The sequence below is a fragment of the Chlamydotis macqueenii genome, chromosome 2 (genome assembly GCF_036417535.1).
Source record: "Chlamydotis macqueenii isolate bChlMac1 chromosome 2, bChlMac1.mat, whole genome shotgun sequence".
NCBI classification, from domain to species: Eukaryota; Metazoa; Chordata; class Aves; order Otidiformes; family Otididae; genus Chlamydotis; species Chlamydotis macqueenii.
This window is the reverse complement of record NC_141557.1, coordinates 4549675-4679691: the sequence shown is the minus strand read 5'-3', so window position 1 is coordinate 4679691 and position 130017 is coordinate 4549675. Positions and strand designations below refer to the sequence as shown.

General features: G+C 46.5%; 2 protein-coding genes across 3 annotated transcripts; one reads left to right on the top strand and one right to left on the bottom strand.

Annotated features, from left to right (window-relative positions):
- The first annotated feature begins 17927 nt into the window (after positions 1–17927).
- Positions 17928–72408, top strand: PLCD1 (phospholipase C delta 1). Of its 2 annotated transcripts, none has more exons than XM_086741841.1 (15): positions 17928–18234; positions 32016–32180; positions 41854–42082; positions 46874–47003; positions 51235–51463; positions 52426–52627; positions 54393–54537; positions 55599–55748; positions 62885–63052; positions 64480–64636; positions 64924–65040; positions 66849–67027; positions 67557–67689; positions 70337–70486; positions 70862–72408. In XM_086741841.1, the coding sequence occupies exons 1-15, from the start codon at positions 18201–18203 to the stop codon at positions 70951–70953; spliced, it is 2280 nt and encodes a 759-aa protein (XP_086597967.1). In that variant the 5' UTR covers positions 17928–18200; the 3' UTR covers positions 70954–72408. The 2 variants fall into 2 exon arrangements, with proteins under 2 accessions (XP_086597967.1, XP_086597966.1); XM_086741840.1 differs by lacking the exon at positions 17928–18234 and adding an exon at positions 26414–26723.
- Positions 72409–74059: 1651 nt separating this feature from the next.
- VILL (villin like) lies at positions 74060–110146 on the bottom strand. The gene is made up of 20 exons (XM_010130816.2): positions 109975–110146; positions 97534–97615; positions 95638–95712; positions 93241–93437; positions 91606–91714; positions 91167–91277; positions 89609–89808; positions 89448–89526; positions 88648–88746; positions 86347–86500; positions 85231–85331; positions 84512–84649; positions 83797–83955; positions 82760–82939; positions 81866–82011; positions 81011–81155; positions 80162–80350; positions 77836–77904; positions 76409–76666; positions 74060–75323 (listed from the first exon to the last, which is right to left on the bottom strand). The coding sequence occupies exons 2-20, from the start codon at positions 97600–97602 to the stop codon at positions 75210–75212; spliced, it is 2592 nt and encodes an 863-aa protein (XP_010129118.2). The 5' UTR covers positions 97603–97615; positions 109975–110146; the 3' UTR covers positions 74060–75209.
- Between the last annotated feature and the right edge of the window lie 19871 nt (positions 110147–130017).

Sequence of the window (130017 nt, the reverse complement as noted above, 5' to 3'; positions counted from 1 at the left end):
CGGGCCGTGAGTTTGGCAGCTGAGGGAAGGAGACAAATCCTCTCCTTCTTCCCCAGCTGCCACACACTGCACGTAGAGGCAAGGTTGCTGCAGCCGGCCAGTGAGGGCTGGAAGATGGGGTAATTCATCATCAGCCTGAGAAACCATCCATCTTCCTCCCCTCTGCCTGGGCGCCCCGGCTGTGTATGCCGGTTGCTAACAACAGCCTTCTGCTCCTGCTGAAGCGGGTGATATTTTCCTTAGAAACCGACCTGGTGTATCATTTTCTGCTTATCCTGCCTCCGGTTTTTTTTTTTTCTATTTTTTTTTTCTCCCCCTTGCATCATGCTCAGAGTGAAGGAAGCAAACTGTGGGCCCCAGGGCTTCTCCATCTTTATTAGGGTCATTAGGCTCCATTAGGGTTCCTGTAAAGGGGGTTTGCAGGCATTGGAAGTGGAGACAAGCAATGTTACTGCCCTCTTATGGTACTTCATGGAAAAGAACAATTGCAGAAACAATTACAATTCACCTACCCGAGTTGTTCCACGAGTAGATAAGCAAGCCCCATGGCAGCCGTGGGGGTGATTGAAAAGTTTGTAGGCATATGGCACATGGGCTGTGACTACACAGTGTCACAAGCTTTAGTTCATCAGCTCACCAAAATCTGCAGTTGGAGTAAGACACCGAATTAGACTCGGAGGCACTGCCATGTTTTTAGTTTCCCTGTGAAAATGGGAAACTTGCCCAAGGGAAATCTCAGCAAATCTGCAATATCCTGTTCCAAAGGTTAGGGCAAGTCAGAGAAATCACTGACATCTGACAAGGGCAGGACCAGATACCAGGGTTTTCCCAGGTTTTTCTTTTCTGGTGACCAGAAAAGAGTCACAGCTTTGTTTCTGTGCGGCATGCAGGTGGATCCTTGCCTTTAAAACTAGGTTTGAGTATCCACATTTTGACATATTTCCATATCAGAATTCCAACTTTTCTCATAATGTTCTATTACAATTGATTACAACACATGTTTGCTAGCTGGAACGTTAATAAAATCCAGCATTTTTTAAAGAATTCTTTCCCAGCCTTTAAGAAAGCCTTCGCATAGTGGCTGTAAAGCAGCTATTTTTGTTTAAAATAGTATATAGATATACATAAAAACTGACTGTGGAAAAAACTTTCCATGCTTTCATCTTTACTGCCTTTCAGTAACTTGCCAAGCAGATCATCTCACTTCAGAAGCTGGATTTTTTTTTTTTCCCAAGTGCAGTCCAGAAACCCACTGTGACATCTGGAAGTGAAGGTGAGATCCATCTGCCTAGTAGTCAAACGCTAGGTCAGAAGGGAGTGCTTAAACACTGGTCCAGAGCTATAGACAATTGTTTCGCATATGACACTGGTATATTTTTCATTAGATCTCCATTTTTATGCCATCATCATTTACTCATATAAACTTAAAAAATAAATGCCACTCTTCCCATTGTAAGGCTGTTTAATTCACTTATGTAGTCATATTTCCACATAAATAAAAATTAAGAACAATTTGCATATATATATATCATCCTCTTTATTGCCATTCTAAGATACTTAACTTCCAAAGGCTGACGAGAGGCTCACGCATGTAGGAAATTGTTAAAAAAAAACAAACAGAAACTTTAGCCTATATTTCTAGGTATGACTTGTCCAAATTTAGACACTTTCTCTAATTGCCATGTACGACTTCTACTAGACATTTTACCTTCTGTTTCCCCTCTGTATCATGTAAGGTTGGATTTTATGGTGACGTTTTGATTCGGATTGGATGTGTGGACCTGAAGAGACTCCTGATGGCCCCACGTGGTATGATTGTGTGTGTGGTATGGAGCACCATGGCATTTCTGCTGAAGGAAATGAATCTGAAACTAAGCTCTCCAGGAGCTCACCTCATGTGCTCCGTCAGCTAATGGGCTCTCAACTTGCAGGACCAGGCAAAAGCTAGTCTGAAATAAAACATCAGAGTGGACGTGGTCTCCAGATCACTGACTTTTTTGCACTGCAGTTCTGCTCTTAGTACACCAAGTCCTAAGGTAGGAGTAGCCTAATCACAGACCTCAGAGGAATCGCAAGTTCTGCTAAAGTCGGGATTATTCCACTCTTAGAAGCAATCTCTGTGTCTTGTCAGGATCGCATTGCTTTTCTATGTTTATTTTGTTCACACTCCCCAGGTGGTTCCCACACGTCCCTTGTTATCCCATGAGGATTCTTAAAAGATCAACTGTCGAAAACCGTGCTTTCTTCTGGTAGTATTGTGTTCGGAAAAGGTCCTTCCTGTTTTAACCTAACAAAATCACCTTAAAGTCATGCATGTGGTTTGTTCAGGCATCCAGGTATCAAATGACACTATGTATGAGGCAAGCCCAGCTCCTTCTTTCTTCTTGTTAACTTTCTAAGACCGAGAGGAACAGAACATATTTGTATATAAAATGGCCAGATGTGATTTGAATGCAATCAGGGAACTCAAGCACTGAGTAAGAGGCGATGTGTACATAGCTGTGTTGTAGAGTGGAACTGTATCTTGTGCTTTTTGCAAGAACAGCAAACTCTATAGCATTTTTATTTATCTTGCTCATATTTTATCAAAAATGTAGACGGATGTTATGATCTGGATCTGTAAGTCAGCCAGTATATTTCTTTATATATTTTAAAGCAATGAACGGCTATGTTTGACTAACTAGAATTTTAAATTATTGTCAACATGTATCCCTTAAGTGTGTAAATATTAAAATAATAATAGCATCCTTTCACTAAATCAAAACAGCTTGCAGAAAAATTTATACATTTATCTTCATGGCAACCCCGAAATCTTCACTAATGTTGGTAGACTTCCTTATAGAGGGAGGACTCACTGAACTGATTCCTGTCACTTGATATTTGAAAGGTTTCTTTGAAATTATGAAATTTAAGACACTCTTAAAAATCAAAGGTAAAAATACTGCTGAAAATGCAGCCCCTATTATATTAATGCAGCAATATGGATTCATTTGGAAATACGTATCTAAACATATATTAAATGTAAATATAATTCAAATTATATATATGTATATATATAAAAAAACCAAAATAATCTTGGGTGATATATTGATTTAAAAATAGCCACAAATTCATAGAGTTCAGAATGCATCACGACTCCAAATATTTTTTGTAAATGTTTTTAGCACTTTTTGAAAACAGGACAAGTTACGCAGAATTCAGGAGGCATTTTTTAGATGCAGGAAAGTAAGGGGAATGATACTGCAGTATTATCTTTTGGGCCAGAAGAGTTGCACGGGTTTGCAACTCTATTTGCATCTGAGTAGCAGAAAATTATTTCTAATTATTTCCATTTCTTTGCTAAGGTCTTCTTCTGGGGTTTGGGTTTTCATGAAACAGTTCCCAAAACGCCACTGATGAAGGATTCACTTTGACGTTGCTGCCCTCCAGTGGTCTTATTAAGGTTTCTGTGTATTCAGGAAGGTCTTTAAAAACAAACATTGTATTAAATCATTGTTCTGATCAGGCAACTGAGCAGGTAAAAATACTTCCATGTCAATCTAACATATTCTCTCGCCAGTGTATTTGGTAAAGTGTGTTTATTCACGACACTGGCAAAACCATATATTATCCAGTAATTATTGCAGAGGCAGCCAAACAGGCATCACTGGAATGTGGGTCTCCTTTGCATGTTACCGTGTGTGTCTTGAACCAAAAGCAGCATCCATAGTCTTACTTTAAAACCCAAGTAAAATTTGCAGACGTGGAACATGGAGAAATAACCCTTCAGCTTCTGGTGAAAAACGCCAAACAGCTCAGTTTCTGAAAGCTGGCTTCTCACATTGCACTGCTTCCTTGTCCTGCCAAAGCTGGTTTTTTTCCTCGAATGTCCTAGTTAGTTTAAATAATATCCATTTCTTACAGATCCTGCCCTGCTGGCAGTACTTAGATCATCTCTAGTTCTTTTGGAGACAGTTAAATTACCTGCGACGGGCACTTCCACTTGTATCTTCTTCATTATTTTTCTCTTAATATCTCATGTGGTTATTTTGTGGCTGCCTCCTGAGGTGAGTCAACCCTTTCACTTGCTTCCAGTTTACACTTCCTGACTTGAAGCTTTTCTTTGTTTCGCACACCTCTCTCCTCTGCCTACAAGTCTGTCCCTCACTAAAACATGTCAGTGGCTATTGCCGTACTTCTGCTGAAATACTTACGCTGTAATTTCACCCAGGCCGCATGGGATCTTACAAACCAGACACACCCAGCATGTAGGAGAAGCATGTGGAAAATGCATACACAAAGGAGCCAGTCATTCCTTTCTGACAGTATCCGGGCACATACATCACTCTTTAATTAAGCTGGAAATGGGCTACGCCTCCACGCAGAGATCGAGCTGGAGGGTGCCGTGCTGGTGTGACACTGGGACTCTCAAGCAGAGCAGAACAAGGGGCTCATACTCCACATTCACCATCATGTTCACAGCTCCCTGGGTCAGGGGGATATTGGACTAGAGAGTCTGACCTCTTTTTGTCAAAAGCTATCACATTTAGCCCAAAACAGTTTGCCCAGTAATGTGTTCTATTAAAATTAGTAGTTTTCATTCTGTGCTCCATGACTAGCTGGGGATCCACTCATTATTGTAAGGAGTCTATGAAAGCTAAGAAGGAAAGCAGCCTCTGGTCAGATTCACAGCCCAATATTTGGCTTCTGCTTACAGATACGCCTTTGTTCCCCAAATTAAAGAATAAGGCATTTTCACCCTCCAGATTTTTTTTTGCCCTGTGGTCATAGAGGCTCTTCTCAGTGCTATTTTGGTAAAAGAAACGGTTTCTTGGTGCAGCATCTACGTAGTGGTGGACCACAGCCTTCATCTCTCCAGATCTTAAAGACTTTGCAGTAACAAAAAGATTTAACTGATGCTTAATGATGTTCTTCTACCCTTCAGGGACATCACTGGGGAGATGTCTGTACCTCATACCTACAGTGCAGATTCCAGGTTTGCACAGAGATATATACATGGACTAGTTTTGTGTGAGCCTCTTCTGTCCTGGAAGCAATCTAGCATGGCATGGCAGAACTCCACAATGGCTAATTTACCCTGCTGGGAATAATCTACTAATGACTCTTTTGGGGAGGATATACGGTTCTCTCTTCCCTTGATTCCCTTCTGTTTCAGTTTCTTTTGGATGTTCTTCTCCTTACACAGCAGCCAAGATTTCTATAAATGCAAAGAAACCTTGGAAAAGGGGAAAGTTTGTGTCTGTTCCTTCTACTTTTCTCCCTGCCCTTGGGAGCTCCTGTCTTAGATCACTCTACTACTTACTTTACCCCCTTGTGACTTACCTGGCTGGGCTCATTCAGCCAAACCATGGCTGTCAGCCTGTTCTCTGCTGTCCCAGTGCCTCAGTACTTTACCAGGCTTTCCATCCTTGTCTTGAAATCTTTTGCACGAGAAATTAAATACCGTTTTTTTTTCTTACCTTTATCTGGTAAGTTTTTTCTCAGCCTCCTGTCAGTGAGCTTTCAGACAAAGTGTTTGCAGATATTCCCCTTCTCTCCTGGTTTGTGCATTGAGTGAATTAGTTAAAGGGAAAACTGCAAATCATTCTTCCATGCCTGTCTGTGCTCTAGATGTCTGTAATGTGAAGATGTGCTGAGAAAGGCTCTGTTCTGCTAGAGGATGGGGTGGAGTCTGAGTCATTGGAGTAGGAGATGATAGAAAAGATACACCATGCACCTCCTGTATGGCGCAGTGCAATGAGGAACTGCCACCTAATTCAGAAGGAAAAGGAACCCAAACACCTCTCCCACTTAGGATTTTTCATCTGGATTTGCCAGATGAAAACCCAGCTCTTGGTTCTTCTTTAATAAGAGCATGAGCAGAAATGTGTTTGAAGCAGACCTGACAGGCCCAGGTTTGGACAGCTTACATTTGGTGTGAACCGTTGAATCCAGTGTTCCCTCTCGGTCAGCACACTGGGGGCTAGAAGCAGCCATTTGAGAACAATGGAGATGAAGCTTATAGGAAGCTTATAGGCCAGATGAGAAGGAAGTTTCTAAGATGAATCTCAAGAGAAATGCTTTTTAAATTTTACCTTAGCACCAAGTTATTTTCACCTTCCTGAAAACTGCTAATTTAAGCCAAGCTCCAAACAGTATATTTTCGGCTATGGTATTTCACGGTATTTTATTTTAACCCTTTATCCTCAGGAACCACAGACAAATGACCCAGAAGGCCAGCTGAGTTAGGGCTGCATAGCTGAACAAGAACATCTTGCTTTAATCCCAAAAGATCATCTCAAAGAGACTGTTCACTTTGGGACAACTTGAATATGGAGTGCTAGAGCTACCTCCAAAGCCCTTGCAAGGGTAGGATGGGACATAAATAAATTGATCACAGGCAACACAGTATCTTGTGTTGCAAAGAGTTGAAGTGTTAGGAGAGGACATAGGCTGTGCTGTTGGAGAGAGGTCTGTGACTGCCATCTTCCAGAGAAACAGAGGATTCATGGCTGCTACAAGCTGGCAGTGTCGGCAGAAATGCAAAGGAAGTGGCTTGGATTTCCTAAGGACAGCCTGGCCTCATTTTCTGTTCTTGCTGCCCGAGTTAGCTCCAAACTGTGCCCTAGCTCCTGCAGACTGGGAGGCATCTCACTGGAAATAGTGTCTGTAGGAGTACGGTCAGGGGAACTTGCTATGAAAGGAAGAAAATCTGTCCCACTGGGATGGGAGAGTGTGAGAGCTGCTGGTGTCCTGAGGGCATGCGGAGTCTGTAATAAGAGAAATGTACGGTTCTGTTATCACTTCACTTTCCCAGCGTATTATTTCATTTCTGCTGGTAGGGAAAGATAAGGCCAGCCCAGCCAAACCAGCAGGCTTGCATATGCTTTTCCATGGGAGCTCTGCAGTGGATCAAAGAAAGTGAGGAGGCAGCTTGGTCACCGCCCGGATAAACTGGTACCTGCCTACAAAAGCAACATCTTCATTTCCACCCAGGCTAGCATCACATCTCTAGGCAGGCTATTCTAGGGACTAGTTACATGATCTTTTCACTTTTCAGGGCTTATTTCTGACATAGGAGCTTCCTTAGGATTTTGAGCAAGGAAAGGTCTCCCAAGGGAAGGTTTTCCTCTGAGGACAGCTTTGCCTCCCGTTGCCAAGATTTAAGTGCCTGTCATGTAAGATGCCAAAGGACAACCAATGCATTTGCCGGGGACTGGCAGGCATTGATGTGCAGGATCTATTGGGGATTGACAGCCTTCTGGAGCAGAAGCAGAAGGCCAGCTGGAACATTCCGCAGTGCTCGAAATGACGCTAAGACTTTGGTGTTTAGGCAGCCGAGTACTGTTTTTAAAGTCCTTAAGTTCAAGGAGCAGCACTTTTGCTGCACAAGAGCACCCAGAGACTATCAGTGAGAGATTAACAACCAAAGTATGGCCTGACCCTCCGTGCTACAGTTTAGGATGGAATCCATTACGGTGCTAATTTTGACCTGAAAACAACCAGTTTCCTAATGCAAGAAGAAACGCTTGCATGCTGGGGACTTCACCATATTTTTAATATTCAGCAGAAAGGGTGAATTCTTTTTTTCATTGCACTTGACTTTAAAAATATACACCCTTGCATCTCCAAAGTGCAGCCCAGAATTGACCTTGATGCATTAGAAAATGAGCAAATCCCTTAAAAGCTCCTTTTAACGTGCGCTGCAGCTGGCATCTTGGAATTAAAAGCATCAGGTCTGCATCCTTATTGGAGTTGAAGAATATAAGGCATAAAACAGTGAGAACATGTCCCATCATGTCCAGCTGGTGTGTTCTTGTGCTGAGACACCACACGGTTGCAACACTTTTAAGTGAAACTGCCAAAGCTGTTTGTTGGGTTGTCTTCTGTTTTGGCAGTGCAGCCCTTTTTACCTTCCATCTAAAGGAGATCCACCACTGGTATGAGCAGGAGCGTGTCACCTACCAATGCAACTTCTGTAGAAAAATAAACATCGGTGGGGATTCTCACCTTCTGCTCCAGTAAGCAAGTGGCCAGAGAGAGTGGGGAGGCTGAAGTTTTCAGGATTCAAGAATCACATGGTGGGCACAAAGGTGGCTGATGGCATAATTTGGACTAGGTGGATGAGGGAAGCCCTGGGGACCTTAGGGAGGTGCCTGAGGTGCCGCAAAGGCCCAGACCACAGCTTCAGAGTTTTGTTCTCTGGTTCTTGTGTGGCCCACAGGCTCGTAGCTGGGATCCCATTAGTACCTATTAATAGCAATCAGATAGCTGTGTGTTCCAGTTTCCAGGTATTGTTCCCACAGGCAAGTCTGCAGGCAGTTGCACAAACCAGATCTCCTACAATAGGAGGGGGTGCACGTCTGTGTCAAGGTTTTGCTGGTGTAGGTGCCCTGCAGCAGGAGCAGGAAGGAAATGAGTCATTTAACCTTTTTGCTTTGGCTGCACTAGGCTTGCAGAACAGATGAGGAGGCACCAAAAAAATAATAAAATGCTTCCTCAATGGGCAGTGCTTATGGTTCTTTCTGCACCCTGATATCCTCTTGATGTTTTCTTTTCAAGAATCCAAATAACATCACCGGCCAGAGGAATGTGGCTGCGTTTGATTCTATCCGGAGTATAAATGCATAGTTTGGGAAGTGGCAGTTGCACCTTTATATATAAACTTGAGTTCTACTTTGCACTTAAAGCAAAGGGTCATTGTTCCCTTCGTAATAAGGATATAGTGTGGGATCTCAGACTAACACCACCATCTCTCTGAAGAGTATTTACTCTCTCTATTTTGAGATACTTCAGCATCTTAATTGGGCCCTCTTGATTCTTTTCAAAGGCTCCCCTCTCTTCAGTGACAGTTTATTGAACTGTGGCAACTTTCATCTCATTAAATGAAACTAGATACAAAAAGAAGCTAAATTATAGGTTATGAATACTGGTTTTTAATACATTCAATGAGATTTTACAAGTTCATCCTTTTATTCATTTAGGAAATATGTTAATCTAAAAATTAATCTAGTAATAAATTGTCACCTTGTCTGATCTTTTTTTTTGGTCCTAAATTAGATTTCAGTATGTGTCTTTCTTTTCATCTCATGTCTGGCTTTTCAAAGAGCATGGCTGATTATAAATTAACTCCAAAAATGCTGGCCATTTATTAGGACTCTGCGAGACACAGGAATTCCTTGCATACTTTCTGCATAAACATCTGCTCTGGAGATGTTAACAATTCAAGAACAATTTAGTCCTCTGTATGAATTGTTCAGATGAGGGTGGAGGGAAGTGTGATGTCACTGAGCTCGTGTGAATTTGTAATTTTAACTCTTTAGGGTCAGAAATAAAAATGCCTTACTGTAACACCACTGATTACCTGGGCTGCACACTCTGGAATCACAAGATCGTCATGTGATCCTCACTTTAAACTTGTGGGGCAATCTTATACATGATAGGATTTTCTAAAATGTAGATGTAATTCAGACTTTCCAGATTTTCTGCCCTTTTAAAATTCATATGAATTGGCTACACTGAAAAAAGCTGCGATGATATGAACAATTGCATCTAATTATTGTGATTATCCCAGTTACAGAGAATTTAGCTGACAGATGAAGTATATTAAAAGGAACCATTATGACATTAATCATCAACCCTCCTCCGTACTTAACTTGTACACCCCAGTGCTATTGGCTGTAAAGAGGCAACGGTGCAAGAAAGAAGAGACATGTCAAGCATTCCTGACAGCAGATGACTCGGCCTAATGACTGTGGTCTTTTCTGGTTAGAAACGTGCTTGCTAACCTGGATATCAGTGGTTGTGAAGCTTGGTGTTTCAGCTCCACTGTAATCTGGGATATATCAGAAGGAGCCATTAATGGATAAAAGTGGGAGACTGGTCCCAATCTCGCACTGTTCTTCTTTCCTAACAGTGATAATCATTCCAAGTAATGTTTTCATACCAGTAAGTCTAGCGTGTTACTAGGTTCCGCAGTTAGGTTATTGTTTCTCATTCGCGCAACGTTAACTTCATATCAATGGTCATATTGACTAAATCATTCGCACAGTTATAAATCATACATAGTTGGCTAGTACGGTGTGGCTGATCTGTGCTGTTTACTCATGCACTGAACCAAGAAGTTGATGCAATGTATGCGTGACATTTTCCTGAGCTCTCTTCCTGAGCTTCTCATTCATTGTTAATAGATGAGCTTTTCATAGCTTTAAAAGAAGTCTCTGGGGTCCCATCCCACCTAAAAATCTTGCTAATAAGTGTTTAAGACTAAATGTACTTTTCTGTACAGCTGTCTGGTAAAGATATTTTCATTGTCCCAGAATCAAGATATGTAAAATCAGGGAATTCAACATTAAAGGGCTCACTTAAACCTAAATTTGTTAAAGCCTAGAAATCATAGAATGGTTAGGGTTGGAAGGGACCTTTAAAGGTCATCCAGTCCAACCCCCCTGCAAGGAGAAGGGACATCTCCAACCAGATCAGGTTGCTCAGAGCCCTGTCCAACCTGGCCTGGAATGTTTCCAGGGATGGGACATCCACCACTTCTCTGGGCAACCTGGGCCAGTGTTCTACAACCCTCATTGTAAAAAACTTTTTCCTAATATCTAATCTAAATCTATCTCCCTCTATTTTGAGACCATTACCCCTCATCCTGTCGCAACAGGCCCTGCTGAAGAGTCTTTCCCCGTCTTTCCTGTAGGCCCCCTTTAGGCACTGGAAGGCCACTATCAGGTCTCCTCAGAGCCTTCTCTTGTCCAGGCTGAACAGCCCCAGCTCTCTCAGCCTGTCCTCATAGGAGAGGTGCTCCAGCCCTCACAAAAATTACTCTCAGACACTCATCAATCTATCCTGTAGTGACAGAAACTAGGTAAACAAATATGAAAGAAATCTTTCAACACAAATTAAAGTTAGTCTGAAGACAAAATTAGTGAGATGTCTAAATCATACCTAGTACTGTTGGACAGAGGTCAAATTATTTAAGTGTCTCTTTTATACTGAAAGTCCTAGGCTATAATGAGTTTTTTGGAATAACTAGAGAAACCCATGTCTTTTATCCCCAAATCTTATGCATAATCTTGCTTCTTCCTCTATTTTCACATAATTTTTCAGTCTGAAATCAATGTGAGACTTGCTGAGCTGGTAACTCTTTAAGTCTTTAATTGTGACCAAACAGTAATAGATTACTCTTTTGATTGTTTTATTGCTTTATTTTTGGTGGTTAGAGCTGCTCTTGATTGCTTACACTAAGTAGAGGGAAAATCGCTCCAAATATTTAGTACATACAGTCAGGTAGGCATATTTCTGGCTTAGTAAGTTAAATTTATCTTCTGCTCAAGCAGAAATACCTCGTTAATTTTAATGGGACTTGTATGGGATTATGCCAGCAGCAGGTTTAGCTTTACACAACCCAGCATCTGTCGCTTCTTTTTCCTGTGGCCATGCACTGCTCTCCTGAATGGAGTAAATGTGGCCGTAAATGGTTTAAATGCAGATGTATATACATCAACTTCATTCAGTCTGAAGATTTTTTGGCACAGCTGTCGGTGGTGATAAACGAGGCATCTGGCTGCCCTATCCATTGTTTGAACTTTATGATACTGTGTTGTGTTAATTCCATTCCAGCCTAGTTTATAAGCTGCAGTGAATTACTTTGTCCAGTGAGCTGTCCACAAACCCAATAATCTCACTGTTCTTGCAGAGCTGTAAATTCCATTCTTGAGCTTTTTCCAATTTATCTCCTACGGGAACCTGATTTCCAAAGGTGCTGAGCTCTGCCAGCTCCTGCTGAGCCATGAGGCTTCTCTTCCCCACACTGCCATGTATTTCTTACAAGTGGAGGACCAGCAGCTGCCAGAAACCTGGCAGTGTTGGGAAAATTCCCTGATAGGTAAATGTTGGGTGGAGCAGACTCAGTGGCAGGATCAGTGCCTTGAATCCCAGATCTTGCATAGGCAGGGAATGCAACCTGCTATCAACAAGAACTATGTCCACCTAATGAAAGCCAGTACTGATAAGAGAGGAGCAATGATACCTTTACAAAAGGTGAGTCATCAGGATGACTGGAGCTGGCCTTCCAAACTGATATATAAGAGCAGTTCCCAAAATGTAAAAGGCATTTGCATTTTGCTGTCCACCTATTATTGACTTATTTAAATGACAGTTCAATGTAGAGAGATCGGATGATCTGAGGATGGTAAGACACCTCATCTAAAACAGTAAACACACTGGGAAAAGACATGAAAAACCAGTTCAATGAACAGCCAGACCATAACAGAAGTATCTGAAAAATTCCAGTCCTGCTTCTGCATTGACATGAACTCTATTTAATATGACATTTTCTTTTGTGTTGGTTTCAGTAAGTCTCCTGCTGCCAAAAAAAATAACATGTGGCTACCAAAGCTTCATGCTGGCTGTATAACCCCCAAATGCTTCTCACGCTCCTGCTGTGTCACAGGGGAGGAAATCCTGAGTCCTTTTCGCAAAGCAAACAAAGCACCTTGCTCTTATCTCTGGGAGAGGCAGCTGGGAACATTGCTGTGTGATGAGGAGGGTGTGTGTGAGAGTCTGAAAGGCAGAGGGAGCCAGGAGGCATCTTCTCGTAGGAAATACTCGGTGATCAGGCGGTGTAGCATTCCTCTGAGATGAAAAGCTACTCCTTCCACTGTGTACAATTAAACTAACACTTGAGTCATGATTTCGGAGCGTGGACAGGTAAACTGCTTTGCTTTGGGTTTGCCGTGATTTATGGTTCGCCTTCCAACTGAACTCTGCAAACATTTTTGGCTTTGAATTCTACAAGTGCTCTTTGCTGCCTGGGCTGGGCTGTGTGTGCGCAAACAAAGGAGGAGAACGCAAAGGGGTGTAGGTGTGCAAGAAAAGGGAAAAAGGGAGCTCTCCTTGACTTTCTACAACTCCAGTCCAGCTGATGATTTTGGGAAGCTGTGTAGACACGTGTTGGAGGGTAGGTTACAAGGGGAGGCAGGCTTCTCTCTCCATCTGGCTGACATTTAACTCCTTTCAAGCTCACTTACATGGCTACAGAGCAAGTTGGTAGTCAAGGGGTGTCCTGGCTTTAGGACTTGTAAATTGTAAAATACCATGGCACTGACCTTGCAGTCTTTAGAGAAGTGGTAGCTTTCCTTTGAGCAGACCATGCCAATCCTACAGCGTATCTCCAGGCCTAGAAATGCCCTGACTCTTCTTGATGAGCTCAGAAAATGATGCTACGGACAAGAAAAAAGCCACATGCTCAAAGCAGGTTTGGGGATTTTTTTATTCATCTGAAACGTAATTGCCTTTGTCTGATGGTGTGCGCTTTGGTGATGGAGTCCCTTTAGCTGGAAGGTGAATTGGTGCAGTGAAAAGACCTGGCTTAAACAGCCTCAGCAGAGCTGAGTGTCACTCAGCTCTTGCTGTCTTTGCAGAGAGGTTTTTGAGACTGAGTCAGGGCTGTGGCTGAGCCAAATTAAAGAGGCCGTGGAATAAAATGGGTTTTGTGAGGCCTTTGTGCCTCCTTTCATCAGGATCTGGGAGTACCAGAGTTGTCACTGGCATAAGCCTGAAGCTCAGGGCTGAGAAAAGGCCTCTTGTGCTAGTCCAGGAGGATGATGCATGTATTGCGATATGTCCTCTCCTCCCCTCTCCGCCTCCCAGGAGCCTCATCTCCTCACCCTGAGAGAAACTTGGGAGCAGCAGCTCCTGAGCTCTGGCTGCCACAGGAATGTTTGTGGAGCAAATCCATCTGCACACAGGCCAGAGAGAAGCCCCAAGGAGGATCTCACAGCACCTTGGCCTCTTCGTGTTCAGAAGTTCCTACTCAAGGAACACATCCTCCCTGCACCCCTCTCTGGTGTGACTGAGAAATGGGAGCTCTGGTCCCTCCTCCAGCCCTGAAAGCCCTCTCCTGCAGCTGAGGGGAGGGCTGGGAGCAGGGTGAAGGAGCTGTGCTTTCCTTCCCTCCTGGGTGCCAGAGTCTCAAGGGGAAATTTCCCTCGGAGGGGAAAAACTGAGGAGAAAGGAACAAAAAATACCAGGTTGCTTACTTCTTGAGTCATTGCCATGTCTAGGTTTCTTTCCACACCTGAGGAACGTAGGTAGAAGGTAGTCTACAAACATGCAATGTAGACTTCGGGTCCTTTCCCATCCTCTCCTTCCTGCACTGGCATTTCTAAATATTCCCTTTAATGCATTATTCTGCATATGGGTCCCATCCTATAGCTCCTGCCCATGCAAACAAGGAATACAAACGCTGCGCATTGAGGCCAAGAAGCCCTACAACAACTGCCTGTTCCTCTCCTTAATCTACATGCCCTTATCCTATAATTTTAATTTTTATTGGTATTCTACTTTTTCACCCCAACCTTGCCTTCCTTTTGGGAAGGTAGTGAGGAGAAACTTAGGTCCAGGTCCAGCTGTGGGCAGCCAGGATCCTGACTCCAAGGAACACTAGAAAAGTGGAGAGACAAGTGGCTGAGACACCACGGGGAATTCCTCACATTCCTCTTCAGGCCGACAGGATGATTTGGGGATTAAAATCCATGACAACAAAGGCAGGGAAAAAATTCAGCTTCCTAAGTCTCGAGAAGCCATTAAATGTAAGAACCTGCAGTGTGTGGAAAGCTGGGAGACACCAAGCTGGGCTCAGCAGTGAAGTCATTGCTTGTGGGTGTCGCCCACAGGAGTCCAGAGGGAATAAACCCAGCCCTCCTTGTAATCTATAACGTGTTTGTGAAATCCAGGAAAGCAGCTTTTTCTGTTAGGTTTTGTCTTTATTGCTAAAAAGGTGTGTTCTTCCTGCGAAACAATCAGTGCATGTTAACTCGCCCGCTGTAAAATCACGGAGGAGGCAATTTTATCAAGGAATAAATAGAGGTATGTAACCGTCCCGCTCAGTTACCTTGCAATAAACGAAAAGATTTTACTGTCTTGTTGTTATCTCACTGTAAAAGTTAGTTCTTAAAGCAGAGAAGACAAGCCTGCAGTCCCTAAACAAGGTATCGAAGTGCCACTTTACGGATGCCGGGACTGATCTGCTCAGAATAAATTTTATGTGTTTAACTTTGACCCCTAGCAATGGTATTGCTGCTGTGAGTAGAGACAACGTGCACAAAGGAGTGCTGTTTAATTTTAATCATACTGAACTCTCCCCTTCCAACCCTGGTTTGATCTCAAAGATCAAGGGCCACAAAACTGGTTTTGAACAAGTTGGTGGATAGAGATTAGGAGCTGTATTCAGAAGAGGGAAGAAGTAGTCAGAAATTCAGACAGCTTTTCAAAAATAAGCAAAGATACCGCAATAATTGGCTGCAGCCTATCTTAACTACACATTTTGTTATAAAAGGAATTGCTGTTGTAGGGCTTCCAGGTGAACGCTGACTTTTTGAAGTTCTGTCACCAGTTTTAAACTTGCCACTCAGCTGTGATGCTGGTTTAACTAGGCAGAGGGCAATCCCCCTTCACATCTTGCACCTTCTGGACCTGCCAAAATCCAAACCAAGAAGGAATACAATAAGTGCAGTGATCCAAAATTGGGAGCTGAGGCTTTTTTCATGTGAGATTCTTAAACTGCTATATTATTCTTAGAACATTGTTTGGAGCTCACAGGAGCCTAGCAGCCCCTCATGTCACTTTGGTTTAATTGTTTTTTTGGACATATATTGGTTTCAGCAATGCAGAGAAAAGGCAATTCAAGTGCATGCGGTGTGCATGCAGAAATGTATCTAAAAGGACTGTTGCCTTCTGAAACAAGGCTCTGGGGAGACCTGCGCTGTGTGATCTCAGCTTCTGTGTGTTTGCTGCAGGATATCAGCGGCTCCGATGGCGACTGCTGTACTTTCTGATGAATGCAAGGAATGCAAGGCTATCTGCGAGTGCCAGGCTTCCTCTGAGCACATACACAACAACATCAAGCCCATCAGGGATTTAGCTTAGGGTGCCAGAGAGGTGCCAAAGCACTCAATGCGGCTGAAATGGTGATGCTTCTGAAGAAGGAAGCAGGAAGAGTACGTGTGATGAGTAAAAGTGAAAAGCTGGGCGAAGTTTTGTGAATCCTCCTGACAGACACCATTTCTGCTACCACTTGCTGTCGTTGCGGAGAATGCAGCACGGCAAGAAGGAAGCACGAGATACAGTGGGCAGTCATGACGGGGTAAATGCAGGGGATCATCTTCAAATCTCAAGGGATGATGGCAGAGAAACTCAGTTTTGTTCGCTCAGGGGGGCTCTGCCCAGCAGGCAGTGCAATCACGGTGGTGTTCACAGCGGTTCGGGGGAGTGATGGTCATGTCTTGGTGCCATTGTACCCTGTGTTGCTGTGAAGGGGTTCTACCCAGAATATGGTCCTCATTTCTGGGACTAATGTCACTCTCTTACATCTGCTTATTTTGCCACAGAGGGCAGAGGGATATGGCTGGTACGTCTCTAAGTAAGAGGCTCACGTTAGGCAGCGTGAGGATGCAGAGGGGTGTGATATAGAGAAGAGTGAAGGAGTTACTATAATGCTGTTTCCCATCACTTTCAAACTGCCCTTCTCTACTTTTCCTACCTTGTGAAAACCATAATGTTCTCATCACCTCAGCTTTACTGGAGTTTCCGGTCTCGCTGACTCATCCACCACCCTCTTGTACACTCCCTCCAGTACTCTTCAACCATCAGCTGAAAGGGTGACAGGTTTTGATGGTGTCCTCTGGATATCCCCTTGCCTTGAGGCTTTTAAGGCTGTAGGAGGAATCTCCTGGGTGCCTCCAGCTGCTGTCCTGCCTGCCAACAGCTGACCAGTTTGTCCCTGTCCAAGTCAATGTCTCCTTGTCTGTGGATTTGCAAAAGGGATGCTCCTTCTTGGGTCCTTCAGAAAGTGCCCAGTGGGAGATGAGCCCCCCATGCCATGCTGCTGGCTGTGAGGTAGAAGAGTGGGCTTTTGATGAGTGGTGGGATGAAATCTCAGCCCTTTATTTTCTCAACTTGTTTGGTTTTGCTAGTTTTGTACTAGCGCAGAGGAGTTTTGCTGTATTAGAGCAATTTTCCTTGCTGGTGGCAGCAGCCCTCTATTTGTGGACTGTGAAAGTATCTGAGAGCAATGTTTGTACTCTCCAAGGAGCAGCCCAGTTCCTGGCAGGGAGAGACAAACAGTCCTAGTCCAAAAGTATTTTTCACTGTTTGCATCCCAGATCTGTCACCATCAGAGAGGGACTTTTCCCTTCTGCTGGTGGAACTGCTGGGTTTACAGCTGCTGAGGAGCAAGGGGTTGGAATCTGCCGAGAACTCCATCAGTTGTTTGCATCAAGATAACCTAAATAACCAGAAATGGAAATAAACAACAGCAAAACAATAACTGAAAGCCTCCTCCAAACATTCAAGTGGAGGGAGACTATTTTCCCACACTGGATTCCCTTTTCCCCCCCTCCCCATTTGCCAGCATCATCCTTCTACCCTTAAAAAATACCTAATTCAGAAGTAGGGGACAGAGTGGAAGAAATCAGTCCCACTCAGTAAAAGCCTCAGGACAGGGCAGTTTTTTTTTTTTTCTGCTTTCTGCCTCACTGTCTCAAATGCAAAGCTTGTAACTCTTCTGCTTTAAGCTCATGCCTCTGTAAGTGTTTGTGGTTACAGCTTCTATTTCTACATTGGCAATTTCTGACCTGTTTTTTTTTTTTTTTCCCCTCCTTGTGACAAGAAATATGCCCCTACCAGTGTCTAAAAGCCCTTTAGACCTCGACTCCTGTCACTGACATCTGTTTAAGGCCCTTTCCGTGATTTGGGGACCACAGAGGACAGATTTCCAGCACTCGGTGTCTACTGGAAGCTTTGCCAGAAAGAAGCGGAGAGCGAAAATGTGCCAGCAACAGGAAAAGAGGCATCGTTGTCAAGTTTGCAGCGGTAGCAAAAGCAGGAGGCTGGGCCAGCGGTGAAGACGCCAGATTTCAGCGGGGAGGAGCCAGGGCCAGCGAGGCACTGGAGCTCGGGCGGTTGGCCTCAGTCGATGCGCTGGGCAGGCAGCGGCGTGCCAATGCGGGAGAGAAATAAATGAGGAGTCATAGTGAAGCCGCATTTCCAGCCAAAGGGAAGGAGCAGGCCTCTCCGAAGGGAGCTGACGTTGGGGATTTCTGGGGAAGAGAGGGGGGAGCTTCGTGAGTCTGGCTTCCACCCCCGGCCAGCACTAACATCTGGGCACAGCTGTTTCCCGGAGCCCTTTCTGCTGCTGCACATCAGCTTGTTTTGCAGCAATGGAGTCGAATGGCACTTTCCTCGCTTGCAACAGTAAGTCTGTGGAAATGTCCTTGCATTTCAGCTCTCTTATCTTGTCCAACAGCTTTGTTTTTCCTCCTCTCTTCTCCCCCCTCCTTTGCCTCCCTGTTCTCTCGTTTGGAAGTAATGCAGTGTTTAATTGGTGTTACAGAGACAGATGACAGATTTTTCTCTGTTCATAGGGTTAGCTGTGCTGGTAGAAAGGATATCTTGTCTGGGTAAGTGTCTGCAAGTCCAGAAAAGTTGATCCAAATCTCCACCCCTTTATGGTGAAACAGAGTGGGACAGATGCTCAACTGAATAAACTCTCTGGGCTCTGGTGAAGACAGCAGAGTCAGGATAAATCACCTCAGCTCAGGGTCTGCCCCTAAGACTCTATAAATGCTAAATACAAAATAAGTAATGTTTCTAAAAAAGAAGAAATTCTCTTTGCCCTTCCAGCAAGTAAGATTTAAGAAGATTCAACTGGTACTGAGAGTGGGAGGCTTGTTTGACAGACAGGGTAATGAAATATCCCTTATTCCCTGGTCTGACTTTAAGATATTAATTTGTTACCTCTTCATTGTATTGTACTTACTCTGATGAGCAGAAACAACTCAGGACCGTGATAGCTACAGATTGAAATGGGATTTTGTGATCCCACAGAAATGGGAAAAGTCTACAGTGCTTGTTTTATTTTGTGAGAGGTGCTTTCTTACCATAGGTGAGCTATAAACAACAACAAAAAAAACCCTAATACAGCAATAAGTGATTGACCATAAACACAATCAGTTTAGCAATAGCAGGAGAAATGTGAAAAGATTCCCCCAGGCTCAAGAAATCTTCCCTCTGATTTTCCCAGATGCTAGAAATCTGACAGGAAGGTGAAACAGAGGTTAATGTTCTACTTCTTGTAGGTATCTCATTCACTATACAACCACTGGGGAAAGCAAGCTAAGAAATACATCTGGAACTATTAAAGTGTTTCCTATTCTGGTCTCTGGGTTATTTTTCAGTGAATATTATTTAGTCTTCTGGGGTTAGGAACCAAGAAGAGTTCAGTGGCTGTGAATCTGTTTTCTTGTGTGAGGCAGAAAAGTACACAAGTCTTGAAAAAAGTATTTACTGAAATTCCTTAACGCATAACACACATAAATGCCAAAGTCATTCTGAATGCCAGACTACTTAGACAAGAAAAGTTGCTCCCGTGTTGGTTTGGTAGCAGGATCAGACTTGTGCTATGTAGTTTGTCAGAAATTTCTCAGATACTGTGGTTTATAGATACATTTTGGCTATGGCTGTATGTTGAAACTCAATTTCTTTCTTTCAGTTTCTTTTTTTTTTTTTTTTTTTCTCAACATAAAACCAACAGCTGTATTTACTATGTTAGAATTAACCACAGGCACATTTCAGTAAAATATCTGACAGTCAGCAGGAGACAGCTGAGATACCTTCCGCTGGCAGAAGCAGGTATTACTGTAGATGAGAGTTTCTGAAAACTTTGTAGAGCTTTGTTTACCCTGCATTTGGATGGAGATCAGTCCGGGAAGAAAACTGGGCATGCTCCCACATCTGCAGAGCCAGAGTAGATGCTGCGATTTCGGCCACCCGTAGAAGGCACAGACCACTAGACGAGCTTCTTGTCACTTATTTTATAAAAAGTAATCTACATTTAATACACAATGAATCTGCTGGACTCTGTAGGCTATTAATAATCTTTCTCTTGCCTCCTTAAGTTGGTTTGTTTCTGAACTGGGAGCCCTTGTGCTCGCAGAGATTATAGAATAGCTAATTTGTACTATGCCTTCTTATACACTGACTTTTTCATCCAAGACACTGTGTACATTGTGCAGGGAATGCCCTCTGCCGCAGCCCAGGGTGAGAATCAGCAAGGAAAGGTTAGTAAAACCCTACAAAACAAGCTATTTCCTTGTTTCTACTGTCAACAAACCGTGAGAATTAACTTCTCCTAAATTTAAATTTCCAAATGAATCATCTCCACCTGCCCTCCTTAGCTGTGAGCACTGAGGAGGCTCCTTCTGGGCCCCAACCTCCGTGGGTGGAGATAATGCTACTCGGGATCAGCTGGGATCTGCTCTGGGGCAGCCGGTGGTGACTTTCATCTCCTGTCCTACAAACAAAATGCTCTGAGCTCACTCCATGTGTTACAGGTTGTGCCTGATGCATTACGTGGGAGTTTTTTGAGCCATAGCATTTCTAGTAGTGCAGGAGAATTGCAATAGCGGCACTTGTCAGTGCACTAAATATGCAACTTGTCCCCTCTTCAGACAGGACAAGTAAAATTAATTTTGAGTCTTTTTTTTTTTTTTTTTATTTTGACACAAAAGCTGCTACATTTCCACTCTGAACAATGTCTGTAATAAAACTAAAGTCTGCAGTTGGTTTTAAGATTGTTGCTGATGTGCAAAGCCTCAACATCAGGCCCAAAAGCAGATGGGCCAGGACAAGGAGACGCTTGGGGAAAAGTAGATTTTAATGAGGAACTGAAAGAGGAGGAAGAAGGAAATGTAGTCACTGCTGCAGGTAGCAGAGATGAAAAGATTCAGCCAAGTACGGAGAAAAGCAAGAGGGAGAGGTGTGTGGGGAAGAGATGGTTTGTGCAAGATCCAGAAACTCTGCTGATTGCATAGGCAGCTCTGGGAGCCAAAGGTGTCGATGATTTGGGAGCAAAGGGGAGTTCCCCATACAAGGAAATAAAAATATACAAACAGGTATTTATGAAGGAAAGCTGCAGACAAGTTTTTGGTGATTTGATCATGCAGTGTGGGATTCAGCTGGCTAAATGTAGATATCTGCAAGAAATTCTAGGCTTATAGGGATCTAGACAGGTGAATTGTGCTCTGTCTTCTTCTGGCCGCTTGTTCAGTGCAGTGTAGATACCTAAATACTGCGAAACTAACCCCCAGCCCTTGCGTCTCCTAGGTCCTTACCGTGGGTGGAAGGTCTCAGTCCTTACTCAGTCAAGCCCACTGAGAAGGAAGGCTGCAGACTGGTCAAACACGGAGGTTTCTCTTTTTCTTTATGCAGGTAGAGAAGATTTTGCCGCAGTTTCTTTTAAACTGAGATACTTCCACGCCTTAAATGTGTGTGGGGAAATTCTCACACCTTGGGCTGCTCCTCACATGGGTACCTTTTAAAGCCCTGTATTGAGAAACCACACAAATCTTGTTGGCTGTTTTTGGTTCAAGTTAGAGAGTGCTGAAATTCCAGATAAATCACTTGGGGGGAAAAAAAGGATTTTTCCCTAGTTTTGCGTAATTCAATTGTGCAATTTAATTATTGCACAAATTTTGCCCCGCTACAGAATGGTGAGAAATATCTGCATGTTGTCTTTGGAAGAAAATGCAGCTCCTGAAGAAAAGGTTGGGAAAAGCTGTTAAGTGGCCTTAAAATAATGAAGCTGGGATCCACCTACAATTGACTTTGGTTTTATGAAGAGAACATCTTCACCAGCGTGTGCCCAGAAACATGAGGCACTCAGGCAACTGAGCTGCATGAGTGCTCCTGGCTGCTGGTGCTGGTCCTATCCATCAAGTTGATATCCTTCTTTTCAATTACTTTCTTCCCTCTTTTCACACCAGCTACTGGAAAACCTGTAATTTACTGCAAGCCAGTGTTTGTTTTAGTGCCTCTCACTCTGCAGCCAAATCTCTGTGTGGACCGTGATGGAGGGACCAGTGGAAGGACTGAACCAAACCTTCAGTCTGGTTTTGTGTTCCAGAGTGCAACGGACGTTAGTGAGCTATTTTACCTGGATTTCATCAAGAGTGCAGGGCAGTAGCTTTTGATGGCTCACAGCCACTGCTGTGCATGGATCCAAGCTCCCTTCGAGTGACCCAGACTGGCAGAAAGATTTATGATGATTTTCACAAATAAAGGCCACAATTTGAACTGTCTGTGAAATGTCTGAGGAGGCAGCCTGGCCTTGTCTGTACAACCCAGGGCCAGGGCTTAGCACCGTTTGACTGCCAGCACGTTCCCCGGCGTGGTTTTAGTCCCTAGCAAGCTAGCACATAGCATGATCTGGGTGATGGCATGGGCCTGCAATCCTTCCCAGGAGACAGTCTGGATGTAGCTGGCCTGTTCTGGGGAAAGATGGCTGGGCTGTGTGGACTGGAGAAGAGACCATTCTCTTCCTGGAGACCTTGCAGACAAGGCGAGACAGCCAAAGGATACAGAGAGAAAGTGAGGCTGAGAAATATTGGGCAGGGTGACAGCACTGCTCTCAGGGCACCAGAAACCTGCCCATCATACTGCTTCTTGCCAGCATGCCAGCAGAGGAAGGTTTTAGGCAGTGATTTGAAGGACAGCCACCACACGATACTTGGGGAGATCTCCTATATGAAACTTTAAGGTCACCCTCAGCAAGACCTCTCAAGCACCCTGGAATGGAAGTAGAGCGGGCAGGAAAAGCCAGTGTAAGGAAGAGAAGGAGATTTGCTGATGCTACCTCGGGTTTTGTGGACAAGCCCATTCCCAGTGTCACCACAAGGTGGAACTTGGTACATACCACATGCACTGGAGATGCACCCACTGTCAACAACAAGCAGCAGCATCTTTGGCCAGAGATGCACAGATGCTCATGGACTCAGCACCCACTCCCTGGTCCCCAGTCCCCCAGCGGGAGCAAGAAGAGGAGCGCTGGTGTACAGCAGCCATTGATGTTTTTTGTTGGTGGTGAGAAACTGGTTGTTCTCAAGCTCTGTTGTGGCAACAGCAAGGCCTGGTCCTCGAAGGATATGAGGTGTGACTGGGGAGAATAAAGCTGAGAGAAACAAGAGGTGTCCTGGAGATAGCAAGGAAGGAGGAAATAGTGAGGTTTCTACAAGTGGGATGTGAGAGGGCATGAATGAAGTGAAGAATAGACTCCAGAGGGAAAGGCAGGGCAGGTGGAACCCTGCAGACATGGAAGGAACCTTGCTGTCTTGTCCTTCCGGCAGGTTCTTATCTGGAAGACAACTTGCCATTGCTGGACCACACTGATCCCAGGCGTAGGGCTGCTAAAGAGCTGCTATAAAAGCCAGGTTAGATATAACCAAGGGGTGCTAGCAGATGACAAAAAGGGGTCTCTGCAGCAGCAGTTCACAGGTAACATCAGTGATTTGCAAAAGCACTGGAGAAACCAACTAAGTCCTCCTCACTTGAGAGGCTTTCTGCTTTTACGAACAGCAGCCGCTGCCTGATGCTGCAGCTGATTGTGCTTATTTCCAAGCAGCCGACAGTGCTCCTCATACCAGCTGCGCAAAAGTAATCCCCAAACTTTATTTACCATGAGGAACTTCAGTCTCTGTGTGCTCCATCACCCTGACAAGTGACGGAAGGTTTTCATGTTACTGCAGACCAGCTAAACTACAGCTTTTTCAAACTCTCATTGATTCTGGATTCACCTGGATGGCATGGTCTCACGCTTGCTGAGGACTATGAATATGTAGGGGCAGACATTGCAGTTCATTAACGAGCAGTGATGCTCTGATTGTGCTATTGTTCTTGCTAAGATAATTCTATTGAATTTCACTGTGAGGGAGCCTGGCAGGGAAAACAAAATTATAGTATTTCTTCAAGAATGGCATAATGTAAGAGAGACCTCATTTTTTCTTCTTGGTAACAAAAACAGAGCAAGGCACAACCTTTGGCCTCTTCAGTGGGAAAATCTCCCCTTAACATGACATTAGTTTTTTGTTTTGTCACTGCCATAGGCATTATTAGTCATAATAAAGTAATTTACATCATGTGCGTGATGCAATGGGGAAGTGGTGAGGTCATCACCAGCACCGGTATTTTCATTCCAGTCCTAAACTACCACAAGTCTGGGCAAATCAGCAGCTGACTTCTCTTGTGTCGTTTGTGTCAGCGTGGTGTAAAGAGACTATGATCAGTAGGAGGGTTGCACCACTTTTGGTGTTGTCCAAATGTGAGAGCGATGGGAGAACAGGTTCAGTCCCAAAGAGCTCAAAACGAACCTGCTTCTTCCTCTGTGACGTAGTAATAGTGCTTCCTTAGCTGCTCTGGATAAGGATGTGATGGAGATTAATGGATTTTGAAAAACTGTCTGAAGAGCAGCCTGTGCATTAATAATTTTTTTCACATAGGCCATTTCCTACCAGACTCTACATCTTTTCTATCTCAAGTGCCTGTTTCCTGGATATTGAAGCACTTTGCTGACTTTGGGACTACGTTCTGACATCCTCATTCACATCGATTTCCATTTGCTCCATGAATAATCCAGCTGGAATCGATAGGATGATTAGCACAGCCCCGATCCTGGACACGGGGACTTCAATAACTTCACTCATGTGACTTGTGCAATTTATTTCAGTGGGATTGGTCACATGGGTAAAATTCCACACTTGAGTGTTTGCAGGCTTCGGACCCAGTCAGGTGTTACCTGCAGTGAATAAATGTTGGAGAATTTGTCCCTAAGCCATTTGCAGGGATCACTTCCTCCAGCACGGGCGCGTGACGCAGCATCAGGTAACGTCAATGAGCAGTGCTGTGTAACTCATAGTGTCACACTTACCCATCAGGCTTCATCTGTGAGATGTGACATTGTCTTTAAATGATCTCAAGACCACAATACACCCAGACCTGTTGTTTCCCAAAGCAGGACATTTCTGGCCCAATAAGCTCATCTCTTCATTTTAAAAAGAAACAGATTTTAACTGCCTTACATCTCTGAAGCCCTCACAACAGCTAAACTCTGTTCTGAAGAAATATCTGAACTTGGTGAATGCCGTTCCTGTGCTTTGTGTGTGTGCAAACTTCAGGGATAAGTACAGTTAAATGTTCTCTGAGGGCCTGGAAGGCTTTGAGCAGTGCTGTCACTGGCACTGCTTCTTAGGAATTAATGAAAAAACGAAGCAGAGGGGCTCTGTGTGCTCCCAGATTGATCCCTATGGGACTCTGGCTGCAGCTGGACTGGAGAGCTTGTCACAGAAACAAATTATTTTGCCAAGGCAAGTACAGGAGATCACTCTCTTCCCCTTTCCTTTAATTAGATCAGTCCTTTCCAGTACGATGTGAAATATGGGAAGGGCTCAGAGACTGCCAGCTGATAAATAACATCTAGCCATTACATCATGGTGTCCACTTCCTAGCCAGGGAAAAAGCAAAACTCCCAGAAAAATGCCTTTATTCTCCCTCGCGGTCTGTGATTTGTAGTTGCTATGTGTAAATAAGGTGTTTTAAGCTGTACTGCTGTTCAAGGCCACGTGATGCCTCTGCCTTGTCCCCAGAGAGTTTCTTACATGCGTATGGCAGCTATTGATGACTCTGATCTTGTCCTTGTGCTGGTCAAATAACCCGGTCCTCTGTGCTCGTCTGTGAGTGTTGGTAGGGCTTCCTTCGAAATGTGGAGAAAGAAAGGGAAAATGGCTGGCTTGCCAGACACCAGCAATAGAGAAAACGTTTCCAAAACCTGTGTGAATATGGTGGGGGGCTGGTGATGAAGGGCCTTCGATTAGGTTTCCTGCAGAAACAGTGACATGTGGTTCTCTGTCAAGTTTCTCAGGCATATGCTGGTTCTGCAGTAAGGGACCTTCACCCCAACTTGACTCCATCTCCCTGCGATATCTTCACCCTTGGCTTGCCTGGCGGGGCAGCAGCTAGCAAAGGCAAGAACAAAAAACTCTAAGCTCACCTAGGATGGAAGAGCTTCATAAGTATAGCTGCTGTGTTTCACCACAGAAGGGCTCATGGCTAGCGAGGAGGTGGAAGAATAAACCCAGAGCTATGCAGATATGCAGGGTAAATGACTCGCCCAAGTCATACAGGACATCAGTGGCAGAGAAGACACTCTCCAGAGTCTTAGGAAACTGCTCTTCTCTAGACGGAAAAAGAAGAACATTAAAACAATTACCGAGCAGCTTTTGGGCTACGTCTGCCCTGGCTAAAAGGTGTTTTTAGCTTCCTCTTCGCTGCACGTCAGTGGGAACAGCACGGAGCAGCTCTGCGCAGAAGAGAAAGGGTGGAGCCGAGCTCTCTGCGATGCAGGCGTTTGTGGGCAGGCTAAGCTGACAAGCCTTAGGCACTGATTGGGAGCCACAAACAATATTTGGGACTCCTCCAGCCCCTGGAAATGATGCATAAAAACCCGCTGGCGTATGACTGTAGGAAAACTTGTTCCTTCTACCTAGGCAGCTGCCGGAGTAATTTTGCATCCAGTGTGTGAAGCTGGTGAGCAAAGCAGTAGGAGAGACTTCCCACAGTCCCACCCCCAGCTGGACTCTGCCCTCCCCTGCCTTCCTTTGCCTGCGCTCTCCCGCTGCCTCCCCGCAATCCTTGGAGCCTCGTTTGACACCACGTCCGTCGGAGGCTCCTGGATGAGCTGGGATCCTCGCAGGGGTGGCGTGGCCCCCCGTCCATCCCAACGCCCGACACCTCTCTCTCAGCTCCACGCTGGATCATGCAGTGCATCCGAAGGCAACCCAAGCGCACCGTGTCCCAGGAAAACATCCTACGGGAGCAGAGCCGTAGAGTGGCCGCGTTGAATGGCATCAGGCTGGGTAAGGGACAAGTTGGCCAGACCCTCGGTGCTTCCACACGCTGGCAGCCACGACATTTCTGCCGCTTTTCCCCACGCAGTGGCAGTGCTCCACCCTAAAGGCAACTCCAAGGTTATTTTTAAACTCCCGAGGTTTCTTCCCCTTTCCTTTGCCTGTAACCACTCGCCAGATGTGTAAACCGCTTCATTCACGGCATCGAAGAAAGTGGGACCTCTTTGGCAAAGGGTCTGTTTCCAAATCTCTCGCTGGGCTTTCTGAACTGTTGCTGGTTGAGGGTGTTTGGGGAAGGCAGCGCCCTTTTCCTGCCTGATTTTAGGACTTCTCAGTGGTGCACTGCCAGTTGCTGTTAGAGCCCGAGGAACCACTCAGAGGTCTGCATTCACCAGATGAAAAGAAACAGGAAACCTAGGGAGTTTCATAACTTCTGTGCCTGGCTATTGCTGGTTCCTGCTCCGCGGAGAGACAGCCCAAGTGGATGCGAGTGCCTTGATTTCCCTGGCTGCAGAGGGCAGGTGGAAATGGGAAATCACCATTTACTCACCGGGGTTCTTTGGATTTTATTAGAAAGTTTTTCTACCCCTTAAACCGGTGCTCTTGAGTTATGTCTGGTTTTAAACCAGGTGGGAGAAGGAGAAGAGGCAGGAGGAGGCTTGTTTTATAGCAGTTGTAATTAACGTGTTTGTATCGGATCAGCAGATTTGCAAGTCAGCAAGGCAGAAATATGGATTATCGCTGTCTTCTGTAGATATCATCCTAGCTATCTCCTCAGTGAACTCAGAGCCTGGCTTTTACAGTGAGAGCTCTTGTTTTATGATCTTTCCTGCTTGCTGTAAACCTGAGATGGATAACACAAAGGTTCGCATTTTGGTGCCTTAGTGTCCAAAGCTTCATCGCGCAATATATTAACGTCACGGTTATTGCCATGCTGTGCGTGTTTGAGGTGCTCCTGCCTTCGCCAAACATGATTTTCGCTCTGAGCTTTATTGCACACTGAATATATTGTGTTTAGAAAGTGCGTGATTGGTATTTTGCGAGGTGGCGGGGGGGTGCATGACCCCTGAAACGCACTCCGTGATTTTGCACGCTGAGTATGTGTTTGGTATTTGGCAGAGGATGCTGAGCAAGACACAGTCCTGCCACATGTGTCAGGCAGGATTTGGACATCAATTTCAGTGTGGTGATTGTACTTCTCATGCCCAGTGTTGTTATATAATTGGGAACCAGTATCCTTGTCCTGCTGCAGAGTGGTTTTGAATTTTTAAACGATGTATGTGTATGATGACTCTGGTTCTTGCATACAAAAGTTTCCCCTGCTGTGACATGGAGCTCTGGACAGAAAACCTCAACTCCGTGGGGCTGTTAGGCAGAAATCCTGAGAGGCTGGTTCAGGCATAAAACCTGAAATGAGGTTTCTGCTGGGAAAGAGTGGTTGTTTTTTTTTTTTTGTTTGTTTGTTTTTCTTTTTTTTTTTTTTCTGAAAAGCAGTTCAAATGACCAGCTGAGCGTAATGTCCCACTGGCACATCAGGGGTGTATTTGTGATTCCTGTATCAGCAGATCAGATCTGCTCCACCTCTGGCCTAACAAAATGCTGCTGCTTTCCAGATGGGAATAGAGAGGCTAAGTGACTCACCCAAGGTCATTTAAAGAGTCTGTGGCAGTGCTTGGACCGGGCATGGGGGACGTCCTGAAACACTGGCCCTCCTTCCTGGTCGGTTTAGCTGCCTCAGCTTGAACTGCTACTAGACAGGCACAGAGCAGGCCTGAAAGAGGCTGTGCCCGCTCGGTTAAGGGGATGTCCCTCCTTCCTGCGGGCCCGCCGTTGGGTGATTCAGTCAGTATTTGGGGTCATCACTGGCAGAGGTCAGCTCTGGGTGCTGAAACACTTCCCATCTCAAAGGAATGATGGAGCTGGTAGACACCCATGATTAGCCCTCTCACCCTTTCCTGGCCAAACTCGCCATCTCCTAGAGTCGAGCTTGTCTCCATGCCCTCCCTGGCCTCTCTCACTGCCCTCTGACATGCTCCCTGCCATCTTTCATCTTTGCCATGCTTTCACCGTGCACCATCCCTCTTCATCTTTCCCTCCTGCTCTCATGAAGTGAAGTGGCCTTTACTGCAGAGTCATTTAACCTGGGCTGATCCTCAGGCACAGTGGCCAAGGCTGGGTGGGAGGGCTGCTCCCAACCCATAGCGAGATCCTCTGAAGACGAAGGGGTGTTCTGACCCACACTAATGCTCACTGTGCCACTGAGCAGGATGAAGGGCGCTGAGTGCCAGCTTGTGTCTGATGTGTGGATCCAGCCTGGAGGAGAGGAATCCGCCCTTCACCACTGCCTGTGTCCATCTGGATTTGCCTGTTTCACATTGATGCAGCTCCTTGGGTTGCCCAGGTGCAGGGCGGTTGGACTAGAGGACCTTTAAAGGTCCCTTCCAACCCAAACTGTTCTATGATTCTATGACACTTCACCTATGCTGCATGTGATGTCTGTGTAACAAAGCATGCCACAGTTGACAGGGATTTCTCGTGACATACTTATGCACATAAACATCCAAAGGCACTGATGGTTTTCCTACTTTCCTCCTCATGTCACCCTAGGATGGCATATCCTCCTCCTAGTCCCATAATGACACCTCACATGGTTGGGATCTGAAGAAAGAGGGAACGAGACTGGGAGCCAGAACAGAAATGTTTTGGGTGAAGGGAGAGAACAAAGAAGTTTGTTCTCTCTCCAGGAACCTTGAGGGGTACCACAGCAATGTTAGGGAGACCTAAGTCTGTGACATCTCCTCTGTGCTTGGAAGTCCTTTGCCTCAGAGAGGAAGCCTCAGCATAGCAACTCGGGAGACCAAGAACCTGCGAAGCTGTTGTGGTGTCTGTCCTTCCTCTGGATGGTCTGGCCCATTGTCAACCCCTGGGTACGCTTGAACCTCAGCAAACTCAGAAGAGGGTCCCAGAGCCCGTAGCTGGGCTCAATCTTTCACCCTTCCGTGCTTTGCAGGAGGTGGATTTTTAATTCTCTCCATTAGTTTCTTTCTGTGATTTCCAGAGGAGGAAGCATTTAAATTCTCCTCTTGGGAACCTCCAGACCAGACGTGAGCTGAGAGGCCCAGGGGATGCTGTAGCATGGGAAGACATTTAATTAATGACATAACTAATTGAATGTAGAGAAGAGAGAGAAGGGCCACAGCCACCTTTTCAGGATCTCCAGCTCCCACAGTACCTCTTTCAACTCAGCCAGGCTCAGCTCCAGGCATGCTCCTTGGCATCTGCAAACCAGTAAAGTGGTTTGAGCAGCTCACTGAGTGGACGCTAGACACCCCTAATATTTGTCTCTGATGGATGTCTCAGGCCTTCTTTGGAAACCTAAAATGCCCTCTTTAGACTAACATATCCCAGTTACAACCTCATGGTGCTGCTTTTTGCTGCTGCCACCGTGATGCTTCTTGGTGCTCCTGGCACTTCAGTTTCCTGTAGGAATTGTCAGGAGTCTGATTTTGGCCACTTGGACCTCACAATGCATTTTGTTTTTCAAGCAGGCCTGAGGTGATGCCCATTGCCCTGTTTATTGCGTTGCCCTGTTCAAAAAGTGACAATTTAAGGCAGCTATGTCTTCCAGAGAAGAATAAACTTGGTGTCACAGGGGAATGCCACACTGCAATATAAATGTTATTGTGTAAATCAGTTGACTTGGATTTTTGCTTTGTGAGAACTTGCATTATGTTTACACAGCACTGGGAAATTTCCAGAGCACCTCTCCAATGAGGACAGGCAGAGAAAGCTGTGGCTCTTCATCCTGGAGAAGAGGAGGCTTTGGGGAGACCTTGTAGTGGTCTTCCAGTTCCTCAAGGGGGCCTACAGGAAAGATGGGGAGAGACTGTTCAGTAGGGCCTGTTGCGACAGGACTATGGCTAATGGTTTCAAAATAGAGGGTGATAGATTCTGATTAGGTATTAGGAAAAAAAATTTTTGCACTGAGGGTGGTAGAGCACTGGCACAGGTTGCCCAAAGAGGTGGTGGATGCCCCATCCCTGGAAACATTCAAGGCCAGGTTGGACGGGGCTCTGGGCAACTTGATCTGGTTGGAGATGTCCCTGCTCCTTGCTGGGGAATTGGACTGGATGGGCTTTGAAGGTCCCTTCCAACCCAAACCATTCCATGATTCTGTGATTCTATGATGTGAGTGTCAGGTGGCTGCAAGTGGCCAAGTGGTTATCTGTGTCATCAGGAGAAGGATAGCAAAAATCCTCTTGAGCTGGGATGTGCTTGGTCTGTCCTACAGAGTTAAGTGCCGTTTCACCGACTTTGAACCAGCCTTTCCTGCAATGTCAGAGAGACGCAAGGTGCCTATTAGAGATAGCCCAGGATGTGTTTCTCATGTTTCATGCTCTCACCCTCCCCAGCCCACACGCTCCAGATCTGTAATTAATGGTTTGAAGGACAGACTCTCCAAGGTATTTAGGTACGTGGAAGTCATACTGCTGAGACACTCAAACCCATGAAGAATGCCAAATCTGTGTTCGCAAAGTCTCAGTAGATGCCTGTTGCCTCTCTAAATGTCTAAATACCTTCCAGAATCTAGCCTAAGATGTGAAATCTGAAGTTCCTGGAACCAGAAGGTCTGGTTGTTATTACTTGGCATTGTGGTGGCCTAGTAGGGTAAGAAAGGTAAAGGTCCTCTCGGATACTAGCTGGGCAATGAGGAGACCGTGGTTACTACCTTATTGCTACCTTATTGTTGTGATGCTGCTTGTCACCAAATTTATCTGGGTATGTCCTTGGCTTCATGACACTGATCTCCAAATTTCCCATGTGGATAGGAGGGGACTGCTTGCCAGAGAAGGAAGAGATGTCTTTGTGTATTTCTGTTTCCACAAAGGAAATAGGAATAGATTTGAAATTACTTGAAAGTTCCTGGCAGTACTCCAACTGCAAGTTGTACGACTTTCTTCCCCTCTGCTTTTACTGTTATGTTGTTGATTTTGTTATTTTGCATCCTAACATATCCTAGACTATACCTACTGGGAACAAGATATTTTATATTTTTAAATCACCTGAGAATTACAGTACAAAGGTTCTTGGACTCAATCTAAGAAATCTACAAGGCTCCAGCCTCTTCTGTGAGCATAAAATATGACAATGGCAGATTTCTGAGTCTCTCTCCTCCCTAGACCTGGCTGCACTGCAGTGGTCTGTCTACATCTGTGATTAGTGTCCTGTGGAAGGGAAGACCCTGTGTGCATCTTTTCTTGACTTGACTCTTCCAACATTACCACTCCTTTTTCTCCGCAGGCCTGAAAGATGACAAGGATCTGAAGTTCCTCCTGAAAGGCAGCCAGCTGCTAAAAGTGAAGTCAAGCTCTTGGAGAAAAGAGCGGTTTTATAAGCTCCAGGAGGATTGCAAAACCATATGGCAGGAGTCGAAGAAGATGCTGAGGTCTCCGGAGTCACAGATCTGTAAGTAAATCTGTTTGCTTCGTCACAGGTGTGGGACACTGTGGGTGGAGGTGCTTGGGATGAACCAGAACCATTATGCTTGTGGTGTGGAGATAAAGCTTGGACCAATGAGACCATATCCTTCACACCTGCCGTAACACACAAACTGAGTGATGCTCTCAGCTCTGGAGACAGCTGGGAGGAATCTGCTGAGTCAGGAATGGCCGCATTTCCCAAGCTCATGAGTTACCACTTAAAATTGTTGTGGGGTGGGCTGTGCTGGGCTCAGCGGCCCTGCCTGGCTCATTTCCTTCCCAAAGCAAGAGTTCAGGTTACTCAGGTGCCCGAACCCTAATGCTTGGTGTGAGACACGGCTTGAGCATCTGCGGTGTGGTGCGCTTGGGCTCTTGGTCTGAGCTCTACCAGGACAGCTCTTTTCTGCCTGCAGCCCCAGGGACAGCTGGCATTTCAGCCTCACAAGGGAACCGCAGAGATGAGGCAATCCAAAAGCTCACTGGAGATCTGTCTGGGAAGGAAAGCCTGTTCTCATCCTTATCTTGGAAACTCAGAACCTACCCCATTGTAAAAAGTCCAGATATGACATTCATGATTTTATGAACACAGAGAAACCATTCTGTGCCAGCATTACCCAGCTTTGGGCCGTAACCGGGACCAGGAGCCCAAACGTGCAGTCAAAGTGGGATCAGGCAGAGTGTGTATCTGTTTTTATCTGATTTTATCTGTTTTTTTTTCTTCTCATTTGCTATTTTTTTGCATAATTCTCTCTTACTAATCAGCACAGTCTTGTAAAGCCAGGAAGTAAATGAATAACATGTAAAATATTTTATGGCATGTTGAAATGTAGAACATGCTGCCTGTGTTATTTGCACAATTTTTTTTGGTAGCAATCACGATTAACTAAAGGAAGGGTGAGTCTTCCAAATTACCCCCCTCTCACAACCGGTGATAAGATCTTCAGGAGGAGGAGGAAGGTAGCAAGGCAAATAGGTTTGGTTTATAACCCTGATGGCCACACTCTTGTCACATCAGCTTGGGCACCTTATTTAATCTCTTTGTGCATGATGCCCATGTAAAAGCAAAGTCCCAGGTAGTCTTGCTATCAAACAAACAAGGGCACGAGTTGAGAGGACTGATTTTCAGAGCTTGCTTTCCCGTATTCTGAGCCAGCAGCTTCCAAATTATGGGGGCTGAGACCAAGTCCAGTAACAGTTCTGACCGCACCTGGTCACCTGAAGTAAATGGGAGGAGGTCCTTGTGCTGTGGCTCCAGGGACCTTGAGGTCTGCTTGGAGAAGCACCAGTTGAGCCCATTGCCTCCATTGCTGGGGCAGTGGCATAGAGAACTGGTACAACTGGAGCTTTTTAATATACTGAGCTGCAAAAACAGCCATGCAGTGAGATCAGATGCTTTGAGCTGGGTGTTGGGCACAGGCTGGGAGTGTGTCTGCGTGGGTGTGGATTTACAGCACTCAAGACGCACTTTGCTAACTGGGCACGTCCAAAATTGCCACACTACTGGAGGTAGAGGCAGTGCCGCTGCAGGAAGGAGAACTTGCTGTGCCCTGGGAGTGTCCTCTGTTCAAGGTGAAGATGGAGTAATACTGCCTACCGACTCACACCCGCACGTACGCCCAGTAACGCCTCCATGCATGCACACCTTTCCCCAGAGAAAGATTCCCTTTTTTGTCATTGGGACAGTAGGAAGGGAAACAAAGCAGTCCAGGCAGAGCTTGTCCTTGCTGCTCTGAAAAAGCAAGCTCTGGTAGGGCTCTGGCCAGCCTGGCTTTGCACCCGTACACCCAGCTGGCTGTGGGAGCATGCCTGGTGCCAGGTTGACCTGCCAAGTGTGCTGGGGCAGGCTGTGTCCCACATCCTCCTGGGAGGATGTGAAGCTGTGCCTGTGGTTGTGGCGCAAGCTTTTGGGAGGGTTGGAGGACCACCTTGGGGCTGCTTTCAACAGGTGCTCTGGATGCATCTGAACTTGGAAGTCCTCAAGAGAGCTGAGTACTGGAGTGATGCCTGCCCAGTCCCAAGCCGTAACCCCAAGGACATCCATTTTCCCATGCATTTCTCCTCTGTTGGTCCTCTGAGACCTTCCATTCCCAAGTTTTCAAAGGGATTGTTGGGTTTGAGTTTCTTTCTTGAGCTTTTGACTTCACCAGGCTGCTTCGGGTTTAGGTATAGAGAGGATTACTCCTGGTTAGTGTTGTTTTCTCTGGCAGACTTTATCATTATGGATGCCTTCTCATTTGGTCTGGTGTGTGTAGGCGGTCAAAAGGCAGAGGAAGAGTGCAGGGTCATGATTTGATACTCAAAATCAGGGATTTCAAGGCAAGTATCTCCAGAGGGTCACTCTTCCTTGTTAACAGACAGTAACCTTGCCCTCCAGTACAAAAAAACTGCAGATAAGCTGCCTTTTTTAGGAAGGAAAAGGAATGAGCAGAATGGAAACTGGGAGGTTTCAGCAGCAGGTCTAATCTTATCTGCAGCACTGCTGAGAGCAAGCAGATGGAGGCACCTCAGAGGAGCAAAGTCTGGGTAGGGTAAAGGTTATGTTTTTGTTTGGACAGTTTCCTGTTATTCCTCTTACTGTTCTTATAATTATGCAGAAATGCTATTTGTAAACCGTTGTGTGATGGTGTCTAGTAGATAAAACCGGGCACTGCCAAGGTTAAACAGAAGAATCTCAGATGCTTGAAGTGAAAAAAAACCCCAACATTTCAGGGTTGTCACAGGCACAGACGTTGCCTGGCTTGGATACATGGGGTACAACCAGTACCTTCCTCTGTTTTCTTTATTTTAAACAACTGGAAATTTAGATTGAATGCTATCTTGATAGCTGTATTACCCACAGGGCTTTTTAGGGCATAGGCTGCCATTCCAATATGGTTTCTATGTAGGTAGAACATAATCCATCTTTTCCTTATTATCTGTGATCCATTTTTTTTTTTTTTGGTAGGTTCCATTTAAGCCCAAGGGAACAATTTTTTTTTTTTCCAAACGCCCTTGAAGCATCTTAAGTGGTCAGTTTTCCAACAAACATATTCTGCCCTGCGCTTGCTCTCTGGTTGGCTCCCGCAGAGACACAGGAGTGCTGGGCATGAAGGGCTGCACAAAAGCACCTTTAAAAATCCATTTTTCACCACAGCCTGCTACATTCCATGTTTGAGCTGCATACTGGGCCCATAAACACATTGCTGCTCTGTTATCTTAAATGTTGTGCAGAGCCATGGTCAAGGTGGATGCTTCTTTGGCCCATGAGACATTTACGCATGGGACAGCTTTCTCACTGGGGCCAAAACAACAGGGCTCAAGTGTCAGAATTAACAGTTTTGAGGCAAAGAAAAGGCTTGTGCAAGGGAGCTGGTAAACAACCAGTTCAGTCAGAGCCAGTTCACGCCTGAGCATCACTATGGTGGGAGGGAGGGGAGGCAAAGAAGGCAGAGGGGCTTGTATTCAAAGAGCAGCAGCCTGTCAGTAACGGTCTCTTGTTTAGTTGTGGTTAAATATCAGGTATCATCTATGCCAAAAAAAAAAAAAAAGAGCAAAAAGGCATGTGCTCGTTCCAGTGAAATCGATTTTTGAAAGTCTTTTCTTAAACCAGCTGAAATCCCTAGCGTGAGCTCACTTAAGCCAGGCTCAGTCCCTTTAAAAACTGTCAGAACTTGCAGATTAGTAGGGATGGTTGAAAACTTTCCAGTGAAACACCCTTTTGAGCGCTTGGTGGAGAAACAGAATATTCAAAACCAGAAGTAAAAGACTGAATGAGTCATTTAGATCCGGGAGTGCTGCAGTGGAGCCCGGGAGAAGCTGGTCCTTTGCTGCCTCCTGCACCCTTTCTCTACTGGAGGCTCTGGGAGATGACGTTTCCCGTGCAGCTGTGAGTAAGCTTTGCACACTGGTGACTCACTGGAGGTGCGTCATTGAGTCACAAACTGTGGAGTCGAGAAAGTTTAGAAGTTTTGGCAGAAATAATTCCATTTCTGGCCAAGAGCTTTATTTTAAAATATTATTGTTGGGTTTTTTTTTTCTGCATTTTAGTTAAAATAATCAGTTTTGGGAGCAATTTAAAGAGGTGAGCTAAATTCAGTTGCACAACAGAATGTTGCAAGTAATGATTGCATTATTATTTAAAGTAATTAAATTGGTATTATGATTTAATGGTTAACTATCCTTACTATTAAAAATGTATAGAATTTCTTCCAGCTCCTCTGACTTCCAGCCCAATTACAGGGTATTTTTGCATGGTTTAAACATAGTACAAAAGCTTTATGTTTATAGCCTACTAGCAGTGTTCAGCAGAAAACTTCTCCCTTCATTTTTGAGTTTCTGTGAAATTTAGGAAGGCCCTTAAAATGCCATGCCATGAACATGCCATACCATTTCTGTGAAAGAATGAACAATTGTCTCATAGCATCATAGAATGGTTTGGGTTGGAAGGGACCTTCAAAGCCCATCCAGCCCAACCCCCCTGCAAGAAGCAGGGACATCTCCAACCAGATCAGGTTGCTCAGGGCCCCGTCCAACCTGGCCTTGAGTGTTTCCAGGGATGGGGCATCCACCACCTCTTTGGGCAACCTGGGACAGTGTTCTACCACCCTCAGTGTAAAAATGATCTCACATTTTTCAGTGCTGCAATGGCTTGTCAACAACACCTGAACAGATGACTTCTGCTGGAGCACTGCGTGTTCTCACCATTGAATTAATGCCCTGAATTTGCTTGCAGAAGAACAGAAAGGACGTGCCCTGTGCTTGCTCGAGTCAAGAAGTGAAAGCTTTAAATTGCTCCTGAAAAGTGCCTAAAGTCAACAGAAACTCTCAGCAACCTGCACACACATGGCAGGCAGCTGGCTGCACTGACATCTCTCTTTTGGAGGTGGTTAGGCAGTTTCTTTAGGAATTATAGCTTCCCGGTCAGCCATGTATTCGTCCCTGGAAAAATATTTGCTGATGTGAATGTGTTATGCAAGGCAGGCGTCAGCTGTGAAAACAAAACCGGCTGTCTGTGGGTCTCGTTAGTTTTTATCAAAATCGCTCAGCCCATAAACCAAGTCATTTCAAATGCAGAGCTGCCTGGTTTTTCGATTTAATTTTGAATCAGGCCACCACATGCGTTGCTGGGATAGTTTTCATCACAGGCAGTGTGCTGACAAATATTGACCTTATTCTCCACAGCATATGTTAAATGCAAAGAGAGAAGTGTTGAGAGCCTTAGATCCAAATTTAGCAGCACTGTAAGGGCAGGAGAAGTAGGAACTAGTTGCAGAAATAATTTGCAGGGCTCTGGTTGTGATGTGTGGAAGGAATGTAAATAGAGATCACCTTATTTTCATCAATGCTCCAAGCTGTGATGGGTAGACAGAAAGATTGGATAAAGATCTCACATTAAAAGGTATTTCCAAACAACCTGTAACATTCCATGTGCGTTATAGCACTGGTTGTGAGCTGGTGACACACACCAGCCATGAGGGCACACTGCTGTGCAGCAGAACTCAAGTGAAAACAAAGTGCTGAGCGAGTCAGTGGAAAGGGAGAGGAGAAGAGAATGGATGAGGGATCAGCAGCTGGGACCTGCAGTAATTCACGCACCGGGAGGTGAGAGAGCAATGCGGTCAGAGTTAAGAAGGCACAGCACCACGGGGCTCGTGCTAAAGCCACCCTTGAATCATTATGTGAAAGCATCCCTCAGCGAGGAGGGTGATGCATGGCCTTCGTGTTCCCGGTCCAGGGAGCTGACAGCGCTCCAGCTCCTGCTGATTACAAAGGTCCTGATCCCAACTGCGTTTGGCCATTAGCATCAGCCACCTATAGTGAAACTGAAATCATCTAAACTGCATTTTCTGGGGTGAAACCAAAGAGAGAAGCAGCACACAGTGCCAGTTTGCCCTGGGTGCTCCATGTGTTGCGAAATCCATGGAGTCTCGCTGCGGCCATCCTGGCTGGCAGGGCTGTCCTGGGGTCAGGCAGCAGCTTGCATCTGTTCTTGACAAGATGCTGAGCCAACCTGGCTCAGGTGCAGCTGGTGAAGGTCTGATCTCTGCAGACATGAAATATTGTGTGCAAATACGGTGCAAGCTATTAACAGCTGAGTACATGTCTCATCTGCGTTTCCTGACAGTAAACAGAAGTGACTTACTGAGGCAATTAGAGTGGCACGGAGTAATTCAACGTGACTGAATGCCACATTGCAAAGACCACTCGTTAATGACAGGGAAGTAGGAAAAGGAAAGGGAAGGATCTGAGGGATATTTCCCCCAGAGTGCAAAAACTGACCCCCTCCCCTCAGGAGTAACGCAAGGCCAGCTGTTTTGGCAGTGCCTCCAAGTGTCCATACATTGACCCTCCTGTCCCTCTTTATTGGGAGAGGCACAAGGAAGGAGAAGCACCTTGTGGTCCTTGTCCTTTACCTGCTCAATGGCTTGCGGGAGATGCAGTTTCAGTTCCTTGTTCTCTCTTTTCTGTAAGACAAAATATCTCCTCTCAAAGGACTGCCTGCCAAACAGGAGGAAGGCAAAGGGAGATTGCTTTCTGCCTCCATTCCCCTTTTCCCTGTATTCTGTAGGATTACCAAAGTGTTTTACTGTCCTTGCTCCCTGCACAGTCTGGACATTTCAGCCAGGAAGGCTGACTGGGATGTAACCTGTTTGACTCGATGTCTGGGGGCCAGGAAGGACACAAGCTTCCTTGTGTTGTGCTTCATGTTTTGGGCTTTAAACAAACCACCTCTTCAGCAGATGTAAACACTCAGGAGAAGTAGATGCAAACTTTCCAGATTCCCTTCAGCTCGTGGTTCCCTCCCTGCTGTGGTGTGACGGGGAGGGAACAGGGAGGTCGCAGGGATACGTGATTGATGGGTGTTTGCTGTAAGTATTCCTCTGCTTTGAAAGGTGTCTGTCCCCCAGTTACTTCTGATTTCTCCTTGCAGATAGCTCAGCTGAGCACACAGTTCATTTGGGACTGCTAATACGGTACGCTCACTGTCCGGGAGCAGCTGATAATGTACTCATGCTGGGTTAAGATTTTCCAGAAAAGAGATAACATTTGCAGGTGGCTTGGGCTGACTCCTTTGGCTTAAGCTTTTGTATAGATAGAGTACACACAACCAAGCTGCGGAAAGCTTTAAAAAGTGTCCTCCCTTACCCTGCTTTTTCAACAGTTCCTGCATCGATAGTTTCTCTCCTTGTCTCTTGTGTGACAACAGTAGGCACCGATCCTGTTCTTCAGCCTTCCTTGTGCCTTTTCTGCGTGGCGGAGCTCTGTGCCCTCTGTCATCCTCCTCTCAGCATACCCCACAGAGATCAAGGCAGCCCTTCCAGACACAGATTTTCAATCTTTTTTCCCTCCCACACAGCTCTCTTTTCCAGTGGATTCACTTTGCCAGATAATTGTTTCCAAATAATCCGTTCTAAATTTCCGATATTTAACATCAGGTTTTCTAGTCTTGGAAACGCCAGGTCATTGCCAACCCAAAGTTTAGGGATTGATTGCACAAGCAGACTAGCTAGCCGTTCTGAAGGGACAATAACTCTTACGAGCCAAGCAGTGGTGAGCAGCTGGCAGGTGATGAGGAACAACAGGATGATCCTTCCACTTACGCTGCCATAACCAGAAGAGACCGGGAGTGGAAGAGAATCACCTACTAATGGACCATCTGCATGGCATATGGTCTGAGATGATATGGTCTGATTTGCTTCTGAGATGCTCAACCTGGTCCACTATAGCCATGGATTAAGGGTGGGATTTATCATACTCTAAAGTTTTTGTCTAAATAGGACAGAACATTTGTGTTCCAAAAAGCTTCTTTTTTTTTTTTTTTTTTTTCCCCACTGGCTATAAAAGGAGCCTAACTAAACTTTAGACTTTTTGACTGAACTGAATCTGTCCAAACACGGCAGCATCCTTTACACCAAGGATGTAGTTCTACCTAACGCACAATCACTATCATTTGCCCGATGTTCAAGTTAACAGGCAAAATCAGCAGCAAGACTCTCTTTTAGCAGCCCAGCTGCAAGGGAATTGCACCTCTTCTCTTTTAAGGGTGGTTTTAGTACTCAAAACCTTGAACTTTCACTCTACGGTAAATTGGCCGGATAACCTAATTCCACAGCAGCCGATCCCAACCCAACCTTCTCCTCCCCTTCCCTCCCCTCTGACTGCTTGACTGTTGGCCTTTACGAAATGATAGGAAAAGACCACACAAAGGTAATTGCTCGTAATTGTCAGGGAGGAGCTTCGCCAGCTCCAGGAAGGTCCTCACAGTCTGTTCTTGTATAGGAACCAAACCAGCAAAGCACTGTGGAAGATGTTTGATCACCTCAACATGTGGTGGGAATTTAAAGCAAATGTCAAGTGTTAGTTTTGGAAAGTCATTGATTTTTGAAGACTGAAGTTTTGGTTTTGGTTTTTGTTTTATTCTTTTCCAGCAGCTAGGCATCATCATGACTACCCTGGGGAAAAAAAAAGGAATGTTCTCAAACTCTCATGAGCATCTGATGAATTTTGGATGATCCCAGGGCAGCCATGCTAAAAACATGCAGGGTGGATGCCGAGTTGTGTTTTTCTGCAGTGTTGACTTTGAATGACCTGGGCACTTTAGTGGTGAAATTGCACCAATTTAAATGAAAGAGCGGATAAAATGGATATTTAAAGGCTAAGCAGTGGGGATATTTTACACTCACATATTGCTTGTCCACAAAGCTCCTTCAAGATAAGCGCAGATAAAATCAATCTCACACATTTGTGACACAGGAAATAATTACTATTTGAGGTAATTACAATTTTTTTTTTCAAATTCCTGTGATTATGTCTAATTTTTGTCATACTTCTTATAGAAAATGGCTGAATATCTCTCAGGTGTGTTGCCTTTTCTGTTTGTGCCCTGAGATGGTACTGGTACATGCTTGCAAAATGTTAATTAGTCTGTCGCCCCGCAAGAAAATGCAATGAGATTTTCTGGATTATGGACTCCGACACTGATTACGAACATTTTTGCCATTTATTGAGTGTAGGTGCCATCCCTATTTTTATGTTAAGAAGCAGCAGTCAAATATGGTTAAGCAGTTTCTGCCCTTTCCTCTCAGTCCTTTGTAGATGTATTAAGTGGCCCATGAATAGACAAAAAGTGGTTGTGGGTGCTGCTGGGAGCTCGCCTGATTTCCGCGCAGTTTGAGGGCACTTGCATGCTTTCAGGGGCAGTGTGGGGATGTCTCAGTTACTTACATTTGTTTAATAACGTAGTCTCTTGAATGCACCACTCCTTCTGAATTACCCTGTGTGTACATTTTGCAAACTTGGCAGGAGTTCAGGGCTCATTTCCACTAGCGGAGGGGCAGAGATGGAAATTGGGAAGGATGGTCTTGAGAACAGTGTTTTGCTTTCTTACAGCAAAGAGAATCAAGTCTACCCTTGACAGGGGTGAAGATGGAGTATGGGTGACACCAAACTGCTCTCAAGCTCTGGTCTTTGCCTCCTTAATTTTTATTTTTAATTTCTTGCTCTTTCTGCTCCTTTTGATTTGAACTTTCTTTAGTACCAAAGTTTGGGGAAAGGGAAGGGAATCCTCCAGAGGCTGCAGGAAAAAAAGAAAGAGAAAGTAACTTCTTAATATCCCTCACCAAGTAGAGATAAGGCTGACCGAACCCCTGCTGACAGCAGGCTCTGCTTTCTTTCCACAGTCTCCATTGAAGATATTCGGGATGTGAGGTCAGGCCATAAAACAGAAGGTATGGAAAAATACGCCAAGGATGTCCCAGAGTATCGCTGCTTTTCCATCATTTTCAAAGACCAACGGAAAAACCTGGACCTCATTGCAAGTTCAGAGGACGATGCCAACCACTGGATCTCCGGCCTTGGGAAGATCATAGCCCACAGCAACTCCATGAACCAGAAACAGAAACTCCAACAGTATCCTTTGCCTTATAAAGTGATTAATCACACACAAAGATGCACTTGTCTTTCTCTATGGGTGGAGATAGTAGCCTGACTCCCTTTTTTCCTAGTGGCCCTGGGCACTGAGTTTTCTCTCGTACTGATCTTGCACCCTGGCAAACTCCCTGGTTTCCAGTACTTTTTTCCCCCGCCATTTTACAGCAGCAATACAAGTGAGAGTGGACTCAGGCTTCACATAGCTCCTTAAGCAACGAATTGCCTCTTTCAGGCAGCTCCAGATAAAACAATCATTATTTTTTGTATTCTTCAAGGGCCTGTTTCACTTGCATTGCAGTAAACTCCAGGACAGGCACTTCTTGGCAAGGCATGAAAAGCCCGTGCTGTTTATCATGTTTCCCAGTAATACAAGGCGAGGGAACTGGTTCTCCTCTTCTGGCTGCCAAATTTACTCTGGGGTAGCTCCACTGACATTAGTGAAATTACTCCTTATTTGCCTCAGCATGGGAGGAAGTTTTGCCTCGAAAGAATTTGCAATTGCTCTAGTGATAATTCAGACATCGGAAAGGAAAAGTAGTAGAGCAGGAAAGGAGACTGAACTGGTTGTGAAGCGGAGAGTGAGTTCATTATTGGGTGAAACCCTGGCTCTGCTGAATTCACAGGGAATTTTCCGCAGGGCTGCGTTTCACTCAATAAGTTGCTTTGCAGTCACAGGTCTCACATCCGTATAAAAAGAGTCAATATTTGTGGATGCAATTTTTGATGGATTTTCTGCAGTCCCTGTGTGTCTGAGGCCCTGGCTGTGACATATGAACCTCTTGGCCGGTTTCACCCTGATTTGGCAGAGCCTCAGCAGCCATGAAATATTAAGTTCCTTTAAGCTTCATGAAGATAGACATCCAGCTATCAGAGAGGAGATCGGATCGTGTACTCCTTGAGAGAAGGCTGCATGAGCTTCATGCCTTGTTCAATATCAAAGCGTCTGTGGAGAAGAGGGGAGATGTGAAATTCTCAACTAGGGAACATCACAAAGCTGGAGTCTGCGCAGGCACCATGGAGTTTTACCCTCAGTAAGGGCTTTACTCCATGTGGGTTCCCTGCTGGGTAATAATGTACTGATGATGCAGGAGATGGCACATAAATGCTGAGCTTTCATCAGACTTTACTCTTCTGTGCATTCTCTGAAGTCTAATAAGTACTTGCACAACCATAGTGCTGTTCATTTAGAGGAATCCAACTCCATCAGTTCTGATGTGCTATGTTTATCTCCTGCACTACGAGTGTCTTTCTGGATGATTTTTCAATCTCTAGGCTGTAAGATCATTCCTCAGCAGTGTTACCAGTTGTGTGTCCCTCGTGGTAGGGAGCAGTCTCTAGGCAAATTGAAATCTTGAAGCTTTGGTGCTATTGGAAATGTTGCACCCTGGCAGTTTTCCTTTTCAATGTGAAGGCTTCCCCCACCCCACGGTGTGTGGGAAAAATCTGGGCTACAGAAAGTTCTCCCTGGAGGAGGTCAAATTGACTAGATTGCTGAAAAACTTCCCCGTAAGAAGAGAAGAGATTGCTAAGGAGGGAAAAATAACAATAACATTTGCAAGGGAAGAAGGCTGTAAATTTCCAGCGTGGAAAAGTGCCTCTCTGTCTTTGGAAAGCAGAATCGAAGCTAAATAGGGTGGGTAGGCAAGCCGTATTTCTGGAAGAGTAATTACCGTGCGGTGCTGACTTCCAATCTGGGATTGTCTCAGGCCGTTTAACCTAACCTGGAATTACAGAACAGCATGATTTCTCATTTGAAATTTGATGATGTTTAATTAAAGCCTGGGGTTTTAAATTTAGTCTTTCTTCACTGGGTTTGCTTGGCAGCGTGGGCTTTCTCAGATCTTCCTTAAACCTCAGAAGTGTTCTCTGCGTCTGTGAGAAGAGAAGGGGAAGAGTCGGTAGACGAGGAGCAGTGTTGGGTCCCCTGCCTGCCCCCCATGATGGAGAATTGCCTTGCAGTGTCTCTCTTCCAGCCTCCAAAACCTTGCAAAGCAAGTAAGGAATGAGTGAGATTTTGAAAACAAGTATTGAAAGCAAAAATGTGTCAGGTGGGGTTTGTTCAGTTTATAAGATGATGGAGTTGCTTGTGGTAGCAAGGGACTCGATTTAGTGTTTAGTGTGTCCTTTCCAGTCCTGTATTCCCACAAAGATAAAACTGCCACATGCTTGATGAGTACTTCTGATGTTCTTATACATACAGTACTGTTTTATTAAGCCTCAGATTCAACCCTGCAACAAGCTGGCACAAGTTATTTAGTAAATATTGCAGGTAGGTGTGCAGGGAATAATTTAGACCAGAAAATACAGGGAACTTTTCATTTGAGTAGTGTGGCACCATCTGTGTCGATTCTGGGATTTATGCATGAGCTTTTCTTCTGGGTGGAAATCACTTACCAGAAGTTTTGCAGCATTTCTGTTCTGAGCACATTCATGGGATATCTGCCAGACAGTTTCAGCCAATGCTCTCTGGTTTCTAACAGAGAGCTGGTAGCCCTGAAGCTGGCAGTTCCTTTAAAAACAATAGCTGGGAAGCAGACTCTCTCCGGATGTATAGAGGAATGGGAACAGCTTTTTCCCAGTCCACCCAGGCCCAAACAGGCATGTAAGGTGAAAGCAAGACCCACAGCCAGGGCTACAAAATGGTGTTTGTATCAGATGAGAAGAATTTAAGTTGAAGTGCTTAGTTCATCCTGCTCCTCTAAGCTCTCTCAAGCCTGAGGATGTCCAGATGCATGTGGAGTTTGGGTGCTTTGGGGATTGAACGTTGCTGTTTGCTGAAAGGACAGATGGAGGCCCCCTTTTCTCTCTTCACTCCTTTCCTTGCAGCAAAAGGACCCACTGTGGACCTGTGCTCTTCGTGGGCTCTCTTGTTTCCCTCTTCCATTGCCTGGCCTCTCTGGGAGGGGTATAACAGGAAAGCATGACCTCTGGGTGCTCATGATCAGTGGAAATGACTGCAGGTTTTTTTAAAAAGATGTTTATTTGCTGTGATTAGAGCAAAAAAGATATGCAGTTAGTGTTATCCAACCCTGCTTGCTCACCTCTGGCCATGACAGACTGGTTTTCCTCGTGGCTCACTAGAATTGGACATTACTCCTGCCTGTTGCTTTTAGGGAAGGCTGTGAAGGGGAGCTGAGGCACGGGGGTCAGGTAGGAATGGGTGGCACCGCTGTTGGCACCATGATGACATGCTGAGCAGATGCTCTTTGCAGCACAGTTGGTGGAGGAGGTGTTCTCCACCCTGGCGTGGATGGTGGTGTCCTCCCAGCAGAGCATCCGCTGTGCGTAGGAGCTTCATGGCTTGAACTTGGTTTTCTGGGAAGGATCAGTCCAAGCCAGGCCCTGGTTGAGGGCTCTGGAGTGTCCCTGGGAGCTGGGGAAATCCAGCCCCTCTTTATTTTGGTTTCTGTGCCTAAAGAAGGGGAATATTAATATTACCAGGCTAAGATGGATGCGGTGTGAGGTCATCGCTTAGCACCTGCCAAGATTTTCAAAGGCAGGAAGTTCAACTTTCCATGAGACAAACAATACTTACAAACAGTTTATACATATCTCTGTAGTTTGGAAATATTTGAATGCAGTGGTAGCTGTGGTGAATATTCTGCTTCAGGCTTATGTCTACAGCTCCTAAGGCTGTCAGTTAATCACCTTTTCGGGGTTATTTTGAACGGCCCAGTTAAAATGTTATGGTACTACATGCCTCAGCTGGTGTTTGCTAATCCTGAGGTTTATTCTACTTAACATTCAGATTAGACATTTAAAAATATTTTTTTATAATGGCTTTGAAGCAATGTTTCTTGTGCAAGACATGGAAGGTTACATTCATGGAGATCAAATTGTTACTGTGATCATTTTCCTGTTGAAAAATAGAAGATATTTCTGGATGACCTTTCTTATTTGACAGTAAAGCAAATTAGTAAAGTCCATGATGCAAAAACCATGTTTCTTTTTGGTTTAGAACTGCATGGTATCTTAGCTGTCTCACATTATTTTCCCAAGAGACTGAATGGGAGACCCGGTTCAAATTAATTGCCATCACATTAAGAAGCTAATTTTTTATAGTAGTTAATCCAGATCCGTAGATATACTAAAGTTATTACAAACCAAGCTCTTATGAACTATTATCACAGTACGATACAGTAATAGATCCTGTGCATTTCACAAGGGGAAGCCAAGACCCATAAAGTTTGGTTTGATTCTGCTCACAACAAAATTCTGATGATGTCTAGGTAGAAATCCCTAAATAAATACAGAGGCTGAAGGTGAGTAAAAAAAAATAAAGTTGATCTTTCTTTTGGAGAATCTCTGTTCAGTGTTCACTTTGATATACTGAATATTGACCAAATCTGTAACAATGAGTTTACCAAGCTCCACTTGGGAGCTCTTTTCATCCTTGCTTTATCCTCTTTAATAGTCTGGAGCAGAATGCACTTTCTGTCATAAAAGAGAAATCAGACTGTTTTGTCATGTGGCTGTGGCCAGAAACTCCCACAGAGTACGGAAAGATGATCCAGCTAGATGGTGAAAAGCTTCTCCTGGGTCACGATCAGTTCTATTACAGTGCGTTTTGTTTCTACCAAAGCACCATTTTGCTCTTTCAGAGCAGAAGGTGAGATGATGTAAGCTGTTCAGTGGTGGCATGCTGATTTACAGCAGCTGGAGAGATGGTTCAGTCTTTAGAAGAGATTTCCCCCCTGCACCATGGGCAGCAGAAGGTTAGTATTTAGGCTAGGCACTGACTTGGAAAGATTTCCTTACATCATCCTGCAGCTGGATTCATACCTGCCTGCGGAAAGCTGATAAAAACAAAGACAACAAGATGAGCTTGAAAGAGCTCAAGGACTTCCTGAAAGAAGTGAACATTGAAGTCGATGACTATCATGCCAAGAAGATTTTCCAGGTAATGAGAGCAAGTAGATAAAGTATTTGCTATGGACTGAGGTCAGGGTCTCCCACAGCTTTCAGCTTTGGTTGGAGATCTAAGCTAAAGTGAACTCCTAGCATCTTTTCTTGTACCAAGGAAGGACTCTTGGTTTTTGATGCTCAGCAGATTCCCAGTAATAATTAAGTTAGGCACACACAATGCTTTTGATGAAGGTATGTCAAGGTCTTTCCTTACCACTGATGCCCAATTTTGCCAAGGTTCAGAGAAGACGAGGTGCAAACGTTGATAATGTGAGAAAGAGGGAAAAGCAAAGTTCAAGTGAACTTTGAGTCCCAGGTGTTTCAGGAGTTCTGCGTGCCACAACCAGATGTTAATGCCTAAGTCTGGCTGAAATTGGTTTCATTACAATTATGAACCTAGATCCTCACCTTCTCAGAGGAGGAGGGTGCCAAGTGACAGGGTAAACAAAACTAAGTGCAAATTAGGAACCACCCTCCAAGATTCATGATAGGTACATAACATTGCACCCAAGTCTGGACCAGTCTGGTTGATTTAATAGTCCAAGGCATATTTAATCTGGTCAGGGACATACACTTCTGAATTCTCAAGATTCACCTTGATGGCTGAGCCTATCAGAAGATAAGAAAGGGATGAAAATTTCTCAGTTGTTAAGCTTTTGGTTTTTCTCTAAAGAAGCCTTCCTGCTGAGATGAGATAAAACTCAAACTTCCATCCTGTCTGAAGCAAGATGTTGAATTCATGGGTGGGCAGTTTCAGAAATGCTTTTTCTGATCAACAGTAAAGATGTGGGTGGTTTTGGGCACCAGGCAGTAGTTCTCCTGCTCCTTCTTATAAGCAGATAGCAGGGAAGGTTGGCAAGATCTCACTACGACCTTCTGCTAAAGAAGGTACAAGTTTCCTAATCCTTGCTTTATGGAGGACTCTCTATGGTAACTCTGCAAGAATTGAGGGAAGGTCATCAGCAGATCTTAAAGAATTTCAGCTTGCAGAATCTTCTGGATGTACTGCCTGCTTTGGCTGGCATATCCCATGCTTTATTCCCTGCTGAGGAAGACCTTGGAAAAATAGCAATAAGGCTGGGATTCCTCTGACTGAATTAGTTTTTTCCAGTGCAGACATCTGCATTGGACATAGTTACCAACACTTAGACTTCCTTTGCAGTCTGCATAGCTCAAGCCAATAATGGAGACCAGGATGTGATCCACCTCATCCTAGAGGATACATCTCAAGTATGTGAGGTGAATCACTCCCTATATCTTCAAACATCAAATGTCTGAAAAGATACTCATTTTTTTAGAGGTGCAGACTCCTCTTCATTCACTGAACCTCTTTTGCTGTTGCGATAGTTACAAGGAAGCTCTAGGAGGAAACTTGGTGAAGTTCAACTCTCTTTTTGCTTAGGAACTCCAAGTAATTACTAAACCTTGATTCAGCCCATCTAAATGCAGGCAGCTAGTTAAAGTACCCTCATTAGGCATCTAATTGTTATAAGTTTCCTGTATAGCCACAGGAAAGAGAAGCTCTTCAGAGGTTAATTCAGATCTGTTTTGGGGTGAGTTGCCTCCAGGAGGAGTCTGTCTTGCTCCTAAAGCAATTACATTTTCAGTTTACATACTGCCTAAACTTGGACCGAGAGACATTACAGCATATTAGAAGGGTGATCTTTTCTGTCTTAGTGAGTTTTTCTTCATTTAGTCACAGGAAGGAAGGGTGATCAGGGGTTCAAGAGAGAGCTACAGGGCATGCTCTCACATTATTGTTGCTTTTCATCACATAACTCTGTGTCTACAACTAGGTTTTAGACACACCTGAGTAAGACATATGCAATGCAACCAGAAACTGTCCAAAGCTCCTCTAATGGCTCACTTCATTTCAATCTGAATATTCATTCTGGTGCATCAGAAAGGTTCCGACTTTTTCTGGCAGATCAAGATTCATTCAGGACTCATGGTTCATGATCCATACAAGTGAAATAAACCACAGTATTTTGGGCTGAGATTCTCTTTCTAATTCGGAGCTCTTGTAGCCTGAGCAGAAGGAGCTCACTTTTATACCGTTCTGATCGATGCTGGAATATGACTACGATGTCAGTGCTATTGTCCTATTTCCATCACAACCCTTAATGGCCACTAATAAACAAACTTCTCAAGGCACATAACTTATAATGCCAATTTTCTAGAAGTAATGTCATGTCATTTTCCCTGTTGTGTCTTGAAGAAAAGAATGTCTGTCATTCATGGCATCCCTGCAATCTCCACCAGTTAGTTCCCCTCTTTATATTCCTTTTTCGATTGCTAAGCATCATGCTTAGCTTGTGAGATCTGCCAAAGCCACAGCACAGTACAGACATGGAAGGCAGCAAGGAAAAGACAGTTCCTGGACTGCTCAAACCTAATTTGAGGTTGTCTGTAGTACTGAGTTGTCCCAGCCCTAACATGAGCCCATAGCTTTTACCCAGCAGATTCCTGAAGTTGAACTTTTTGGTGCCAGTTCAGTTTGTGAAATTCTGTGCATCGTGACCATTTTGTTTGGTTTTATATGTGCACCATGAGCTGCTCATGAAGGACTTCAGTGGAGGATCTGCAGGGGATGAAAGTCCCTTGTTACCATCTTGCTTATGGCACTGCCAAAGCCACCATGGCCATCACTGAGATCATTAACAGAGTTAGACTGAGATTAGTATGATGACTAGTTGAACTGAGACATGCATTTTGGTCATAAAACCCAGGACAATAGCTCTATCTGTCATCAGATAGCAAAGATGGAAAGCAATTAAATTCCTCTGGTTTGACAAGTTGCCACCTGCCAGCTAAGTCATAGTAACTTGTCCATCGCGAGGGTGAGATGAAATGCACCACAACCTCCCCTGAGTGTCCTAGAGCACATTTTCTGTTCCAAGTTCAGGACTGAAGAAAAGTTTTTAGGCCAAAGGCTAAGCAAGGAAAGCCATGGGGCTTTTGGAGTCCATGCCAGAAATGATTTTTTACAGACTTACCTGAAATTTAAGATAGGAGTGGGCTGTATGAGATGAGGACACCACTGTTAAGGATCTGTTAGCTTGACTGAGAAAGAGGGAATCACCATAATAACAGGCCCTTAACTAGAAGTTGTTTGATGGCTGAAATTTCCAGGGAAAAATATTTGGAAGTGGTATAATATTCCCTGCCATATGTAATTCCTCTGAGATAGGCTTTTGCTTTCCATTGCAGCTTGTTTTGCTCAGCCTGTATTTAATGCAAAGGTTTACATTGCAGAGGTTTACATCCCAGAGATTACTGAAAAATAATTGAAGAATTCTGCTAGGAAAAAACAACAAAATTCATTTTGAGATTTGCCACAGAAAAATTGTGATTTCTGATGAAAAATTTAACCCAGGACTATTTTAAATAAACTGGAAACATTTGTTGTTGGAGAAGCTGTTGTCCTTCATGGAGACACTAACTTGCGTGTCTTAAATTTCTAATCTTTCATGGTCAGTCAAGTCCTTGACTGTGTTGCTCTATCAGAACTGTTATGTAGTGGAGAAAATCAAACCACAGAGGATCATGGAGGCTTCACGAATTTGAATTACAGCTCCTTGAGAAGCTGATATCTGATTTGAAATTTTGTGGAGATTTTGTTACTTGGTGGTTTTTGAATGAGAATGGAAAAGTTCCATCTAAAGAGGGATTTTTTCATACCTAAACATGCCCATGTTTAGCAGGATTTTTTTTTAAGTCGATTTTGATGCCATCTTTCAACCAACCCTACTACCAGCCTTGACCATCTCTTGAGGCCTGAGCTCAAACCTACTCAGATCAAGGGGAAGGCCCTTTTCACTTTACTTACTAGATTTTAGACTATGTTCTCTAGCAATAGTATAAGAGTTGTGTTAATTGTTTCCCTATGTTCCTCCATCTCTTGAGATCAAGAGGTACAATTCTTTTAGTCTTGATTTGTCAGGAGCTGTCCTTTTAACAGAGCACAGTACGGTGGAGCTCGAGGCCATATCTGGTGCTTTTCAGCACACTAATAATATGAGGACATAATAGTAATTGTAACTGTTGTATGACTGTTGGCCTTGTCAATGAGAAGCATTGTCATTGACCAAGTGTTTCTCATTCACTGGCCAGTAACTGTTTTCAATTATTTTGTGTTCTGCATTGTGTAGCCCTGGTGCAGATTACGGCTGGCGTATGCCAGAAGGAAAGAAGGTTTTCACTCCTTCTCCCCTCTACGTTTACAGCACTGTGACAAGTCCAAAACAGAGGCTCTGGAGGATGATGAGATAGAGGAATTTTACAAGATTCTGACAGAAAGGAAGGAAATAGACAAGATCTTCCAAAAGTACTCAGATGCAGAAGGGTTCATGTCCTGCCAGAACTTGGTGAGGTTCCTCTATGAGACGCAGCAAGAAGAAGATGCTGTTGTTGCTGCCCCTGCCTTAATTCAAAGATATGAGCCCAATGAAAGAGGTAGGTCGGAAACTGTGACTGGTTTTCTTCGAAATCTTGCTTTCTTGATGAACTGCAAATTGCTTTGCTGCTGCTTTGTTCTGCAGCCACGTGTGTCATTTTCTCCTCGCAGCTGCTTCTAAACCACCAGTCTTCTAGGGGAATGTTAGCAGCTCTAGGAGAGGAGGGCACAGGAAAGTCTGGGAAATATTTCTCTTCAATTTTGGCTTGAGTACACCAAGCAGCTGAAGAGGGGTTGATATACAGAGGGTGATGAAATTCCTGAGGGAAAGGCTCTGATGGGTTATTCCTATGTCCCGACCTCACGTGGCTTTGCAAAGTTAAGAATGTAGCAATATTTCTGTTCTCCAGAAGGAGGAATAGAGGCAAATCTTTTTTAACGTGGGCACTTGAAAAGCCATCACTATCCTGCTATACCTTCAGGAGAGAGACAATGCTTTGCAGATTTCAGACTTGGGGTTTAGATTGAGATCTAGCTCAGTTCCTCAGGATGGGGAGATCTCAATTTCTCCCCAAATTTGGGTAATTTTGCATTTACTCTTTGCAAATCATGTATTCATTGGATAATCTAGACAGGATTTATCTGGCTATGTTTAGACATCTGACAATTTCTCTGTGTTAGCCTGAAGGAACCTTGAAGTGCTCAAATAGAGATTTTTGTACTGTAGATCTCCAGAGAGAGATGAGGTAAGTACTGTCTTTGGTACTTTTTAGGTCTTATCAAGGACAGGAACTCTCATGAAAAGCTGTGCTTGTGAAGGGGTTTTAAAAGCATTTTCAGGCACATGAAGCTGTCATCATCATATGAACAGCACCAATGTCTTTACTATTAGCTGAATGCCTAGGCAGCATGTTTTGCCTTTGAGATCCTCTGGAGATCAACAGGTGTCATGGTGAAGGTGATGGCACAACCTGGTGGTGTCAGATTTTCAGTATGGGGTTTCTGTCTATTTATCTCACAGCCAAGAGGGGTAACGCCATGACCAAAGATGGTTTCCTGATGTACCTGCTATCTGATGATGGGAATATATTCAACTCCTGCCACCGTAAAGTTTACCAGGACATGACTCAACCTCTCAGTCACTACTTGGTGTCATCCTCACACAATACCTACCTTATGGAAGATCAACTCACAGGTCCAAGCAGCACAGAAGCCTATATCAGGTAATGTGTATGTGTGTGTATTTCTGTGTGTGTGTGTTTATGTGTGTGTGAGAAGTTGACCTCTTTCTTACAGAAGACATAAGGTGCATCTATACTGCTAGGTGCAAGAGGATCAAGAAGCAATCTCCCACCCTGAGACCAGGTAACGTGGACTGGCCCATGGTCACATCAGGGTGAGCTGTTTCTAAACCAGGTTGTCCATGACTCCCTTTTCACACCACTTTGACCTGGGTCTCTGCTGGACCCCATGTGGTGTCTGCCTGACTGTAAGATGTATAATTACTAAATTTAGGAGTAGTTTAAAATATCTGCAATCATGTGGAGGCTGGATTGCAGCCCTCTAGCATCATGTTTTCAAAACACAGTGCTGAAGGGTTATGTTGCATTCCCCAGAATATGGCATAAGATCATGTGTGCAAGGAGCTCAGAGGGTGCAAAGATTTCTGGGATAGAGCTGCAGGACTGTGTGGGGACTGAAAGGAGCAAAAATGATGCATATTGTCATGATATTTATGATCTATACTGCCTTTTGAGAGTACTCCCTGGCATGGACTATTCCTAGAACCTTGCTGGGGTTTATTTTGAAGAGACCTAGTTGGAGTGCTCCAAAAAAAGAGGTAGGCTATGAGCTAATGAAGCAGTGTGGGTGATCAGGAAACTTATGCCTGGTCTCTCTTTAGCAGCTCTGATGCTCACATAGTGTCCCTGGACAGAACATTAGGTGTTACCTACTTCTGCCTTTAACAACGACTGCTGTCTGGTGTCTCATGGCCAGATGTTTGCAGTTGCCTTTAACAACTTGCACAACCACCTTACATGATTTCATCTGTCACCTGTACTTTTACCAAGTGAGACCGCGTTTCCTTATAAACAAGCCAATGACTGCAGTTCTGTCTTTGTTTAATAGTAATTTGATTCTCAGGGAACATTGAAGAGTCACAAGCTCAAAAGAGTAGAGTGAAATCTGGCAGAAGTTGCTTTTCAGTAGCTGTTTGAATTCCTCTTACAGAATTGTGTTTTGATTGTTAAAAAAAAAAATCCTATGATTCTTACTGCAGTGAGTTACGTGAATTGTGTTATCTGAAACATACAGGGAGATACTGTAAAAAAGAGAAGATCACCTCCTAGACAGATAAGTCTGTACAGAGGGAACCTACATTTGAAAGTAAATTAAAATGAAGCTGTGGCTATGTAGAGGTGGGAGTTTCAAATGGAAATTCAGTCTGTAGACTCAGTTTGGGAAACTGGCCCTCAGCAGTCTCCTCAGCTATAGTGCAGTTCTCACAGCTCCCTCCCTGACAGCTCTGAGGATTCATCTCTCACATCTTACCAGATTTTGATGAAGTCACATAATCCAGGTTTAGTGACCTGGCTTCTAAGACAAACTATCTTACTGTCTTTCTTCCAATACAGCCACTCTTGTTTTTCTCTTCTCTTCACCATCTTTGGGAAAAGATTTGGGGTATAGTCATGAGTGTCCTTTCTCATCTGGCACTCACTATGTCTTCTTTGGATAATTCTTACCTTGGACTTTCCCTACTTCCTTTCTCAGATCCCACTGTGCTTTCCTTACTCATCCTTGAGCTTTCTTTGCTGGCTGTGAGCCTTTCTCCATCTCCTTTCCTGTTTTTCCAAACTCTTCTTTTCTCCCTTGGTCTCTAAACTTCCCATCAGCTTCCCCAAGCAATACCCGTGCCAGATGCACCCTCATTTTGAGATAAAGCAGAAGGTTTAGAACCCAAACAAGTCCCTTCTTTGTTTCCAGAGCCCTCACCAAAGGCTGCCGCTGTGTGGAACTGGATTGCTGGGATGGCCCTAACTCGGAACCCATTATTTATCATGGCTACACTCTCACCTCCAAGATCCTCTTCAGCGATGTCATTAAGGCCATCAAGAACTATGCTTTCAAAGTAAGGACAAGGGACCCTCTAAGATTTCTCATATTGCACAATCCAATACTGAGAGTAGGTCTCTGCCCTCCCAGCAGAGAGCACAAACAATGAAGATGTCACCTTAGCCTTTCTCATGGGTACAATATGTGTCCTTCTGTCTGGGCATCCAGGTTCTGCTTTCTGCAGAGATCCATTCCTGGAAGTTGTTGGACAGGCAGAGCACTATCTGAGGATAACTTTGAATCTATACCAGCACAGCTGCATCCTGGACCCCACTGCAATGAAAATAATGCCCAATATCTTGAGCGTACCTGGTGGGAAACGCAAACAAGTCCATGATTTGTGTGGCTTTGATGGCTCAGAGTCTGTTCCTAGTTTAGAGGAACCCATGTGCATGTATTTTCGAGGGACTGATGCAAAGGACTGCTTCTATTCTGCTTTCAAAGGAATGAGCAGGTTTGGAGTCTTGTATGGCAGTGCTGGGCCAGCAGCCTTTGAAAAACCTTGGGTCTGTCCGGACTCACTGGGCTTTCTGCTGTTTTCCTTCAGTGCACTTGAGAGCTAGTATCAAGCTTCCTTTAGGGCTATAAAGTAGTGACAATGACAATGCCTTCAGCACACAAAATGGCTAGGAGGGGCCACAGGGAACCAGATAAGGTCTATGCACAAATAGAGGAAGGATTTATGTCACCTAAGGATTTGAGCAAAACCAGTGATTTCAAAGCCTTCCCAGTCCCTACCCCTTCCTCTGGGTAGGAAGGTGCTCTGACCCACAGTGCAAGTGGAGAATGGAGGCACAGGGAGCCTCATAAAAGTGCCCTAGCAAGTCTGTGGGAGGTGTCCTGACCCAGCCTTGTGCTCTGTCCATTGGATCATCATCTCTGGAAGGCATCAGCAGAGATCTGAGTAGCTACTGCACAGTTAAATTTGTCCAATTTTAACAAATGCTCATTGTAGCACAATACTAGACCGTACTGTTGACACATTCATTTCCAGAGAACACAACAGTGGGGACTGGTTGCTATAGACTGGTGAAATTGCAGAGTTCACTGATGGTGGATGTTACTGTCTTCTTCTAGACCTCACCGTACCCTGTTATCATCTCCCTGGAGAACCACTGCAGCGTTGACCAGCAGAGGGTCATGGCTCGACACATGACGACGATCCTACAGGACATGCTCTTGGTTGCCCCAGTAGATGGAAACAAATCCCAGTTCCCCTCCCCAGAGGTAAGCAAGGCCAGTATAGCACTTTCTGCCTTCTGAGGGTGGGACGAGAGAGAGGTCTGTCTTCCTGCTGGGTGCCAAGGAGCAGACAATACTCCTGAGGACTGGTGGGAACTGCACTTGCTGAGGAGCAGAGATAGTCTGTGGGCAGTGGTGGAATAAAAAATAGGAGTATCTAGAAGTAGCCTGTGCATATCAAGCACAAAGTGCCCTGTTGCTCCTTGTTTGTTGTCTAAAGTCTCAGAGGAGACATCTCTGCAGGACTGAGGACGTTCCTGGCTCATTTACCAAGGCCAGGGAATGTCCTTCATCTCATGAGGAGGTTGCTTTTCTAGTTTGTTCCAGAGGAGGTGAATCCTGAGGGGCTGTCTTGTATCTGCTTCCCACACCCCAGAGCTGAATATTACCTTCTCCAGGCTAATCCTCTGAAGCGTGGTTAGGTTGCTGTGCACACAGGGAAGATTAGCACCACAAGGAGTAACTACAAGATGTCTCTGTGTTTTTAATCTAGCAAGACTGGGCACTGCCTGATTTCATGGTAGGTGAGATGTTTTGCTCTGTGCAGAGGGATGTAGCATATGCTCTCCTCCTCCTTTAATGCCTTGGCTGCTCTGCTGTGAAGATGAAGACTGCTGGTTAGGAAGCAATGAGGACTGGAAGGGCAGTTGTGATTGCTTGCCCCTCAAAACTCAAGGGGAAAACTAGTGCAGGTAGCCTAAAACTGTATCAAGCACGCAGTGCCTTCCCACTGAGAATGGCCTGGGGTGATGGGGATGGAGATGTCCATGGAGGACACAGGGAGGCAGGAGGCTGCATAGAGATGCCCCTTTGATTCCTAGGAATCAGAGCAGCCATGAAGCTGGGAGCTGAGCTTGGACCCTGCAGGGGGAAGGAGATACACAGCCCTCAGCAGTGGAACACCATTATAAAATCATTAGCCGAAAATTAGAAAAAATTGGAAATGGAATCTTGATATGAAAAAAAAAAGATTGTTTCCAAAACAGAAGCCAAAATGAAACATTCATCTGTTTCCACCCTTTGGGTTTGTGTTTTCTTTCTTTCTTTTCTCTTAAGCATTTTGCAGAAACAGACTTCTGTACGGATAGCTGCAGTTCCCTTTAAATTGCATTTCTTTGCTAAAGAAATAATTTGCCAGAAATTGGATGAGCATGCCTAGCCAGAGCTGGAAGGAGTTTGTGGGTGGGATAAAGCTGGCAGTCAGCAGGGGAGAAAGGAGAGGAAAATGATCCACCCAAATACCTTCTATATTTGTTCTCTGTCTCCCTTTTTCTCTTTTCCCTTTCTGATTTTCCCCTTTTGTTTTGGAATGTCATGCCTCACTTGATAAAAAGCCTAGCACAGAGGGAAGCTGATCTGGGTTGGTCCCTAGGCACCAGTGCAATAAATTTGGATGAGTCATAATTTTTAATGGTGTTGCTTCAGCAGGGCCTTTGCACTGGCACAGATGAGGTGCCTCCATTTAAGAAGTGACTCCCCCAGGGCGAGGATACACCCAGCATGGAGACAGATCTCTGCAGGCTGTTACTGAGTTGGAAGAATCAAAGTCTCTGCTGTCACCTCCTGGCTTGCTATTTATCCCCAGTGCAGGATCAGGAAAGCTGCTGGTGGCTTTTCAGAGTACTGCCTTGTGACCAGAGGAGTGATACGAGGAAAGAAAGGCAAAACACCAGGAAAAGAAATGTGTGTTGTGTGTGAAAGGGAATGACCCCAACTTCCGTGAGATGTTTTCCCAATTCCTGTGCTCGTCTAACCTCCTCCTCTGGTTGCCCAGACGGACACGTGGCCCCAGCTGGAACAAAATGATCTACCTTAGTGAACAGATTGGGGCTGATATGCTTCACTGCAGAGACTGATCCATTTAGTTTAAACGAAGAAAAATTGCCAGTGTAGCAAAACCAATCCTTTTCCCTCTGGTACTTTTCCTCTGCCTTCCTGCTGTGTGAACTAGGGGAGTGCAAAAGGGCTGAACTGCTGATTTTTTTTTCACGGAAAGTACATTGAAGCTGTAACGGTTAAGAAAAAGAAAACAAAACAAACCAGAAACCTCTTAGATTTTCCACTTCCTCCTGAAGCTGACATGGGGAAGCCCGGGACAACGTAGTATTTTTTATATTAGGAAAAGGGTGGGATCTGTCACTGGGAAGAGAGCTGAAAGGCTGTAAATAAAAACAGAGGAGGTGTTAGCAGAGCAGTGTCAGTAATTAAAGGAAGATCGACACAGTTTGGATTCATGCTAACGATGCATCCCGCAGCCCAGGGCAGGCGTCTGGTTTATCAGGCTCCATCCAGGAACGCTGCTGGGCTCCACAGAGCATCGAAGTACCTCCGTCAAGCTGCTGTCTTTAGCTCCCAGTAGTAAATTAAAGGCCTGTGGGATGAAAGGCCAAAAGCCACATAAAAGCTTCAGGCAGTGCCAGGGTTGTAGGGAAGAGCTGATCCAGTTTCTGCTGCTGAATCCTTGTTGCAGGCCCTTCTGCCCCATATCTGATCCGCACAGGGGTCTGCAAGGGCCCCTTCCCACTGTGCATCCCAGCTAGAAATGCTCCAGGAACCTAGCCCGGGCGCAAGGCTAAAACAGCTGCCAACATTGCGTGCAACTGTTCATCGTATCAGGCATCTCTGAAACCGCTCCAGCTCTTTGTTCCTGGACTTCCTTGTTTACAACAACAGTGACTTTGGGCTTAACAGACCTGTCTTGGTGAGTGACCCTTAGGAACATGAGGCCCCCAAGTTGGGAGATGCCTCAGTGGCAGGGGCGTCTGCCATCCCACACCTCCGCTGTCCCACTAGCTGTCCCATCAGTCACATCCATTGCTGTGTCCATTGCTCCCTTTCAACATCACTTTGAGCCACGTGGCTCAGGAACCGCTTCCAGTACAGCAGTGGCAATGCAGGGCTCAGCACAACTGATCTGCGTGGCAGGGTGGCTGACCTGCTTTGCCCTGTGCTCACGCCGAGGCCACAAATGCCTCCAGATTTGGCTCAGCGAAGTCCAGACCAGGTTCAGTTGCAGGTCTCTTAAGTCAGCAATGGACTTCAGGCACCATCTGTGCCCAGGGAGATTACTTTTGCACCATACACTTAGCGTGAAGGTGACTTCAAGTCCTTCTGCCTTCTGCCTAACTGCACATCTGTGTTTCTCCAACATTAGCCCAGCTTGTGTCGGTCTTATCTGCAGTGCATCTTCTTGGTTGAAGTTCTTGAGCTGAGTTTCCCTCAAATCCTTCAAAACCTCCTTTGATAATGTGTTTCTTCCCCTTTCCTGGAGACTCTTTTCATCCTCTGATGCCACTCTACTAAACCCTGCAACACTTCAGTTTACAGCTAGGCTGAAAGACACACACAGATGGAGATGTGATATCAACTAGTGCTTCTGGTCTGCACATCTCCTCGTGAATGTGAATGTGTTATTCCCTGCAGCATCCTTGCAGATGGATCTCTTCATCCTGAGAGTAAGGTGTAAGGTGGCAGTGCTCAGCCCCTGTGCATCCATGCACGTGAGAACTTCCCTTAGAGTTCCTTTTGAGAAATAGTTAATACAATGAGGGATGAGGGAAGTTGGAGGTGTGGTCCACCTCCACGTGACTGTTTGTCTAAATAGACAAGAGGAATCACACCCTGTGTCAACAGTTCTCTCTGTTGACTCTAAAGGAGGTGTGGAAGGCACAGAAAGTTTGATGAGGTGGATCGCTTTACAAATCTTCCACTCCCACTGAGATGAAAACTGGAAATCAGACCTTGCCATGGCTTTCAGGTTGCTAACAGGGGCAGGAAACTTTCCGGTAGGATAAATATGTGTATGCAGATCTTTTAGAATGCTCTGCTCTTTGTAGCTTTTCTCCTTCTGATAAAATCAACAGTGCTTTCATTTAAGATGGTCGCAATGTCCCTATTCACAGATAGAGCCCTGCATGGGAACCATTTCACTTGCAGAGCTGAGCTTCTTCAGCATGCAGTGGAAAAGGTGGGAGAGCAGGGGAGCTCCGCTTGTGGAGAACTAAGGCAATGCAATTTACAGGGCGCGTGAGGAAGGGAAAGAGTTGTATCTATTCCAGCAGCCACTCCATTATACGTTCTCAGTAAAGTTCAGTGTCCTTGTAGTTGTATTCAACCTTGGACTTGCCACAGGCAGTTGGAATAGCTTTATGGTCTACTTGGAGAATATTTATTGAGTATTTCAGCTAATGCTTCTTCCTAAGACAAGGGATCTGCTCAACAGAGCTGAACTGATGAGCTGAGTGTCTTTCGCCTCAGGCTAGAAATACTTAATATCACATGGAGGGGAACGAAAAGAGATGGAACAAGTGCGTGTGTGTGTTTGTGTCTGTGTGTATCAGCTTATTTAAAACCTTGTTAAAGAAGATAAGCACTCAAACTTAGAACTTTGCTTCCTAGCATGCATTTAAATGAAGGAAGACAACGTTTGGGATTGGTGGCTTCTGCAGGGTGGGTTCCGTGCAATGCCAGTGTAGAATAGCACCTTCTGCAGGAAATGGAGATGAAAATGCTCCGGTTTGGGGTGAATCTCACCCCTCATTGTGGACCAATAAGCTAATGCATCTCCTCTGGAGTTAGGTGGCACATGAACTGCTCTCCCTTGTAGGCACCGTGGAAGTTGCCTGCATAGGGGGATACGAAACCTCTGCAGTGCAACAGGACTCCAGGAGGGAGCCAGACTTGTAGATTTTAAGGCCAAAGGTGACCACCATAATTGCCCTGTGGAGAGTCTTGTACAACACAGTCTGGGCTGACCAGTGTCCCTGTGCCTATGGGGAGCATCTGCAGCTTATCCAAGGTTTCCCAGAATAACCATGGTCCAGGCAGGATAACGGCAGCACCAAGGGCCCACTGCTGGCAGCCCTGCTATGGGATGTGGTGAGGAGACAAGGTGGAGGCCGTGTTGCTGTGCTTTCACTGCTGATGTTATTCAGCCATGTAGGATGGGTCTGTGCCAAAAATTACTCCTCCCATTGCTGGACAGGCTGTCCTGAACTGGAGAAGCTTAAAAGGGGTTGGTAGCCCTACTGGGAATTAAGAATCAAGCAAACTGCCCTGAATACCTTAACCCTAGTGAGATGAGGCAGTAACGTTTCTTATGGGGCATTAGAAAGCAGAGGTAAATAATCTATTGTATAGCAGGATGCTATCTACAGCCTGCAAAGGACAAGGGGGGCTTCTCTGAGCCCCTGCTCGTTGTCTCCAGTGCAATCCCTCCAGGCTTGTCCATTCGAAGTGTTGATTGGAGCCTAAAAACTCACACAGAACTGGATGTCACCTGCTGCCAGTGAGTGTTGTGGAAGAACAGTGAAGAGCTGGATGTTGAGGCAGGAGGGTGGGAAGAGACACGCGAGCAGCAGACTGAAGTGGGACTCTGAAAATGATCCAAGGGTTCTCCCAGCCATGGATGTAAAGAAGCTCTGCCTGGAAGAGGGCTGAGAGGCTGGGAGGATGGACGATGGTCAAGGGATGGGGAGAAGGATACTGCTATGCTCTGAATGCTCCTTTGGGCCTTTTATTCCCAGTAACTGGTACAATCCTCCCAGCTGCCTTTGTGCGGCTTTTGAGTGGCAGGGAAAGTGCCCCAACGTAAATAGATAATTTGTGGTAGCTGAAGAAAAACATTGTTGGCTGCTGCCTTAGGTGCCAGTGTCAAATTTCAGCCCAAACCAAGCTCCATCCACAGCTCAGCTGGGTCGTGAGGAGTTGGGCTGGTCTCTGTAAAGACGTGGTGTAATTTGCTTGCACCCACAAAGAGGGATGAGTGTTCTTTGAAAATCCCTGTGTGGCTTTTTTAAAAGATCCTTGGTTTTCCATAGTCCTGTCATTTGAGAATGGTGAGATTTGTTGCTTTTGCTGTTGTGGAAAAGGCAAATACAGGGAGAAAGGGGAACGTGCTATGCAGACTGAGGGATTGTGTTGGCTAATTCTGAAATCGCATTTTTCTGGAATAACTAGCGCCCTCCAAAGTCAGGAGCACTCAACGCATCCACGTGGCAGCAAATCTCCCACTGGCTTCACTGGAAGCTGCAGGATCTAGGGGTGCTTCTGGGCTGAATTAACTGATTTAGAGGCATAATCCACTCCCGTGGAGACAGCACCCAGGCAGTCACCCTTCTCAGTACTTCTCCCTTCTGCCAACATCCCTGCTGTGTTATTTGCGTTCAGTCAGCCCTCTCCAGGCTTCAGCCTTCTTCCTACAGTCTGATCTTGCACAAGAGACACACCAGTGGTATGGTGGTTGTGTTCCTTCACCTGAGGTTTTTATGTGGCCTTTGAAAGAGACTGGAGAGAGGTGATTCGGCACCAGAAATGCGCTCCTTGGCCTAGCTCAGCAGCCAACTGTGTTACGTTGGCACATGCTGCTGGTTATTATTGGTGTTGAACCATGGTAGCAGTCACAGGAACTCTTTTCAGAAGGGGAGGTATCTTTGGGAAGATCTGCGAACTCTTCCCTAGGCTGTCAGCACTGTAAGGTTTCACCTGCAAGATCCCTTGCATATTAAAATCCCCTGTCTGCTATGCATGAGGCACTTATCAAGAAATCAGTGGTCCTTTCTCCCCATCAAAATGTCTAGAGGAGCAGAGGGCTGCACTGTTTCAGTCCCTGTATGGATCTTGTACTTTTTCCCAAGCTGTGCATGAGTTTATAACCACACATTTCAGAGCCTGGGGAAGACGAAGTCACAGGACCACACAGAGGGGCAAAACCAGTGCCGTGAGTAGCTCCCATGAGCCCTGACTTCCTGGCTTGGCCTTGTTTTCTGAGCAACATTCGGTTTTGAAAAAAATAGTGTATTTTTTATTGCCTCTAGCAGCACAACAGTTCATGTTGTCTAATTGAGGGGATGGACAGCTCTGTTTCAGAGGGGAATCCACAGGCTATCTGGGGTTTTCAAACTCATCGCTTGTGATCTCAGAGACTGGCCCGAGGTAGGGCAAGATCTCAGTGGAAAACCAGACAGTTTTTATTTGTATCTTTGATAATAACCAGTGACTGATGCAACTCTAAAAGGCCCTGGCTCTGGTTGCAGCTAAGGAGCTGTTACACCCTTGCTCCTTCAGGGCAGGCCAGAATATTTTCTGATCACCATCTTTTTTGTCCACTCTTCCTTGTGCAGCAATTGAAAGGGAAAATCCTCGTGAAAGGCAAGAAGCTGAGCAGGCAGGAGGACCCCACTGGGACAAATGGGAACAACAACCTGGAGGCTGAGGATGTTTCTGATGAAGATGAAGCGGCTGAAATTGAAGACGAATCTGTAAAGACGGAGATACAGCAGAAGGGGAAGGTAAGTAAAAGAGGTAACTGAGTCCTGAAAAGGGGCAGACTGGAGAGACAGAAAATCTATAAACTAGATCTGTGCCTACTGCAAAAGGCTTTGAAGCCCTGCATCAGGAAATCATGTCTTGTTAGCCTATCCCAGGGCTCATACTGGGAAACCGCTTTCTAGGTGGGTTTTGTACCATGCCAAGAAAAGTAAAAAGCAATTGAAATACACTTTTAGTATGTTCCCAGCTAAGACAATTTTCAGTGTGTTTTCAGCTACTCAGCTGGAGATTTTGAAGGGTGAATTGTGGAAATTACTGGAGCTAAGGATCCTGATCCTTGCTCAGCTTAATGATCTCTGTCCCAAGCACAAACAGAGATCTTGCAGAGCCAGCCAAGCATGCAGGTTGTCTTATTTCCTTAAAATGAGACTGGAGGACCCTGCAGCTGGGACAGGCCATGTAAGATGTATGGAAGCAGTGGAAGGGCATATGTTAAATCTATCTCTGTCTGATTTCCAGACATCTGTTTGTCTGGATGTGTTTGTTACCAGAGGTTGGTGCTTTTCTAGTCACATTTTGGGACATCCCTCCACCCTCGAAGCCATGTTTTTCTGATCCAGAGGATGGCAGAAGGGAAGACCTACAGATTTATGGAGAAGGAGTGGCCAGTTATCAAAGCAATTGGGATTACTATTTCTGGGACAAAAAAGCTGGCCTTCTCACCAGTGTTTTGCTCTCCCGTGTGAGGACATTCATTTTTTTCCAGACTGCAGGTCATTGTGAAGGCCGTATTTCTTACAGACCAGGTTCATAGCTGTTATAAATACATTTAGCCCCACTGATGGCAAAGCTGATTGACGATGCCTCTGAATTTGGTCTGATCTATGCTTCCCCTTGCTAATTTGCTCACTCTTATTTCTTTCTCTGGTCTGTAGTCAATAATGTGTGTAAATCTGAAGTCTGTCATTTTCTTTCCTTGCCTCTGGTGGTAGCCAGTGGCTCTCGCTTCACCCTTGCACCAATGAATGCGGCTGTGAAGTAGGAGCCACCTACATAATAAGAACTTCCTAGTTTAGGAGAAAAAAGCTCAAGCTCTGTCGAGGCCAAAACATCCCTTCCTTCCTGTTATTTTCAAGTTTGTGTGCTTGGCACGAGGACAATATGGAAAATTCATTACTAAGGCTTAGTTGAAAAGTTTAGGAACTGGAGACATCCATTTATGATGAAATACAAGCGATCATGCCGAAGGCAGAAGAAAGGGTGTCCCACCAACAAAGAGAGAGCACATCTGGAGGCCATCATGCAACAAGGGTGCTGGGACAGCAAAGCATCTGTTATGTGAAATCCTCTCTTAGCTCACCAATAGAGACTGATGGTGTTTGTAGCCCTAATCAGTTGAGTGTGACTGCAGAAACTTACCACAAACCTCTTGCTCTCCTGCTTTTAGAGTGACACCTTGAAGCTGGCCAAGGAGCTGTCAGACACAGTTGTGTACTGCAAGAGCGTCCATTTCAATGGCTTTGAGGACCCCAGCCACCCTCGGGCTTTCTACGAGATGTCGTCGTTCACAGAGAGCAAAGCTCTGAAACTAGCCCAGGAGTCTGGTAAGTATGTTCTGCCCTGGCAAAAGGCCATCCTCTGTCCCAGTCCCTGATAAGGGGACAACTGGTGGTGGTTAAGCATGAGGAAAAGGTATCCTGAAGGATGTGGGTTATGATCTCTTGCCATGCGTAATATCACAGAGGCTGTTACCAAGGACATTTTATGCAGGTAGTTCACATTCAGCCTCGCTGGGCAGAGGAGCAGTATGTACAGCAGCATCAAGCAGAGACAAAAGTAGCCCCTGTCACTGAAAGGGCTGTTTTCTTATTATTTTTTTTTTTTTCTGTAGGAACCAGTTTTATTCATCACAACATCAGGCACCTGAGCCGGATCTACCCTGCGGGCTGGAGGACAGATTCTTCCAACTACAACCCCATCGACTTGTGGAATGTTGGTTGCCAGATTGGTGAGTGCAACTGGCTGGAGAGGGCTGGGTCACCTATGAGCTGCCTGTGGGGGGTTTCAACTGAGGAGATGTGTGATCTCAAGCTGTTTGTAGGCAGAGAGGCTCAGTGGTCACTAGAAGAGATCAGCTCTTCAGCCAGTGCTGAATAATTTTTCATAGACCATTGGCCCACCTCAAAACCATTAGGAGAGTCTTTCCTGCACATTAATGTGCACATCCTTGCAATTTCACTGGAAACAGAGTTTTTGCTGTTTATCAAAGGAGAAGGGAGCCAGGAGGTACAGTCACTTACTGAAAATCATGCAGAAGTGCCTGGCAGAGATGGAAATCAAACTCAGATCTCTCGAGCCCTAGAGCAAGGCCATAACCATAAGAGCCAAGCTGTGGCCTGAGCTGTTCCCTGTAATCAAAGCAGCACATTGTATCTGCTCCCAAGGTGTTGAGACCCTGATGACATATTGATGTCTCAGAGATTTGATGAAAACAAGGGTACCAGAGCCTGTTAAGTGAGTTATGTTGTAGCTCTGCCCCAGAAGACCTGGTGCAGTGATAAGTGGGCAGGCTGGTGATGGCATGCTTGGCTCTCTTGGTGATGCTGGGTGTTGGAGATGTCCCAGTTGTGCCTATGTGGCAGACAAGAGAAGCTGCAGATACAGGACTCCCTGGCCCCCAGCTGTGTGGACCTGCATGGACTGGGTGTGCCTGGCAGCATGTGAACTCACTGGGTCTTGCAGCCCCTGTGGGACACAGGTATCACTCATGGACCTGTCTTCGCAGCATTGAGTCTGGCCTCAGGAATGTCCCTGGGAGGCAACATCAGGTCCCTCGACGTACACTGAGGCCGGACTTAGGCCTTGTCTGACCTAAATTCAGTATCTGGGCACCCAAAATATTTTTTTTTCAGAAGCCCTGAGTACTTGCAGCTCTCAGTAAAACCAGTATACTGCAGTTATTGAAGCCTTGTTTGCAGGTGGAAAAATAGAGGAGTGACTTAAAATGCTTTTGGCCTTCAAGTATTACAGGTTATGTAGGATCCAGGACCAGAATAAGTTGCCATCTGTCCTAGAACTGTCTTAGAAGTTGCTACAGAGGTTAGCATCACCCTTGAGAAATCAATGGAGAACTAAGGAGGCACTGGGGTCCCCACGTGGTATTATGAAACTGTTCACAGAGACTGCTTCCAGATTTGACATCAATGCTTTTAAAAAGACAGTGGCAAATTGGAAAGAATACAAAAAATCTGCCTGGTATTAGGACACCAGTGAGCCTTGATCTATTTTGGGCAGGAGATAATAAAGAGGTGATTTGAGCACTCCTGCATGAGAGGAGCTCTCTAGTCTAACCAAGAGAGGAATCAATGCTTCGCAGCATGGCAGGTGGAAGTAGCCATATCTGGGCTGGAAAGGAGGTTTTATAATGAGGCTAAATATCTGAGAAACAATCTGAGAAGTACTGCTGGCTTCACTGCAGGAGGTAACTCCTTCAGCATAGAAATGACTAGGTTTATCTAAAAGATGCCGTTGCCCAGCCAGCCGACAGAAATTCAATGCAGGACACTTCTTGACCCCGTGGCAGGCAAGAGGACAACTGAGATGGCTGTAGTGGCTCTTCCTGTGTCTGACGTCTCTGAATGCAAGAAATCCTCAGGGGTAGCAGACTGTGAGGGTCAGAGATTATCACTGCTTTTTGAGGCATGGAAAAGGCAAGGTTTTTGTCCGTGAAGTGCAATTCTATGTGAACAGAATTAGTATAAAAAGACTTTTGTTGATTTATCTGAAAGTGACTGAATTTATTTATTTATATTGCAGTTGCCCTAAATTTCCAGACAGCAGGCACAGAAATGGATGTCTACCAGGGTCGGTTCCAGGACAATGGGTTTTCTGGGTATGTCTTAAAGCCGGAATTCCTCCGGGATGAGCAAACCAAATTCAATCCAAAATCCATCACAGAAGGAACATGGGGGACAAAGAAGAAGCTTCTGCTTAAAGTAAGAATAGAAGTTGGAAAATGTCTCAGTAGCATCCACCTTCAGGGGGCGCGTATAGGTTGTAGTTTCTCCTTCTCCTGGTCCCACCTGGGCAATGTTATCCTAACCCTACTCATTTTCCACTTGTGAGTTCTCTGCTTCAGTCCTGCATGAAGTCTCACCCTCCAGGGACTTACTCACATGTTTAATGTTCAGCAGTAGGAGAGGTTACTGACAATATTCGCTGCCATTGCAGAAACATACAGGTAGACATGCAGTCAACAGTCACCACTGTTGTTTCCAAGTATCATCTGGTCACTGTGGGGACAGTTAGAAGAGTTGCCTGCTCCCTAGCCAGCTAGCAAGGCTGGAGCAATGTTCATTGGGTGCTTTGGCTCCTGACAACTTGCTCTGAAGGATGTCAGTACGCTGGTTCTGAAAGGCCAGCACCAGCTTGTCACAGCAGGTCCTGCACTCCTGGAGAAGGAGAGGGAAGTTTGCCAGGGAGTCCTCTCTCCTGATGATGTCCTGACCTCTGTTTCCTCCACAGATCATTTCTGGTCAGCAGCTGCCCAAGGTGAACAAAAGCAAAAACTCCATCGTTGATCCTAAAGTAACGATAGAGATCCACGGTGTCCAACAGGATAACAACAAGAAGCAGACTAAAGTAATTGAAAACAATGGTAAGGGCTTTTCTTCCACGCTGTGCTCCCCTGGGACAGTAACCCTGTGGTTTCATGTAGCAGAGTGTTCCTTGCCAAGGCTGCTGCCCTGTGGCCAGAGCTGCCCTGTGGCACCCAAGCCTGCCCACACAAAGTAGATACACGAGATGCTGTTGGCCTACTTCAGTGCAGGGACCCTGGTTATAGACTGCTGGTGGGACAAACTAGCCCCTAATGTCCCTAAGGAGAATTTATTTCAGGGGTTCTTTCCCCTCTTCTCTCTCTAAGGTATTCAGAGATAGATATTCCCTGAAAAACAAAATCAGCCACAGGAGTTTTGGTTTTTTCAGGCAGGCTGCCCAATCTGCAGAGCTAGGGCTTTGGAAGTTCTCTTTGCCCTTATGCAGTTGGAGTTGACCTGGGATGCATGGGTTCCCACCAGGTTCTGAAAGTGTCACAAACTCACAAAAGTCTGAGGTTGCAAGGGACCTTGGAGCTGACTGTTTCAGCCCCTGCCCAAAGCAGGACCAACCTCAAAGTTAACCCAAGTTGCTCAGATGAATTTTTAATCTCAGAAGATGGAGATCCCTCAGACTCTCTGGGCTCTCCCAAGTGATCCAGTCTTTGACTGACCTCATGATAAAATAGGATATCCTAATTCTTAACCAAAAATTCCCCCAATGCAGTTTGTGCCTGTTATGCATCATACTTGTGGTAGTGAAAGATGACAGTAATAACCCCCTTAGGCTTCACCAGGTCGAATAACTCAACCTCTCAACGTCTTTTCATACATAATGTAGTCTGTGCAGAAGGAGAGTGTTTCCTGTACCTCAGAGCCTCCTCATAAGGCAGGGACAATGCATCTGCTCATCCTCTTGGCCAAAGTGACTCTGGTGCTAAATTAATGCACATCACAGTGATGTGATGAAATGAAATTAAATGAAATGAAAGCTGAAATAATGAAAGTTGTAATCCTTCAGCTGCAAAGAGCTGTGCTCCAGTCTTACCCAGCACTGACCTCAGAGGCCTCACAGACACTTCACCTCCCCATGGACCATTTGTCATTGGTCAAACATGGCTGCGATTCCCCTCCGTGCAGTGAGGGTCTGAATACTGTGGCCTTCAACCCTCTCTCCTGTGGGAGTAACGAGGCAGTAGGAGTCTGAAAAATCAGCCCTCACCCTCCTGCTGACAAACACACACGTACAGGTGCGCATGTGCACACACACACATAAGCACTGCTTTTCTGAGTAGAGTGAGAGCCAAGCATTAGAAAGCCAATGAATATTTTCCACCCTGCTAACAATGTTTCCTCTTTCCTTTTTCCTGTTTGAGTAAATCTGGCCTGACTCCTAAAGCTCACGACCATTTCCGTCACCTAGTCATGCATTGTAATGTCTCGACTGAAAGCTGTGTAGGGAATGTTACAGACTTGCCAGGCTTGTTCCTCAGGGCTGCTCAGCACACGCAGCCCCATGGCCAGCCTTTTGTTGGCTGGAGCGATGCTGGAGTGATGCTGGAGGGATGCTGGAGGGATGCAGGAGGGAATGTTGCCCAATGGAAAGTGAATCAAACCATTAAAACATCAACATTGGAAAGGGGCAGCTGCAGAAAGGACGTTGCATTTCATGGGTTGAGTTTTCAGATACGTGACTGTGCTCCAGTGTCACACCTGGTTTGATGTTTTACTGTTGGACTTGATCTTAAGGGTTTTTTTCAACATAAATGATTCTATGATTCCACGATTCTGTGTTGGTGGGACTGAAGCAGGGGCTGTGGACACAGATGAGGTCCCAGCAGTGCAGCCATGGAGCTCAAGAGGCTGTGGGAAACTGCTGGCTCAGCAGCTCTGAGCATCTCACTGTGACTCCGAGATGGGTTGAAAATCCCCCATAGATGTCAGTACGGTGAAACCTATTGTCCTAGGTTTGATAACTTTCATGATTTCTGCTCCCATGGAATCAGCAACACTGTTTTGTTTTTTTTTTTTCCCCCAAGGATGAAGGGGGTCAGGAGCAGATGTGTGTTATCTGAACATCCAGTTGATTTAATCCTATGAAAGTCCAAATAAAGTGCCCCAACCCAGCACAGGTATTTTGCTATGGCACTGTCCACAAACCCATCTCAGCACCTTCAGGGCCAGCTGAAAGATCCCTACCTCCTGCCAAATCATCTGCAGACCCTCCATGATGAGCAGGCTTGAGCTGATGTTTTGCTGTCCTTGGGAGAGTTACAACTCTCCTCTCTGCTCTCCCCTGCTTTAGGGCTGTAAAAATTCGCAGCTGGCCCAATGGCAACCAAACCCATCCATTATCAGCCAATAAGAGCCTGTGGAGCAGAGCTGAGTCCACCTCCCTCCTGCTCCTACCTGCCTTCTGGGAGCGTGGTGCTGAGGTCTGCGGTGAGCAGCCTAAACTGAAGGATTTATTAATACCAGGTAGCAAATCAGTGTCAGAGCTGGGAATAATGAGGTGTGCACCTCCTGAGGCCTTTGACCTGGCTCAGATTAGGTTGGCAGTCAGGCAAAGTCTCCGTTCATTTGCAAGAATCTCTGACCTCCATCCTTATCTGCCAACGTCTCTGACCTTCATCCTTGCTTGTGAGCATCTCTCACCTCCTTCCTTGTTTGTGAGCAGCTCTGACCTCTGTCCTTGTCTATGTTGCCCAGGCTTTAACCCGAAATGGGACGAAGAGTTTACATTTGACATAGAGATCCCTGCACTTGCCCTGGTCCGGTTTGTGGTGGAAGACTTTGACATGTCGACCAAGAATGACTTCATTGGGCAGTACACCCTTCCCTTCACTAGTCTGAAGCAAGGTAAGGACCTGCTCCCTGTTCCTCACAACTGCTGAGCCCTCTGGGAAGCTCTAGTGTCCTAGGTGAGAGGTCCAGACCCATCACACCTCAGGTCAGAACAGGTCCTCTCTCTGGAGTATGGGCAACATGATAAATGGCTTGTTGGGCAGCTGCTAACACTGTCTCTGGGGAAGGGATCTCCTTGTCACCACTGGCCTTGGGCACGATATGTTACCAATGCTGACAGCCATGCCTCTTGGTCCTCCCTGTTCTGTCGGGTACTGGGAGCAAAGCGTTCTGAGACAGGGAGATGTTTTTGCAGGGCCTTGGCAAGTGCTAGCCAGTATTTTTCCAACTGGACTAAAGGCCATTTTCCATCTGTGTCTCCGCTTCCAGGTTACCGCCACATCCATCTTCTGACCAAGAACGGAGACCCGTACTCCTCCTCCACCCTCTTTGTGTATGTCAATATCCAGGACTGTGATTAGCAGCTCAGCTCTTTCAGGGCACAATGAACCTCGTTACAGACCTAGAAGGAATTCAGCGTGCAAACTCTGCCAACGTCAGGGTCCCGTCAAAACCCCAGTGCCTTCTCTGGAGCAGCACACGGTGGCCCATAGGACCTCTGATGTGAAATAGCCATCAGCCTTCTCCGTTCTGCGTGCTGGAAATATCCTAATGCTGCTGTTGAGATTAATCCTTTTGTACCTGTTCGACCAATCCAGTTGTGGTTTTAGTTCACTTTATTTAGTGTGATTTTATAATTCTGCTTTTAGCGAGAGGTTAGGGACTCCTTTTTAGTGAAGTACAGCTCTTAGGTTGGGTTCGGTCAGACATCTGGACGAAACACCCAACATCTATGCAAGAAACAAATCCACCTCACCACTGAAACCAGTGGCCAGATGCCAGGTGACTTCTTGCAGCTTCAGATGTCAGCCTCCTTTCACCATATGAAGTCTTAAATGGGGGCCCAATTCTCCTCTTAGCTCTTATGGATTGAAAAAGCAAGCTGCACTACAAAGGCCCACGTTATATAACTCGACTTTTGTATTATAATAAAAAATACATGAACACTACCCTGTGTGCCTGGCTCTCGGCTGGGTCGCTTTGCATTCAGAGCCTGGCTCTCGTCCTGTGAAGGAGAAGGAAACTGCCGAGCGGCAGATTTGCCCCTAACCCAGAGTGAAACCTGCTCAGAGGGACCTCAGAGAGCGTCTTTTGCTGACAACAGTGGAAATATGCTCAACTGACAGTAGGGCTTTTTAAAAAAATGCTATAAAACTTTCTTTGTTTGTGCTTTTATAGAAAAAAAAATCTTTTTTTTTTTTTTTAAGACAGAGGAAGTGGCAGTAGAAACCAGTGTAAATGTTAGCCTGGTCCCAGTTGCACTGTGGAGGTAACCCTGTTTTGAATAGCAGCCCTGTATTTATGGCAAAAGGTGATTTTTCTTCAAGTACGACTACAGAGTTAAGGGAATGTTGTAGAAATAAAATAATATATGTATTTGAAGTGCCAACTGTGTTGCTAACAATATGTTAGGCTATTAAAAGTAAAAAAAATCTGGAAAAGTGCAATTACTTGTCATTATTTGCCTCTTTGTCTTGCCTGAATGTAACACATATGAAGTTGGAGACAGACCTGCTTAATTTCTTAAAGCCATCGGTCTTTCTGGGTTTTTCATGCTTGGCAGTGGAGAGGATGGGCTGCTACTAAAGAGGTTCATGTCCTTTTAAACAAATTGTAGTCCCCCACCTCTTTTTGGGTCTAAAATTAGCCTGGATTTAGTGATCCTTGGGCCCCCTGCAAAACTGGGTTTCATTTAGTCCTACCAAGAATTTGTCATCCTGCAGTAATCATTGCTGGACACATTGATGTTTCCTCTTCACTACAATATTGTGTGATATTGTAAACCGTTGCCAGATTAAATGTGAATTATATCCACAGCTCAAAGGCTCATACTGAATGAACAACCAGTGGTTGAAGGAGTTCAGGTGTGGCAGAGGCTGCTGAGGCAGAACGGGGTGTCCTGCAGTGCCATGGGCTCTCAGCTCACCTCTGGGATGGGCGTGTTGTACCAGGAGACCCATTGGAAGGCCAAAAGGGGACAGGGAGAGATATGGGGGCAGGACCACACCATCCAGGGTCAGAGTGGACTTAGATGGACTACACAGAGAGGCCAGGGCTTCCTCTGCCTGTTGTACACTTAAATAAAGGTAGGCAAGATCCATGGGAAGAGAGAACATCCCTCAATCAGGTAGGACAGTTGGGGAAAGACTACTGGAGCCAGGTGGGAAAGTAGCTGAGATGGAGATGGGATAGACCAGAGCATGATGGACAATGCTGCAGTGCGTCCTCGCTCCCCAGAGGAAGGGACATGGTCCGTGCTGTTATCGAGGCACCTCATCTCTGAGCGGATTCGGAAGCGCTGGAGCCCCACTCTAGGGGGAGGAGCAGGAACAGGACATGGCCCACCTGACACTGCAGCAAAAGCAGCAAGCGGCACGAAAGGGAGGATGTGAGTGAGAATCTGTCCTTTAGAAACAGACAGAGAGTAAAACCAACTCTACCCATGAGAAGAGCAGAGCAGCAGCAGTTTCCAACAGGCCCAACTATCAGAAGGATCTATTATCTGTAAAATCCCGTGCTGGTTTCCAAGTCCTGGCAGGAGCGCTCCACTCTGTGCTGGTGAGCACTGCGGCAGCAGAAATGACAGTGACTTGCAGGGAACCATACCAATCTCCCTGATCTGACTGTATCTCCATTTGATTGCGTGATGCTCATTAGGCCCACGGTCAGGGCTAACAGGTGGCATTGCTGCGTTTTATTGAGGAGCACGTGCGATCTGGTAATTTGGGAGCTGGCAGGAGCATGCAGCAGTGGGGCAATGCAAATATTGTTGCTTCCAACAGTGGCAATAGAGGTTGAAACAGGGACAAATGTGCACTGATTGTGTCAGTGTGAACACAACAGGAGCAATCACACCAGTAATTTGGCCGATTTGTGTCTCTTGATTCTTACCTTACTCTGCACGGAGTGGGGTTCAGTGGGTTTTGGGCTGGACCCTCAAGTAGAAATGGGATGAAGTGGTGGCAGAAGCATGGAGGTAACGATGGGACTCTGGCTTATTTGAGGTAACTACCAATTCCTAAACACAAAGATCTGTCCAGAAGACCCCATCGCCTGGAGGTCCCTGCCTCCAGCCCAGCCAGATGGTGACACTTCACCACTACTGCATGGTCCCAGGTGCTGCGTGAGAGCTCTTCACTTCTCAACCATCAGCTGCCTGCAGCTCCTCAGCTCCATCCCCACAGACCTGCAGTGGGGGTGGGCAGTCAGGCCAACTGCTGAACAGCCCAGTCCTCACCACGGGCGGTGGGAGGGCTTCGGGAGCAGGGTACCTGGGCATAGGGAGACAAATGGTCATTTCTATGTGGTGTTTGGGAACAGAGGGCCCCCTCACCTTCCCAGTTTGTTCTTTTATTTAAAAAAAAATCACAAATCCCATTAAAGACCAGGTGTTTGAAGGATCTGTGGCCCTGCAGAGCTTTTCTTTACTGCTGTCCTACCCCACACGTTGATCAAGGACACTTACAGTGCTGTTGCCGGCTGTTTATTTGGAATGACTGATCAGGCTGGAAATGGAATGAAGCTGCAAAACCACATCTTCTGGGTTTTTAAACATATGTGTTTCTTCCTTTTGTTTACAGTTGTATCTCTTAATCACTGATTGCTCACATTTCCCCCTGCCTTCCCGAATCAGACTGAGCTTGCAGGGTGGAACGAGCGCTTTCAGCCCCACGGACATCACAGGGATGGAGCCCTGACAAAACCTTCAGTGGGACACACTCCGCCTCAGGTCATACCCCAACCCCTCCTGGCTCCCTCAAGCCTCTGGTCTGCAGGCAGATGGACCCTTACGATCACCTGCACCTGGTTGTGCACATAGAGGCCGGGTGAGACTGGAGATGCTGTCTGACCGGGGAAAAAATAGTCAGAGTCTCATGTAGCAGTCAAAATGAACAGCTGTGTCGAGCCCTAAATCTCATCATTCTCTTCAAATAGATCAGCTAATAAATATGTTCTAAATAAGTGGGTGTTTTCCAGGCCAGGTTCTCATTTGTTTTACCTGCACTGGGCTATGTTAGTCTACAGCTGACTCTGGCAGTTCTTTGGCGAGTAGTTTTTCTGCAAGGGGAGGAGGGGCAGAATGGGCTGGTGTCACTCCATGGGCTACCCCATCACACATCTGGCTACTTCATTACCTTTTTCCTGACCTCAAGGCTCCTCCTCTGTCCTCCTAGGCCTTCCCCTGCCTCTCCCCACCCAGAATTTACATAGCAGCTGCAAGTGGCCTTTGTCTTGCCTAATTTTAAACATCTACAAATGAAGGAAGATCATGATCTCGTGCATATGGCAATTTGCAAAAGGGAGAGGAAAGAAGATGCTACAATATGGTTGTGTGACACACACTTGTCTTCATGGCAATAAAGTGTCAAAAAAGGCAAAAACATCCTGCAAAGTAATTCCTGCAGAAAGAACATTCCTGCCTCCTTAGATTCAACGTTTGTGGGGAGAAAGGAGTCATCCCCTGAACAGTGGCTGCTGGAATAACTGCATTGGAGCTTGGCTTGGTTGAGATGTTGGGTTGGGTTCATTGAGCAAATGTCTGTACTTCTTCCCTGAAGCTCCTACGAGAGCAAAGGTTGGTCCCAGAATCACTGGATGCCAGATGGTCCCTGCCGTCTCAGAAGAGTCCACATTGCTTCTTCTCGTTCTGCTGCTTCCATTTGGGCATCTGGTAGAACTCGTCCTTGGACTTCCCAAAGATATCGTGGAAATCAGTATCAGAGAGATAGTACTGCAGTGGGAGGAGAGAGCAAGGAAAGGTCAGCTTTGGCGTCTGCAGAGGTCGAGACACCTCCATTGTCTGTGTCCTTTCCTCACTCTGCCAGTGCTGATCCCTAACTCCAGGCCAACAGCTCCTGTCCTGCTGCCTGTCCTCGTGGTGGGACCTGTTCCTCATGCCGCTTCCCAAAGCACCAGGGGATTAAAAGCTCACCAGCCCAAAGGGATGCCCTGGTTTTGAGGGGTTAGCATGCACTGGCTGGAATTTGGTCCCTGCTAATCACACTGAGGCCTGAACAATTAATGGTGCGTTGGAGAAGTTCTGCGGGACAAAGCTTTAGGTGGTTTTTAAGGCAGTGATTCACAGTGAAAGCATCTCTCCCTCGCCCAGTTCCTCCCAGATATTCCACTGGAAATGTTCACTCCCATTGCTGGAAAGGCAGAAATTTTTGTAGATAGTGGGTTCACCAGCAGTACTGGGAAATACTGTGGGAAATGGAGGCTGAGTTTTCCCTGGCATTTTGAGTAGAAGAAAGCACTCATGTACAGCCCAGCTGAAACACAACCATTAGCAGATGGGCATTGCTGTGGGCAGAGCTGCTGGCCCAACTGTGGATCAGCTCTCTGGCTGTGGGTGCTGCCCTTTGCCAGGAGATCTGTTGGGAGAAGACATTGGTCAAACAGGCATCGTAGAGAGCAGAGGGAATCAGCCCTGTCTCCCTCCCTCAGCTACAGACATTGCCAAAATCCTTGGGCCGATCAGAAATCTGAGATGCAGCATTCCTTCCTGTCCCTGGAGGTGTCCCTCCAAGGACAGAGTTTGGGTGGCAGAATTAACTCTAGCAGAAGAAAATTGTTTGAAAATTAACTGTTTAAAACTCATTTTTCTCCCCTGCCCCCCCTCAAAAAAAAAAACAAACAAACCCAAAAACATCAAGTAGGGTAAAACTACTCCAATTTCCTCTCACATGAATGTCCTGCTTTTCGATAACACCTATTTGTCCAGCGAGAGTCTCCTTGAGCCTGAAGCAGGACTTAACAGTCTGAAGTACTACTGCACTAGTTCCAGGTTAAGTTACAAATCAGCAATGCTGTCACCTCTTTTTTAGCGGGATCCACGCCTTCTGGAAGTTCATCCACCGTCTTGTTCATCAGCACCTCTCGGGAATAAATTCCTTCGCCGTTGGGCACCAGGGTAGGGCTGCTGCTGTTGTAGCTGCTGCTGTTGCCGTGGCTGTTGCTGTTGTCGCTGTGGTTGAAGTGTGATTTATACTCAGGGGAAGCGCTTGTCGTACTTGAACCAGCCAAGTTGGTCATGCTGAGGGTTGTCTTGTTCAGGCTGATGTTGTTAAGGTCCTGCCAAATGGAGAGAAGCATGTCAAGACAAGAAGCAGTGGCAGAGCAAGTGGGGGTTATCCCAGGACCTTTCTCTCTGTTGGGGTTGGCAGGGGGGGAACTGTTTCTGGCATAGATTATCTGTTGGCCTGTTGCTCCAAAGATGCAAGGAGAAAGTCCAAACTAAAACATCAGTCCAGCACCTCCATCAATGTTACATGTTGACGTTAGGATGGCTAAAAGCACAGCACTGATGAGAGCGCTTAGAAATCACTGAAGATACTGACAGTCGTCTCATTTTCCTCAAGGTAACAGCAGGGGAAGGTGCATTTGGGAGGACAGAAGGTGAGATTGGATATCTACCATGTATAAAATTTTTTTGTAATTTTTTTTTTTCAGATTATACATTAAGAAAAAATTTTTTACACTGAGGGTAGTGGCACACTGGCCCAGGTTACCCAGAGAGGCGGTGGATGCCCCATCCCTGGAAACATTCCAGGCCAGGTTGGACAGGGCTCTGAGCAACCTGATCCGGTTGCAGATGTCCCTGCTCCTTGCAGGGGCGTTAGACAGGATGACCTTCAAAGGTCCCTTCCAACTCAAACTGTCCTATGATTCTATGAAAATTTCTAAATTATCTGCATACCCCTCCCTGATATTCCATCTCTCCTCATTCAAAGCCCTTGACACTTCCTTCCAGCCTTCCTCCTGTCCCTGTCCAGGGGAGAACTCATCCCCTGTGATGATCACGTTTGGGACTGTTGGGACCTTGTCTCCTCTGTGCTTTGTAGTATCTCCCATTGAGCTGTGCCCTTCTTGACCAGGAACCCCTTGTCCGGGGTCTGAGGGGCTCCACCGCTGCAAACTGTTCATACAATGCTTGACCGCACGCTCTTACAGCTGCACACACTTTTGTTTGCATGTGTAGTTTAGAAAGCAGCTGGCCAACCTCCTGCTCGCAGATGCCTCTGCACAGGACTGGAAAAGGCCCAGGAGATCTGGGTGTATTTCTGGGTGATTAATCACATCTCCCTCTGCTTTCCACAGAGGAGCACAGCTCTGCTCCTGACGGCCTGAGGTCCCCGTGCCTGCTCTGATGTTATGTCCTCTCCTTCATGCAGACAGGCTAGGGCACGCGTCGGTGTTTAAACCCAGGTGTTTCCCACCCGTACGGTCGAGAAGCAACTCACCACTTTGATCTCCGATATGGCCGACACATCCCCCAAGCTGTTCTTCATCTCTTCATAGGACTTGCCATCCTAAAGGTAAAGAGAGTCGTAAGAAGCAGGGGCCACCTTTAATTAGCAAGTTCTCTTGCTCTCTAATGGGGCCAGGAGATTTTTTAATGAATTTTAAAGGCCAGTGGTGCCCACTGAGGTGGCAGCTGGTGCCTCCCGCAATCCCCAGCTCCTGGAATCAGGAGACTGCCAGAATCTGAGCTTTCACTTGAAAACAAAGAAACAAACGGACTTTAGCCTTGGCAGTTGTACAGTCACAGGTGAAACCAGGAAATTTAAAGACTTCAGAGAGCAGCAGGCAAATAAAGAGAAATCGTATTTACTGTTGGATTTAAATATTTTAAATTTTAAATTAATCTTGCAGTGCACAAACATTTGAGATAAAAATATAATAATTTTTTTCCCTTCCCTGATTAATTTCAGAGACTCAGTCCCTAATTTCTTGTAATTTCATGCCAGGTATTACCAGCTACCTCTTATTTCCTAAAAAAAGGAATATACCGGATATATTGGCAAAGCTGATGACTGTGTTTTCCTAAGCAGCCAGGAGATGTCAGTTCTTAACAGAAACATCCAACAACGTTCCCCAACAAGAACAAACAACATCAACACATGGACTGCAGAGCAAACAGATTTAGACCCAAAACAGAGCAGTGAGCGCACGCACCAGGTATTTCTGGGATGTCAACAGTTTGGATTGCTTGTCTGTAGTTGCTGAAGCTGCCTACAGGGGCACACATTTTAGAGGCACACATTTTATGATCTGTATCCTTGTTTTTCAGCAGTTCCCCAGAAAAAAAAAAAAACAAACCAAAAAACCAAACCAAAACCAACAAGTTTTGACCTTTATTCTAAGCATCAACATTGTTTTAAGGGTCAGTGCTCTGGGAGTTGCTGTCTTATCTGTCCAAATCCGGCTGTCAAGACAGGCTTTCTACCACTGCACCAGTTGCAAAGAAAGATGAAGCAGACCCAGCTACAGGAAAAAAAAAATTAATATCTGAGATTTCCTGCAGTGTGAAGTCCCCCTGGGGACCTTCAGCCCATTGCCCTGGCCATCCCACCTGCAGGCTCCAGCATGGGACTTCACTTACAGGCCTTGGGGCAACCAGAAGATGGGATTGCTTGTGAATTGGCTGAACGTTGATGTTCATAGACTAAAACTGGAATGAGAAGGGACGATCTCACTGGTGAAGGGTCTGGTAAAACATCATCTAGGAGCTGAGCTTTTCCCAGCTGCCTATCATAAATATATATATATTTTTTTTTTTTTTTCCTTCAGTCATGCACACCAGTGCCATCGGGTGGCAGGAATTTAGGTGCACAGCCTGGCAGCATTGCTTCCACCTGGCTGTTTGCTATGGACCAACACTCTGGCTCCGTTAATCACCAAAGACCCTCCAGGATTGTCCTTTATTCCAAATAAACTCTGTGCTGCAGCACCAAGCGCCCAGGCTGGGGCATGGTCTGCGTGGAGTTAAGTGCGTCGCTCCTTCGTTCGTCTGACCACGCTGTGTGCAACCAAGGTTGGAGACGAAGTCCAACAGACAGTACACGGTGGCACCTTATGCGCTGGCCACATAGCAAATCTCTGCTCCTCATTACACTCCTGAAATGATTTGAACCCTGTGTATTTGAAAGATGAAAGAAAGGCGTTCTTTCTTTCTCAGACATCTCCTGGGGCAGGTTTCCATTTCTATCTAGAGAAGAGCTGGCATTTGTCAATCAGCTTTTGAGAAGAAGGTTTGTATGTAGGACCTGGCTCAGGAGCTCCTGTGCTCTGATGGGCATTCTGCAAACCTGGAGATGAGACCTGTTTGCTCACATCTTCCATTTTGCCAGAATTTACTCTTAAAGCCGGGTCACAATTTTTTTCTCTATGGCTGCATTTTGAAAAATTAATGTTTTAAAAATTTAATGATATGAAGTGCTTCTGTTTCCACTCTGAACTTAATTTTCCTGCTAGCAGCCCCAACCTATTTTTGGCTGAAATCACAAACATGATTTGGAACCTAATAATTTTAAAAATAAAAATGTGAATATAATGAATCAAAGCTCATTTACTCATATTTGCAAAAGCCTCAGTTTCACCAAACACGTACTTTTTGTTGATGACGGAGTAGCAGCTGCTTAGGTACTACCAAAAAGCCATAAAGCCCAGGACATGTCCCAGCAAGGTTTCATTCCACGCACCATAGAGGATATGTTCACTGACAACACCACCCTTTAAGCACCGCTGAGCACACGTGCACACCACAGGGCTTTTCCAGCAACTTACGCTCCATTTGTAGGGGTCCCAAGCGTTGAACCATCCTGTGAAGTTAAGGGGTTCGTAGCCCTGCTTCACCAGTATTATCGGAGTTGCCAAGTCTCTCCCTGCCGGATGGGTCTTGAGATACTCCTTAGCTGAGGCGATTGCCTCGTTCCTCTCATATGTGTTGGAGGCTTTGCCAACCCAAAGGAAAATCTGCAAGGAGAGGAGGTGTTGAAGAACAGTGAGAAGTTAGGACCTGTAGAGGCACGGCTGTTTGTTCACCCCTGCCAACTGAAGCAGAGATAAGACTGCAACTGTTGTTTCCCAACAGTACCCTGGGATTTTTATTCCAGATTTCCTCCCAGTTAAGAAGAGTTTTACTTTTGAGACAGGCTCAAAGCATAAATATTTCAGAAAATAGCTCTCGCGTGCTTCAAGGTTGCTAAACTCAGTCTTTGCATGGCCAAAAAATCAAATGGCGAGGAGTCAGTATTCAACAGTCTAAAGCAAGTCTTCACCACCGGTGCTGGGAAACAAGGGGGAGGGTTTCTGGGTGCCACCCCCTTGCATGAGCTGGCAAAGACTGGAGAAGGTCCAGCTCATCTTGCCTTGAAGCAAGGCGTGGAGCAGGTGTCTACATTTCCTCCTTTCTGAAACGGGGCTGGCAATACCACCTCACTCACGTGTTTTGGACCTGGATTTGACATACACCTGCTTGTCTGACCAAGAACCGTGAAGGGTTTAGAGATGGGACAGACGGCATATTGCCCTGGGTTTCAAGTTGAATGATGGATTCAAACAAAATAAGCCACAAACTGTTTGAAAAAATTGCAAATATGTTTGGGGGGAAGAGGAGAGGGAGTCAGTGCTGACCTCTTCCCATGTGTCTAGCAGCATGACATCATCTTCGTCCAAGTCTTCCTGGCAGAAGCCCACCACCTCTGTCATGATGAATCGACCCGTCTGGTTGGAGCACTCAAAGAGGCGAGGCTGGTAGTGTGTAACCTGCTCTTGAAACCTTCCTCATGCATGGCAGGGAAAGAAAAAACAAGAGAGATGGAAACTCTTCCCACATGGTTTACCACAGGGCTCTGCTGCTACTTGTCATGACCTTGATGGAAGAGGTGGGAATATGGCAAACCTCGTCTGAGGGCCTGAAAGTCAGGCAATGTCAGGTCTTAGGAGATTTTTGGATCATTTTAACAATTTTTAAAGGTAACTATTTCTCCACCCAAAGAGGGAAAAAGCAGAACTCTCCTCTTCTTGTGGAGATTAGCCTGTTGTCAGGTAAAAGCCACATCAGATCACTTGGTGGCAAAAGAATGCATCACCTGCCAAGAGGGCTGGAGAAATCCAAGTTGTTCAAAAGCAGGTTTAGTTTCATGAATCTTCTGGGGCTGCCTATAAAGCCAATGATGTCTGGAAATGGAGCATGTAGTTCATGTAGCCCTTACGACAAGATATGGGATGGATTTACTATGGGGAAAGGAGGGTGTAGCACACTCTTGTCTGCAGTTTGGATCTGCAGCTCCTACTTCAGAAGGCTTGACCCAAAAACTAAGAGACATCTTGGTGTGGTTTCTGACCAAGCTTTTGGCAATATTCTGAACTGGTGCCCCTCTTGGTGAGGACACAGTATCAAAGTGCTTACTCACTTTCCCGCAAAGTTTTGATCCCTTGCTTAATGTTGTCTGGCCAAGCCCAGAGGAGCAAGCAGGTCATTATTACCTCTTTTCACTGGCGTAAGGTGCTTTGCCTCCCAAGGCTTCCCAGAACTCTGCTGGCTCTTGTCCCTCCAAAATAGTGTGCTTGTCCCGTTTGGAGACGATGTCAGCCACCATCTTTGCCATCTCCCTCTCATCTCCACTGCATCCCTGTGTTCAGGACGTAAGATAGAGGTGGAGTTAGGGGCAGACTAGCAAAACATATCTGTGGGGAAAAGCTGGCTTGGCCATGCCCTCCTCAGGGAAAGTTTTAGACCTGCTTGAATGCCTTTGAAGGTCTCATCTGAGCTGGTCACTCAGAATCAATTTCTAGTCCTTGAAGGGACATTCAGTGCACCCAATGGCATCTAAGGCACAACTCATAGAATCATGGAATGATTTATGTTGGAAGGGACCTTTAAAGGTCATGTAGTCCAACCCCACCTGCCATGGGCAGGGACATCTTTCACTAGATCAGGTTGCTCAAAGCTCCGTCCAACCTGACTTTGAACAATTCCAATGATCCATAACTTCTCCAGGCAACCCTTCTGCTTTGGTTTGATCTACCATCCCATCCTGGAGCAGATGACTAAAAGAGAATAAATGCATATGCTCTAATCCTGGCTATTTTCTTACTGTTAGAGAACCTGGAGTCCTTTATTCAGCTGAAAGTAATATGAACCTCGAAAAAGAGGTGAGGTGAAGCCCTAAATGCATTACTTCTATATAGAGAAGGCTGTGTTACTGCTAATCCTCCACAGTCAGAGCCTTCTCCTCAGTTCACCTTCCTCCATTGCAGTAGATGGTCTGCATGCCCAAGGATACACCTCCACAGCTCAGTGGATGTAGGAAACTCAAGCCTTACATCAGCAAGTTCAGCTTCCTTCAGCTGCCTCTCATGAACTCACTGCAGTCTCACCTTCCCGCACCACAGGTAGCAGACTTGGCTGGTTGTCAGCAGGAATACATCATTGGAGTTGAGCGAGGAGGCCCGGGCCGGCACCTCCGTGGCCTTTGTGTTCATCTCATCTGTACCTCTCACCTGGAAGAGGCGGATTGCCGGCTCGGGCATGTTTTTCTGAGCCCTGCTCGTGCCACCCTGCAAGGAAGCAGAGGGAAGGATGGTTTGGGAGGTAAGGAGGACATGCAAATCTGGAGTGCAACGGGTTTGAGGAAGAAGGCTCTTGCAGTCACAGCCTTACATGCTGCTGCAATGATGGACCATGGTCCTACACAAAGTAGGTGAGGAAATCCAAATACCTTCTCATTCCAGGTCAGGATAAAACCCACGTAGCTTAACTTCCACATTTTTCCTCAATTATTCTGTCTTGACCAGCTCCCATCAAGATGCTCAAGTTCAATGTGAGCAGATCTTTGTGTTTGCAAAGCATTTGCCATGTAAACTGGGCAAGGCAGCTGGATTTTGATTTCCAGCTGCGTTCAGCTTAGCTGAACACCTGCCATGGAAGCCATATAGTGGGACCAACGCTGAGAGCTGAGGGCGATACCCCTCTTCCCCAACCATTTATGATGTTTCCACCACAGACATCAGCAGTGAAGTGGGTTAGTAGTTAACATGATGTAATTCAGGAAGGGACAATTCAAATCATGTAACTGTTTGTAGGATATTTTAGAGGACCCTCTCTGGATAGTGGTATCTGTAATTCACAGGATGATTGTCTTATTGTAGCTCTGCAACATATTTTGGGATAGAGCTGGAGCTCAGGGTTGGACAGCTGAGTCTGGGTTAGTCCAGGACTGTGTTTACACATATGGTGTTCAGACTACTTGGGAAGTAGTAGAAATGTTCCACCACTTCCATCTGCCAGCCCGTGCAGACCTGGCAGACTCCTTTCCTAAATATCAGCCCATTTTTCTGGACTATTTCCATTGCAACTGCCAAGCCATCATTGGTGCTTGCACCTTCCGTTGCCCATGTGCGCAAAGCTGTATTACCTCGTAAATGATCAGCTTGCCCTTGAAGATCGCCAGGAAATGTGTGGGCTCCTTGCCCATCGTCACGCGCACCTGCACAGCCTCATCCCCGTGCTTCTTGTCCAGCTCAATGGCGTTGAGGGCACAGGCGGTGATTTCATCCACAGAGGCATGGCGACCCTGGGGAAGAGAGTGATGCCACATGCAACATGGTGAGATGAAGGGTATAAAGCTCTGCGCAATGTAACATCTTGCCAATCCCAAGCCCTGCATATGGTATCTTGAGATCAGCGTTAAAACCACAAGATGTTTAAATTTCATTCGCATTCCCATTTTGGAGCCTCTAGGATCCCATTTTCAAAGCTTTTCTCTGCATTCCAGGGGAGGAAAATATACTTTAAAAAAGAAAGCAGAGATATTAGTATACTCACCTGACTCCAGAAGATGAGGCTTTAATGGGTGATCTGAAAGACTACAAAGTTTGACCTCAGCCCTGTAAGCCCCATAATCCTTCACTATTTCTGGTTGACATTGCTGGCTCTCAGTCTGATGCCAGATTGGTGTCAGTGTCCATGCTGCCTACAAAGCACAGCTTGGGATATTTGCAATGGACAACTGATGATCAAAGAGCACATGAGTTCTTCTGGATGCTTGGGATTTTTGCCTGCAATTGCTTCTTTCTGTTTCAGGCTTCCAGCAGACACAGAACAGTCCCTTCTTCTTTGGCTTGACCTACCTGCCACATGTAGAGGACGTAGTGAGGCCTGCCTGACCTCAGATAGGTGTACAGGACCAGGTAGCAATCGCCCCCGTAGAACTGCCCATATGTCTTGGGATTCACTGGCTGCATCTGCAAGTCCTCAATCCTCCACACCTAGTGAGAGAAACATCTTGGTGAGCAGCAGTGGAGTCAACGTGAAGACAGAGCACAGACCCTTTGCCAGCAGAGCACTGAATTTCAGGTCTGCAGTTGGAAAGATAACCCTTCATCTCTACCCTGGATGCCAGTCTATGTTCCTCCAGCTTGATTAAGTACTTTCTAGCAAAGTCAGGTCTCTCCAGTGACCATCACAATACACGTGCCATTAACAGCCTTTCTGCAGTCAGTGACCCTCAAGGAGGAGTAGCCTCCTGATCCCTCTCAGTCCCACAGTCCCTCTCTCAACCAGCTCCATCTCCCATGGGACGACACAAGAATGGGAGAGGGGCCTCTGCTCCACGCAAATTTGGTTGATATGGACCTAAGTGGGAGACAGAGTGAGAAGGGAGTTGGCTGTATCAGTCTAGGTCCCCCCGGAGCCTTCTCTTCTCCAGGCTGAACAGCCCCAGCTGTCTCAGCCTGTCCTCATAGGAGAGGTGCTCCAGCCCTCTGATAATTTTCATGGCCCTCTTCTATTTGGCTATTTGGAAACAACTCATCATGGCATCCTCTGTCAGCGAAAGGAGCTCTCTCACCTCTATTTCCCCGGAGGCATCATCTACCATTCTCTGCTCAGCAGCTAGCTCCGGTCTGGCGTGGAGCTGAGTGGTGTCAAACTTCACCTGCTCCACCTTGGCTGCATGCACCAGCAGAAGAAAAGCAAGAACCCAGTGAATGCACAATAACATATGAACTGTCTTACACACACACAATTTTCATACATATGAGAAAAACCTGGTCCACGGTTGCATGAAGCCAGTCTTGTCACCAGTAAGCCAATGTTGATTTTGGACCACGCAAGAGCTCATACACCCCGGTGTTGCTCTGTTACAGGCTGGCAATGAGCCATATAGTGCGTTCCAGTGACGACTGGCTGGTAGAAATATTAGTTGTCTCCCGACTGAAAAGTTGTAATTGTTTTCCAAATGCATACATATTTCCCTCCTTTAAAAATGTTTCCTTCAGAAATAAAATGGCTACATTTCTCCAGCTCATGGCAAAGAGAGAGCTCATTTATGGACAGCACGGAGAGAGGCAGAGGTGGAGAGAAAAGAGAGAACTTGCAAGGGAAAGAGATTCGCAGCCCTGAAGCTGTTATTGATGGAGGCAGTCACCATCCCATCATTCATCATGAAATTCTCTCTCTTCAGTATCGTTTACTCTCTGGGGTTTATGCATTGCAATATTCACTTCAGCAGCGTGATAAATTGAGGCACCATTTACACCAGTGTAAATACAGAATAATTCCATTGACGTCAGGAGGGTCTTGGGTGGACGCCAGTGTAAATGAAAGGAGAATGTTGTTCAACACTTCCTTATTAGGTTCATCATTAGCCCTTTATAAAGAAAATTAGGATGTTCTGCAAGTGTGATTTTTTGCACACAATTTTTCAGACAAGAGTGATCTGCCAACATTTACATTTGGAATAAGAGGCAGCTTGGTTCATATAAGAAGCCTCAGTAGTTCCCAATGTTGTTCAGTTCCTGAATCCTTTGCATCTAATGAAGGAGGTGGAAAATACAAGGCGTGAGAAGAACGTTGAACTAGATTTTCAAGGCGCTGAAGGCAGAGGACCATTAATGTGAATGACGTTCCCTCAGCTGTTGCTTAGCACAGGTAGGAAAGCCAAATCCAGGACAATCATGCTCACCAATTTTACCAGTAGTGTAGACTTTGCCCAAGCCTTGCGTTTCGTCCTTTTCTGTCCACCTCTGGAAGAGCTGTTTAAACATGGCTGACTCTGCTCCATCATTGATCACTTCAACGTTGGTGGATGAAGGATAGCCTTTGGCTTGGATAAAACCCTAGTGGGTTTGGAAAAGGACATTAGTGGGGACACATCAAGCTTTTCACAGACATGAGAAGAGGGATGTGGACCTAAGCCAGCCCAAAGAGTGAACGTCCCCCACTGAACACACTGGCATGACCAAGGGCACAATTCACCCCAAGACTGGCATTCAGACTTAGAAACTGAGGCGTCTACAATCTCTCACTGTAGTATCCATGTTTATTTCTGTGTTTAGGAGACTACAGCTCCATAGATGGCTTCTGGTGATAGATCTAGGAGTTGGAGGGGAGGGAGTAGTGATGGAGTGTGCCCATAACCCAAGAGCCTAGCTCAGTTCTTCACTGCTCTCCAACATTTTTGTCATTCTCTAAAACAAGGAGACTGTCCTCCCTGTAGCATGATAGAGCACATGCATACTAGGGCAGTGGTGGGATGGAGGGAGCTCGCTACCCCAGAGCACAACGGGCGTTCTGAAGGGACTAAACTCTCAAAAATCTCTGTTTTATTTTCTTTTTTTTTTTCCTAAAAACAAATTATTTCTTTGCAACAGAACCACTATTGAGTTAAACGACTACTTCAACAGAGGTGCTTGATACAATATGAGAGGGAAGAAAAAGATCTGTGTTCTGCCACAGTGCCAAAGTCATTGCTTAGTTTTTGAGAGCTGCTCTTGTGTTTATCTCGGCAGGCTCCAGGATGACCTGGAGGTATAGTGCTGACAGCCATGGTTCAGGGAAGGAGCCTGATTGTGGGCTTCTGAGCATTCATCTTCTAGTGTAAATACTGCAGCCACACACTCCCCCCAGGGAAAAGCAGAGCAGATGGTCTTCCCATCCCTCCCACCTGCTGCACTGGAAGAAAGAGATATCTTTTGTTCTACATGTGTAGCTCAGGGCCAGAATTTGCTGATTGCCTACTAAAAAGCATTGGAGCTAAGCTTTTGAATGGAGCACAGAGGACTGCGAGATAAGTTTTAAGGCAAAGTTTGTCTAAGCTTTTCTTCTCCAAGATAATAGCTGCAATTGGTATTGAAGCTGGGTGTCTCCAGGTAAGAACTTATGGATGGTGGGGCCACTGAAGTTCAGTATCTCCTAGTAAGATCCCAGTGAAGATGAGGCCGTTTAACATCTTCACGTAAATGAATAGATGATTTAAAAGCTGAATTTCCTTGTAGCTTGCACTTCAACATGCCAACTTGTAAAAAAACTACCAAATGCCTTACTCGCACAGGCTCCCTCGGGGCTAATTTTTTCTGAAAGGAAGTGTTGAGGCATGCTCTGCCAGAAGATAACTGCATGGCAGCTCATCTGGAGGAGCAGCATAGGTGCCAGGGCACTGTGCTGGTGTGTTCTACCTTAACATGAGCCCTCGTCTTGCCGCAGGTTTGCCAATCTGAGTTAATAGTAGTTAATATCAGATCTCTTTCTACCCTATGGAAGAGCCCTGTATCATCTTCAAATTCACACGCAGAACCTGGGCCCAGACCCGTTGGCATTGTGAAAAAGACTTGCTGCTTGAAAGGACTTGGGGTTGAGGCCTATAGCATCTACATACGAGGTCTGGCTTTTCCAGAGACCCCAAGAAATCGAGTTCCCCACTGACTTGCCCAAGGTATTACCCTTGGTTGGGAACACAAGAGATGCCTTTCAGGGTTGGAGCAGTGGTCCGTGCTGCCTAGACCATGGCATTAAGAGATGTGGCCTAGAGAGCACACGTGAGCCTGGTGGCTGTTCACTCTCCCCAGCATCCACAATACTGGGTGTTAGAGAGGATATAAGACCTCCTTTAATATCTGTTTCTGGACCTGTTGATCATGAATTTGTCTAATCCCATCTTGACCCTGCTGATACTCTCTGCCTCTACCATCTCTTGAATCAACAGATACCAAAAGTCCACCATTTACTGTGCAACAAATTATTTCTTTTTATATTATTATTTTCTTTAGCAAATTTATTTGTAGTTTTAGTGGCAGGTCTTAGTTCTAGTGCTATCTGGTGACTAAGAATTTTGTTTTTACGTGATCATGCCTCCCTTTGACGTTTAACTTCTCTCTCTGTTATTAAAGCTCCTCAAGACCTACACTTAATTGCAATTAGTGGTCAGATCTAGATTAGCACTTAGTTAACCTCCCATGACCTTTTTTTGCACTGCATTACAACTCACCACGGCTCGAGTGAAGGCTGCTTTTTTCTCTTCCGGGCTGGAGGCTTTTCCTCTCCAGACGTAAATCTTAAAACCACCTTGGTCTAAAATGTAGCAGTCCTGAGGTGAGACAGAAAAAAACTGATGTAAAAAGATCTGCGCAGGTAAAGTTCTTCATTTGTAGCCTACCCAGGTTGGATCCTCATCAGACATTTAGATTAGATGTAGATCTAGCTCATTTCCTTGCCTTGCAGACCTCTAACCCTGCTGCAGCCTTTAGAAGAGGTAACAGAGGGTGGATTTACTGTGATTCTTAAATGGACTACAACTACCACCAACCCTACAGGACAAGGGTTCACAAGCCTCTTTTTTGAAAGCCTTTGGACAGAGGGTCTGTAAAGAATGTTCTTCCAGGGTGGGCCGCTGAAAATATATCTTCATGATTTTGTGAGCAGAGTATTAATTTGCTCTGAATTCTGCAGATGGAGGGCTATCCCTGAATATCAGGTATTAAGAAGCTTTCTTTCCATCTGGAATTTATTCCTGGCCCGCAGCTCTTTTTGACTCTGATTTCCAAGCTAATATCATCCTTGGCTGAGAGGGTCAATTTGCCATCTCTCATTAGAGCAGCTTCACCGCATCACCTACCTCTGGCCATGGAGGTTATAGCAGGGCCAAGCTGTCCCCCTGTTTTTCAGAGGACACTTGATAAACCTGAATGATGGAAGGGCTGACAATTTTCAGGAGACAGGGGCTCAGCTGAAAATAAAGCAAGCCACAGCATCCTTTTCTCGCTATAAGGGCTGGTGGCTTTTTCTCACCTCATGCTGGAGCAGATCCTGTGTCAGGGGCCGGGTGGCTATCTCCTGTACCACCAGGTCATTGTCCTTCTCATAGACACTGAAAGACAGAGTCACCAAGCAAAGTTAGCCCACCGTGAGAATGGATTGGGTTTGGATTTGGAGCCCATCCCTGGACTTACTGGTAGAGCCGGACGTTTGCTTTCTGCAGCTCATCTGCTTTTGCATCTGGGATGGCTTCTCGGAGCTCCCCGCGCCTCTCACCCAGCACCATCTTCATGATCTGCATGAGGTCCGGGCAGTCCTTCTCATTGTCAATGATGCCGATTTGAGCACGGCCACCTCTTTCACTGTCCCTGATGCTGCGAGCCAGTGCGAGACCCTGCACAAGGATCACCAGGGAGTAAATCCTGATCCAGACAAAAACGTCAACAAGCCTCACACCTAGAGCAATGACTGAGCACCAATAGTCCAAGCTAGACTACCACAGCTCTCTGAAGCTTCTAGTGTCCTCCAAATTTAGCTATTAAAAAAATGGATGTGTCTACAATGCCTACTTATTGACTAACTCTCAGGAAAATATTGCTTATTATAGTTGCTCCTGGTGCTTGCTCCCACAGGGCGCAGGCATGTGGTAGCCACAACAGGCATTGCCTGTGTGTGACAGGATGTAAGCAGGTCCAATGATCTTCTGCAGTGGTCTGGGAGAGAGACGCATGCATGCAGAGAGCAATGATGCTGGATGCTGCAGGACCCCGGGTGCCCTGTGGTGACGTTTTACATTTAAATGTTTCAAGTAATCAAATAATGTGGATGTTTTCTGTGCAAAAAGCAGCGTGAAATGCCAAGCAACTAAGTAGGCTGAAATATCCATTTTCCATGGATTTTTTTTTTTCAATTACTCTTATAGTGACAGCTTTGAAAGGGTCCCTCTTTGTAAGACCTAGGAAATGATCTGCTTGATTGCCAGGCCTGAGATGAACCATGACCTGTTCCTCACAGCAGGCTTTCCCCTTACCTGCTCCCCCTTCTCTGTGCCCTGAGGATTTCTTTGTCTTTTTTCCACCCACTGTTGGATTTTCTTCCCTAGCCATTGTGTCCTGGAAAAACACCTTCCCTGTGAAGCTTCCCCCTGTCCTAGTTCATCAGGTGCCACCACATGAAGAGTAGACCTATCTGCCTTCTAATGTGTATAATGACTTACTATGAGTTTGGCTGTCAATTTTGCTGGTGACCCATCGATACATCTTGCTTTATTACACCTCTGCATCTCAGCTCCTCTATCAGTAAAATAAGGATAATGAGCCCTTTGCAAAGTGCCTTAAGAGCTATGGATCTGACCTATCAACATCTGGCTTATGTATTCCTATTTGTCTCATATTGGCCAACCTAGAATTCCCTATGGTGCTGCTGACTTTTTTGGCTCACATCATGCAAGATACAGGGCACAGAGGGATGGAGGTGGACCTCCCCTCCAGCCTTTCTGGAGCTGGAGCTAATGATGTGTCCACAGCTGCTGATGAAACTCAAGCTGAGGCCAGGTCTGAACTGAAGCAAAGTGCTTCCCTGGGCCTCTGATATCATCAGATGGGGAGGTAGATGATTTACCATGATTTCTCTGTGTTGCTGGCTTTACTGAGATTTTTCACTGTGCAAACATTGAGCACTGTTTCTCTATTTTTCCCTCTCCAAGATTAAAAAAAAATGCTAGTAAACTGAGAGGCTTTTTCCTGTACTCACCCTGGATTTCTCAGCAATGCTGCAGTTGGGTCCATTCCACTGAATCAGCACTTTCCCAAGGTCCAGCAAGAAAACATCACCCTTATTGAAACTGTCCCAGGAAAGTGCTACCTGTCACGAGGAAATGAAAGCATTTCGCAAACTGGTTGGGACAACAAGAGCTGCAGGAGACAAGTCACAGCGGTTGTGAACAACTTCTTGGGGATGTAACAACTGGTCTGCAATGACATGCTCATTTTTCTAGCACTCAGCCACTCACTGAGCACAATCGCTTCTCTTATGATAATCCCAAACCCCTGAGCAAGGTCTTGAAAATAATCCTGCAGTAGGGGTTCTTGAGGAGAGATGAACTATCTAGCAGGCAAACCTGGTTCAAAATGGGTGTAGGAGGAGAGGCAAGGAGAAATGATCCATAAGGAGAGAGGGGTCTTCTTCTTACCTCTGTGGCTGACACGTGCTTCTTCCCCTTGACATGAAGAAGGCGCTTGATGTTGTACATATTGGTCTCCACGTGCTTAAATCCTGAAGCCACTCCTCCTTTCTTGTAGCTGTTGTGTAGCAGGGAATAAGGAGTTAGAGCTGGTTAGAAAATACGTTACCCCCTATCCTCTGAGAACATCTCAAGCTTTTGGTGACAACTAAAAAATCTAGTGCCAATATAATCTCAATGTCCTGAAAATGGAATGTCAAATGCTCTGTGGCCTCACTCTACTGTTCATGGTCCCTGGTCAGACCATGACTCCTCATGGTGTCCATCCACTTGTTACGGGTGCTGCATCGCTGTTGTGTATCTTGGGAGAAGGTGTGTAGATGAAAAGGAAGGCCAGGGATTGCAATGGAAATGTAACACAACCAAACTGAAAATCTCATTAACCATGGTAGTGGCATCTCAGAATTGAAATATTCCATAAACATTCAATTAAAAAATGAAACATGCTTTGCAGAAAACAAACTTTGTTTTCTAAAATTTGGTTGTTTTTTTTTTTTTTCCCCAAAATAGTTATTCTATTAAAAGTAGCTTAGATAGGAAATTGTTGCCATAAGCAAAACAAAATGCTGTTGTAAACAGGTACAGGACACTATCTTTCTCTCAGATTTAAGCTACCAATTTTGTTCTTCCATCCTTGAACACACACTTTGCAACAGCCACTGTTAGCTCTGTATTGCCTCACCGCACGATGCCATCTCCTCCTTTTAACGCAATTCTGCAAGGAAGACATAATCATGTCATGAGAGGATGCGGTCCTCCAAGGAAGTCCCAAAGTCTTTTTACTGGATTTTTGGGCAAGTCTAACCCACTTCCACATATCATAGGCTATTTTAGAAAACAGATCCAGTGTTCGTACTGCACTAATAATTGACACAATGCAATTGCCATTTATGTGTAAAAGAGAAGAGGCAATTGCTGAAAGTCTTACAGTTTTTGCCATGTGGGTAACGTATTTTATCATAGCTTAGAGGACACTGGCAAATGTGGTCAGGTGTGAGTGATTCACAGTAATTTAGACTTGTCTGGTGCAGTTGAACACATCTATAGAAGGAGATGTGGAAAGATCCTGCTTTAATTTCTCATTGTGCCTCAGACTTCCTGATTGATCTTAGAGATGTGGTTTAGACCAAGATGAAGTCTAACTCATACTGAGTTCAGAGGCAGATAGGTTTACAAACAGACTTCTAAACTGACATGTTTTTGAAGGTCTGAATTTTAATCCTTCATTGTCCCTTACTTATCTTTAAGGTGAAGGTAAAAGCACTTTTCTGCCTCACAAAAGTCCTGAGAAAACTCATGAGAGATTGTAGAGATGCACAATACAGAGGTATCAAAAGCCAGACTGGCACACAGGGCATTGACCAGGGATGGGTTTTTATCTGAGTTTTCTTCAGCTAGAAGGACCTTCCAAAGCCTCCAAAGTGAGCGAAGACCATAACTTATTTTTTTAAAAAGGGAAATTTTTCTTCTGCTGATCCATGTTTTTCAGACATTTGAAATGTTGATGGCTCTGAGATGTAGAGAAGCAGAGGGAACCTCAGGGACCCTGACCCACCTCGTTGCAGGGTATTCTACGTTACTCACATAATGCCATTGCGGAAATAGCTTTGGAAGGTCTCAGACTCGTGCCCCTGCACTTCCCGGTGCTGCACGGCGTTCCCTCTGAGCACGTTGTCCAGTTGGGTGACGTACAGGGCTGCGGCACCTTGCTCATCCTGAGATGAATCCTTGCCAATCCAGTAATGCAAATCCACAGCGGAGCCGCGAGAGGTTCTTTTGGTCTGGAGGAGGTGGGAAAAATGAGTCAGGATGAAGACACAGCCCATATGTGTGTTTCAAACAATATCGCTGGCCAGGGAGACTTGTCAAAACCAAGATACCATGGAGCTTTTTCCCAGGGCCTTTCCTAGTTCTGCCTTCTGGGCAAGGGGAGATGGGACAGAGCCTTAGAATGCTCCCTGGAACCTCAGCCTGGAGTGAAGGACGTGATTTGGGAAAGTATTTATGGGTCTCACATATGTATTGCACTGAAGGATGTTTAGAATCTTAGAATGGTTAGGGTTGGAAGGGACCTTCAAAGGTCATCTAGTCCAACCCTTCTGCAAGGAGCAGGGACATCTCCAACCAGATCAGGTTGCTCAGAGCCCCTGAGCAACTTGAATGTTTCCAGGGATGGTGCATCCACTGCCTCTCTGGTAGGTCTTACGTTTTTATGTGCTCTGATTTGGGTCTTATGCGCTTTTATAATTCATGTTATCAAGGAACACTGAGCATGTTGCAATCATGAAAATTAATGCATTTGACCTGTCCTACTTTTGTAGCGTTTGATATTAAAACTTAAAGGAGACTTTTCTCACAGATCACATAAATGCAATGTACGCTGCTATTTATTTGCCTGGAGACACTATCCTTTCTTTGCTGTTCTCTTTCTCATGTCACACCACGTAGTAACACAATCTGCCTCTGAATTCCTGCTGACTTGCAAAACAGACATCACCCCAAGGGAAGCCGAGCCTGTGTGTGCGTGCTGTGATTCATCTCATCACAGAAAAACACAAAAGCCTAGGAAGAGGAGGCAAGCGATCCGAGAACAGGTGTGCTTATCGTCTTGCGGGTTGTGCCAGTTATTTTTCAGCACCTACTGTGTTAAACTCCACACGAGCACCTGGGAAAGGTGATAGCAGCTCATTTTATAAACTGCATTTGACACTAAGTTCTGTTTATTTGCTTTGTGCAGTGATACCACAGCGAAATACATTAGAACTGGAATAAAATACAGCTCAGTTCCTCTGTGCACAGCTAATTAATTTGTTGCAAGTCGCTCAATTTAATACACTGTTACTGAAGATGATCAAAGTCCCATTGTCCTGTGGACTATCTTCGTTTGGAGAGTCTCCAGCCAAGAGGCAGAATGCAAAGATGAGTATTTCTACCCTCCCGTCCGCAGGGGGAAAGGAGAGTTGTGGGCTGATTAAAGGCTTTTCTACCTGGGGAAGCCATTGCAGCATAAGCTGAGCCTGTGAGCATCACAATCTATTCTGTTCTCTATAGTCAGCTCCTTGCAAGGACATTCATACTCTGCTCTCATCCTGTCTTTGGGTAGCTGCTACCAAACCGATTCAGCACTCCAAAGGTAGCATAAAGGCACGTGCACGGTGAATTAGGAGACATTCTGTGCCACTATCCCAGCCCGCTTTCCTAGCTTGACATATAGTGGATGTGCACTTGGTTCTTGTGGGATGGTGGAGGCTTTGCTGTCTGTTGACTGGTGGAGATGTTTGCAGGAGGAACACTCAGACCCAGGAAATGGGAAATGCTTCTGGTTTCCACAGTATGGACATTGATGCAATGGGGCGTGGATTGCTCTATACAGATGATGAGATTCGGAAGGAAGTCTGGGAGCTGAGTGCAACACACCATCCTCCCACAGAGCTTCTGGAACACAAGGTGCTTTGTACAGCCCATAGAGTAGAGTAGAAGCATGAAGTTCCTCATGTTTCTGGCTAGACTGTGTTCATCTGGTTGCAAGTAGGTCTGGACCAAACTTGGGAGGGACAGATGAAGTGTCCTAATGGGGACATGAGGAGGGCTGCAGAGCCTCTCTTCTGCTTGTGTAACAGAAAGGAGGTGGCAGACCTCCATAACCCACCTCATCTGCTGAAAATGACACCCTCCAGTCAGCCAACTCTCACAGCCCCAAAAGACTCCCCTAAGTCATGCAAATGTGGGCCTTGATTTAGTTTGCCAGGAACGTGCAGACCATTTTGCCGTGTCTGGGTATGACTCAGTTGATCAGAAGATAAATAATTTTAATGAATTACTAAGTTAATGGTTCCTCTGGACTTCTGATTTACAAAACACACAGTGTTGTTGCAACAGCCACATTAAATTCAGGTGTGTGATTAGATGGCGAACACAGATGCACAACCACTTTTACCCACAGTGCTACGGAAGAGAGCAATGTTTGCTAGCCTTACTTACGTGCAGAATTACGTAACAGTCTCCTTCAAAAAAAGTCCCATAAGCCTTTTCAGGTACAGGAACCATCTTCATATTCTGTAAGGAAATGAAGATTTGGGTCATTGCTAGAACTTCAGAGACAGAAGTTGATGTGTGTGAAACAGGACAGCTGGGGTGCATGAAACCCTAAGGTGACCATTGCGGTTTGGAGAAGGAAGAACCAGAGCTGTGGTTGTGAGCTGGGAAAAAAAAAACACTTCTGGGGGAAATCCCAGCAGTACTGAGGGGTAAGAAGGGGCACATGATAATGCCGCGTGGACAGATTGACAAGTGTTTTTTAGTCTCCTTGCCCTTCTGCAGTCCTGTAGGTCTAGAGCAAGAAGACCTGGAGGTCAGGCTGACATGATCCAGAGCTTGCATCTGTAGGGAATTTCCCAGGGGCGTGAGCACATCCCATCCTAGGTTTTAGGGCATGTCTTTTACTCAGTACCCACATGTTCAAGGATAACTTTGAGAGCTTTCTTAGGATAACCACTTTGCCAGGTGTTCACAGCAAGTAGCAATGCTGAGAAAAGAGAGACTTGAGGACACAGACATGTCCCTCATCCCTCCAGACGCTAATTGCACACTTCATCTGGTACGAGTGCACAATTAACCAGCCGTGCCTACCCAGCCTAGGTGCCTGGATGTGCCACCCAGCAGTATACACGCAGCTCCTGGGCTTGAACTGGCTCTGTGGTTCCCTGAAATTAGAGACACATTCTTCTGGTGGCCTGACTTGTTTCCCAACATACCAGCCTGACCCTTGTGAACCAACACGTCTCTAATTACAGATCCCCTGGAAGAAAGCTTAGCACAGTGCTTTGGAGAGAAATGGAAAGGCAAAGACCTCGTGATATTTAGAACACAGCTGGCACTTGTAGAAGGCCAGCACCACTTGGAGACACGTGTTGAAGCCCTTTCCCACTGCTTGCCTGAGCGGACTCTGGATCTCATTCTAAGCCCCCCTGTCATTACAGGGGAATGTTCTTGGTGAACTGGGCCAGAAGAAGGCAGAACTGAGCACAGCCTGGCTCCAAACTGAAAGCAAAGACCACCACAAGCAGAAGGTGACCTCGCAGACTGCAGTATCTCTGCCTGCAGTGACCCATCGATTGGAGTTGGAAATACAAAGATGAAGTGCAACAGACTCCATGGAGTGCCTTTGCTGCAAAAATGGGTGCCTTCCCCACGTGTTGTGTTGTCTCTCTCTCACTCCCTGCCCCGTGCCGCTCGGGAAGAGGGAGGGATGGGGGGGGGGGGGGTTATCTTGTTCTCTGTCTCATTATCTTGCTGTTTTTAGTAATAAATTAATATTTTTTTTTCCCCAAGTTGAGTCTGTTTTGCCCATAACAGTAACTTTAAGGATTTTCTCCCTGTCCTTATCTCACACCTCGATCCATTTTTCTTATATCATCTCCCCCTATTCTCTCAGAGGGTGGGGGGAGCAAGAGAGAGAGACTGTGTAGTCTGGTCCTGATTGGGGCTCAACTATGACACCACGGCAGCTGCTGGTATAGACTAAGGTTACCTAAGCATAACGCCTCTTCTTGGTGAAACAGCTAATTCATTTGTGACGTGCTAAAGCAGCTTTGCATTGGTTCCTGAAGGGGGTGAGAAAGCCTCCAGTGCTGGAGAAACAGCTTCAGTTCCACCACATTCGTATTTCCTTAGCCAATATTATCCTTGTTTTACAGAACAGGAAACCAAAGCAATAACATGTTGAAAGTTGCATAGGGAGAAGTTCGGTCTCCTGTTTCCCACTGTATCTTATCTGTAGCACTCTCTTTTCCTACTCATATTACTTCAGGAATGTCTTTTTCTTGAAATATACACACACATGTAGAGGACATATGCCATCATTGCCTCTTGTCGTACCTCTATGCCCCATATCTGCAGTCCCAGCTTTCTCTCAATAGTTGGGAGATTTGTGTCACCGTCTGTCATCCTGCAGTTTGAGCTACAAGGAAACAAGAAGAAAAACCAAATTAACTATACAATTGGACATGACAGTAAGTGTGCTAGTCAACTGGGTTCCTTTTACCGTCACTGGAGGTTTAATACAGATAAGCCACACCTTGAAGTGTCTCTATTTTTCTGCTATGAAGAGAGCACAGCTATAATTACCAACAATTAGGTGGAACGAACCTCCATTCCCAAGGTATCCATGCTCATGGGAGGCCAAACAAAGTGTGGGATCACAGCCCATCAAAGACTGGGTAGGATACTGATGTTCTGGTGTGGGATTATTTTTCCTGTTTGACTGGGTAGAAAGGATTTGCTGGGGTGTTGGACCTGACACCAGCACTGCTTTGTTCCCACCATGGCAAAAGGGGTGGCAGAGACTATGGTGGACCTCCAGGAGACCCATGCCCTCTGGGAACAGCCATTGGAGGTCAGGTCAGATACCCTGTGGCACTGGGAACCTAAGGAATGAAGCCCTTCCACTTCAGGATGAGATGCAGGTCTAAACTAAGACATCTGCAAGGTATCTCAGGGCAGGGCACGAGACTTTCAGCTCCATAAAGGTCAATGCAGATGTAGCCAGCGCAGTCAGCAGAGCATATGGAGCAATCCAACTGGTGACTCAGATGTCTACTTTACACATAGCAAAGCAGCTCCCTAGGCTCTGCTGCCTCTATGGGGAAGAGGTAGGCTTTAGTTGCCCACACAAAGGGGTCTGGAGACATTTGAGATGTTTTTGGTATCTCCAGCTGCCCCTCTGATGGGTGAAGGTCTCCTATCCATCCTCTATCACATCTACCAGCTGTGAAAAGAAAAAAAGACTACCCTTAGCTACACTCCCTGTTCCTACTGTTTGCATAGCTGAGGTTTTGCTCAAGAAGCACCTTCTGAACCCAGCTTGTTTACAGGACAACCTGCTGGAGCAACGTCTATGAAAACACTGGGTTACATCCTAGCAGAGCTGGCTGGCCCGTGGGGCACAGCAGGTGCCTCCTGAGCAGCTCGGCTTCAATGGAGCGGCCACAGGACAGATTGTGTTTGTGTAGGGGCAAGACCCATATCAGCTGTTCCCGTACGAGTCAATCCTGCTCACAAATCAAAGCCCAGCTTCAAGAGAAAACACGGCTCACTGATTTCTGTGTTGTGCATTCATTTGCTTCGCCAGTGCGCTCCCCTGATTTGCATTTACTCGTGACGACTGAACGATTGTACTACGCTGGAAACAACTTGATTGACTGCATTTTCTTCTCTGTCCCTGGATGCAAAGGCTGCACTGATTGTAGGCCATGGCCCCTCCTGCGCTCCTCTGCTCAGCTGTAAGAAACCGTCTACGAGAAGGAACGGTGCCGTGGCTGCCTCTGCTCGGCACAACAACTGAGCCACGGTAAGATGAAAAACAGAAGAAGCCACTGCACAAAACCATGGAAGAGGCTTCGTTTGAGGGAGAAAACAACAAAGACAGATGATGGCCTGCCAGAAGGCGTGTTTATTGCTGATGTTAGGAGAGCATGGAGAGATGCACTGCACTTGGCACCATAAAGCCGTAAGAAGCTATGGTCCTTCTCCTGAAGAGTTTTCACACTAAGTAAAAGCACAAAAATTGCTGTTCTAGACAGGACTGTTTGTCTATCCAGGTCTTCTGCAGCCCAGAGCTCTTCGCACACGCAGTGGAGAGATGCGGGGGTGGTTTGAGCACAGCCCAGCACCTCTTTGCTAACTGAGCAAGCATCCACGGTCTGGCAGCCTTGGGCAGCAGGCGTCAGACACACTCACTCCTTCCTGAACACAGATGTATCTGAAGGACCATGGAAGACTGAGTCCATGTGGCCTCAGGTACCTACCAGGAGTGCATTCAGCAACATTCATCTCCCTCTCAGGTCGTCCAGATAGCTTCCAGGCAAGAAGAAGAGGAGAAAGAAAAAAAAAAAAAAAAAAGACATTTCTCATCTCAATTCCCAGAAAGGTAATTGAAGCTCACACAGATTAAAAGCCAGATCCAGGAAGATATTTCAGTGTCTACAGAGGAGCTAGACACTTTTCTGAATAGAGTCCTGACTGACCTACTGTGGCAGCCATGGGTACCAGGAACTGAAGCAAAAAAAACATGACCCCGGTTCAGATCTTTAACAAAAAGACCTTTCCTTTCTTTTAAATATGGCATTTGAAAGGTCCCCCTCAAATAAAAAAAAAAAATCAAATGAAGCCTCCTTCCCTCAGCTATCTTTTAAATTTATTCAGGGTTTTTCCTTCCAGCATCAAAACAGGAACAACAGGAACAACCCGAAAACAAAGCCAATAAAGATGCTTGTATGTGAGGGAGAATTCAGGAGGGGGGGAAGTTTTTTAGCAGGACTGACACTGATCCCAGTGGAAGGCAGCAGGCGTCTTGCTCGCCTGCTAGCAGAGCAGGAAACCGGCAGCTGGCCAGCTGTGAGACACAGCTGGCTCCCTACTTCGCCCCAGTATCCCAACCTCTCCGGTCGGAAAAGTTAACCCAAAGGATGCTGAGATTCCTCGGAATGCTGGACAAAACTGTCCGAAAGCCAACAACGCTCTATGGATTCCCATCCAAACCTCTTTGACTCAAAACAGGGATCTTATTCTCCTCCGTTTCTGGGGTCCTTTCTCCATCTGAAACCTGCCCAATAGTGCTGGTCCCCACTTTTCTGGGAAATGCTGTCCCTCCCTTCCTCCTTATTAAACTGGGGGTGGTGTGAAGCACAGGCAAGGTTGGCTGTTTATTCGGACTTTCCAGCTTCTTTCAGCTGGTGGCCAAGTTAGAAATAATAGGAATAGGACTTATATAATCAGACAGCTCGTTTCATTAATGATTTAATGTGGGTTTTTAATCAGGTGGTCCCATAATTCAACTTGCCTAGACACAAAATCTAGTATTTATGGAGTGAAAACTTCCCATTTGTGCTGAAACCAGGAAGGGCAGAAACTTTTCAAATTTTAAAAGGGAAAAAAAGGGATGTTAAGAGGCTTGTGTTCGCTGTGTGGTTTGAACAGTGATGGCCGGGTCAGTTCCTAACTCAATCAAACCAGTTTTGCCCAGCGCTAGGTGAAACACAAATTGGCAAGAAGTATGAGTCAACTGCCTCTGGGACAGGAATTCACCAGAAAATAACTTAGTTACGGAGATGGACATTTGCTTCCTTGTACTCAGACACAGCTTTCCCTGCGGAGGGGAAGAGAGGCACTAAAGCAGCTCCAGCTCCCCTCTTTGCCTTTAGTAACATGCAGCTGCGCAATTACCCCATTTCCACCATTTCAAGGGACTCTTGCAACCATAGAAAGAGGAGACACCATGAGCACAGGCTGAGAGGCAGCCACTGCATAGTAAAGACAACCACTGGCTCGGAGCTTCTCTGCTGGGTCGTCCCCACTCAGTTAAGATGCTATGAATTAAACTGCAAAGATCAAATGCTGCTGTTGGGTGAGAGCAGAGGACCCGGAAACCAAATATCAGTGGCTGGCATCTTGGCTGGACGTCACAGTGAGGACAACCTGGAGCCTCCAGAGTTAAAAGCAAAGCCTTCCCCAATGCAATCTAGGTAACGAAACTGGTGAGTGAGGGCATATGGATTGCTGTTACACCCACTCCCCTTGACACGGTGCCAAAATCACAGCAACACTCCTGTTTGCTAAATACAATCCCATCCCCTCTCCAACCAGCACAGTGTGAAGAAAAGCTTTGCCTTCAGGAGGAACTAGATGACTAATTAAGTGTCAAGGTCACTCCCAAGATTGGTTAATGAATAACAGTTGGGGTGGAAGAGCCAGCAATCCCTACTTCATTTCGGTCAACCCAGTAAGTGTTGAGAAAGCAGACCTAGCAGGACATTTCTTCAGGCAGACTCGGGCTGTTTGGGTGGGGATGGAAAATCAGGGGGATAGGAGATAGTTTCAAACTCCTGAAGTACGTTCTGAATTAAGCCTGATTTGGCTTGTCTGGGTTTTGGCGGCACACTTACTGGGTTGTAGTCATGGTAATAAAACCCCAGCGAAATGACTAATGCTCTGTACAGCTTTGGGAAAATAGGAAGCAGCTGTGGCTCCAGCCTTTCCAGGCTGAAAGGGCTAATTATTGGGAATACTTGGACTGGCACTAGATGAGGTAAACCAGGGTTGTTGAATTGCTTTCATTGTCTCCATTATAGTTGGGCATCTGGGCCCAAGTAGGTGCCATTTTTTGTTTGCCGAGAGGACAGCAGTTAACTCTTGTTTTGCCCAGAGGAATGAAATTCAACGTTGAGTTACCTTGTGTGGCTCCTCAGCTGCTGCTCGGGACCGTTGCTTTGAATGGTGACTGTCCCTAGCAAGTGACTGTCCAGAAGTACAGCACTCAACCAATATAAGTTGTCTTTTATTTTCATGTTGCAAGAGAAGAAAAAGTGGTTTTTATCTCATGTGGAAATGATGGGTACGACAGGGCTCTGAGCAACCTGATCTGGTTGGAGATGTCCCTGTTCCTTGCAGGGGGCTTGGAGTGGATGGGCTTTAAAGGTCCCTTCGAACCCAAACCATTCTATGATTCTCTGAGGTCCAGCAATGGTGCTTGTCTTCTCTCTCATGTTGTCACACACCCCATCACATAATATCCTCCTCTAATTTTTTGGCAGGAAGGCAAAGTTTGCATAGGTGAGAGCACCTGCGACGTACATATCCATAGGTGTGTGAGTGTGGTGGTGAAAGCTCCTGTCTTCTTGCACCATCGCAGGAAGGCTTGCAATCAGAGAAGCTGAACCGCATTACCCATGTTGGATGTTCTGGGATGTGGTGATGAGGCAGGGAACGGGATATATGCTTTGGGGGGTGGCAAAAGAGGAGGACGTACAGCTCGGCTCACCCTTCTCCTCTAGGCCTCGTGAGGTCCAGGTTCAGGAGCTTGGTGTGGCCAGCGTGCCAAGGAGAGGGCTTTGCACAAACGTCCCCGGCTGACCACAGAGAGCACTTCAGCCTTCTTGGAAAGACCTGTTGCCTGGCAGCTAAAATTACGTAAAACAGGCCTTGAAAGAAGATGCTATTTCTGATCATGGTGGGCAATTAAATATTGGAACAGCTTATTAGGGAAGCTGGCACGCTCGCCTTTACTTAATGTCTTTGAAATGAGATGGCTAAATGGCCGGGGTGTGCCCTCTGGGCTGGGCTCCCTGAGGTCTGTGACCATGAGCCCCTGTTCAGGTGCTGCACTTAGAGCAAGCTGCGCCTTCCCGTCGGTTTGGCATTAAGGCGATAACATGGATTGATCCTAAGGCTTCAGGGCTTCACCCAGCCACCTCCACAGATAGATCCCCTATCTGTGCTACCAAACCATCTGGGTGGATCATGAAAGGGGTTGAAGGGCTTTTTTAGTCTTCTCAAGTAGAGATGGATCAAAACTTGAGATGGGGCATTGGACGGGACGAACTAAGATTGTGAAGAAGCTTCTTGCTCACCTTCTCAGGGTCAATGGCTCTGGAGCAAAGAAGGGACTTAACTGGGTTCAGATGAGCAAGTTTTCCCTTTCTCAAAGAATGGCTGCCAGGGATTGTCAGATCATGTCTTGTCCAAACAGCTACGTGCCATCACAGGCAGTTTGTCTTTTCTGTTCTTTGTTCACAGGGCAAGGGCTGGGACGCTGTTTGTTCAGCATTAACGTGAATGAAGACTTAAGGGCCTGGGATGAAAAGGAGACTCACCGAGGTGATTTTAGGTTCTTGGTGGCCTCTCAAACTGCACATGCACTATACTCCAGGAGAGGTTCAGTAAATTCAAAGGATGCACAAACCTGGATCCACCTAGCCAAGTAATTTCTCAGGTTCTGCCTGAGCAATAACCAGCTTACCCTGTCTGACAAAAGCTGACCAGTCTCCCCAGGACCCAGTTGCTGTATCTCTTTACCCCATCTCCAACCACCATCCCAGGCATTACCAAGAAGACCTTCAGCTTGCTGTGTCTTCCTATAACCTGTGCCTTCACCCCCTCTCCATTTCTGACATCTTTGACTTACCAGCTTACACACAGTCTCTCCAAGAAACCCACTGATACTGTGGATTTCTTTTTTAATTTTACTTTTTGTTTTACTTTTTTACCTTTATCTTTCAGCCCCTTGTGAGCCACATGCAGGTGGGCTTTGCATTACTTCTCCAAACCTACCATTGCTCCTTACTTAAAAGCAAGGAGCACAAGGAAACACCAGGTTACTGGGAAATAACCACCTTCCCAGTTGCAACAGCCCTCAGTCTGTATCTTATCTGCCTCTTCAAATTCCTCAGAGGACGTGGAATTTAGAAAGACAGGCAACTCACGATTTATCTCCTCTGACTTTGACTAGTTCCTGCAGCTGCCTCATTTCCACCTGCCATAAATTCCAGCTCAACACCTTGCTCCATCCAGCAAATCTTGCTCATCTCTCCACACCTCTCTTTATGACCTCCTTTGTCCTCTCTATTTATCTCACTGCTGGTAGCTTTCCAGCAGTCTGATCTTCAAGCAGATGGTCTTGGGAAACTGATTTGTAGGAACAGATTTTTCTCAAACTCTTTCTATTTCTGAATCCTCCCTCTAAAATTTTAACAACTGACTGTTTTTCCTGGGAACCGTAGAGCTGTATTGTCCCCGTAAACTTCTCAACAATGTAAGAACAATGTACCGACAATTAAATCAGAGAGGTTGAACGCCAGCCACAACTCCCAAGCCACGCAGCCTGAGTTTCCACATTCATCATGCTGGATGCAGAGCCCAGCGCTCAGCAGCGACTGGCGCTGGCAAAGGGAGCGCAAACTGGCGGAACGCGGAGGCTGGCAGTCCTTGCCTCCGCGTCCTGTAAAGAAGGTCAGAGCACCCACGTAGCTCATAACTGACTGATTTCCCGGGAAGTCCTTCTTCCCTGGGATGTCTTTGAAAGCAGCAGGCTTTCCCAGGCAGGTGGCATCTCTGTAGGGTGAGGGCAGCTCTATTAGACTCAAAGCTTTCAGAAGCAGCAGTGGAGTCTGAGCTGCAGTAACTTCCCCCCGAGATCAGTCCCAGTGCCTGATAATGAACTCTTTTGGCGCAAACCCACCTCTCTCTGAAGATCCATGAGAAAAAACGGTGGCACAAGAAGCTGTTAAAAGCCTCCTGCATGCAAGTGCCTTGCAGCAGCGTTGCCCTTGGTGTGGTGCCAGGTGCATTATTGTCAAATAATAAAATGCAGCTTGGCACGTGTCCACTTCAGAGGTATCCATTCCACCTCCAGCTCCTCACTGCGTGGTTATTGAGTCAGTAAGGGTACAGAGCCATCCCAAGGGAAAGGCGAGCGTGTAGTTTGCCAGTTCATTGTGAACAAATATCTTTCTTTCAGCTCTTTCTCCCTTCGTGAAAGGGAGAGATCACTGGCTCAGGACCAGCACTGCGTCGGAAGGCAGGGCTTCGTGCCACAGTGAGGGCAGGAGACGCATGCAGAAGGAAAACAAAGCTGAAGCCATTTTAATTCCTCTTCCTGATTTCCGCAGAAGTGGTTCAGGTTAGAAACATTCTCAAAAATTAAACTTCTAATTACTCTTCACCTCCGGGACAAAAGTTACGACCCTCTCCCACATAAGCATTTTAACAGAGCATTATTTAACCTGGTGACTGCCGGTAAGTAAAACGAGAGCTGAGACATCAGGGAGGAGAGCATGTGTGTTTGGTCACGGGTGCAAGAGCTCCCTGAGCCCCGGGGAGCACCTCAAAAGGTATTGTTTTCCCAGCTGAGGAAAGGCCACTGCTTCCTATGCAGAGTTAAAACAGCATGCAGAAAGGCTAGGAGAGGGGCTTAGAGGCTGGGATTCATCCACCCTCACTTGGATGTCTCAGTTTTAGGTGCTTAAGTCTGAGGAAGACACTCCTTGGGTGGTTCCCCTCATCCTGACATTTGGTCTAGGGAGGATCTAGTCACTTTTGGTCAGGAGGGACTCAGTGTCCCCTTGGCCTATGAGGGTAACCCCTGGGGTGGAAAGCCCAGCTTGCTGTGCTAGCCATCACCTCTCTCAGAGCGTGAGAGCTCAGTCCCATCCCGCATGCCCTGAGGCTCTGCTTGCCAGATCTATCAGCATGAACCGAGCCAACCATCACAAATAAAACCACAGTTAAACCCAAGCACCAGTGCCCACCTGGCCCATCCTTGTCAAAGAAAGCAAGTCTAGAACTTATGATTTTTGCTATTGCATATAACATCTTTATATTTATTGTGAGAATGTGCCTGCATATATGTGCTGCACAGTTTGAGTAGTGTGGTTGACCAAGGCTTTGCTATCAAGACCTTTGTTTTATGGTGATGGGGCAAGGGTGCTGGTCTGGCTCCACTCAGAACTTGGCGTTGGCTTTCCAGTGGAAAGTGGCAAGATTAGTTTGAGCTATAAAAAGGAAGAGACTGTTCCAGTTTTGCTCCAGTTCAGATCTGCAAGCATTGCATCAAACTTGGGAAGAGAAAGCAAGGAGTTGTGGAAAAAAAACCTGGTGTACATTTCAGATTGCAAATTAAATGACCTGGACCTAAACGTGGCACTCCATAGGTGACTGTGCTCTTCCATTGCTGGTCTGAGGAGAAGCAACAGACTTGTTCAGGGGGAAGGTTTTTTTTTCTTGAGCTGCAAAGGAAAGGTCACCCTTTTTTTTTTATGTTGGATGAAAGACCTCTGCTGAAGGACACCTAACTTGTGTCAAAACAAGCAGGTACCAACCAACCCAATCCAGGCTTCCACTGGGATGGCATGTCAAGGTGTGGGTTGTCTTCTATGAGCTTTAAAGTCATTGAAAGAGAGCCAGACCTTCACGGGATCTTCTCTAAAGAGAATACCAACAACACTTGCCTTTTTGGTACCAGTCGCCCATACTAGTGTTATCCTCTGGGCTTATGTGAAGCCAGAGGGACCTTCAGAGCCACATACATGGTGTGTTTATCACTCTTTCATCCAGCCCTTCCAACCCAAGGTAGGCTGCGAGGTCGCTCAGTCCTCCTGTGACTTTGTGGGTGGTACTCACTCTCCACCTGCATCTCCTCTTGCTCCTTGAGAAGCAAGCACCCTCCCACCCTCAGGACACCTCGTGGTTGTGTCTCCTTCCTGAGATGGCTGTCGGTGGCTGTTCTCTGTTGTGGTAGGAAAGGGGTCCAGGGAGATAGCGGGGCAAATAGAGATGGGGTGGATTACTGGAAATGAGGGGCAGAGGGACATGGGGCAATAAGAAGGTGTAACTTTGCCCCTGTGGTATCGTGTGCCGTACGATGGATGGTGTTGGTGCACCACCATTTTGAGAGCTAAACCCTGTGCTGCCCAGTTCTGGGGCTTCTGCCACTGACACAGCACAGCAAAGGGCAAAGCCTCAGCCCACGGGGCCACGTGTCTCACACTCGCTTGGCGTAAAAAGCGAAACCCAGCCCACACAGGACCGCAGCACACGAGCGTGGGAGGAGTGTGTGAACCTCTCTTGTCAGAAAAGAAAGCCAGCTTTGAGAGAGCAGCGCATCAACTGCATAAAGCCAAAGGAATAAAACATCCCTGCAAATACTGAAAACAGCTTCAGAAAGAGTCATTCATCAGAGGCTGCCTTTCGCACCCAGAGCTGCCAATGGGAATTTTGTCCGAGCACAGGGAAGGCACCCAGGCCTCTGAAAGACTGGGATGGGTGGGATTTGCCCAGACCCAGACACCTATTCCATAGAGAGCACCAAAGTGGAGTAACTCAGGCTCCAGCACACTCCCAAAGGGACGGTGGGTATCTCCATAGTCTCTACAACCCAAAAAAGAATATAACTTGTAGCTCTGCCTGTTTCTTACCCTGTTCAGCTGTTTTTGTAAGAGCAGTTTTAAATAAAGGGCCAGACAGAAGCCTATTCTTTCATGCCAGGGCATGGCAACAAGACATTTTTAGGTAGGAGAGGTCGGCTGCTCTGAATAGCTCATTCCCCAGGGAACTGCCCAGGATGGAGCTCAACCATGCAATTTAGCATCCCCTGTGTCTCATGTCTTCGACGTGGGTATGAGGTAATAACACGTTTCACTGTTACTCTACCCAGTACTGCCTCAGATAAGCATGAATAGGCTCAGATAACGACGGATAACAAATGGTGGGATTGCTTTTTCAGGCAGAGGTCCTTGGAAATCAAGGCAAGTGAGGCAAATGCACATCACCTGATGCTGGAAACGTGCATTACATCTCAGAGGACTTTTCAGACTGAAGGATACCAAAGATTTAGCGACAATATTCACCCCGTTCTGCATTCCTTTTACACGCAGAATGGGTGGAAATACAGTGGAAATGTATATCATCCAGGATAAATAACAATTAGGCCCATTTCCAGGGTTGTATTATGTAGAAAGGGCGAGCATGAGAAGAGAGGCTTTAGTGAATCGTAGGAGCGTGTATCCCCTTGTGACTGCATGATCTGTTTCTCTGAGAGGCCAACAGAAGCTGAAGAATATATATGAACAAACAAAGAGCGGGAGCAAAGATATTTTGGGTATGGTGTGTCCACATCGGAGTCCTTCCTTGTGCAGGTGGACATTTCATACATAGAAAGCCCAACCCACGGATTTGTGTCAGTCTACAGCAAGTATCAGAAGTCTGCCAAAGCTCCCATTCCCTGGGATGAAGGAAGGACCTTGGGGAGGGGTGGTGGTGGCACGTGCGTTCCCCGGGGGTGGCTAAAATGGAGCTGGGCCAGGTAGCACAAAGGCTTCCACTGTGCCCCAAGCTCCCCTTCACTGCACAGGGCATTTCAGGGCTCTGCTTCCAAGCAGACCACCGTGTACTCAGCATTATTTAAAATTGAGGGAAGGCTTTTGATTCATCAGGACACATTTGGCACAGAGTAGAGCCCCAGCACCTCCCAGGCATGGGGCAGGTGCCTGAGCCAATCTCCTCCTGAATGACCGCAGTGCAGGCAGTGCTGGGGGAGCAGGCTGCAGGACAGATCCAGCCCAAAGTCACAGAGTCCATGGTGCATCTCCTCCACATCACGTGTCCCACACCTCCCCGGGGGGTCCAGAGCAGAGAAGATTAACAACTTCCATGCTTAAAGTCCAGAAAAACTCGTGCAGCTCCACAGGAAAGATCAGGAGACACCATGAGCATCTTCAACATCCTTGGCCATTCAATCCTGACCTAATCAGGAGCCCCAAGATACAGGGGAAGGCGGGAGAGCACAGTGATACCGTTTGAGGCCATGGCACAAAACCCTTGCTTCCAGCTGGGACACCTTGGCACCTGCTGCCACAAAGTCCTCCTTAGGAAATAACGTCATGAGACCTATGTGTCCACCGGTAGGAAGGGAGCTGGAGGAGGAAAAGGGCAGCGTGTTCGTGCAGGGAGGAGGAGGAGGAGGGGAGGCTTGGCTGGCTCTGCCAGGAGGAAGGTGAAGGAAGACAGTGGGGGCTTTCCTGATCCACACTGCACTGGCTGGAGCCCATCCTTGCCTTTCCTCCTACCCAGGATCTCAGCCTGCCCAGAAGAATGGTAAAACCCAGCCGAAAAAGGAAAGCCGATGCTCTCCGATTGTCTAATCTCTATCTTGCAGGCTCCAATCTGCCCATTTAGCAGCAGTGTGTAACGAGCACCTGGATGATTCACGTCTCAGCGCTGCTCTGGTGGGGCCAGTTTGCTTCAGCTGTGCTAACGTCTGTTTACATCTCTGCCGGGGTAGCCTTGGATAAGCGCGAGCCTCCCGCAGACGCTAATTCATATCGGCTCTCCTTTGTGTTAAATATTTATGTTCTCAATAGGCACGCCTAAGAAAAATACTGGCAAGCAAGCCTGCAGCTCAACTCCATTACAACTCAATTTTATCGCAGCGCAATTTGCATCCCAAATGAACGAAGATGAGAAAACGCTTTGTACTTATAGAGCAAACCAGCCCAGCAGTTCAGCCATTAGCAGATCTATCGATTAGCCCACCAGACCTATCGATGACAGCTTCCAGCGACTTCTTGTTGCTGCCTGGACCTACAACCGCGTTGCGAGGGCGGGCGAGCCGTAAGCAAATCCCCACAGCAGCAAAAGCATGAAACAAACCAGGCCAAAACCAAAACGCCGTTAATTGCTCAGTGCATGAAATCAAAGCCAGTCTGTGCAGAGAGCTAAACGAAAAGCATGTGTCCTCTAATACGTAGCCTGGCTGCATTCTGAGGAGCCGAGATAGCTGCTGGTTCCAACCCCAAACGGTGCAAAGCAGGATGGGCTCATTGCTTTCAGTACAAACATCCTGGCTTACAGCAGGTGAGTGATTTGGAAAAAAAATAAAGAAATCTATTATTTTTTGTTTGATTGGGTTTTTTTTCTTACTATCCCACGGAACAGAAGTCATCTGGCCTTTAGAAATAAACGGAAGAGGAGTGCAAGGGAGCTGCTTACCTTGCTGGAAAGCGTGCGGTGTCCTCGCAGGTCTCCTTTCCTCGCCGAACCCAGCACCTTCTCTCCTCTTTGGTGAGCTGGTTTCAAGGCACTTTTGTTTGCTGTTCTGCTACCTTGTCAGCTCCGGGAACAGCAGTGTTCGGTAATTCAATCCTCTACTTAACCACAGAGACACTCCTACTCGGAGATCACACCCATTCCCAGGCTCGCGGACAAAGAGGGAGCTGGTGTGAGAGAGTTTCAACCAACTTTCTGTTTGCATCAAATATCCACCAGCCCGGCATTCACACAGCGATAATGATTAAGTGCTGCTTTAATTAGAAACCTGTTCTGTTCAGATTGAAAAGGGTTTCCCCCCCCACCCTTTTCTCTGTTTCTGCTGGGCAAAGCAAGGCGCAGTGCTGCTCAGTGCCACGTTAACACTTGGGCCCAGGAGTCCCAGCTCCAGTCCCTGACTCCCACTGTCTCCAGTTTTGGCACGGTTGGTCCGAGGGGAGAGGTGCTCGGGGCAAACAACCTTCTCCTGTGCTCCTCATGAGGCCTCTGGTCACCCTGCGCTGGCCAGCTGGAGCACTGGTGTGCTACAGCCCAGGGCGATGGGGAGCACTGGCGAGGACTGCCGTGAAGATTACTGGGTGAAACGGGGATGTAACCAGGCATCGGAGCGTGCAACTGGGCTGTTCTCCCGGCAGAAATGTAATGATAAACCAGAAAACCCCAGCGAAGCTGGCGGTGTTTGCTGTAGCCACCTTCTGAAGTAGAAAGCTGTGTGTGGACACTCATTGTGATATCAGAGCTTATTGTTAAGAAAAATTATCTGCAAAGGGCAGCCGTAATACACAGCCGCCCAATCCAAAAGCTGCTCTGATGCCACTGGCTGTGAGCGACGTGAAGACAAACCATCTCCCCTCAGTCCCAGCTGCTCCTGCCTGGCATGTGCAAGGTGCTGCTCGCTGTACGTGGAGGGAACATCCCTCGCTGGAGAGAGGTGCAGGCACCACTTCTTACCCCATCATCACTGGGCAGCTCTGCCTTTGGGGGACCCAGAACCGTGTCCAGCTGTGTTTTCGATATCTCCAAGGATGGAGACTACACAGCCTCTCTGGACTGCGAACAATCCAAGTCCTTCTCTTTCAACACATCCAGCTTCACTTGTCATTTCCTTAATTTTTTAGATTAACCCACAAAAACTGAAAATAGATATGGATCAGCTCCTCAGCTAAACCAGGTATCAGAATAGGTTTAAACCAAAACAGTTTCCACAGATCTAGTCCACTGACCTCAATGGGAAGAGCGCCCAAAATACCTGTGACATTATCTACAGGCCAGTGTACCACTAATCACAGATAGCTGCAAACCAGGGTGCAGGTTGAACCTGCTCATTCAGCCTGGGTGTGCCCATATCTGAGAGGAATACCTCAGAGATCTTAGTTTCATGGTTGAAGATGCAAAACTGACTCTTAGCAAGCAATTTATCCCTTAATGTCAGCAGGCTACAGCTCATAAAACCCAGAAGATCCTTCACCTTTCATTTTTTGTTCTTTCCATTTCACCATGCTAAGCGTCTTGCTCCGTTGCAGGGAGCAGAAGAATCATGTTTTGTGTCTTCCTCCAGTCCAGAGGAGATGGGGACCTGCAGCAGGGTCTGCTTTCATCTTTGGAGCCAACCTCAAGCCCAGTGCTGGCCCAGTGGTGAGGGGTCATGCACCAGCAGCTCTGGTGAGAGACCTTAGAAGATGGGGCAAGGACACCTGGAGACCTCACTGCACAAGCTCATGCACAAGTGATGTCTGAGCTGCCTGTCCCCACTCCTTTGCATCGCCACAGTGAAGAAGTAGTAAATACTCCTGGGGAGCTTTTAAGGAGCCCAAATCTGCAGAAATGTATGTAAAGTAGTTTAGAACAGTCAATGCTGAGGGAAAAGAAAACATTTGTCATAAAAAATGGGCTCATTTAGGGGCTGAGCTGTAGGCACTTCTGTTTCCTGCTAATTCTGGTCGTGCCATGGGGTTACAGAGCGGAAAACATTATTTCCGAGCAGTTTAACTCAATACTGGTGCAGAACAGAATAGCCTGACTTTCATAACTGAAACACGCTCTGAGATGTTCCTGTTCCAGCTATTTTTCCCACGTGCGTGACCTGATGCACTCGTATTCTGGTCCTAAACCTTGACTCGGTATTCCCAGAGCTCAAAGACCTTGTGTTAAATTTTTGTTTTAATTCATCCAGATGGCAGATGAGGCTGTTTGCAGTGTCCTGATGCGAGCCTAAGACACTGAAGGCATTGTCACAGGTTGATGCTGGGGTAAATCAGAAGCTGCTGGGAGGAAGACCCTGCCGAAGTGCAAATGCAAGGTTTGGCAGTGTAATGGCCCACATCTGCCTCAGCCTTGGCCATCTCACATGCCTGTGGACAAGGTTAACATTGTGCATGGGGAAACAGGCTCTGCCAAGGATGTGTTTGCAAAATGACACGTTGCAAAGGTATTTCCACCCCGCTTTCGGGTACAGAGCTCCGGGAGGAAGAGGGAAAGGCCAAACCCTGCAGATGAGATAACAGGGCGGGGGCCTCATGCTTTGGAAAAGCAAGGGAAGGAGGCAAAAAAAACCCCACAAGTTGCTCGGGAGACCAGTGCAAAGGCCCATCGCTACTTCTGTGAGGTTAAATGTGCTGACTTGCAGCAGCCGAAGCATTGCATGAATTTCTGAGAACGTTTCAGGAGAGCTTTCCTTGACCCACGACCAAAGCATGTGACATTTTACTGCCTGTTCCTCACGTAGACGCACTCAGGCACCTCTCTGCCCTACAAAATCATCACGTTCAAATGAAAATCTTCACAGTCCATCTTATAGGCAGATCCCTACGGATCTCATAGAGGAGAACTGGGTTATAATTTATGGCTCCCCCCGTCTGCTGTCCTCCTGAGTATGAGGAAAAAGATGAAAAAGTGGTGCGTATGCATGTGTGTTGACCATGAGACATGCGAGGACCTCACTTGTTGGGGCTTATAATTTGCTGAAGCAAAACACCCAGCCCAAGAAGTACATCTCAGCCAGCCAACATCCAACTGGTGAGCAAGGCAGCGATGACCCGCAGCCGCGAAGGCCTGAGCACCAGCCTCAGGATTTGGCCCAGCTGCCTGCAAGGGGTGTTTTGATGCGGGAAAGTGAACACAGCTTTGCTCTTTGGCCTGGCGGGCTTGGGCTGGTGGAGGTCAAGGCTTCGCTTGGATACGGTTTCGTAGGGCAGTGTTCTGCCAGCACGAGCTGACCGGGCAGCACAGAGCTGCCTCTGACAGGTAACAGTGTGCTGGTTAATGGTTAACGGCAGCAAATGGAAATGTCTTGGGACAGGGAAAGGTGCCTGGGCACCAGGGTGAGGAGTGCTCCTGTGCTGTGGTGCCATGGCAGAAGGCTGTGCTGCATGATGGCGACCCAACCGTCTTGAGCCGCAGGGAGTCGTGTCCTCCTCTGCTCACCTCATGCCAGTCGATGGCTCTCAGCTCACAGAGAAGCTTTGATCCTGCAAACGAGCCCTTTCAGCACAGTTCTTGTGCAACGCTCCACACGGAGCCATGCGAACGGCGGGTCCCGCTCGGGCAGGAGGGGCCGAATCCTCCCAATTCAGAAGAAAGGAGCGGCCTTGGCAAGCCAAGGACACGAGGGTAAATGTTGATTTCAGGCAGGAACAGCTTTGGTGAGAGCTCTAGAGGTGCAGCTCGCCTTCCCGGAGCCAACAGCATGCAGCAGGTTAAGACAGGAGCAGTCTCTCCGGCACAGGGGTTACAACACTGAGGCAGAAGAAACCTGTACCTGTTGCTCCAATTTATTTCTTGGCAGTCTCAGTGCAAAACCCATTTTAAGCCAGTTATGCTGGGCTGTGAACTGGGGATATGAAGCTCATGTTTCCTCAGCCTTATGGGAAAAAATACCCAGCCCTGTGAAAGAAAAGGAGAGAGGGGTCAGAGATGATGACGTCTTGTAGCATCACAGCAAGGGCTGCCACGGCTTCTGGTCAGTCTTGAACCCCTCTTCTGTGTCCTAAAATGTCTATTATCTGTCCTTGAAGGTGGGAGGCACACCTCCCTTGGTTGTTCTGCAGGACCTCTGGCTGCTACCAAAGGCCTTGCAGAGCCATTTACTGCAGTGTATTTTCTTTTCCAAAATTACATTTAGGGGAACAAGGAGGAAAATCCTCAGGGAGGCTGTTTCTTCCAGCCTCAGGCTGGTGAACGACTCCTGCCTTGGAGCAAAAGATCTGCCATCACCTTTCGGGAGGTTAATTTGCAACTTGTCCGGGCGCAGGGTGAGCGGAGGAGGTGGCAATCTCCAGGGGCGGCTGGCCTTGCCTGTGTGCATTGCGGGCGTGGGTTCCTCTGCACCTCTCTCCGTTTGCTCTTGCCCGCCACCGCCAAGAATTAGCAGGTGCACTGAGAAAACAGGATAGCCAAGGTGGGACTGTGACGTGGCACGGGCAAACAACAGCCCTGGCTGCCTTCCAGCCAGAGGAGAAATGCGGCAGAGGGGCCCCGGTTCAGATCCGGGTGTATTCAGACCGTTGCTCAACCTGGGGAGACTTCAGAAGGTTCAGAAGGACCTGAGTCCCCCAGACCCATCACCCCATAGAATCATAGAATGGTTAGGGTTGGAAGGGACCTTCAAAGCCCACCCAGCCCAACTCCCCTGCAAGGAGCAGGGACATCTCCAACCAGATCAGGTTGCGCAGAGCCCCGTCCAACCTGGCCTTGAATGTTTCCAGGGATGGGGCATCCATCACCATGTCACCACCAAACCCTACTCCTAACGCTGATGCCAGAGCTCAGGCACCTGATGTACTTGGGGTTATTGGCTGACTGTCTTCTAGGATGAATAAGGTTTGTGCTAGAAAAGCTTAGATTTGCTACTACTTCTGAAAATTACCCTGCTTTTCCAGAATGCCAAAAAAGCTTTAGGGAAGCACTCGGTGGCAATGAAGACTCAGCAGGACTTGGCCCTTTAGGTGGAGATATAGAGAGTCTGATGAGGTAAGCTTCAAGGCAACGTGGTGGGCTCCACAGAGCCTAACTATGGGGGGACAACATACAGGAAAACAAAACTATTGTGTTCCTGTTCCTCAGTGGTTTTTTTTCGCATTTTTACATAAGCCGCAGCCAGCTGAGCTGAGGATCTGGACTATCAGCTGCTGATTACGGTTATTAAATTACAACCTTGTTTTAGAGATCTTACATCCTGATTCAGCCTTTTGCAAAGCAAATGTAGATGCCTTACAGACTTAATCCCATCCTGAGAACCTTGCGCTGAGATGTTTACCTCTCATGCCTGTATTAAGATGGTAGCAGGGATTATCGCTCGCTGTTACAGAAGATACTGGGGAGGGAGCACAGGATACAGATGGATAAGGTTTCCTAACCAGTATCACTGCAGGAACTGGGTAGCAGAGACAAGAACAAACCCACGTCACCCAAGCACCAGCCTGGCTTGGGTAATGAAGACTAACCTCCTCCTGAGCATCCTGTCACCAGCTGGTCCTCAGCCATGGTAGAGGTGGATGTTTCCCCTTGGTAGAGCAGCGCATTTACCTTGAAGAAGACGACAATAAGGAGCGGAAGACAAAAAGCAGAGAGGATCAGCAAAAACAAAAATCCCTACAAACGGGGTGGTTTTGCAAATTGCTGTACAGATAGTTTAGGAGTTTCACAAAACCTCCGGAGCTCGCTCTCAGCCCTAATGAAAACCTTGTGAAACCCAAACACATTCCAGCACGCTTTGGTCAGGGTCATCAAGCATAGCCTCTGCGATTCCCAGAGTCAGCTGAATCTGGCAGGAAGGTGACATTTTGCAGCAAAGGCTGAGCAGGCAGCAGAGGTTCAGTCGCGCCGGCTCTGGTTAATGGGTGTGCGAGCCTGGAAACGTTATCCCGCGGCAGCCCGTGGGCGGTGGAGGAGCACCTCGCTCCTGCCACAGTGGTGACCCCCTGAGGTGCAGGCTCCTTGGGACTGTCCTTTCAAGGAAATCACACCGTGAGCAACGTGAGATGAGGGATTAATGTCTTGTTTTCATGTGGGTGCTCAAGCAAACAGAGCTTTTTTTGGACAAGATGACCTTGGAACTCCACGCAAGGACCAGAAAGTCAGCTCAGGTCCCCAACAGCTCACCCCCATCCTGGAGGAGATGTGACCCAGGTTTCTCTTCTCTGGGGTGCAAGTCTGGTCCTTTAGCACCCAGTGAAACCAACCAGTCCCAGTGGTTTTAATGAGAGTTAGGATCACTGGATGCTGAAAAGTGTAGTTTGCAGGACACGCTGGCTTTAGTGGCAAAGGCTTTTGGAGCTCTGCCACCCCCTACTATTTATTTATTTTTAGCATTTGGGCAGACCAGCAGTTTTCACAACTGTGGGAAACCTGATTGCTCACATTGGTGACCATACCTGAGTGCCCACAAAGTAACTCCACCCTCCCTTACAAATTTAATTTTTAACCCGTCTCGTTTCAGCGAGCCGGCTGCACGTGTGGCTACACAAAGTCACTCTGCTAAGGGCTGGGGTGGGGGATGAAATCCTGAAGCCCTGCCCCACTGCCACCACACACCAGCCTCCCCCATGAAATTGGTGTCAGGGCAGCTGCCACTCTGTGTTGCCCAACCGTGGAGAGCATAAGGGATGCCCATGTGCCGTGTCAGATGCGAACCGGGCCCTTGGAGAGGATCTGGATTTTTCTCAAGGACTTTTGAGTTTGTTCCTCAAGTCTTTCCCCAAAATAGAGCAAAAATTTCCCCAGGACAGGTAGTCTGGCAGCTGAGCTGAGTTTACCAACTCCTGTTGTTCACACCTGCTAAACAGAAGCTAATGAAATGCAAATCTTAAGAGGTGAAGGGGTGCAAGGACAAATCACGCAAGCTGCGGAGCCCGGGGACCTGCAGGGAGAGCCAGGATCACGCCTAAAGGACTCGAGGTGCAGCAGGTAGCTGGGACTGGGGCTGGCCCAGCGGCGAGCTATTGTCTACAGGAATGCAGCCCTGCCTGTGCCAACCAGGAAGGAGCAAGAAAAATCAATCACCCAAAGGCTAAGAAATTGTCATCCAGCTAAATGTTGCCTCTCCCTGTTCTTCACGGTCCCCAAAAGGCGCAGAGCACCATCTACACCTGACGTGCGCGTTTGGTGCGTTACACCCACACATCAGAGGTTGGCCACGTCATGCTGCTGGAAGGAGCTCCAGTACCGCTGCTGGGAGCACAAGAAGGGCACCGATACTCATCACAGCCTTGGTTCAGCTCATGAATGAAGATCAGGCTCTTTGCTGGGTGCTGTACGCACTTCGCCATGTGGCCTGCACATCATCTCCACCTACTTCTTGTAGACCAGCCCAAGGATCATGCGCAGGATGTAGGGTGGGCTGGAGGGGGCTGGGTTAAGTAGGACCCACAGGACTTCTCTGAGAATGGAAGATGAAGGGCTATTTGAGGGAAACAATTTGTTTTTCATTATCACAGATGTTTCAAGGACTGAAGAATCCATGCAGCTGCTTTTTAGGCAACATCACACTCTAGAGAGTTAAGTTACCTTATCAGAAATGATTTTCAGAAAGTCAAAGCCAGAGCTGAAACCCAGGTCCCCTGTAACCCTGCACTACCCACTGGGCCATGTATCACTCTGGTGTTGCATTCAGATCTAAACAGCTGGCACCAAGCTTGGGTGCCGACCAGCAATGTTGTCCCCCAGCCGCCATGAGGAGCAGTGGTGCTCCAAGAAGCCCTCTATTTTGAGAAAAAAACCTCACCCTGAGGCTGATACACCTAATTCCTCCTGAGAGACTTTTGGTGGTTAATCCGTGCAAACACCGACACCGCCCACTGTTAACGGGTCAGAGCAGTGACACGGACGAGGAGCTCATGTGAGACGAGATCCCCATCAGTTCTGGTCACCGTGTTGAACACTAAATGAGAAACCTCTGTTACTTCCGTGTGGGATAGTACTCTTTCGAACACAAGTGAGAGGTTGTGCTTAGGGCATCCTTGTGTTGCTCCACAACAGAATTTGGCCACTTCAGTGTTTCTCCTTCCTCCGATTCCTGGCTTTTCTGAATAGCAGCACTCGTGTGAAAAGCCCATGCTGCAAAGGGCGGTGTTATCTTAGCAATTTTTGGAACAAAGGCAAAGCATCAGAAGTCACAGAACTGCCTCCCTTATGCCCAAGGGCTTGGGTTGTTTGGATTAAAGATATTATCCAAGAGCGTGAATGGACACCGGCGCTATCCGTAGGCATCCGCGCAACACAGCCAGCAATTCTACTTCTGACCAGAACTGCTTGGGGACAGACAGTAACGAGATGCCAGGGACGTCACTGCACACGTGACGGCATCGACGTGCACTCACACATGGGCTGTCTGGTGGTATTTCAGTGGGTTTTGCCTCGCCTGGAGTCGGAAGCATCACTCTCTTTGCAAAGAGGGAGGAGGAGGAGGAGGAGGGCGATACTGAGGCTCACCAGCCCCAGGAGGAGCAAAGGGCAGGGCACTGGCACCCCAAGCAGGAAGCGAGGCCTGGCCCATCTTCAGTTTTTAGAGATTTTCTCTCCCCAGCGAGGATCTGGATGAGAACAGAACTCAACTCCTCTTTGCTGAAAGATTTACTGGGGAGGACTTTTCCAGACCACATTCCTTCCGCACAGAAATCCAGCTCCAGAAGAGCATTTTGGGAGACGACCGCAAAGGATGCCTCCAGGGTTGCATTCCTGGGCTGGCGGATGAATCGTTTTCCAGTCCCACAAGGGAAAAGCCCGTCTCTAACGAACTAAAGGCCAGGAACCAGTCTTGGGACGGGATTTGAACAGGATGGACTGGTTTCCAAGTTTCAGGCGATTGAGCGAAGCCCGGGGAGAGCAGTAAGCATGGAGGATGTTTGTTTGCACATCTCTGCTGGCAGCTGCAGTCTTTGCTTCCTCGGCGGGAGTGCCGGGATCGCTGCTCGGAAAACCTGCCCGGGGAGCAAAGGGCCTGCCATTTTAAAAGGACTGCACTTTGCATGTAGGAAGTACAGAAAAAGGAACACCCTTCTGGTCCAGAGTTGCTTTTTGTTTTTGCATGAACAACTGACAAATTGGAGAATTCACAGGAATGTTTTCCACTTTACCCAGAAAGCGGCGATTATTCAATAAAAACCCACACCCCAGCTCTCAGCCGCGTCAGCCGAACTCCAAAATGCTTCAAATCTCTGATGACGAAGGCTTGAAGCTGTTTACTTACATCCTCTTTCTCCTCTCCTAAACCAGCCTTCCCAGCCGGATTACGCTTCCCAAAGACGTCTCTGAGGCTGCTTCACCGGGGTGCTTTGCACCTCACGCTCCCTGAAAGCAAAGCGGCAGCAGATAAGCATCCTGCCTGGCCACTGGGGACTTTCACAACTTGCTTTTGAAATGAGTCCAGAGGCAATCATGCCAGAAAACCCCAGCTGCAGATGTGTGCCTACAGAAATGCACCCATTGTGGTCCTGGAGACTCTGGGGTGGTCAAGGGAAAGAAGCATCACCTGCAGCATGGTAATGGTGGCAGAGTACTTGCTCTGTTTGGCCAGATGAGGGGTGTCCCAAGTCACACCAGGGAAATATGAAGCGGGAAGGATCCTGAAAAGGCCACACAGCTCATGCCCTACCACGCTTGGGCAAACCAAACCAGAACAGAACAGAACAGAATAGAATAGTTCAGTGGGAAGGGACCTACAATACCTCAAGGGGGCTACAGGAAAGATGGGGACAAACTCTTCAGCAGGGCCTGTTGTGATAGGACAAGGGGTAATGGTTTCAAAATAGAAGGGAGCAGATTCAGATTAGATATTAGGAAGAAATTTTTCACACTGAGGGTGGTGGGACACTGGCACAGGTTGCCCAGAGAGGTGGTGGATGCCCCATCCCTGGAAACGTTCAAGGCCAGGTTGGACGGGGCTCTGAGCAACCTGATCTGGTTGGAGATGTCCCTGCTCCTTGCAGGGGAGTTGGACTGGATGGGCTTTAAAGGTCCCTTCCAACCCAAACCATTCCATGATTCTACGATCATCTAGTCCAGCTGCATCACGTGCCTGTATAGCTAGGACCTAGCTGTGTGCTAATCCTAATACATTGCTGAAATCTATTTTTGTTGTTGTTGTTGAAAAAGAAGCTGTCTTCTAGACATGACACAAATTTGACATCCTGCTGAAAACCAGGCATTTATCCTGACAAGGGACCTTCTTTCTCTTCTTGAAGAACCTCTCTGCGTGCTGCTTTCCTACGGGCCATGCTCCCCGAACTCTCCCGTCTGTGGCTCTGTCAGCCCACTTTATCTATCATTCCTGCCTTAGAGTGCACTGGCACTGACCACAGCTCCAGTTTAAGTCTCTTTGGCATCCACTAGAACAGCAATAATTATTTCCCAGATTTTACATAACTCCCCTTTTTAATATATTCCTCGAATGAGACTTCTTTTTTTCTTTTTTTTTTTTGCAGTGGTTTGTTTTTTTAACCTTGCGGTTCTTCAGAAGGATGGTGTAAGTGATGCAGACTTTGTCATCCACTGCATCTCCCTGCTCCCTTGCTGCTCCCTAAAACACGGTTTCTCCATTTCTATTCAGATATTTGGTCTGCTTGGACTTCTCATCCAGGAGAGACAAACGTGATCTGATTTTAATCATCACCAGGAAAACTCACCTCTACTCCTCATGGTGTTTGAACTGCGGATCGCTTCTCCACGGCTTCAGAGACCCACGACGTCTGCTTCTCTGGTTTGGCTGGGAGACCATCAGTCAGGTGCGACTGTATCCACAGCTCCGCTGACAGCAAGGCAATTTTGCATGGAGCTTCCTTAAAATATCAGCGGTGCTTGAAACAGGGCCTCTCTTTTATCCCCCTCTAGCACAATAATGTGATTGACTCAAGGCAATAACCAAAAACATGCGGGAAAGGGTTCTCCCTGGAGGAAACGGCATTAAGAAATGATCTTTGGAAAGCCCCACCAAGCCCACTGAGCTTAAGGAGATGACTTTGAGGCAGGAGGGCTTAGTTATTTCTACGGGGCTTTGGCCGTGACTAAAGCAATTTTTGCTCACATTTCCCGTAAGCAATGCGCGTCGGATCAGGCCGGGGGAGCTGAAGGATGAACAGAGCCGCGTTACACACCTCTGGACAGGCAACTAACGGAGACAAGCATTGCCTGGAGCAGGTAACAGAAGAGAAAACCCCGACCTCAAGAGGACATGATTGCTTGGCCATTGCCACTCAATGACTTGGGCTGACCTGCAAGGAGGGAGACTTCTCCCACGACCGTTTTACTCAGAAAAAAAGCATCTGACTTTATTTCTCCTGATCTTGCATGTTTTCCAACTCAGACAGCTAGCGTCTTGTTGAAGAGCTTTGAAGTTGCCGCCTCTGTCATAGATCTGAAGGCAGCTCCGGTATCTGAGAGCTTGCGCTTCCCATCCGCCCACCTCCCTTAGCCCGATCGAGCCATTCTCCCCTCCTGCCTCGCCACTGACCATCAGGATGAGCTCTGAGCAGACGTTTAGGAAGACGGGACTGGACCTTCACACATTTTACAGACTTGGATTGGGACCATTCAGAAATCAGCATCTCTCCCCACTTCTTTTCCTTGAAGAGGGGTTTAGGCTCGCTGCAAGTTAAAATCGAATTTCTGGAGGCCAAACGGAGCTCACCGGTACTGTAGCAGCCTGTTTCCCCACACCTCTGTTTTTTCATTACAGCAGTGTAGCTCACTTACAACAAGCCTTGGGACGGGTCTCAGGCTGTTAGGAGATAAAATTAATGAGGTTATAGTTGTTGCTCATTTTAGGGAAAAAAATTGGCAACCATAATCACAGAACTGGTTTGAACTTCGAAAATGCTATTAAAAATTTGACATTTTTTCATTGCTACAACCGGCCATAAAAGAGGAGAGGTGAGCAGAAAGTTGGTAGGAATGGACAAGTGTGGAGTTTGTTTTGATAGAAGATTGGCGTATGAAAAAATCAACTCAGAGCAATTTCACCCGGCTTTAAATGGCATCGTTATGGAAGAACCAGCTCTCCAGAGCACAGAGGACACTGGTGGGAGGATGCAGGACAGAAAATCCTGCTCTGCCCACACCTTTCCTGGCAGGGTTTCTCAGCAGAGCCGTGGTAGGTGGGATTTCTTCTCCTACCATGAAACCTCTGACATCTCAGAATGAAGTTAGAAATCTCTGGGAGCAAACACACGTCCCCTCTCCACCAAAAATGACCTGCTGGTACTCACCATGCACCTCTCCTTTTGCAGAGGAGACACTTCCCTATGGCAAAGCTTCACCTTAAATATTGTATTGCATCGAGATGATTTTATAAGCTACAGCTGAGGCTCAGCCACTGCCTGGGTTCACTCCAGATGGCCAGCATCTGCTGAAAAGGATTCATCAAGACCAAGCCTCTACCATGAGGCAAGAGATGGGGATGGGCCACCTTGAGGTGACATGTTGTGCCTGGAGAAAATACCTGTGGGGAAGCACAGACAGGAGATGGTTTGTGGTTTTATGCCAGCATGCAAAGAATTTATTTTGATCAGTGAACCCAAGTTGTTCTAGCACTTGGTTGTTATGTGAGCGTGGCCTGGGTGACTCAGATTTAGATCCAAACCCAAGCTGATGCAATGGCAGGATATAGAGACACAAGCAAGATTAGGCTTTTAAGAATACTCTTCCCTCTTGACTTCAACTTTACCAAGGCATAGGCCACCGCACTGGATGGAGTTTCTTGTGAACAGTCTGGCCCTACACCACAGCGAACATCATGGGGGCTGGAGAGGTGTGCTCCAGAGCCAAGAGGGTGATGCTCTCCTATGGAGATGGAGAAGGGTTGTCTATGGTTGACTATGGTTGTCTATGGCTTCATCCCCTAGACAGGGTTAGGTGGTTTTCACTGCAAGCCTGTAAATCAAATGGTCCAGTAAAGACTGACAGTATTTCATCGCCAACAGCCCATGTGGGCTCACAAGGTGCTGGAGGGGACAATGTTGTGAACCACGGAGGGGGACATAGAGGATGAGAGCCAGTGTTCAAGCTCTGCCATGAGTCACCTCTGTGATCTGGGATGGCCTCTCCTCTTCCCTCCTACACCTCGCCTTCCCATCTGTGAAATGGGCACGTTGCCCCTCGACGGAGTGCTCCCCTTCTAACACCACATTTCTCACAAGGCTGCTGAGGAACATGAAACGGTGGCTGCTTTCTTCTGCTCTGAAGGCAGAGACCTGTAAACCACTTTGATTTCTCGTCCTGCCGACCATCTCGGCAGCTAACCCGTGTTCCACTTCCCCCTGGGTTAAGTTTCCTCAGGTCCAGAACCGCTTCATTTGCTGGAGCCTTTCTGTACACTTATCAAACCGCTCATCTCGCTGGAGGACGAGCTGCTGTTCTCTTTAATTACGGACGTTCATAACGATCTGATTCCTGCTTCACTAATTTCAAGCAATAGTTCTCGGGGGATATCTACTCTAAAGCTGAAAAATATATGAGGGAAGGGAACTTGCTATTATGACTAATTAGTCACTCTGCTTCAACACTTCTGACTGACTCCGGGATGGAGCCGATATCCATTTTGGCGGTGAGCTCCCCAAAAACGGGTGAGGGCGTATAAACCTGGGGCCTGTGCAGCCCAGCCTGTCAGACAGCACATCAAATTCAGTATTTTAAAAACACAGCAAGAAAGCATCAGAGCTGACAACCTTTCCTTCCTTTCCATCAGTGAAGGTGAGAAGCGCCTGTGCCTCAACAGAACCGGAGCAACTGAAATGATTCAAGGAGAAACATGATCTTAGAATCATAGAATCACAGAATCATAGAATGGTTAGAGTTGGAAGGGACCTTCAAAGGTCATCTAGTCCGACCCCCCTGCAAGGAACAGGGACATCTCCAACCAGATCAGGTTGCTCAGAGCCCCGTCCAACCTGGCCTTGAATGTTTCCAGGGATGGGGCATCCACCACCTCTCTAGGCAACCTGTTCCAGTGTTCTATAACTCGCATTGTAAAAAATTTTTTCCTAATATCTAATCTAAATCTACCTCCCTCTATCTTAAAACCATTACCCCTTGTCCTATCACAACAGGCCCTACTGAACATCTCGGAGGGATCAGAGCCATGTTTAACACCAAGTCATTATTTGGAGCCTGGACCTTTCCCTGGCACAGGGTACATCACTGTAAAGGTTGGGAGATGCCTCTCAGGGAACTTCTCTCCTTTTAACTGAAATTCTCCGTATCGGCTGGGTTGTGTTAATGGAGAGGCACCTTCATTCTGCGTCTCATGGGGAACACATATTTGCAGATAATCTGTTTTTTGGTGCGAAGAGAACATCTTTATTTTGCTAAGAGAGCTGCAGGTGTCACTCACAGTAGCATCCCCTTTCCCCCAGCACCTCTAGGGCCCCGCAGGCTGGAGGCTGCCTGTGACAGGGAAAGCTGTCACCTAGAAAAGCCAGGAATTTGGCCCAGATGGAACCCAGCCTGGGATTTAACTTTTCAAGGCAGGAAAACCTGTGGTGCTTATTTAAATCCACAGGAACCACCTTTGTCACTCTTTGCAAGGGCAGCTTATGTTAATAAACACCCTGGTTCGAGGGTGGAGCTGCGTCTTGTCGAAATATTCGGACGGCTGTGAGAGGATGAATTAACCTTCAGGTTAAACAGGAGCAGTTCACCCCGCAGTGCATCATCTTCCTCGGTGAAGCCGGATGAGGTTTGCATCTCTTGGCCCCATGGTGTCTCATCGGTGAACGCTCATCTTCCCTTCTTGCAGTGCTGTTTCTCTTACCAAATGGCAACACGTGCAAAACAAAGATATTCTGACTGAACGAGAAAAGCGGCTTCGCTCCCGAGAATTAACAAGGAGCGGGATCGCAAGGGGTTGAGTGTGACCTCCAATCCAGACCTTTTGCACCTGGAGAAGTAAAATAACCTTGGAGAGGGGTCCCTTGCAAGGGACCTCAAAAGATCATCCGGTCCAAACCATGGAAAGGGGAGCCTAGGAGATGGTATTGATCTAGCACCCTGCCCAGTCTCATCTGGAAAACCTCCAGCAATGGGGACACCCCCATGTTCCTGGGGAGGTTGTTCCAGTGATTGTTCTCACTGTAAAAAAATTTATTTCTTACGTAAAGATAAAACCTCTCCCAGTGCAACTGGTACCTGTTGCTCCTTGTCTTCTCCATGATTCCTTGTGAAGAAAGAGTCGCCACCCTCTGTGTAGCCACCTTTTAAATAGTCATGCTGTGGTGAGGCCCCCTGAGCCTTGTCTTCTCCAGGGTGAAAAGGCCAGACTCCCTCAGTCTTCCCTCACAGAGCAGGTTCTTCCTGGTGGGAAGGAGCGTGCAACTGAAAATGCAATGAGAGCAGAAAGCCAGGGAGATGGGCTGCACGGGAGGCTTACGGGTTCCAAAACCACCTTCTTGCAGCAAACAAGAGCGTTGGGCACCTGAAACCAGACGATGCACTAACGGGGAGACGCAGCCCTGCCAGTGTGGTCCATTCCCTGGCAGACGCTGCGTTTCTGGCCTGGCCTCAAACACCCCGCCTGCCCCCGCGCGCTGGCTCAGGTCTCGGCCGCGCCGCGGGCGTCGCGCACGGCTCAACGCACGCGTGCCGGCGGGGAAGCAGGAGAGGCGCAGGGAGCGATGCCTTGTTACACACCTGCTTGGCACCGGCTTGCTTGCTTCTTTTTTTTTTTCCCCTACCTCCTGGAGACGTAACATTTGTCCACACTTCTTGTGATGTACTTCAGCCAGATGCCAAACAATTTAAAAAGTTGTTGCTTTAAAAAAAAAAAAAAGAAAGAAAAAGGTTAGCAGCAAAGCTTTTGGAGGAAAAAAGATCTACCACACTAGGGAAGGTGTACCAGCACAACTATTTGAGAAATACTGATTCCTCTTTCTATTTTTCTGGCGCTGATCATATGTTTCTGCATTTTCGCAGAAGAAAAAAATAATCAGTAACTAAAATTATCATGACTACTTACCTGCCTTGTATTCAGTTGTGGAGAGACCTGTTCCTTTTGCAAAGGAAACTCAGCGTGCATTGGGAAAATGAAGAAATTGTCTCCGAAATAATACAAAGATTTTTAACTGAAGGAAGACATTATCCGTGACCTGTGGGGTTCAAGCCAGGCAAGAGACCCAGACACCCACGCTGTGGTGATGCTTTTACTTGAGATAATGTCTTTTAAATTTCCTTTACGGTTTCTTTAAAACCCAACGCTGCACAGCTGCACCATCTCGTGGTGTGACCAAGCCCTGCACGGCCCAAACCTTTAAAAACCCCTTCGTTTTCATCAGGCTTCCATCACAGATCTATAAAAACCAAATGCCCCCACCACCAGGCCACACCACAGCTTGGCCCACTGCAGCCCAGTGCCACCAAGTCACTGCGGATCTCCCCCAGCTCCCGTGCTTTCTGCCTGCGCATCCTCCTCTCCACGATGCAAGTCCAACCGTTCTCCAACCGCAACCATCGTCCTCCCAAATATTTGTTCACATCCATCCAGTCGTTATGTCAAGATCTACTCGGCAGATCAGAGATCAGGCCAGTGAACTATTGTTCATCTGAGCCCACCTAGCTGAATTACTAAGACATGGTGCAGAGGATTCGGATGAGATCAAGGCTCCCCTCACTATTTAGGGGAAATATCAACAGGAAAATTTAAGGGTCACAGAGCTACACACCCCCACGATGCAGAGCCAAGCACAGGACCCCTACGTGCTCAGCACGTGGCCCCGCTACGCCAGAAACGGGCTCAGGTCTCGACACAAACCTTCCTCTCTTCTGCTTGTAAATGCATTTGTTCATGATGAAACAAAATGGCCCAAGACACCAGATATTACACCCCAAAATTTCAGGTGCGTAAAAACACAGGTAAATTTTACATGTATTGATGGTTCTCAACCTCTCAGGGTATGGCATGTAGCAACCAGGTCATTAGGTAGAGATGAGGAAAAAATGATATTTTCCTATTAAAGCACAGGAGAAGATGCCAGAACTTCCTGTTTCTGTGGGCTAATGTGCTAGCACGTGCTTAATTTACACCGCGCTTCTTCACCATTATGTATGCTACCATCTGAAGACCCAACTCAGAGACGTGTACCAGATGAAAAGCAGCTTCACACGGTCACCTTGAACAATTTAACTCGGGCAAAAAGCAGCTCCCCCAGTTCACTCCAGTTTGCTTAGCATATAAACTGGTTGTCACCGGTTAACACAAGACCAGGATCAGGTCAGGTGCTCAACCGCTGATGGATGTACTCACAAGTGCTGCAGAGCCAGACGCCACCGGAGCCTGGAAGAAAACGCAGGGACGTGCCTCCTGATCTGCACTGGGGCCAGCCCTTACCCGTGCAAACCTCAGGCAGCCAGGCGAGGAATCGACCTTCTCCTTCAGGGGGTGCCCTCAAACACAGCATGAGGGACGCTGCACGCAGAAATTAAACCAGAGTTGTACAGGAAACCCCACCAATCTGCATAATCTGTCATCTCCCAGCATCTTATCCCCCGCCAGAGTCCAAGATCTTGCTCCTTCCTCATCTCCAGCTTACGTACAGCAGTGAACCTGCCTGCCAAATATGCTGCTAGAGGAAGAAACCCTTGATGCTTAGCAATTGAGGCTTTAATCTTTATCAAAGGCCAGCAAGTCCAAAAAGGTGGGACACAAATGGAATGAGGAGAACTTTCTGGCCCGATTCTCTGAAGTCTTTGCTTTTTCCCCCAATACTTGCCCCCAGGAGAACGGCCTGGGGAGGGAGAGGGGGGATTTCTGGGGGCAGATCTCAACTATATGCGTTATCAGACATGAAAAGGATGAAAAAAAAAAAAAACAACAACCACAGATAGTGTATTGTCAAACCAAATCAAAGCATTAAAAAAAAAAAAATAATCAGTTACACTAGAGAAATTTGGTTTTCATCACAAAAGCTCATTAAAATCTGACAGAGAAAACAACTCATTGCCAAGCCAGTAACTCCTCCAAAACCCCTCAGATTCTTCATTTATTGAAGTGCTGGGAATTTGTACATCCCATCTGTAGGAACAAACCCACCAACCCTCGCTATCAGGAAGAACAGCGGTTCTCAGTTGGCGACATCTTTCTGGCTTAACGGTGACTCCTCTCTTCGCCTTCGAGTAGCACGGCGGTCAGCTGTGTTTCGTTTTTGTCCAGCGTTTCCTGCCATCTACATCCTGACCCTGATGTGTCTACATCAGGAAATTAAAAGGCAATTGGGAAATTAAATGACACCAGTCGCAGAGAGAAGCGCGGTGGGAGGTCCAGCAGGGTCCGGGGGATTCAGCTGAGCTGACACGGCCACCACCTCAAAAATTCAGTTTGCTGCTGAAGTAAGCAACGACCAAATCTAACTTTTTCAAATTGCTGTTTGGGAAGGTGTGCAATTGCAGATGCAAACCTATTTACTGACTCAGATCGATCTCTGTTAAATCCCAGACGTTAGCATGTGTCCTGTGCTTCAGGAATGCCGAACGACGCGGCATGAGGCACCTGCTCCCCAGCACTGCTCCCTTCGAAACCGCACCTGAGAAGGCTTTCCACAAAACACACCTGGAAGCTTTTCAAGTTTGAGTTTGCCAGACCTGTTCAAACCAATCCATTACCCCAGGATCATTTGTTTTTCCAGTAGCTCCAGCAGAACCAAGAGGCGTCCAGGAGAACTTTGCCTGGCTCCTGCCAGCACAGCTGGGTTGGGAGGAAGACTGGATGGTGAAGGTTGCTTGCCAGGAAAACTGCTGGAGCCTGCAGGATCCCCCCGGAGCTGCAGCCCACCTGGAAGAGCCCTATCCCATCCTGCAGGGAATTTCAGAGCAGTTGGCTTTCCTTCTGAGTCAGAACACAAGAAAAAGGGAAAAAAAACCAAAATCCTGGAAGGCCTATGCATAGAGGTACGTTTAGAGATTATGGTGTATTCAATTTTGTGACACTCAATTTCAATCAGCCAGGACAGAGCAACGGTGTCTTTCTCACCATTACAAATGAGCCGGTTTATGAATTTTGAAATGCTTGTTTTGCTGAGTGAGAGAAAGGCATCCTTTATCCTAGGTAGCAGCTAAGGAGATGGGTAAAACTCAAAGAAAAAAAAAAACCCAACCTAAAAAAAAAAAAAAAAATCAACAAACCCAACCCACCAGTACAAAGTAAAGGCAGTACAGGTCATTCCAACTGATCACAGGAATAACTAAACAATATTTTTAATTGTGACTAACGTGCTATCTTGAGCCAGCCGTTCATTCTAACAGGCCTGAGGTTTTCTGCTCACACGGCATTAATAATGTGTGCCTTTTCCTAGAAAGGAAGGCTCTGCCTAGGTCTTACTGTGTCAGATAAAAAGTCCCAAAATAGACTTTCCAACCAAATAAAGTGTTTGATTCAGATCTTCATTTGGATACGGCGGTGATGTTAAGAACAGCTATTCAAGTAGCTGAAGTAAGCCCTTCAAAAGAAGTCACACGGCTTTGAGACTTGAAATTACGGCATGATCTCATCCAAGGGATCTAAATAGCTGGAACATCTGCCAGAGCCACCACCGATGTATTGAGCAGAGTTCATCAGCAGTTCATCAGCTCTGTTTGCACAAGCAGGTGCCAGGGCAGTCGGTAAGGAGTCCTCTACACAACTGAAAAAGCAGAGAGGGAGAGCAGAGCGGGACGGAAATGGGAGATTTCACTATTTAACACGGATGTGCATCAGCAGGAATAAAGTCCCTGTCAAATTAAGGCAGTGACTGAGGGAGAAATGCAGAAAATACTTTTTTCCCAGAGAAGTATTACATGCACAAGTGACTATATTGTTAAATTTTTTTTTTATTTGTGACAGTAAAGAAACCATTCAATACCTGATTGACAACACTTCTCTCTCCTGAAAACACTCATATGGTATCTGTAGTGTTTCTCAAGTATCGCTGGATTGTTCATTGCATTAAAGTGTAAACAGCTCCATTATTAGGAAAAAAAAAAAGAAAAAAAGAAAAAAAAAGAAACATTTCCATTGCTTACTCCTCCATTAAA

Excerpts from the sequence above, each read along its gene's own strand:
- PLCD1 (XM_086741840.1), top strand. The coding sequence starts at position 26,624 with ATGCAGTGCATCCGAAGGCAACCCAAGCGCACCGTGTCCCAGGAAAAC. Across the intron at positions 51,464-52,425 it reads ATATGAGCCCAATGAAAGAG|CCAAGAGGGGTAACGCCATG; the intron begins GTAGGTCGGAAA and ends TTTATCTCACAG. Across the intron at positions 67,028-67,556 it reads AGAAGAAGCTTCTGCTTAAA|ATCATTTCTGGTCAGCAGCT; the intron begins GTAAGAATAGAA and ends TTTCCTCCACAG.
- VILL (XM_010130816.2), bottom strand. The coding sequence starts at position 97,602 with ATGACAGACGGTGACACAAATCTCCCAACTATTGAGAGAAAGCTGGGA. Across the intron at positions 91,715-93,240 it reads TATTTCCGCAATGGCATTAT|CTACAAGAAAGGAGGAGTGG; the intron begins GTGAGTAACGTA and ends GCTACACAACAG. Across the intron at positions 81,156-81,865 it reads CCTTACGCCAGTGAAAAGAG|GTTTCAAGAGCAGGTTACAC; the intron begins GTAATAATGACC and ends TGCATGAGGAAG.